At 35.7% G+C, this 144,179-nt stretch overlaps 1 protein-coding gene and 1 pseudogene across 2 annotated transcripts; one reads left to right on the forward strand and one right to left on the reverse strand.

Moving 5' to 3' along the window:
* The first annotated feature begins 8,205 nt into the window (after window positions 1–8,205).
* Window positions 8,206–96,244, forward strand: Gabrg2 (gamma-aminobutyric acid type A receptor subunit gamma2). 2 transcript variants are annotated; one of them, XM_047556888.1, is made up of 10 exons: window positions 8,206–8,747; window positions 36,275–36,426; window positions 37,902–37,969; window positions 41,047–41,267; window positions 44,342–44,424; window positions 45,432–45,569; window positions 84,786–84,938; window positions 89,805–90,010; window positions 92,266–92,289; window positions 93,808–96,244. In XM_047556888.1, exons 1-10 carry the CDS (start codon window positions 8,641–8,643, stop codon window positions 94,081–94,083), a joined length of 1,428 nt encoding a protein of 475 aa, XP_047412844.1. In that variant the 5' UTR covers window positions 8,206–8,640; the 3' UTR covers window positions 94,084–96,244. The 2 variants fall into 2 exon arrangements, with proteins under 2 accessions (XP_047412844.1, XP_047412845.1); XM_047556889.1 differs by lacking the exon at window positions 92,266–92,289.
* Window positions 96,245–134,760: 38,516 nt separating this feature from the next.
* Window positions 134,761–135,527, reverse strand: LOC124986456 (coiled-coil domain-containing protein 90B, mitochondrial-like; annotated as a pseudogene).
* Window positions 135,528–144,179: the final 8,652 nt, after the last annotated feature.

The raw sequence follows: 144,179 nt of genomic DNA on the forward strand, positions 1-144,179 counted from the left end.
AAAATGAAGTTGTTTCCATTCATGTAGGGAAGATGAAGAATGGTAGCCTGTGAAACTGCATTTAATATCATAGTCTTGTTATTAATTAGCTGGGCAATTTTTAATTAGTCATTAAGTCTCTCTGAGTTCAATTTTTTTCCCTCTTCTCTCTTTCTCTTTCTCTTTCTTTCTTTCTCAAAGAGACGTTCAAACATTTTATAAAATCCCTTTCAAGTCTAAAAATTATATTCAATAATTTTTAATGAGTATTCAATATGATGTTGATTAAAGGAAATGTGGGAAAAGTAAGTTTTTAAATCACTTAGTTTCACAAACATTACATCAGCAAACTGGTGATTTCTAAAAATTTCAATTGCTATTCTGTTCAATATCAAATTTCCACAACTTGCTATGAATACACGCTTAACATTTCAATGAATATTTCACTTTATTAAATCATTATGCCAAAATGCACATATGGGCCCTTGAAAACTAAGTACTAGGTTACTTCCCTGATACATCTGTGCAAAACATGAGGGCAAAATCATGGCTTACTCATATCTGTATCCCCAGCACTTGGCAGTGACTGATACCCCAGTTGGCAATTAACAATAATTGTTAAGTGAAAGAGTGAATGATGAATTGATTTGAAAGCTTACTGGTTTGTCTGGTTTAAGGGAGAATTAAGATTAAAATTTTTTCTATTAGAAATAAGGCTCAAATGGATATAATCAACTTCATAAATCAGAGAAGTCAAAAGTGACTTTACTAAAGTGAATTGAGGGTTTAATGTTAAAAGAGCCCTTTTCCTAGTTATTTTCCATGTTCTTATATCACAAAACTTACAATTTTGATGCGATATGTAAAGTCTCTTGTTTTAGGTGTTTTCATATTTTGAGTTTATGTTAAATACACAAAGAATATGTCATTTTGGCCTTTATCTTTTTTTTAAAAAATTAAAATTTGTTTTAATTAGTTATACATGACAGTAGAATGCACTTTGATACATCATATGTATTCTTCTGGTTATACATGATGCATATTCTCACCGGTTGCTATTATCTTTTAAACTTAACCCATGCAAGGATTTTCTCAAGTACACATGAAATCAGAAAGAAATGGAATATAATATGAACAACAGGATTTCAGCATAGACACTCAGTCATCAAACTTTAATTCCACTATGCAAACAGTACCAGACAGACGGTCTACCTTCATGAAAAATATGGTGTAGGTAGAGAGACAAATGTTAAATGAATTAATTATTCAATTATAAACACTTATATTTCAAATAATGAAAATTCAGAATAGAGAAGGTAGTGTAGCTCAGTGGTAGAGCACTTGCATAACATACACAAGGTCTTTGGTCTCATTGCCAAAAAAAAGGAAAACACAAGAAATTTCAGGATGATAGGAAACCATATCTCTTACTTGAACTGAAAAGTTTACCTAGTTGTGTGTCAGGTGAATCTCTACCATAGAAAATAAGTATAAAATAAATCTGCATAGTGAGTAGGAGATACATAGCAAATAGAACACCATTAAAAGGCAGAGATGATGGTATGCGTGAAGGTCCAAGGGCAAGGAAATCATAAAAGTGCTCTATGTGATGAAGTATCAGTGTGGCTAGAGCATAGAAACTGGTTATGAAAGTAGCCCAAGATGAAAGGATGGTGGAGAGAGACCATGAAGTCTTGCTTAGGACTTATTCATTTTATCACATACCTGAGTGATAATCTTTCATTCTGTCCCTAACACATACAGCCCACACTCAAACACACACACATACATACCCTATAGCATTTAGCATTATTTGTCCATTTTTTTAAATTAACTTTTAGTTTAATTTATTTTTTCCCCTAGTTTCTAAAGTTGGAAGTTTAGATCATTGATTTTTTTTTAATTTCTAGGTATCTTTAGCTATACATGTTCCTCTAAGTTCTGCTTTAGCTTCACAAACCAAAATTTGATACTTTATATTTTCATTTCATTAGAAAACTCTCTAATTTTCCTCATGATTTCTCTGATTTCTGTTTTATTCAGAAGTATGGTGTTCAATTAAAAAAATTGTTTCAACTTTTCTATTATTTATGTCTGAGTTTCATTATAGTGAGTTTCAGAATTCTGAAATGTACTGAGAATTCCTTTAATAGATATTAAAAGGAATGCATATTTTGCAGTGTGTTCTTCCATTATTGATTTCAGTGTTCTATAAATGCCTACTCAGAGAACTCCCTTTAGTGTCTCCAAATATGATGTGAAAATTTTCTATCTCCTGTCAGCTTTTGCTTCAATTATTCTGAAGCTCTGTTATCAGATACACAAACTACTTGGATTTTTAAAAAATTTCTGATGAATTAACTTTTTTGGTATTATAAAAATAAAGCCTCTTTGTCTCCTTATATCCACAACTAATTCCAGCCAACATTTTGCTATGTGCCATTATTTATCCCATTATTTTCCTCTTCTGTATTTTCTACTTGCTCTATACTTAATAAATTATTTTTAATGTTAGATTTTATTTTAGTATTATTTATTAACTTTTTAATATAGTTTTTAGTGGTACTTTAAGGATTACTGTTTTCATCTTTAATTTATCAAATTCTATTTTTGGTTATTCTGATAAAAATTCATAAGATATGCAGGAAATGTGCTATAGTATGATTTTATTTAACTCCATCTCTGGGGTGCTTCATGCCATTACTAATAGATATTTTGTATGCATATGTGTTGTAAACTCCAGAATGCACTATTATAATTTTTAACATTACACCATCAAGGTGTCAAAAGTAACATGAAAAAAAATTTTTTTAATTAAAACATAAACCAAAGAAGTTTGGGGTTTTTAAGCAAATCAAGATAAAATAATATGATGTTTATTGTTTTCTCATGTATTAACCATTTTTCAGCTTTTTTCCTTAGAAATGAGATCTGTGTTCCCATCTGGTATTTCTTTTAGCATAAAGTTGTTAGCATTATTTTTAGTTCAACTTTACAGGTGACAAGTTCTCTCAGCCTTCACTTATTGGAAAATATCACTATTTTGCTTTCATTTTGAAGGTTTTATTTACCAAATACAGAATTGTATGTATACATTTCATTTTAATGTCTTACAGATGATTTCTCTGACTTTACTAGTCACAGTTGTTGTGGTAAGTCAACTATTACTATATAACTGACCTCCAGTAATTGCATTTATAATGTTGCATTTTTTTCAAGATACTATCAAATTTTGCATTTTATCTATAGTTTGTAGATATGTGACCTGTAGATAAATTCCTAGACATAGTTTTCATTGTTTAACCTGCATGGCATTCACTGAGCTTCTTGGATCTTATGCTAATATTTTCTACAACCAATTGGGGGACATTTTGGCCATTATTATTTTAAATGTGTTTTTGCTTAATTCTTTTCTTCTCCTATACAATTTTGTAAGTACTTTTGATTTATTCTCACCATTCCAAAGGGCTCCTTTAATTTTTGATTTTCAATATTTTTTCTCAGTACTTCTTATGCTGGATAATTTTTATGAGTCTGTCTTCAAGTTTATTCATCTTTTCTTCTGCCTTTCTTCAGTGGTCTCTCTGCTATTAAGGTATATGCAGTGTATCTTTCTTCCCAGGCATTAAAATTTTCAGCTCCAAATTTTCCATTTTGCTTTAATTTAATAGGCTCTTTTTTTCAGCTGAGATTTCATGCTGTTTGCTGATTTGCTCATGCAAACATCATGATCACATTTATGTTTTAAGTGCTTGAACTATTTTTAATGTTTGATTAAATGTCCTCATATGCTATTTACAGTATCTGTGTCATTTTAAGTTTTACCTGTTCTATTGACTGAAATTATTTTTTAATATCTTCTTATCCTGTACTAGGTATATCTAATTATTTTTTACCATGTACTTGACATTTTTTGGAATATGTTAATAGCATTCTGATTATTTTCTTCTGATGATTTTTGTTGCAATGGGAGTTAAATTGCTAGCCAATCACTGTAATACAGTGGAAGGTCAGTTTCTCACCATCTTCAAGTTCTTCAGCTTCAGTTCTCACTCTTAGGGCAAGTGCTTAGTCCAGGACAGATAAGGGTTGTGATCCTTCCAAAATTTGGAAGAAACTTCTGTGGTGGTGATGAAGATCCTGTAACTCAAGTTCCAAACTTTTTGTGTCCTGCAGTGAGTGGCAGCTGAAATATTGTTTCAGACTTCACAGACTTTCTATTGTAGCCTTCCTCCTGGCTTCTAACTATCTGTTCCTCCTTCCCACACAAAACAGACACTTGAAGCAAATGAATATTCAGATGTGGAGTCTCATCTTTCTCTTGTTATTTTGCTAGTGAAGTCCTCCTCAAATTCTGCAGTCCCTATTCTCCTCTGAAACCCCAAGCCACCAAGATCACTGCCTTGTGCTGTTTCTGGCCTCTTGCACCTCTGGGTTTCCTGGTATGTGGGAGTCTTCCTTCTAAAAACAAGAAAATTTCAGGGAAATAGGAAAAAAAGTTTTTTGCCCTTTAACTGTCGTGATGGGAAATGCCACAAAATATTAAATTGCAGTCAATTCTGTTTCTTCTTCGCACTTTCTAATCACTTTTGATAATTTTCTACTTAACATTGTTGTATATTTAATAGTTCTCCAACAGTTATAATTATTATCTACAGAATGGTTAATTTCTCAAATAATGAGAGATTTTGTGTATTATTCAATACTAATCTCATAATTTGATTCTGAGTGTAGTGACCATAATGTTAGTAATCATGATACTGCAAATTGGAATTAAAAGCACATTAAAGACTTTACTCAACGGTGAAAATTCAGCAAGGCGTGGTGGCACACGCATGCAATCCCAATGACTCAGTAGGCTGAGACAAGAAGATTGCAAGTTTGAAGTAAACCTCAGTAATTTAGGGAGGTCCTAAATAACTTAGAGAGACCCTGTCTCAAAATGAAAAGGGCTGGAGATGTAACTGATTTAGTGGTTAAGTGCTTCTGGGTTTAATTCCTGGTACCAAAATAAATAAATAAATATTCACATGCAAAACAATTTTCTATATACCACAGTTTCTTTATTCATTCCTCTATTGAAGGGTATGTAGCTTGGTTCCACAATCTAGCTATTGTGAATTGAGCTGCTATAAACTTTGATGTGGCTGTGTTACTGTAGTATGCTGATTTTAAGTCCATTGGGTATAAACCCTGGAATGGGATAGCTGGGTCAAATGGTGGTTCCATTCCAAGTTTTCTGAGGAATCTCCTCCATACTGCTTTCCATAATGGTTACACCAATTTTCATTCCCACCACCAATAGGTGAGTGTACCTTTCCCCCCACACAATGGAATATTATTCAACCATAGAGAAGAATAATATTATGGCATTTGCAGATAAATGAATGGAATTGGAGAATATCATGCTAAGTGAAATAAGCCAAGCCCAAGAAAATAAAGGCCGAATGTTTTCTCTGATAAGTGGATGGTGATACATAATGGGGTGGGGGGTGGGGGAAGGAGAAGAATTTAGGAACTTTAGATTATGTAGAGGGAAATGAGAGGGAGGAGGGAGTGGGGGTATGAAAGAATTACCCTATGTACATGTATGATTATGTGAATGGTATGAATTGACATCATGCACAACCCTAGAAATGAAAAATCGTACCCCATTTGTGTACAATGAATCAAAATGCAATCTCTTTAAATAAATAAAAAAAAAACAAATAAAAACAGAACAACTTTCTAGCATAATGTCAATACCTTGTTTAGATCAAAAGCAATAGGTGGTAGTTTCTTCATTCTATTTTCCAATACTTTTTAAAATTTTAATAAAATTTATGTCAATATATATACATATACATATACCTACTATTTCCAGTGAAAATATAATAATCATGTTTACCAAATAATTGTTATTTTTATATATTTTAAATCTTTCCTTCAGTGTGGTTAAGAAAAAACATAACTAAAAGGTGATTACAAAAGAAATCACAAGACAATGTCTCTTACACATACCAAGAATGTAACATGCAAAATATTAGGAAACTTACTAACATGACTTTTTTCAGAGACTAGTCACTAGATAAGAAAGATCCACAGGGACATACTGAGACCAACTAGGTATGAACAGCACAATTAAAATTGTGCCCAGTTTCTAAAATTTCTTCTATGGGATTTCTTAACAGGCTGGAAGCTATTCTGTTAGTGAAATAGATCATGAGTTACAGGGACCACTGTATTCCATCACAGCAGTGAATCCTGTGAACGATAGCATTCATTCCCACAGCATCATTATGCTTGTTACTAAACTCACCTGCAGGTCTCCCTAAGTTGCCTGGGCTAGTCTTAAACTTGTTATCCTCCTGCCTTAGCCTCTCAAGTGGCTGGAAAGTGGCTGAAAATGCAGGTATGTGCCCCAGCATCCAGTTTTACCTGAAAACCTTTACAGTGGAAAATTCAGAATGTCCTGTATGGTAGAAGACAGATTCCTCACATATAGGTTCTTGTTGTTGTTGTTGTTGTTTAATATAGTCTATAATAAAATATCCAAGTTAGTGGTCTGTAAACCTGTTCCTTAGGACATTTCACAAAATAATTATTATTTCTATTTCTTCTGGGAACTCTGACTGGAACCAGGCAGGGGTAACTCCATTCAGATGGCCACTCCAGTTTTCATGAGTTCTGCCACTGTACAGATTCATGATCAACCTGTTTCTTTCATTTCTCAAACTTGCTTGATTTTTATAGGCATCTAAGTATATACATTTAGGCCTTATGGAAATGTGACCAGATGTCTTCACTAAAACAACTATAGTTATAAACAACCTAAACTCTTTTAAAAAGTCAAATTATGACCACAATCAGGGGCAATGTTCCTCATTTCAGCAAGGAACAAGAGAATTTCAGAGACATGGGATTTACATTGTTCTGCCTCCATTTTAGTCACAATGGAAAGAAATCACTTCACTACATGTGAATGCTTTTGCTATTGTTGTTTTTTTTTTCAGATTTTCTCCAAATGACATAAAAATCACTTTTCTTGAGCCAAAGTTTCTGTCATGCAGGCTTTGAGGTGTATCTGTCAGAGATTCACTGTCAGACTGCATCTCTTTAGCTTATGGCATTGGCAGCAGCCACCAGTAATTCTCTCTGCTTTGGGGGTATGTTTTGGAGTTAATGATGGAATTTGAACCTGATTATCATGTGTTCTGTTCCTACCTCCTGGACCCATCACTCAAATTTCATTTCTGAAGACTTTTTTTCTTGCAGAAAAAAGTACCAGTTTAGAGACAGCTCCCTTGTACTTTCCAGGGAGAGTTCTGATTGCTCCTCTTCATCTGTACTCTTCACAAACACCTTGGTTGTGGCTCATTGGCTCTTCAGGAACCATGCAGCATTCTTCCATCTTCTTCCCCGTGATGAGTGAATAGGGTTTCCTCCTTGATGTATGAAATGGGTTGGTGAAAAAGGATATCTCCTTTTATCAGTATCCAACGGCAACATTCTAGACAAGAAGGAAACACACTAACACCACTCTTCCACCCCAGGAACTTCAGAATTGCTACTGAAGGACCCCCCAAAAAAGTCAATTCTCATAAAACAGAATAGCTCTGCAAAATGTAGGCCCCTATTTTGTGATCTACGTTCTTTGCTCTAGCAACAATCCCTCTGCAATTATGTTCTTCAGTCTTCAAGTAGTTTGTGTCTTCACATTTTCATAGGGGATGGAGAACAGAAAAGGGTGGAACAGAATCCTGGGAGCATAGAATGCTTCCAAGTCTTGTAATCCATCAGTGTTTACTCCCTTCACTCAAATTAAATTCACCAAATCCATCTTCTTACAGGATGGCTTATAGGAAAACAGTCATGCTTTCCCCAGTGCCTCCCCCACCCCCCAACATTGTAATCCTGATTTCTAAGACTACACAAATTTAAATTAAGGCCTCTTGGCAGATGTGACAAGACGAACCTTCTGTCATTAGTGATGTAGTTTGTGGACTTGCTAAAGCAGCTCTTGTTCCCATGAATGCCAGTCCTTTCGTGTCTGTGTGCATGGAAGGGTTAAAAAGCAGTGGCAGGAGGCCACGCATGTGTTAATTCCTGCTGCAGCAGCGTGCATCACTTCCACTTTGACCTCAGAGTTAATCTGCGTGATAATCACGCAGGGCTTCTAGTGATTTTTTTTTTCCATTTCTTTTAAATACACACACACACACACACACACACACACACACACACACACACACTTATGCACTCCCCAAAAGGGGAAGAAAAGGGGCGGGGGAGAAAATAAAGCAAATAAATAAAACCTGAAACGATGGAACTGGGGGAGTTCGCGCCAGTGCGAGCAGCATGAATGTGCGTGCTTTTCTCTATTTGTCTCCCTGTGCATCTCTCCCTCTGCCCTCCCCCTACCTCAATTATATTATTCCCCCAGACTTGGAAGCTGCTGCCTGAGCTGACGCTTTGATGGTATCTGCAAGCGTTTGTGCTGATCTTATTTCTGCCCCCCTGAATATTAATCCAGAAGCTGGTAGCAATACATCTCCCCAGTGACGGGACCTACGAGAGGCAGGTGGGGGGAGCCACCATCAAACCATAAGCATAATAATAATACAAAGGGGAGGGATTCTTCTGCAACCAGAGGCAAGAGAAGAGAGAGGGGGGGAAAAAGCGATGAGTTCGCCAAATATATGGAGCGCAGGAAGCTCTGTCTACTCGACTCCTGTATTTTCACAGAAAATGACGGTGTGGATTCTGCTCCTGCTCTCGCTCTACCCAGGGTAAGATGTGCCTTTTTAGGCGTCTTTTTTTTTTTTTTTTCCGGAGAGGTGGGGGGAAGGGGTGGGGATGTGGAACTGGGAAGACCACCCAGATTTAAAACAGTCTTCTAGGATTTGGGGCTTTATAATTTGGGGCAGAGTGAATATATGGGGCGGGAACAGGAGGGATGAAGGAGGAAGGTTACGTTCGTTTATTTATTCATGTATTGGATTTTATCCTTGTTTTCTTTTGTTTGAGAGCGGTAAAGCTATCCCTTTAGACTTCGTATTTGGGGACTAGCCTTTCTCTATTACTGCATTGCGATGTCGTGGTGGGCTTTTGCTGCTGCACGCCTGAGGATGAGGCCATGTTGAAGGCATTTGGGTGGGGGTCTGGAGGAGAAAATTGCAAATCGGGTCCTGGCGCACACGGAGGAGATGTGTGTGAGGGAGGATGCGGGGCGGGGGCAGCTCTGTTTCGGTAAACTAAAGTATCCCTTGCTCCTGCACCTGGGCATTCAGTTAGCCAGGTTTTCTATCCAGCCCCATTGACCCTGCAGCCTACTCCCTGATGGGCAAACATGTTCAGCACCAAGGACAGCAGTCCTGCTCAGGGCCAGATGGAAGGCAGCTTGTCAAACCTGATAGGACATCTCCAAATCTGCACAGGACATCTCTACCTTCAGGTAGAAGGCCAATGGAGCCAAGGAACACAGATAAAGCCCGGAGACCCTGCACTGACTCTTGCTACTCCCTCCCTGTGGTGCGTGAGAATGTAGTTGAATGAATACTCAGGGGAATGTATGTCTGGAAGAGCTGGCCTTGCTGCAGTGTTGGAAAACATGCTGAACCAAATGAATGTGGTGCCAAAATTCTGAAGTATGCATTAATGTTTTACAGCCTTGCTGCATTGAGTAGAAAAGACAGGAAGGGGGAGGGAGTCCTAAAAATCCTGAGAATGTGTGTGCTACAAAGTGTCTTGCTTCTAAATTCTTTGAACTTTCCTGAAGCAGGAACATTAGGGGAGAACCTTCCATGTAGTATAGTAAACCACTGATCTACCTACATAAATAGCCTCAACCACATCTCAAATTCCAACCAAAGGCACTATTCCACTATTTACATTACTTGTACTCTTCGATTTTGCTATTTTGTAATAAAGCTCTTTAAGAATTACCCTAAATTCCCCTACTCCCCACCACCTGAAAAGGAAAAGAACACAAAGAAAAACAAATAACTAGCCATAGAAGAAATCTAGACATTGCCACAAGGTTCTCTTTGGAGTTGGCACCCTTATGTAGTATTTGTAACCAAGCTGGAAGGAATGGGAGTTAAGCTACATTTTACTTTTGCTGAGTACATCTGGTCAACTACTCTGGTCCCCTGTTCCCTAGGATGGGTGATGGGACATGCAAATGTCTGAAAAAGAAGAGTTTCAGGCAAACCAAGGAGTAAAAAGCTCAGTTTGTAGATTCCTGGTAAAGACAGGTCTGTCCAACTCCTCCAGTATTTTTTTGTTTCTTACTCCTTTACTATGAAAATAGAATACATTTTCATTAAAAGTGTAAGATTAAAAGTTTACTCAGAAATGGAGAGGACCTTTTGGGAAATGGTTTTATATGAAATACATTTTAGTGGAATCCTCAAAAAATAATTTTTCTATTCAAAATTTACACACAAATGTTTTTCTGTTTAGTGTTGTATGTGGTTCTCAATCTTTCTTGCAAAATTAGAGCCTTTATAGTTGCTTACTAATAGAAAATATCTTTCCTATATTCCTCCAGTTGTGAAACCTGTGGATTAAAATGTAGACAAAACATGGGGGAATACATCTTTCTTTTCTACTCACTTTAAGTAAACAATTGAATAATTAAAAGAGTAGATATTCTTATGCATTTGGTCTCCAACAGTCATAATTTAACAAAAACTAATTTTTTTATTATTTATATTACTATAGTATTAGTATGGCTCATTGTAACAACCCCACTTTTTATTCTAATATATAAAAATCAATACCTAATGACATGTTATTTTTCAATTGTTACAAAATTAGCCTAGATGAGCTTTTAAAATAGCTTCAAGTAATGAGAATTATGTGCCATAAAAAATCTCCAGTGTAAGGATGTTTTTACATTTTCTCAGTAGTTATCAAGATTGGAATCATTGCAGCTTGGTGCAGAGATTGTGATCAGAGTTTCACAAACAAGTTTGCTGCAGTCCCACAAACAAGCAATTTGAATGGTTGAATAAGGCTGGATGAAAACAGAGGCTTTGATGTATGAAGCTGATCCTGAGAAAGAACTGAAAAAAAAAAAAGAAAAATAACTTGGAAAGTGGGAGCCTTTGGGTTCAACATTAGGGGTAGAGTTACATAGAAAATTGGAGGAAAATGAAACAAATATTTAGTTGACATTTTAAATTTACAAATTTCTGGGAATAAAACACTTTCACCCTCTATGAAAAGACTACACTCAGAGATTGTGTCTACATAAAGGCAAAATGAATAAGAAAATACAACATTATAGTGAGCATATGAATAAGCAATATCTCTTCTCAGCAATGAAGTAGTTCATTTCAAAACTCAAAATCTTCTGACCTGTCATGTATCTTATTTATAATGCTGTCACAAGAATCACCTAAGAACTCAACCAAAAAGAGATTCCTATACTATACACTAATGATTTTGAATCATATGCCTGGAGTAGAGTCCAGAAGTATGCATTTTAACATATACCCTAGAACTCACTCTGAAGAAAAGGTCTATACTTTGCTGACTTCAAAAGTTTATTCATTACCTCATTTAATATTTATGAGCACTTTGCATTCTGCTATTTATTATTCAGTTGGGCACAATAATCAATTTTTTATGCAGACATTTTTTACTTATATATAAATCATTGAGTGTATATATAAAAAACAAAAGAAATAAGGAGTAGTATAAAGAATTTCAATAAACTCACACAATATATAAAAAGACATTGACTGAAAAAACAAAAATACATACAGGTATAAATGTCTACCTAAGTATGTTCACAAACTCCATTTATTTATGTCAACATAGTGCTACATAAAAATTTTCCATATAATTTTATAATTCTAATTTTGTAAATTCTTTTAATCTAACTTAATTCTGTCTCAGAGTAAAAATATCATAGGAGAAAGAATATTAACATACATAAAAATTATTTATGGTAAGTAGAAAAGACATTTATTTTAGTAGAATAAAATATTTCATAATATTTTAAAGTGACAAAGAATTGTTTTTCAAAGATATATTGAGAATAAATGAATTTGATTCAATTTTGATAATTAGTCTAAACCTTACTTTGAAGTGCTAGCATTGATTTAAAAAAAAAGTTGAACTAAAGATTTAGAAATATTTTATCTTCTTAGATGTTGCTGAGCAGAAATGCTTCAGGTGACTTTTTTTTAAAGTTTCTAAGGTTTACTTTTTATCCTATAATTCAATTGCACAGAGATTTTAACTTTTATAAGTCATGACCATGTAATAGAGAAAATTTTGTGAATTTTCAAAAAACTCTATTTACTGAAGTACCTTCTATGGATAATCTTGTTATTCCCTTACTTACAAATGTTTCACCTGGTTTTAGCTAGAGAAAATCACATTTGCACAGCATATTTAATTGTTTTAGTGGTAGACATAGTATTATAAATAGTTTACTCCAAGACAAACACCTGAATAAAAAAGACAAGAAAAAAAAAAAGAAATATTTATGACCCTGAGTTTCCCAGAATTTAGTTGCCAATTACTATCTAAACAAAATGAGAATAGGAGGCTTGAGTTTAAAACTTGGCTTTTAATTTAAATAATTAGCTTCATAAATGTCTCTCTGATGTCTTAGATTCATTTCAGAATAGTCAATCTTCTCAAAAGAACTGATCACAGAATATTTAATTTAAAGATAGAAGTCTATTCTATAGATTTTAAAAGTTTTTCCAGGCCAAGGATTTCCATTCAAATGGGAAGGAAGTTAAGACTGACATTAGCAACAATATCACTGTTGTAAACACTGTGTTACTAGTATCATGGCTACCTTTGCTTCAATCCCCAAGATATCTTTCCAAGATAGACTGTACAAAGTTTAAGGCAGTCTAAATATCTTATAACCTACACTTGTAAGAAAAAAGTATTAATGAGTTGAAACTGATGAAACACAGAAGATAATTAAAGATTTAAAATATAACCAGTTACCATAATATATGTATGTGCATATACATATTTGCACATATATCATTCTATACATGTAGCATGTTTACTTATCATTATGCATGCTATATCTATCCAAAGACATACTATCATCTTATAATTATGTGTCCCTTTAGCCAGTCATTTCATCTGTCTGTAGTCTTGGTTTCCTAGTTGATCAAATGTGGTTGACGATAACTACTTTAGAGTCATAATGAAAAGTCAATGTGAATGTGTTTATATGTATACATACACATATATTAATATAAATATATAGTCCAGCATATATGTGTGTGTGTGCATATCCTATGATGTTTTCACAATGTAAGTACTCTAAGATTCAAGATTTCAATCTGATATTCAAGATATTTCAAATCTCCTTATTATATACATATATACATATATACATATATATATAACAAGGAGATTTGAAAGTATGACTATTTTCTGGCTTTGAAGATAATGCACACACCTGTAATCCCAGGGGCTTGGAGGATAAAATGGGAGGGAGGATCATGAGTTCAAAGCCAGCATATCCAAAAAGAAGATGCCATATAGATCTTTTAACCTAGTAGAATAATGTTTACATATTTTGCATGTGTGGTGCTAGGATTTGAACCTGGGCCTTGCTCATACTAACCAGACACTATACCCCTGACCTGCATCCCCATCAGGATATATTCTCTTTGAGTCTAAAGTGTCCCTTCTGGAATATTCATCCAGATTGAAATCTTGAATCTTAGAGTACTTACATTGTGAAAATATCATAGTGATCTAACTTCCAGACTATCTTAATTGCAACTTTTAATCAATCTCCTGAGATCAATTTGGCAGAAGTAATTTGGAAAACCACAAGTATATGTCATTCCAGGAAAGCCTAATTGTATTGCATCAACTTTAATATTTATAATTCTCTTAGGCTATTTTCAGATGACCAGAGTCTAGAGCAGCTATCTTAGATGTAATTGGCCCACAGAATAAATGAAAATGTTCAACTTAATCTGTTCTGACAATGGTTTGAGAAAAATCAGTCTCCACCAATTATACCATTACTGAATTGCATCTTATTAGGTTGTTTAAAAGCTCTAGAGAGAAGTACTTAAAAAGAGTTTGCTGGTTTTTTTCTTCATGAGTTTATGAACATATTAAATGGTAATATTTAGATGGTAAACCACAATTATGTTTTGAAAAATTTATTTCCCCAAGACTTTGTATATGTAAGTGAAGCATAGTTTAATTAGCAATTCATTCCTTATTCAGGAAATTAACTACTGCATGACATCTCACCTTCAAAGAGATCTTGCCATCCAGTGGTCAAATTTGCAGAATAATGTTCAATGTTGTTCTTCAGTTTTCTTCCCATGTTAATCAGCTTTTCATAGTTGTGACTAAAATACCTGACAAGAACAACTTAGAGTAGGTAAATTTTATTTTGGGTTTATGGTTTGGGGTTCAGTCTATGGTCAGTCTGCTCTATTGCTTTGTGTCTGAGGTGAGGCAGAACATCATGGTGGAAGGGTATGGCAGAGGAAATCTCCTCAGCAGGAAATGAGAGAGAGAGAGAGAGAGAGAGAGCGCACACAAGTCAGGGACAAAAATATCCCTATGGGTTTGCAACCAGTGACCTACTTCCTCCAGTCATGTCCCATCTGCCTATAGTTACTGCCTAGTAAATCCATTAAAATTATTAAGCCATCAAATTAATTAATGAACCAATTAGGTCACAGCTCTTATAATCTAATCATTTCACTTCTGATTACTCCTAGATTGCCAAGCATGAGCTTTTTAGGGGACACTTCTTATTCAAACCATAGTACTTAACAAAATTTTTTAGAAAAGCAAAAGAAAAAAAATTGAGTAATCTATACTGAGTATTAAAATAAGAGTAATACCACTTCAGTGTCTGGATATGCATATTTGTAATACATAGATGTTAAAGGATGACATATTTTTATCAGTTCAATATAAGCTGCTGCTTAGTTATCTGTCATGGGATAACAATATCAAAGCATGTATGTTTTAAGGTCTAGAAGAATTAGAAATTAACATTTCTAGAAATTGAATGGGACTTAAGTTTTGTAGAAGAATGTTTATATCCCCATTCTTATTCTCTCAATAGACTTGCTTTAGATGAGAAATATTTTCTCCTCCTGAGAATTGTCAAAAATGATACACCAAGAGGTTAAGGAACTTGTCCAAGAATCCATGACTCGCCGTTTCAGGAAGCATTGGGATGCCTCCTGTTGTATTCCTAGTGCATATGTATAGCCACTTCTTTTCTTTCTAAGTGTAAGAAAATACTTAGATTGTTTTGAGAGGCAAAAAAACCTCTCCAGTTTGCCTAACTGGGAGAGTTAATTCTTATTTATTTGTTCCATATACTACAGAATAAATACACTTGAAAAGGAATAAAAAGCTCTTTTTAAGTTACACATTAGCGGCATAGGGTAAAAATAAAATATTTAACTCCAAATCATATTAATCCCTATAGTATTATACTATAAGTACACAAAATATGGTCATAATACTATATTATTATAAAATCATTGTATAACTCTGCATAGATAAAGTACCGAGTAAATGTTAAATAAGTAGCACTGATATTACACTCTCTACCCATTCATAAGGAAAACCATATGAATACCAAGTAACATAGCAGCTAGGAAAACAAGGGATATTTTTAAAGCAATGATCCTTTGTAATAACTGAAACCCTGCCATGATCTCAAGTCAGTTGTGGGACCAAAGTCTATATACTAAGACAAATATACAGAGAATTCATTAATATATTTAGGCATATTTAGATAACATGTCTCAAACAAACTGAGTATACTATGTCCATATTCAATATATATTTTTGGTCTGAAAAAAATAAATGACAGATACTAAAGTGTTCTTTTTTGCTAACTATCAGTCATTTTTATAAACTGCTTTTGAAAACACTTTGAGATACATCATTAAAAATATGGATATAAAAAGTATAAATGAATGTAAAATTTCTCAATTCACTAAAGGAATAGTATTTGAATAGTAAAGGAATAGTCTTCTCTAAAGACTGGGTGTGTAGTACAGGGGCAGCAGAAACCATGATATTTGCCAGCACAGAGTTTACATTCTTATGCATGGGATGATAGGAAACAACTGAAAAGGTGTACAAATAATTATTAAACTTTAATTCAGGTAAATATTATACAGGAAAGTGACATATCTTCTTGAGAGAATATAGGAGTTCTATTGTGATGAATGCATAGGACAGAGAACCTGAGATTTCCAAACTAACTGAAATTCATCTTCAAACAACTAATTGAATAGTTGTAATATTCTGATATCCTATCTACGGTAACAATAGTTTTAGTCAGATTTGTTGCAGTATTTTGCAGAGGTTTAACTTGAAAAGGAATGATATTTCTTTTGAAGAAGAGAAGTGTGGATTTCTGAAATGTTCTGACTTGTTTTCTTTATAATTAAAAAAAATGTCTGTGCAATAAAAAAAACTATATTAAGAACAATTTTAAGAAGCAATACTGTGGTATAACACAATCCTTCCAAAGATTCAATTTACTAATTAATAACTGATTGATGCATTTTGATTCCACCAACTTCCTATTCAATAGTGGATATTCACATAAGAAGTCTTCAAGCTATTTCCATGGAACTGCAACTAATTTACTACTGTCATCTTCTACTGACACATCATCTCTGAGTCTGTGGTAATCAACGTGAATAGTCACATGCAGTCAATAAAGAAACCATGACCATGTTAAATACATGTATCAGTTGTGAGCTGCAATTATCTCCACAAAATTAAGACATGTATACTTGGGTACAACAGAACCAAGACATGCATGAATTCCTTTGGAATTTTTAAGTATTAAATGCAAAATATACTATATGGCCAATAAAAATAGATGGAAGGAGATGTTAGTGTCTTGGTATTTTTCAAAATAGATGAAGTATATTTTGGTAAGAGAGTAGACACTACTAATTTTATATTAATCAATTATTGACTGCTTTTTTAAACCTATATTCATCCAGTACCTTTCTTCACTTTATTCTCCAGGAATAGGCAAGTGAGTTCTCAATCATTATTCTACAAGGACAGAGTCAAATCCTCACACATGTGCACACAAATCTGAGCTTGATGGCAATGTTTATATCTAAAACAGAACAGCACTAAAAACACTTTTTGAAAACCACTACAGTAATTAGAGAAATGCAAATTAAAACAACTCTAAGATTCCATCTTACTCCAATGGTTATTATCAAGAACACAAGCAATAATAGGTGTTGCCATGTATGTGGGGGAAAAGGTACACTTGTATATTGCTGGTGGATTTGCAAATTGGTGCAGTCACTCTGGAAAGCAGTGTGGAGACTCCTCAGAAAACTTGGAATGAACTCACCTTTTGACCCAATTATCCCACTCCTCAGTTTATACCCAAAGGACTTAAAATCAGCATACTACAGTGATGTAGCCACATCAATGTTTATACCACCTCAATTCACAATGACTAGATTGTGGAACCAAACTAGATGTCCTTCAAAAGATGAATGGATAAAGAAACTGTGGTATATTTACATAATGGAATATTATTTAGCCATAAAGAAGAATTATGGCATTTGCAGGTAAATGGATGAAATTGGAGAATATCATGCTAAGTGAAATAAGCCCATTTCAAAAAAACAAAGGTCAAATGTTTTCCCTGATAAGTGGATGATGATACATAATGGGGGTGGAAGGGCAAGGAGTAAGAGAACAAAGGAGGAATTTTAGATTATGTACAGGCAAATGAGAGGGGGAGGGGTGTATGAAAGATGGTGGAATGAGACAGACATCATTACCCTATGAACATGCATGATTACATGAATGGTATGAATCTACATTATGCACAACCATAGAAATGAAAAATTTTAGCCCATTTGTGTACAATGAATCAAAATGCAGTCTGTAAAAATCAAACAAAACACTACATTAAAAAGATTGAGTATTAGGTAGAGGGGAGTGAAGGGAGAGGAAGGGACATTGGGGTAGGAATGACAGTAGAGTGAAACAGACATTATTACCTCATGTACATATGTGACTGCATGACTGATGTGATCCTGTAACATGTACGATCAGAAAAATGAGAAATTATACTACACTTATGTATGATTTATCAGAACGTATAAATGCATTCTACTGTCATGTACAACTAATTACAACAAATTTAAAAAACTGAAAAAAAAAGATTGAGGGCATTTGTATTCTTCTTAAATGACTCAAAGTGAAAAAATGACCAAAACAACTTTTAACTGTGACCATGTTCAGATAAATTTCCCTTTTCTTAATAGAAAGGTGATTTTCCTCAATATTTCTTAGTAGGGAAAATTCAAAAGAATAATTTTTAGAGTCAGTAACCATATCTAGATGTTTCTAGGTAAAAATTTTCATTTGAGTTATCTCCTTTTTAGTTCCTTTTTGCTGATAGAAATCTATTCTTTTTTCAAAATTGTTTTATGTTTAGTAAAATACCTCTTGAACTTTTTCAAATGTGAACATTTAGAATTAATTAATTTTGATTCAATTCCAAAATAATCTATTAAGTCATTACTTTATAAACATCAAAAATCCATATTTTATCGACCAAATTACTACAAATTCTTAAAAATTGAGTATTTTTAGTCTATTCCATACCCAGATAATGTCTACAATTTAAATTAACTTGGATAAGTTCCTCAACCCTATAACCAAGATTTGTTTTCTGTATAGGAGATACTTAATTGATCTTCGTATACTGAAATGTGTGATATTCTTTTCTAAAAATATGGATGTGGTGGTTCATTGCTGTACTCCCAACAATTTAGGAGACTGAAACAGGGGCATTACAAGTTTGAGGCCAACCGCAGCAACTTAGTGAGCCCCTTGGCAACTTAGCAAAACTCTTCCTCAGAATAAAAAAGAACTAGGAGTGTAACTCAGTAGTAGAGCATCTCTGGGTTCAATCCCTAGTACCAAATTTTAAAAAAAGAAAAAAACAGTACAATAAGAATTGTAGCCACAGGTAGGTGTTAGTATTAATCCAAAGATCTTTAACTTTGTTCTTTGTGTTTGAGATAATACTTAATTGGCCTGAATTTTCCCTTAACTGATGTGTTCTACATCCTGGACTTTGAAAGATACAGGTCTAGAAGTTGTGTTTTTCTTCAAACCTCACCTAGGGAGTCTCTTTCTCACTCTTGGACGATATGTCAGGTATATCCCAAAGCTTCTCTATTAACTCTAAGACTTAGAATCAGTCAGTTCATTTTCTGATAATAAAGTCTAATTAAATTAATCCTTGACTATCTTGCTCAGTTTAAATCTTCCTTCTTGCTGTATTCAGGTTTCTATAACCTCAGTCTCTTCCTTTCCTTCATTTTGCTGCTTTTGACTTTTTAGGATCAGGGTGGAAGGAGGGAGGAGAGTGCAAAAAAAGCAGAAAGATTTTTATTATCTGCTAACAGATGCGGGAAGACTGAATCATCTTCCATGGGTGGTTGAGGGGGAGGTAGATGGACTCTCTGGAGGCAATCCCTTCCTCTGTCCCTCTGGAGTTCATCAACATCATAGGATTGCCTGACCTGGACAGGACTCCATGAAAACTGACCCTGTAAGACACTCCCTCCACTCCACTCCAGAGATAAATTCATCCTGAGACTCTGTTAGTACTGTTTGTCAAACAGGCCATCTTTTCAAGATGGTCCAGCATGACTGTCTTTGTAACATCCAGTTACTTAGTTCACAGGAAAAAGACCAAACAAAGCAAAGGAAACAACAACAACAACAACAAAAAAAATCTCAGCAACATTGCCTCTCATATTCTAAAAGTGAAGCTCTTTCTGTCTCAGATTCATAATTGAGAAAGTTCAAATCCAACAACTAATCCTTCTATTTCTTCAGGAAAGACTGATACAGCCATCCCTAGACCATTCACGTTATAGAAAATGTAGGCCAAATTATCTGAAGAATCCTTTACCAAGCCTCTGTTCCGAGAGCATTTGGGAGCAGGTATTCGAGTTTTTCTGTCTGGGGTAGAGTTAAGAATTGCCCTAATAGTCTTCCTTCACATAGGACATCAAGACTAGATTGTTTCCATTCTTTTTCTCTTGTCCTGAGCTGGTGGTGGATCCAACACCACCATGGGGTCAGGGATATGAAATTGTACAGTTCTTTCCACTCTTAGGTTAATAACCTTCTACCAGAACTTCTCTCCTGTTGAATCACTGAACTTTCATTATCTGCCTGAAAAACAGTAAAGTAGAGGGAACCCAGGGCTGGTTTGTGGACTTCTAGCAAGCTCTGCCTCTTCCTAAAAGTCCACTACATTTATGTCAAATGGGATTGTACTAGTCACCTGTTTTTCTCAGCTGAGATGCTGCATCTGACCACACTGAAAGTCTTATTTAATATTCTGCTTCATAGGCAAAGCATTTCTCCAAAATATACACTTTCTTCAAATCTTTGCTTTAGGTGTCATCTTCTCTATAAGACCCACACTAATCTTTCAAAGTGATATTGCAAACACCATTCTAGCTTATACCCCAAATCCTCTTAGCATCTACTTGAAACCATCAGTAAGTAATTAGAAAAACAAAATTATTATGTTGTTTACTGGTTTATTGTTTTTACTTTCTATCTTAGCTTTAAACCAAGATCCAGGAGAGAAGAGATGCTATTTTTGTGCACTAATACCACTCAGGCTTTAAGAGAGTACTTAGCTCTTCATAGATGATCAACAATTACTTGTTTAATTAAATTAAGGAAATTATACCAAGTGTTTTCTGAAATTTGTCATCTTTTTAAAAAGGGAGTGAGAAAAATCTTTTCATATTCTGCTTTATCTTCATCTAAAATCCAGCATATATGGCTGCCAACTAAAATAGAACAAGCAAACAGGGTTTTGGGTACAGAGGCTAAGAGCACAAGCTGTGGAAATCACCTGCCCAGGACTCACTCTCCCAGAATTTTCATTTACTCTGCTATGACTCAGTCAACTTAATTGCACAATGCCTCAGTCTCTTCACGTAAAACAGGAGGACTATAATTCTTCCCAGTTTACCTTGAGGGATTGCTGGCATGATATACCCTGAGGATTAGGTATAGAAGCATTCCTCATGTGGTGCTATTATTGTGCCTGTCGTGGTTATTGCTGTCTTTGTTACCACAATAGTGCCCTTATTTATTTCCCAGGGATAGTCCTACAAGCTCAAATAACCCTTCTACTCCTGTTAAACTCTAAATTTGGGGAACATACTTCAACATATACAGTCCATAATAACATATATAATAAGGTCTATATTATAACTGATAACAAGAAGATTAAAGAATTTGATTTTCATTGCATATAAATTGAAGTGAAGATTTCTAGAATATAAAAAGGCACTCTAAAAGCTTGACAAATATTATAACTGTTCTTTCTATATAACAACGTATATTATTTTACTATTATGTGAATAATTTTTAAATTTTTCAGTCCCTTACCTTAACCTGTATGAATAAGAAAATTGTGTAAAAGTCTCTAAGTTTCCAAAATGCAATTATTATTCATTTTAAGCATATCATTTATGTGAACTCAGTAATATCCCTAATAATATGAATTAGTGCCTAGCAAGGGACAATAGACCAATGCATGAGACTCCATCCTGAACACAACTGCCCTAAATACATGTAAAGGAATTTTTTCCCCCAAAGATGGTGTGCAACCATTGACGTTGAGTTGCTAAGCAAAATTACTCAACTTATGATTCAGAGCAAAGTTGGATTGCTAATCTTGATGGACAAGTTCTATTTTGATCAGCATGAAATGAAAGTCATGGCTGTTGAATCTGCCAGAAAGTAATGAGGAAGGAGAAAATCCAAGCTGATATTTTGTTATTCAAGGTCATGACTAACTCTCCATTTTTCTTTGTGCCTCTTAGATTTGAAAATTAAAGAAAAATCGTCCATCACCTAGGTTACTGCCTCAGCACCCAAAATACCTTTCTGAAACCGGTTTTGCTAACTTCCAAGCCATTCCCAACATAGTAGAGAGAATTTCGCTTCCCAACTAGTCCTTAAAATAAAAACATAATTTAGATTGAACAATTTGTTTAGAATTTAATGTATAGTTAGAGGGTTTCTCCCTACTTTCTCTTAGTAGCCTCTCACTTAACATAGATTATTTTATTTCTTATTTGTGAAACTTACTTTGATGAAATGAACAATGTAGGTTATTTTTTGTGTGTGTGCTTGGTTCTTTGGTTCCAAATAATGTTTTTGAGATACAGTAATGTAGCACACATCATGTGGTCCTCTTTTATTTCTATAATCCCATGGTGCATGCATTTGCCATTCTTCCCTTGGTGCTTGCAGTCTGAAGTTAATTCAGTAAGACTACCATGAACATTATTGTGCACATGTTTTTGAGAATGTGTTTTAATTTATCTTGATGACGTTGGTGAGACATAAAATAGGTGTAGTTTATCATAGGATTTAGCAAAAGTGCTTTCCAGTACTTGATATTTAAGGTTGCTGTAATTCTTACAACTTCAGAGGTTATCTGTCTTTGTAATAGTTATATATCTAATAATCAGTTATCCAAAAGTTAGCAATGAAATATAAGAAATCCTTCTTATCAGCTGAGTTTGGTAACACATACTGTAAGCCCAGTGGCTTGGGAGGCTGAAGCAGGAGGATCACAAGTTCAAAACGAGTCTCAGCAACTTAACAAGGTCTTGAGTGACTTAAGGAAAGCCTGTCTCAAAAAAAAAAAAAAAAAAATGGACTGGGAATATGGTTGAGTGCTTAAGCACCTGTATGTTCAATAAAAAAGAAGAAATCCTTTTTGGCCCAAAGTTTCTGAGGGAAAGGAACATAGGAGTAGCTTAGCTAGGTGGTTATGGTTCAGGACATCTCATGAGCTTGCAGTCAAGTTGTTAAGCAGGGTTCTGAAGATCTGAGTGTGCTGGACAATATGCTTCCAAGTTTACTCCAAGGTGGTCATTGAGAAGAAACTCTAGTTCTTTATGTTGAAGGCTCTGTGGATTTGGAGATATGGAGAAGAAAAACATAAGGAGACATGGAAGCCACAATCTTTATAATAACATCTCGAAAGATACATGCCATTTACTTCTACCATCTGCTACTGGTAACACAGATCACCAGGTGCTGAAGATAAAGCATTGAACAAGGCAGGCATCATCCTTGCTCTGCGGACCTTACATTCTAGAATACAGACATGATTTTTAAAACACAGTAAAGTATTATATATAATAGTATACTATAAGACTACATTATAAACTTACTAATAGACAATGCTGTTGATTTGTTTCACTTACTGACTCTGATTTAAGAACTTCAACCATTTTTAATATATACAAATTAACATCATCATGTCCTTTATCCCCTAGCCTAACATGAAACCTTATTTGACTCTTGTTGAGGTCTGAAGCCCTGTGTTGAATGTGGAATGGAAACAAAATGTAATTGAAGACAAAAAAAAAAAAAAAATAGATGGACAAATCCATTCCTGCCTACATTCCTGCCTACCTTCCTGCCTTCAAAAACTGTTTACTGAGTTCCTAATACTTAGTTGACCTGTTTTATCCTGGGGATAAAACAATGGAAAAGACAAATATCTTTATCCTCATATATCCTGCCAAGTGGGGGAGGCAGGCAGACAGTAAACAAATAAACAACAACCAAAAACACTTTAAATTTGGATAAACGTTGAACAAATAGCTAAGACATGTGGTGTTATGAAAAAAAAATCCAGGGAATTTTATTTTACATAGAATGTCAAGAAAGGGCATTATGAATAATAGATAAAAAACAGAAGGAATTTCTAAAATTAAAGAAAAGGAGACGTTGAAACTTTATGGGGTTGAAAAGGAGTCAGCTCTCACACTTAGGGCGAGAATGGTCACAGGGAATAGCAGATGCAGGACCCTGAAAGGAAGAAGAGTGTTGTGTAATTCTGGAAATGAAGTAAGTTCCAGATGGCTGAAGGACAGGGACCAGGGATGGCAAATTCAGGAGAGAATTTGAGCAACAGGAAGCAACTGCTAATAGATGGTCTAGCATCCATGGTAAAAAGTTTGAATCAAATTTCAAGTAGGGTGTGGGTCAGGGGAAGTACTTCATACCATTAGTTTCATTAAGGAAGAAGGGCTTCTACATGATTTGGGGAATGGTGAGGTTGCAGTTTACCTACTGATTTTCAGGTGCCTGACAATTAACTCAATTGTTGACTTTTAGCTTTCTCAGGATTCTAGTGTTGTCCTACATCCAGGCAAGACATAGAGCCAATTAATAAATCTATTTTTATAATAATGAATTGAAACTAATAATTATTTTATGCCAGTTATGAAATTATTGCACTATATCAGACAAATGTGTTTATATAGATTTAGATTTGGAGAGTTAAATGGCAAACACCATCTCTAAATTCCAAAAAAAAATTAAATTTTAACATTAATTGATTGACTTAAAAATGTAAGGATTCACATAGACAGCATCAATAAAAAGTATATTTATTCATGTTTATAAAATTTCTTGCTGACTTAATCTGTGTATACAAGTACTGGGGAAAGCAAGATGCATCTAAAAGTAAAAAACAAATTTAAAATGTGCATTAAATTAACAAGAAACCACAGTACAATTTTAATAACAAATTTCTCCCACTTCCTAGGAGATTTTTTAAAAAATAGGCTTCATTACCTCATATTTTAGTATCAGAAAATTTCAAAAGAATCTAAGAGTAGAGAATGTTTTGGGGTACAGCTGTATGAAGGCTATTTTTCCTCCAAAAATGAACTCCCTCACCCAATTCCTTTTCAGTCATAATTTCTCCCCTTTGTCAACTTTTTGCAATAAATGGCCTATTATTCATCACTGAAGATTTTTCTTTCAAGAATACCATATAAATCGTATTGTATAGTTCACCTTTGAGATTCATCTACTTTATTGCGGTATCCAATAAACACTTGAAATAGTTTAACATTCATAACCCTTAGTCATCAGGCAAATTCAATTAATACCACAATATGATATCACTACAAACTTATTAAAATGGATAAAATAAAAACAATACTGGCAAGACTCAGTGTTAATAGGAATGATTATGCCCTTCATACATTGCTAATGGGAATATAAAACAATATAGTTATCCTGGAGAACAATTGGATAATTTTGTATAAGGTAATATAAACTCCTAATGTATTACTCAGCAACCCCACTTCTAAATATTTACATGGGATAATTAAAAACTTATGTTCCAGAATAATGGCTTTCAAAAGCAGTGATTATTTAGCTAAAATTATTTTTTTAGGAAGGTTTACAGAAATTATGGCATTAAGTTTCCTAGACAAAATAGAGACTTCTTCTATTTTACTGGAGAATATATATAATTGTGTTAGTTATGAACTTTTCAGTGCTTATGTGTTCTGCTTCGATATTACTGGTGTTATGTACCTGAGAACATTGGAAACAGAAAATAATGACAGGGAACATGGCAGGGAGAAGCATGAATTCTACTGGAGCCTCTTTTAATAATCCATGCACTACTGTTGCAGGTTTTTGAAAATTTTTGAAAGTAATAATCAGTAAAATCAAGAACTTACCTTGTTATTTCATTGAAGCACTCTCTCCATAATGCAAATCCTTAATGATTCAAGATTCTAGTTATATTGTGTAATAAAGGATATAAATTCGTAAATCTAGAAGAGATGCAAATATCCCTCTTCTATTATATGAACTTTCCATTTGCCTATGAAACTAATGTGCTTACTTAAAACATATTTAAACTTGGGATGACTCTGAAGAAGTTAGAATTCTTTCAAATTCCATTGGGATCATTTTTTTTAAATCTTTTTTTTTTAACATTATTCCAGAATTCTTGGAACAAAAGAAATTTTGGACTTTCCAAAAGCCACTCAGAAAGCACTAATTGGTACTCATTCTCCATAAAGAACTTTTAAAAATATTAATTGTTCCAGGTGCTAAAACTACTGCTTAGCTCATTGGAAATGTGTAACTAAACACAAATGAGTGGATGAACATAAATTTTCTGTTTTCTGGATTATTTATAATTCCTAGTTGTATACATTTATATTACATGAACATAAAATAGACTTCATTTAATGGGGGAGAGGAATTAAAGAAAAGAAACATTCCTGGCAACAAAACAGAAAGAAAAAGTTAAACAAGGTTAAGTAAACAATAAAACCTTAATTTTGAGAAAATAATTTATCAATAGTCAAATAATTTAGGCATAAAATTAGCCATCTAGAATTGGCATTGACTACAAGAATGGATCTTAAATTTTTATAACTTAAAGATCAAAGTTAAGGCATAATTTCAGAAAAATGCAAGCAAAGAAAACTTCTTAGAATCATAGCCACTCAGATGTATGTACACAGGTTGATAAAACTCCTACCTGAAAGTGAAAGTGTATTCAGTTATCTGAACAAATTATCTCTATGACTCCAGACATCTGCATATAAAGTCAAAATTGGAAAATTTCATTTTCTGCTACTACAGAGTAGAAGACAATATGGCAATGCAAATTTTCAAAACTGTTTCAATACATTTGAATTTGATACACTTGACTGTGCAGGTATTATATGAATTAGAACTGACTTTCACTCTCCTATGTTTGCTCCCAGTGACCTTTAAACTATCCTAACCCGAGGAGAGTTTAATCTTCTGTTCATGTACCAATTGAAAGTACACCCAGGTTGTGTACCCTGTCTGTGGTTCCCATGCAAATATTTATATGTGTGTGCATGTTTATAGGCAGGACCTTTTGGGGCTAGAAGATAAAGCAAAAGTTTTATTAGTTCCTCAAAATAGATTGTATTCTAGAAGAAAATATCCTTCTTACCCACAGAAATAGCATTCGGAAGTGAATACAGAGACACTTTGATAGATGTAACCTTCATGTCAAGTTGAAGGTGCTGACAGACAGATTAGTCATGCTCTGCCATGTGAGAATGTTTTATTATTGTCTTGCATTGTTATTTAAGCATTGCTGTTCTAGCTGTTCAGGTATTTGTTTGTCTCTTTAAATAAATGGGAGGTGTTTTGATATCAGCATGGTATTTTTTGCTTCTTTCCAGTTGCAACTGTTTCCTGCACAAAAGAGTCTCAAATATAAGCTGATTAGCTAAGGATTAGGAAATCTAAATCTGTAAAGCATCATTTCCCAAATTCAATGGCCTTTATGGATTTTTGTCACATTTAGATGATGCGTGGTCATTTATTTACTGAATATTTTTCATAAAACAAAGTACTATATTTTTTAATATAAATATTTTATTTAATACAGTTGACAAAATAAAAACAAACAAACAAACCTGGAAATTTAGTGATACTTTTTCTTATAAAAGAAAACTGCAAAAAAAAAAAAGATAATAAAACCAAAACAAAGCTATCAAGTTTTTATAATATACTTTTGTTTACCATGTGTTGAGTTTGTTACTGATTACTTCACAAATTAGATTAGCAAATTGGAGATAGTGGCTAAAGATTAATTACAAATAAACTGTGATTTTTACCTTAATATCATTAGATGTGTTGAAAAAAGTTAACAATGGAAAAACTTTGTAATTATGTGATTTAATATGTTTTTTGATTCTGAGAGGTTGTGTATTCCATATTTGGGTACTTAGTGCCTATGTGACACTTAAAGTGATCTATGTGACATTTGGAATTGTCTTGTGTTCTAGGGGCACATGTCCCAATCTTTCTTAATGTGACAAAAAGTACTATCTTAACGGGACATAAATATTAAGGATGAGGTTATTTTGAATTTCCAGTATACCTTGAAGCACTGTAGTAAGTGACATCTAATTCACCTAAGAACAGTTTCCAAAGTGATTATTTACTCTAAGAAAAGAAAGATGAGAATTTCAGGTGGCCGTGCCATATTCTCTCTCAGTAACTCTTAATTCTTTCCTCATCTTAGAATGAGTTGACTATCAGTATCTTGATCTCATCTTAAACCAATTAAATTAGTATTTTAAGAGGCTGACCTTCAGAGCATTGACATTTTCATAAAGTCCTCCAGGTAATTTTAACACAGAGCTGGGGTTAAAAATGATTGTTCTGTACCCTGTTTGAACATTTGGTGTGTGCTAGACACTGTGTCTTCTAAATGCATGATGATAACATCATATGGATAAAGAAATGCAAAATATTTCCTTCTTGAGCAATTTTGTGTTGGTCAGTAATTATACATTTCTCTGGCATTAGTTTTAAGGTTTGCATATCTTTGGGGGTTAAAATTGATCTCAGATTTCCATAGTTGGAATTTAGCAGAAAATGCAGAGTTCATATGTGTCTCTGAAGTGAGAGAGAGTCACTCCCACAATTATGTTGACTGAGTATGTGACAGTGTTTTCATAATGGTCCAAACACAATACAAATGCCGTTTGTGAGATTTGTTCTCCCAGAAGAAAATGATGCTTCCTGAGACCCACATACTTGTGGACCTACTTCATGATACTGGCTTTTAAAATTACACATTAGTGTAGAGTGTGTGGGACGACTTGCCCCACTTACAGGTTGTGAAATCATGCATTGAGTGGAGCAAAGCCCCCATAGCTTCTGTTGCAAAGTGTGTGCAAGTAAGCAATTGAGAATACTATTTCATTATTTTTTGTAAATGACATTATATTTCTTTTTTATTATTTTCAAAAATTTGTTCTAATTAGTTGTACATGACAGTAGAATACATTTATACATTTTGATATGAAAAGATAAATTAGAACTACTACAGTTTAAGATGTTTCTTTTTAATTACAATTTACCATCCACACTTTTATATATATTCTGTTCAATAGTGATAGACAGTTTACATGACATCAGAACACATTTCATGGGTTAGCCTTGACTTATTTCATTTTAATCCAAAAAATGTTTTTAGTGTATATCATTTATGTTTTCACATGAAGATAATTGATAGCATTTAATGAAGAGAGTGAAGTTTGCCATGCAATAGCATGTTCTAGAGGCTGCTTCGTGTGAGCTACAGTGGTTCCATAGAAACGTGTAAAAAAATGGGGATGAGTTTTACTAAGTTAATTTTCACAAACATTAAACCTTCTTTAAAAATAACCTATACTCTCATTGATTCAGTCATCATTTTGAAAAGTACTTGTTGGCTATATTAGCAGGTGCCAGGCATTTGCAAGCTTTTTGCAAACCAACACTGTTGAGCATAGAAGCAACTCTTGTCCTGAGGGGCCTAATGTTCTGCTTCTAACCTTGACATTTAAATCTAATTATTTTAACCTTTATTTTTTGCTATTGGGAAGTAAAATTTATAAAAGTGCATAAGACATAAATATAGCTCAATGAGTTATCACATATTAAAATAAAAACCAATATAACCACCAACTGAGAGTGGAAATGAAATATTGCCAACACCTCAGAAAAGTCCTCATTTTTTTCCCAGTTTCTGTCCTCTTTCTCCTATCACAATAACTGCTGTCCTTTCTTTGAGCATCTTAATTCTTTCCTGTCAGTAAATTCTACATAAACAGGAATATAACATATTTGTATGTATATGGATGCATGCACAATGTCTTTTGCTCAAATTTATTTTCTTGAATTAGCTTTGCTGCATGTAGCAATAATTCTTAATTGTGATTTATAAATTCAATAATTCATATTCATCAATATATCTATTGATGTATAATATTTAAGTGTGTGAATATATAATATTTTTTTATTCCATTCCATTGTTGGTCTGGGTTATATCCATTTCTGTCAAAAGTTGAATTACTAGTATAGTAATGCAAATTTGAATTTTCTTATACACATTATTTAGTTTATATATAGATGCCTATGTGTTTAGAATAAACCCAGGACTGGGATTTCTGGGTTATAGTATACATAGATGTTCACATTATCAGGTAATGCCAAAACAATTTTCTTCCAGCAGCACATGAGTCCTAGACACTCCACATCCTCACACTTTTCTTTGAGAAAGGATGAAACAAAAGAACAATAACAAATCATGGTAAGGAAACTAAGAGATAATGAACTTACTGGAACATGACCTCACATGGATGATTCCCCCCATCCTATTCCTTTCTCAATTGTGAGCATTGAGTTGTTCTCATCATTTTTTCCTCATCACCTTCTCAAATGCCTCAGTTTTTCACTTGGTATCTATGAAACCAACATACTTTTTGGGAAGCTCCATTCTCACTTTGATATGATGGTAAGAAATAGATTAAAATACTCAGCATCTCCTGTTCTCTAGCTATAGATACTAATTTTCTATATATGATCCATCCAGGCTAGTGACACACAAAATGAGACTTTTTGAGGTTTTTTTTAGACAAGAAGGCATCTCACTTTTTTGGAGAGAGTTCTTGGAAAAATTTACCTCTGCTTCGTTGATGTAAGCAAGGATGTAAGCAGAGATGAAAAGTCTTTGACAGTTACACTGTCAAGTAAAATTTGGAATGAAGTTAATGCCATGGAGGACAGAGAGGAGACAGAACAAATGGGAGTTTTTAAATATATAGGCATGCTGAAGCCCATCCTACCTCAGTCTTTATAATTAGATCTGCCAATGCTTTCCAATTTGGTTTGGATAGTCCTGAAACTTGCAATCAAAATTCATCCCCATAGACAGGTCTCAGGATATAGTTCAATGGTAGAGTGCTTGCCTAGCATGTACCAGACCCTGAGTGTGATCCCTAGCACTGCAAAACAAAACAAAACTTATAAAACCCCACAAATATTTATTTGATATGAGTCATTCATGACTATTAATAAAAAAGTTTGCATTTTAAATATATCTGATAAAATATTTATATATCTGATAATTGATTCATTCAAATAGGCACATGTATTAAAAGGTGTTAGCCTAATATGAAAGAATAGAACTAGGTAAGAGATAAGGAAGTCATTCTGAGTAGGGCAGTTTACTCTCAGAACCTTTCACTCTGCTGCTTGAGGGCTACCCTATGTGAACATTCACATTCATGTGCACACCCCATGCATGGACCAGCTCTCTCAATAAGTCCTTCCCAGGTCACCTTCAGGTCTGGCTGAGAGATACAGAATGCCCTAGACCACTGAAGGGATCAACTGGTGTTCCGGTTCTGTTGCTCACTAAACACCATTTAAGACTCCTGGCTCTCTTGGACGTACACAATGATGTTTTGGGTCTCATCTTCAAATGTCAAGTTTTCTATGTTCTCTGATGAGGCAAACTTCCCTATTCTACTTGTGCCTGCACTTTCTAAAGTTCTTCTCCAGCAGAGGCTGGAGGGCATCTTTCAAAATGAATTCTTATACTCCAGCCATGGCCTGCCCATGCATTGCTTTCCAAATAGAGGAGGAGTTCAAATGAGGCAGTTTATCCCATCTGTTAAGTTAAATTGCAAGCTTTGCTGTTATTCCGCGCCATGGGAAGATCATATCGTTGGTATCTGCCATGGTTAGTTAGGAAATCTGAATATTATTAACTTTGTGCTAAAGATGCTGTATCTTTTATTGGGCTCAGGTATAAACTAATTTATTCTCCTACAGGAAGATGAGCTGGTGAAATCATTTACTTTGGATGTTTTTTATTGTTTGACTAATGTACAGTAACAGGCTCTTTGGTTCCAATTCCTTTTCAAAGACTTTGGCATAATAGTTACATATTTTGTTTTGGAAAATCAGAGTTCTTACTGGTAACTATAATTGTGTATCTTTATATGAGATAAGAGGATAATTATAGGAATATTAGTGTTTTAAGGATTAAATCAGAGAATTATTTAAACCCTTTTTACTTGTATAACATAATGAATATTTAACAGCAGTTATTTTTGGTGTTATTATTCCTCTGTTGAAAATCAGTAATAAAAAAAATGATTATTTCTACAAATCTTCATTAAGTACATGCTCATGGAATTTATAGTTTACTAATGGAGACAATTAATAGACAAATCAATACATACAGATTGTGATAAATGGTGTGATCAATTTACTGGTTAGAGCATATAAAATGTGCAGTGGGCAAATAATGTAGACTGCTCATCTCAGCATGGTCTGGGTGAGAAGATGATGTTTGGGTTGAAATTTAAGAGATAAGATGAAAAAAGCTATGGTGAGAACTCGTAAAGGGGTGGGATGAAACAAAGACCTTAGGACTGCATATGCAAAGCCATGCAGCTTGGCCTGGCTGCTGGAACTGCACCAACTCATGGGTAGCTGGCTGGTATAAGCAGCAAGATCTTCCTTGTTCATGGTGCTTTGGAGTAAGGAATTCCTACTGGACAGCCTCACAAGAAGCCTGGGCAACTGGGGATTCCCGGGAGTGTGGCTAAAGCAAAGAGTAGAGATTTATGAGATAGAAGCAGGGGTATTCAAAATTCAAAGGTTATATTAACAGGACAAAAAACCTAAATGTATGGGAAATTTTTTCAAAGAAAAGATTAAAATTTATCATTTTTATGGCACATATATCTTGGGAGATGCATACTGACATTTAAAAATACTCTGCCTATGATTCAGTAGATCTATAAAATAAAAGTTTGCCAAAATCATACCAAAAATACGTTGGTAAAATTTGTTATGAAAGAGTGATTTAAAAATATTTGAAGTATAAAAATAAATCAGCCTTTGTTTACTTTTTAAATTCAATGACCTCATCTACCTATGTTAGAGAAAGATAAATTGTCTTTACGATGCATGTAATATCAATGAATTTAAGGATATATCAATAAAAATACAACTATGTTTATTTCTGTTTTACTATCCTGAAAAATAACTAACCCTTTTCTCCTAATGGACTTAGAGCTTTATTAAGTCTGTGGGCATATGAAATCCTCAGATGAAAATGTAAAATTCCAGAAAAATGTATGATTAATCTTGACAGTGACAAACATTCACAAGATGTACCAAAATTCAGAGTCGGAATCTTCTTTGTAATTGTAAGCAAACTCTCAATGAACAACATCAATCAAGTTTTGTCTATAAGACTCTTTTAATCCTAGTTAAAATGTTTTATCAACTTGAAGATGAGTTCATGTTTATAATCATATGTGAAACTGTAAAGACTGAAATAAAATTGAATAATCCAATTTGCAACAGGGAGACTCAGATTCAAAAGATTTAAGATAGGAAGCTGGGAATCTATATTTTAAAAAGTTCATTCTAGCACATGGGACACAGGAACACACACACACACACACACACACACACAGCCAAGAATAAGTATCACTGGTCTACCCACTCTAGAACTAACATTTTCTTTTTTTTATTTTTTTGCGGTACTGGGGATTGAACTCAGGGCCTTGCGCTTGCAAGGCAAGCACTCTACCAGCTGAGCTATCTCCCCAGCCCTAGAACTAACATTTTCATATTTTAATATGTATATGAATCACTGCTGCAACTTGTTAAAATAAAAGCTTCTGATTTGACTATATGGGTGGATCCTAGGGTTCTGCATTTCTAGAAAGTTTCCAAGGAATGCTGTTGCTGGTGGTTCAAGGCTTTTGGGCAGATGGCTTCGTAACATTGTTTTGAAACTTTCCAGAAACAAGAAGTCCAAAACCTTTTTTGGCATTGACTCTCAGATATTATCATTCAGATGACCAAAAATAAAATCGTTTTGTATTATAGTTTTTTAATTTGAGAGTAATTTCAATTTCACTTCTTTCCCTGTTTAAGAATATCATTTTAAACTAAAGGGCACCAGGAGGAGTAATTATCTATAAATGCTACTGCATTCAGAGAAGTGCCTTTTGCCAGAAGTTCAAGTTTGTGTTTACTCTCAGCCCACACAGCAGTCAAATCGACTTTCCTGAGTCATTTTCAGTCTGTTTCTGCTCAGGCACTGTCATGGAGCTGACAATCCCACAGAATGTCTCACCTAATGCTCATTATGCCCAGACAACCCACCTGTGAATGCAGAGGTTCTTACCTCCAGAAGAGGCCAGAGAAAGAAATGGCCAGCCTTGAAAGAGAGAAGTATTTTTTAAGATAAATTTGGAAATCATTCCAGATTATGCACCAGTCCCATTAATTTAGCCCTTAGCTGAGAGACCCTTAGAGAGGAAAAACTTCATTTATTTATAATACAGTGGCTCATTATTTTTCTTCCCAGAAAACATTTGTTTTTAGTTCTTCTCAACCATATTAGATAAAAGCCTTGAAGTAGCATCTTTAGAGTCAGATTTTAGAGCTGTTGTTATGAATCTGGCAGTGGTCACTCTATAATGACAATAATAATGGGCCTAATTGCTGCATCAGACACTGTGTTACATACTTAATAAGCATTATCTTAATCTTACACAAGAATGTGAACTGAGTACTAGTGTTTCCTTAATTTTAAAATGAGAGTTTCGAGGTTTATCAAGGCTAAATAACTTGTCCCAGGTCATAAAATAGTAAGTGACATACATAAAAACGATTCTAGAAAGCAGACCATGGTAACAGCAGATGGCCTCACATAGTCTTTGCTCTGAGTTAAAGAACTTGAAATTTTCTTTGCCAGAGACCCATTTCTTTCCTTATACTACTAAGATTTGGGTCATGGGATTATAGTTCTATTATGCAGAATTTAACAGTGCTCTGGAAAAATGATGAATTGAACCCTCAGAGGGGATTTCCTAGCAGAAGACTGGTCTCTATGCTCACAATGAGGCCTTTCTTTTTGAGAGTAAGTTGAAACATTGCCCAGCCCATCCTACTCACTGTGGACACTATGAAATTAACGCTTGTTTAAAGTTTCTGTGCTCACTGAAGTGCAAGATGTAAAACGCTATTTTAGGCTTTTTGCACATGTATTTTTATAGTGCTTCCTGAAGCTTTAAAACATAATGAAAGAGGGGGTTACAGTACTTGCTTACTAAGTTGAGACATACTAGTGATTGCTCTAAAAATTTCATCTTCAGTCCTTATTCTCAAACAACATTCAGCATGTAATCACCATTTTATCCAATATTTATCCATCTAAATATTGTGTATATATATACATGCATATATACACACAAGCATGCACACATGCACAAACATATACTCACATATATGTTCAAGTTACATATATATATATATATATATATATATATATATATATATATATATGCAGGTATACACAAAACATTACTACATTATGTGTGTGTGTATAAATGTTTTGATGACTGTGGGTGATTGAGAAAAGGTAACAAATCTGGTTTGAGAATACATGTATTCAGGGCAATGTGGTAACTTGATATCTGACAAAAACCTATTCTATACCACATATTCAGGAATACAAACTGAAATTGGATACAGGGTGGGAAAGTTTGTATATTTTCTTTTAAAATTTTGTCCAAAAGAGATTCACTGAGTGCTGGTGCAAATGAAAATGGCAGCTTTTACAAGCGTTCATGTTTCCCTAGATCAGAAAAAGACAATCATCTCGCATGTGGCAGAGGTAGGAATTGAACTTGGGTCAGGGGAAGAAGTAAGTTCCAGGAAGTTCACTCAACTTCCGGATCCACCTTTAGCTTCCATCTTAACTATGTACGTGTTTGGTGGCAGGGTTGCGGGGGTGGGGGATAGTTCTGCCAGATCTGGTCATTTAAGACTGAATTACAGGAATAATATATGACTATCAGTCAAAATAGGTATGTATCTATATGATTGCAGTGCATCGACCACTGTATGAAATCCCAGCTCCGAAATGTTTGCTGAAATAAATGGTGACTTAAAGTCTGCAATTCCATTTTTCTTCATAGTGCCAGGTTCTTAACCGTCAAAGATGAATGAACTGCCTTTGCCTTTACTGCAAGCAAAGGGGAAAAATACAAATGCATACACCCTGGGGGCAGAAGAGGCAGGAAGAAGAAGCTCTCCTTAGTAGTTCAATTGAGGGGGGAGAATGCCTGGCGGTCTGTGGGAGTGGATCTAATTATCACTCTCTTACTTTCATGAATGGGTTCCTTCTAAAGGAGGAAATAGATGGTTGTGCCTGAATTCTTAGACTACATTATGATAATTTAAGCATCACATTCACAAATATAGTCTTTTTTTTTTTTTTTTTAATAAGTCCTTCCTGAGGCTGGGCAGGTGGGTAGGAAAACGTCAAGCATAGGAAAGGCAGAAATAAATGATAACTCATGGTGTATTTATAGACGGAAGGGCAGAGCACTCTGGAAAAATGGAGAGATACTTTAATACATTTTAATCCCCATCTGTACAGTTTAATCAGTTAGATTCACCATCAGGTGGATTTTTCTTTTTTTTTTTTTCTATATTCCCGTAAACTTGTTTAATTTCTCCTTCACCGTCAGTTTTTTGGTGAGAGGCAAATCAGATGTAATCTGCTTCTTGACCCATATTTTTGTTTTCTTAGCTTTACAAGTCAAAAATCCGATGATGACTATGAAGACTATGCTTCTAACAAAACCTGGGTCTTGACCCCTAAAGTTCCTGAGGGCGATGTCACTGTCATCTTAAACAACCTGTTGGAAGGATATGACAATAAACTTCGACCTGACATAGGAGGTATGATGAAGCTTTCTGAGAAGTGCACCTGAATGTGTCCGCCTTATCAGAAGAAAACATCAGCATACTTCAAGAGCCAGAAAGTCCTAAATTATACTTCTCTTACGAGTTGTAAAAATACATAGAGAATGTAAATAGCATTCAAGACTAGAGTGGGAGGGGCATTGATCAGTTCCACAAGAGAAAATGTGATTTTCATGTGAAGATTGAGAACCAGAAATGTAAATTTTCATAGTTATTCTGGACAAAGGCTGTAAAAAAATGATGACACCTCATGAAATACCATAAAAAATATAAGAAAAAATAATAGAAAAGACACACTGGCTATCTGCTGCTGTGTAACAAACAAGGACCTAATTACTTGGCCAACAACAGAAAACATTTCTTTAACACTACATTGGGAGTTGGGATAGCCTGGACCAAGCCAGGCTGGTGCTGGTAATTGGGGGCAGAGGTGCTGTAAGCATCTTTCATTCTAATCTTGGAACCAGTACACTAGTTAAGAGCTAGAGAGAAATGAGAAACTCGCAAAGTTTAATGCTTCGTCTTTGAATTGACATTTTAACTTCTGCCTATGCATCATTATCCAGAGCAAGACTGGTCAAGCCTAAAGTCTAGAGGCAGAGGAACAACCTCACCCAGATGAAGTTCAGACTACAGATGCCAGTATTCCTGAGTATTCTATTCACCCCAGAGACAGGCATAGTACTTTCTGGGAAAATGAATAAAGATGAGAAAAATGTACTTTGTTGAATCAAAGCCCAGAATGATATTATGAATCTTTGTTCATTAGATGCTAAATGAAAATGGAGCACCTGTGTTTGGTCAGGGATAGTATACTACAGATTTTTATCCCAGTCCACTCTGATAAATAGGTATATAATGAGCTTCCATATGCTTTCCTCATATTATCTATGTAGTCACACCATGCACTAATTCATTGAGAAAGATTGATTTGGGGTTGACTAGAGGCATGTGAGGATAAAGTAATCATAAAATGAATCAGCAGGGAGTGAGATTTCAAAATAATTCATAACACTCAGAGCTCTTTATGTCTACCTCATGTTTCCATTGTAGTTATTTTTTATGAATTACTAATTATTTTCTATGTGGGTAAAGTCAGGTTAAGATATGTAAGTTGAAGACAAAATGGCAAAATTCAAGATATCTGAGAAAAGAAGGAGGATAAGCTTCAAATAGTGTCTTTTGATTTCTCCATTTTTATGTAGTTTCAAAAGGATAATCAGTTTCAAAACTCTATTATGCTGGTTTATTGCATTTATATGCATAAAAAGAGAGGTTTCTTTGAAAACAAAGTTGTTACTCAAAGGTATTGAAGTAGTAACTGGTACTAAATTAGTTGTGAATAAAATAATTCTAATGTACCGAAACAAGTCTATTCTAGAAAATAAAGACTAAAATGATAAGATTTTGCACCTCTCCATGTGTGTATACCTCTATGTTTCTCGTTACAGTGAAACCAACATTAATTCACACAGACATGTATGTTAATAGCATTGGCCCAGTGAACGCTATCAATATGGTGAGTTTCATAATAAAATTGTCTTTTTTGTTAACATGAAAGTAACATGGAACATGACAATAAAGGAGATTAGGTTTAATGGGTTACTGTCTCATTGAATTTCTGACTACCCACAAATGGAGAAAGCCAAACAGAAAACAGTATGTGTATTTGAATTCAAAAGGAAAGTGAAATAAGCCAAACTTAGAAAGTTAAGAGTTGAATGTTTTCTCTCATGTATGTAAACTAGAGAGAGGGAAAGAGAACAGAATTAAAAGCAGAGGTAAGGGTGAAAAATGTCAGAAAAATTGAATGGAGAAAAATAGAACAAAGGAAGGTGATGGATAGGGAGGAGGGGGTTATGGGGAAGTACTGGGGAACAGAATTATGCTATATTTATGTATAAGTATTGCACAATAAATCCCATTTATATGTATAATGGTAATGCACTAATAATAATACTAATAATAATAAGGCAGATCAGTAGAGCAAGTGGATCTGAGGAAGCAGGGAGGGAGGGAAAAGAAGAGTACTGTGGAATGAGGTTGATTAAAATTACATTATGTGTATATGTGAATATGGCATAATGAATCCCACTAGTTATGTATAATTATAATGTATCAATAATTTTTTAAAAGATTAGGTTCAAGATTTTGGAAGGGAAAGAAAAATCTTTTGAATTTATTTTTTTTCCTCTTGTGATTTGAAGATAAATAAATTTTCAGAATTTTTTTGTTATAAAAATTAATAATATAGAAAAAATAAATTTATGAAATGTTATGATATTGAAACCCAGCAACTATTATATGTGTACCTGACAATTGCTAATTACAACAACAAAAAAATGAGTACTCCATTATTTTTTAGAAAATGGATGTTGTAGGGATGACAGAGTTTACATCAAATTAGAAAGGTTTTTCAGAGAAAATAGTTCATCAGTTATAATAAAGAATGTAACTTGATGTTCTTCTATAACATTTTCTACCCACATGTGAAGTGATACACTAGACTGAGTGTATCATAGAATGGAGTGGAGAAGGATAGAATGGAGTCAAAATATTATAATAATGTGCAGTATGATTTAACAAAATAATTTAATGTAGTATGGTACTGGCACAATTTAAAAAGTGCTTACCAAGCAAGCAATAACGATATTCTGTGATGAACCTATAGGGCACCACCTGCATGGCCCACGGCAATTCCTTTGTTTGTTTTACCATGAACCATTCATTATAACATGTTACATCTTTACAACAGAAGTTCTCAAAATCTTTAGTATTCTGACATGATCTGTAAATATTTAAAAAGAGGAATTTATAGGTATCAGTGTAACTTCATTCTTGTAGGCAGTTTATTTAAACTTAGATTTTTTGTTTTGTTTTGCTGTAGGAATCGAGTCCCCAGAACTGACCCAGGATCAGAGTTTGTAAAATGCTGGTGTTAAAATGTTTCCAGTTCTGTTTGATTTTTGTGGATTTTTTTTTCTTTTTTGGCTTTGTCTTTTGTTTTGGTCAAAGTGTATCCAAAATTTTTTGACATAGGGAAAGATACAAAACAGTGTGGATAGTGTAGGATAAGTACCTCTGACAGTGCATATTCTCTAAGGAATCAGTGATTTCCTGTTTTTTTTTTTTTTTTTATGTTTAACATAAAAAGAAATGTGGGGACTGGGCTGGGAAATACGACTTTTCGCCCTATCTCTCACCTTCTGTGAATATTGAGCTCTTTCTATTTCCTTTAATTTTTTTCTTTAAATTTTTAAGTTACAAAATTATGCAAAACTTCATTAGGTTAGTTATTATCAATGATGCCAGTATCAAAGAATTTAACCTGAAGTTTATTGTAATAATAGTTTATTCTTTGTTTTATATTCACATAAGGTGGTTTATTAAATGAGATGTTGCCTGAAAAGTGTTTAGCCAGAGTACTGACTCCAAATTAAGTACCTAATAGAACAAGAATAAAAGGAGAGCAGCCTTCTGCTTGACAGCTAGATGGTGGAAATAGCGGTGATGAAGTTGAGAAGCACAGCATCTTAGCATTATGGAGCTGGAGGGGACCTGAGCATGTATAGAATTATTTGCTTGTTTGTGAAGATGAGGGAAATGAGACCCAGGGAGTAAAGAGGTTTTCCCCAAAGACTGGCTCTAAATGTGGCAACCGCACTAGAACTCCAGCGTTCAGACTCCAGGCCTAATGGTCTGAATTTCACAGCACATTTGTTTTGCTTTGACTGAAGTCAATGATTTTTCTAGTTTAGTGACATCTGCTTGAGGGGAATCATTATAGTCATTTTAGAACAGGCTTTGTGATAGAGATGTAGTGCAAATATTAGAAATGATTTTTTAATTTCATTAATCTCATCTTCTTTAGAAATGAAAATGAAAAGCAGCAGTAATAAGTAGTTTAAAAAGATGTGTTACTTTTCATTGGCTGTTTGCTATCTGCCATGCATGTGTGAAGCACTTCATGTGTATTCCATTTTTCTATGTTCACATGACCTGCCTAGTTAGATTTCTTAGAATCTTCATTTTATTATGAGGCATCTGAAGCTTCAGCTTAGTATCATTTGGGATATTCTAGAGTTTGTTTCACTCTATAACAGTGATTGTGAACCTAGGAAGTTTTGATCCTTAGGAAACATTCCACAATGTTTAGAGGTAATTTTAGTTGTCACAACTTGGTTGGAGTGATGATGAAGTGGAGGGGTTGCTGCTGATGCCTAGAAAATAGAAGTAAGGATGCCACTGAATACACAACGATGCTTAGGACAATTTTCCACAGCAATGAATGAGGTGGCTCAAATACCATGACGGATTGTGCTCTCTAGACATGGGAAGCAAAGAATGACGTCAGGGCTATGAACTTTTTGTCAGAATATATTAAGAAAGGTCTAGTTTTTTTTTTTTAATAAAAATATTAAACTGTTTGCAAAAGATGGTTGAGGCAATGACCTTATACACAAAGCTATTGCTTCCTCTTGGAGTATGCAAAACCAAAGTAACTTTTACTCATATTGGCAATATGTGCAAGAATAAAATATACAAAATATATTCTTATTGTATTAAAATGTTCTGTTATCTTTCTCTTTAAAATAGGAATATACCATTGATATATTTTTTGCCCAAACATGGTATGACAGACGCTTGAAATTTAACAGCACCATTAAAGTCCTTCGATTGAATAGCAACATGGTGGGAAAAATCTGGATCCCAGACACTTTCTTCAGAAACTCCAAAAAGGCCGATGCACACTGGATAACCACTCCCAATAGGATGCTGAGAATTTGGAATGATGGCCGAGTGCTCTATACCCTAAGGTATTCTTCTGGAAAGGAAGCAGAGTAATCACTAGGAATATAATAACAATCAACCATACTAACTTTATAAAAGAAAAAAATGAAATTTCCAGCCTATATCAGGGTTGGTATGTCTGATGAAAATAGCATAGGACATCACCAAGTTTTTCTTTCTGTTATCAATAAAATTCATTAAAGTACTATTCATTGGTAGAACTCATTTTCTGTGATTAATGTAAGCGCACTGTTTTCTCACGACTGGTGTGAAATGTCCCTTGCCTTTGTGAGGTCTTCTGACATTTGCACCAAGCTTGGTATTTTGGGTGTAAGTCCTGCTAATTTAGAATAAGAAAATTAAAATAGTCATCTTAGGGACCACCACTTCTTGTGCTTGGAAATGTCCTCATTTCTATCTTCTTTAGCATTTCTTGCTAAAGAAGAATATTTGATGTGGGAGCGTCCATGGATTCTTTTTCTTTCAGCTGCACAATAGCAAGCACTTAGAATTTATTACCCTCTCTCCTGTCCCTCTTCCTTGTGACATTGCTAAGGTTGTGTGACATAATTTATTGTCTATTTTGGGATTAGACGTTTTTGGAAGAGTTGAAAAAGCCATCTTATATCTTCTGAATCTAGGTATTACATAATATTTGGAAAGTTTTCTATGTAAATTACTTTATGCCATTATTATCTTAACCCACTTCTTACTCATGAGCATTTAAGATATCATTACACTGAAGTTCCTCATTGGTGAGAGTACATTATTAAAGAGCACAATAGCTAAGTACATATACTTAGGAATCAACTGGATCTGGCTGTAGTTCTTTGCTCTCTATCTTATTATCTGTATGAACTAGGGGCAACTCTTCAGAAATTCTATACTAACTTGGCAGAAGCTGTATGATAACAGGATTCTTGGTTCTAGAAGACATCTCAAAGCTTTGCATAGTAAGCAAGATGATTTTACTTGGTTACACTTTTATTTAGATGAATTATGTGAGAACTGCAGGCACCACACTGTAACCCCTCCCCCACCTCTGCTACAGTTGAGCAAACCTGTACCTTTCATTTCAGAATGTCTATAAAATACAGGTAAATATTCTTACCTTACAGAACCATTACAAAGACAAAATGGGGTGATATATAAAATACCTAATATTGAGTCTCATAAATAGTAAACACAGAAGATATTAAAATATTTGTATATATTTTCAGTAAAAATATGAAAAATGTGATTCTTTTACATCTTAGTATCTCAGAACCTCTAACTTCAAAATGATTCATGTCACTTGTGACACGTATTTTTACGCCTTATGTAATATTTAATTTATAAAATGTAATACTTCAAAATCATTCCAAAGTCTTTATCAGAGTTAGATCAATTAGAGGAAAAAATGACCACAACTGCAAAAGAAATTCATTGCATCTATTTTAAATCCATGCATCATGGGTTTTGTTAAATTAGAGATAAGGGAATAACTGAAATTAGAAACCAGTGAAAAGCAAAGCCTGGTCCAATAAATCGGCATTCAGTCTAACTTTTGAAATATGAAACCAGTCACCCTGTCTCAAGCCTCTATCATTCTCATAACATTTTAGTCATTTTTTTGACTTATTAATTTGGGGAATCACTACTATATTTAATTATAAAAGCCACCTCAATATGTCACTCATAAGATTCAATTAAGACTTGCGTCTTTGCCAGTCTATCTATAGAGATGATTTTATTCTGGTTGCTTATCTATAATGAGCTGTGTGCATAGGGGGTGCACACATGCATAGTTGAATATGTCTGTATCTGCAATCTATCTGTATTATTTTCAACTTTAATAATTCAGGTTTAATTTGGAGAGATAATACTAATAAAATATCAAATTTAATTATAATTTAAATTATGAATAAAACCAGTCTTTTATTTGAAGTCCATGTAATTATGGAGCAGCAATGATGAAAACCTTCAGTTTTGAAGATTGATAAACCTAAACCCACATCTTAACCATGTCACTAGTTATGTGATTTTGGAAAAGTTCAAGCATGCTAAAGGCATAGTGACACTTATCAAATGGGGAAACAATTCACTCTATCCATTGCTTCTTAGAGAATTTAGAATATATTTGAAGATTAGTAATTACTCTAATACAATACTGAATGATCATTCTCTCCAATTAAATGTTATGCTAATTAGAAAATATTTTAAAAGAATGTTTTGAAAAAGCATGTTTATAATGTAAACACTGATATCTATATGTTTAAATAAAAAGAATTAAGAAATATGAAATTTTAAAACTTGTTATCCCTTCACCTGTCCAATTTTGAATTATATTCACAATTCTTAAAAGGTAGTCAAAACATCTGGCTCCTTTAAATCTTCTCCTTCCTGGATTCCCAGTCCAGGAACTTAGACTCAAAATCTGTGTGCATTAAGAAGTTTTCTAGATGCAAACTAATTCATACTCACTGGCAAGCATTTTTCTAATACGTCTGCACATATGTATGCACTATGGATTGGCAATGATACAATGTTCCTCTACCCTTTAACATTCCATTTAATGAATTCAAGATGTTCCATTATAAAAATGCATAAAAGTCCATTTGCAATACAGTAATTTTTAAACTTACCTATAGCAATTTAAAGCTAACAGCTGACAAGCACTTTCAAACAGAAGGTCCTGCTTTAATTAGCAGATAAGATCTGAGAATTCTCAGCATTCTTTTATATGCAAAGAGTAAATGAGCTTAAGTTCTTAAAACAGTTTGTTCTGTTAAGTAAGTTAAATATATTCACTGAGCAATCTCATGTGTGCAATTAATTTGCAAAAAAATTTAAAAAAATTAAAAAATAAATCCAAACACAAAACTTAAATGATCACAGATTTTGGATAAATGGAGTTGAGGTGAATGAGATGCTAAGGTTTGGTCTGTAAAAATGAACACACATTTAGTCTCTTAATTTTTGACTGGACTTAGTAGATTTCTTCAGTGAAGATCATTTTGTGTTACGGATTAGAATGTGAGATATACTCTAGAAATCATACTATTGTACATTTTAAAATTATTTTTAAAATCTTTCTTACTTTTAACATCTTTCTCTTTAGACTGACAATTGATGCTGAGTGCCAGTTACAGCTGCACAACTTCCCCATGGATGAGCACTCCTGTCCCCTGGAGTTCTCCAGCTGTAAGTGTAGTGCCTCTGCATTCCGTATCCCCTGTGGTCTGTGGTTTTTTTTCTACTCGAAATGTCAATCAACTGGGAGAATCACAGAGAATTGCAAGATGGCATAAAGCTATGCTGTTGAGTTTAAAGATGTTGACAGTCTTTCAGCGTCATCCCAGTTTATCTCAATTAGGCAGTTTCTGAAAAACAATTGATCTGTTTTATCTGGAATTACAGATAGGTTTCACTGGGGTTCAAACTTTTAATGAACTGGCAGTTTGCCTGGACCCAGGAATGGGTCCAGAATGTTGCAGCACATTGCTCATTAAGACCTCTCAAACAATGAATTACTGTTTTATTGGTATAATATATGTAAAATGCTTAGTATGCACCCTGACACAGTTAAACCCAATAAAAGCATGGCTTCTTATTAATTATTATTGTTATCAAATAATGAAGTGCCACAAGGTTCCATGATGACAAATCCAACCCAGACGAAATCTTAATAAACTTCACAGATTCCCAAATCCAAACAATCAATCCCTAATTTCCCCAAATGTTTGACTTACTTTAGTTCAGTATCTATGCAGTATGTATGTTAGGTCATTCATTCTATTACTTATTTTCTGTCTGCCAGTTCTGCATGTTAAGTAGAATGAAAGATAAGAGTATGGATGTTTTGTTTATTCATTTATTTATGGTGCTGGGCATCAAACCTAGCGCCTTGCAAATGCTAAACAAGAACTCTACCAACAAACTATATCCACAGCCTTAAATTCGTCTTCAGGCAAACATAATATCCCAGCCTGGAAGTCAGGGAGATTCCTACGAACCAATTAAATCATAACCAGAGTTAAAAAACAAATCACCAGTTCATCATTGCACCAATTTCAGTGTAAACCAGAGGAAAAACCTAAATGTACATCAAGTATACTTAGAAAAATTTTCATAGACAGTAGTTGCTACATGTGTTCAATTAATCACCATTTATCATCATTTTTAACGTAAGTTTTCCCATCTCACTGTAGATGGCTACCCACGTGAAGAGATTGTCTATCAGTGGAAGCGTAGTTCTGTCGAAGTGGGTGACACAAGATCTTGGAGGCTTTATCAATTTTCATTTGTCGGATTGAGAAATACCACTGAAGTAGTGAAGACAACTTCTGGTAAGAGGCACTTGAAAAGAATTTCAAGTAACCCTTCCGGAGTTAAAATTTTGTTATATATGGTTTCAAAATATTTTCAATGCCTGTCTAATAATGATATTCAGAAAATTAATGAAGTGCTTTAATTTTCCAGAGAAAATTATAATTGGTGTTCTAGTAGAATGGATAAACATAGCTGTATTTATCAATTGAAAGCAAATTGGATTCAAATTGGATTAGTAAATTATTTGCTAATTCATTTAAGCAAAAAATGAATGGCAATTATTTTTAAAAAGAAAATATTTATCAGGTGTAAATTTATTGTTTCTTTTAGGAAATATGTTTTCTAACATATTGAAAGAGCAACACTTGAAATAAACATACAGAGATAACATAACTTCAACAAATGCAGAAAAATGACTGTAATAGATATAGACTAATTCTCTATTCAATAATTTAATATTCCAACCTGACTTTATTAGTGGAAATAAACCAAGCTTTGGGTTCAAATCCCAACTCCATCAGTTATCAGGTATAGATACTGAGCAAAATTGTTGAATTTCTAAGGGGGTCAACTTTTCCAAGCACGCAAGTACCCAAGATGGATAAAAATAACCACTCACAGGGATTCTCTGTATGGAAAAAAACAGCAACAACAAAAAAGCCAAATGCTTAGAATAATGGAATGATACTTACCTGGCACTTGGAAATTTATCAGTAGTCAGTCTTACCAAAACTAATTATACTTTTCAGGTGTGCATGAGGCATCATGTGGTCAGTACTTCAGATTTTTCAAGAGAAGCTAAAAAGTCAAAGTTTTTATATGAACTCTCATAATTTATAATGGTATTATTTAATTGTTTTGAAATGCCAAGTGGAGTGAGTTAGACTTATTTCCAAACAAGAACTTTCTCCTGTGTGTTCAGTAGGAACACTGAAATACTGAATGTACACTCCATGCAGATGACTCCAATTACTCCTTTTAAACTTATGTAAATTTAAATATGTCATAATTTCAAATGCATTATGTTCTCAAATTATTATCTATTAAGGCATGCCACTAGAAATATATTTCCATGAGGTTAACTGATTTCTATTGATTTGTTCATATATACCTGTTTTTCCTAGAACTCACGGGATATTTTTTTGTGTGTTAAGTTGGAATAGACCTTGGTCTGTTGTACAGAGAGAAGAAAATTAAGAGACTGGAATTGTAACTCAGTGGTAGAGCGCCTAACTAGCATGTGTGAGCCATTGGGTTCAATCCTCAGCACCACATAAAAATAAATAAGGCATTGTGTCCATATGAAACTAAAAAACATATTTAAAAAGAAGAAAATTAAGAGCCTACATAAAGATAAAAATTCGAGATTTGCTTTTAAAAACACCATTCTCTAAATCAGGAGTTATTTGGTCCCAACACTGTTTTCAGTATCTGTGAGTTCCTTCTCAAGGATCTCATTCTGCAAATAGAAGCAGAAAGGTCAAGTAATGCTTCAGTATATTTTTGAAAGGTGGCCTTCTGTTCCCTTATTCACAGGAAATCCTGGCCATCAAGTACTAGAACAATCTTTCCTTTGGTTTATAAAAGCAAATAAAAAAAGAGATTGAGGATTGCCTTAGAGCTGAAGTCCTCCATCTGTGAAAGGAAGAGCATGTAAAAATAATCTCCAATTCTCTGTGCTTCTAGAATGCTGTATATTTGTATTTCTATAATTATTCTAGTACCCTAAAACAGAACTCACAAACTCATGACAAGCACATTTTTTGTTTAGTCATTTTGAGCCCAGAGTAGCACTGAGACCAAATGACAGAAGCAGAAGGGCTGGCTGTACATCACAGGGTCCAACGTGACTCTCCTCTCAATGTTCATAGGAAGAGAGATAGAGGGCATTTACCGACAATTAAGAGATAAAGCCAGAGTAAATTATCCTCTTATTCTAAGAGTAGCAAAGAGAATTGCCAACGTCTCACAAGGCTATTAGTCTTTCTGAGGAAATCACAGCAAATTCATATTGAAAAAGGTATTGGATTTGATACCCAGTAGCTTCACTTGCCTGAATTCATCAGCTCCTTTGTGAATTTTAACAGGATGGGTAAGCTCCATATTTGGTTTTCCCATTCCTTGCTCTTGCTGGTTTATACTTTGTGCACTATTTCAATGACTTCTATGAAGAGAAAAGTCTGAATTAAAAACTAGCTTCAAGACTGAATCATATGAGAGTTGATTTTGTAAACATTGGAAGATTTTTTGGATGTTTTAAAATCTTTTTTATTTGTTCTAATTTGTTGTACATGGCAATAGAATGAATTTATACATTTTGATAGATCGTACATAAAGTGAGTGTAATCTTTAATTTATCTGATTATACGCATTGTAGGATCACATCAGTCATGCAGTCATATATGTATGTGAGATAATAATGTCTCTTTCACTCTACCATTGTTTCCTATCCCCATACTGCCACTTTATCTTTGCATCAACACTCTATAACTAGTTAATATTTATAAAGAATATTTATTAATAACTTTTTTGGGAAATTATCAGAAGTCCAATTATAATGTTTTTGAATAATGATCATCATTATAAGGTGATTTTCTTCTTGACTTGTAGTAGACGTATCTTCCTTCAAGAAGTCTTAACTGGACATAAATATTGCCTGAAATGTGACATAGCTTATTGCAGAGTTTTCCAAACCTCATTCATTCAAGCTTGACAAAATAAAGTTACCTAAGTGGTAACTGTCCTGCTGGCTCCTTAGTGTATCAGAAAAATCTGTTGTAAAAGAACCAACTGCAAGGAACCCTGAGACCAAACAAAAGGAAGACAGATCTAGAATTGCACAGGATACAATTTGTTAGGAACTTTCTGACAGAAGCATGGTGAAGGGCAACAGTAAGACCAGTAGATCTCTGTGATGTGGGGCAGGTGGAGGGGGTCACGTAACAGTGAGTGTAAAATGACTTTATCCAAGCCGGAAGGTACCTGGGTTTTCTCAAGGTAACATCAAGAACATCAGACACATTCCTGGGGCTGAAGGTACCAGAGTCTGGTGGTAAGGCGCCATGTTCTCCCGTAACAGTATTTATGGGTGGCGTGCTGGGAAACAATGCTGGGGGAAAACAGACAAGGTTTACTATGGGCAGTCATGGCAGTTACAAGACCAGGCACCAGTGATCAGACCTAGCTTCATCTCCACACTTTGCCTTGTTTTTTTCAATTGGTTGCCTTGGTAAAATAAATGTGTTTTTCTTTAAAAATTAAGACAGTAAATGGAAAGCCAGAATCAACTGACATAAAAAGTTGATATGGAATATAAGAAACAAACAGATGTTCTTAAATTTCAAGTGCACATATTTGTGAGAACCAGATTGAAGATATTGAATACAAGAGAAAGAGAGAGATCACAGATACAGCACAGACTAATTAATATCAAAGTAAAACATTCTCCTTGATGTAATTAGGATAGAAGGAACATTTCATAGGAAACAATTTTCTCATCAGGTAGTTTAATGTTACTTGAAAGTCATTTCAGCCACCACCTGGATCATCTCCTTCACTCTCAGTTTTATCTGTACTACACTTGAGAAAAATATTTCCTTGGGGGTAGATAGATAAGACATGAGGAGACCCTTCATTCAGTCAATACATAAGAACGAATTCTGGATCCATGATTTCTCCTGCAAACCAGCATCTCTTCCTGACTATTCTATATCTGGCAAAAGCGGTACCATTGCCCCAGCGAGCCAAGCGTGAACACTCAGAGTCATTTCTCTGCCTCCCACATCCAATGAATCATGAAGGCAGTTATGCCTCTGAAAAATCTTGTGTAACTGTTCTCTTTCCAGTTGCCATTGCCACTGTCCCAGTTCCCGATTTTGTTTGTTCTGATCTGGACTATGTCAGAGGCTGAGGTAGCTAGGCCCCTGCTGTCAGTCTTCCTTTTAAGGTCTGTGCTGTACATAATAACCACAAAGGCTAGCACCTGGTTGCTCAATAACTACACGTGTCCTAAAGCACTTTGTGAAAATGACCTACTTTAATTCTCAAACTCAGTCACGCCTACAATTATTAACACAATGTTATCACTGTCAATGAAAAAACTGAGACTTCCAGGGGTTCATTTATTTGCAGGGATCTTGGGCAAGCTCTGGGACATGAACTCAAGTGATCTGTTCCCAGACACGTGCACATAATCATTATACTATTTCACTGCACTGGGGTACAGTGAGTCCCTGGGTACAGCTTACATCAGATGTCAAGAATCCCGTAGGTTCAATTAAGAACAAGCTTTTCTTTCTAATATGTCAGAAACCGATCTCATGAACTTTCCATCACTGTTTTCTGCACTTTCCCCTTTAATATTTTCCTGAATTCAGCCAATCCTCTACTCGTATTTAATCATGACTCTTCCCCTCTCCTCTTGCATGGCTTCTTAACTCATTCTTACCTTTCTATATTTATGATCTAATGACACCTCCTCAATGATGCTTTTACTAATCTTAACAGCAAAACAGTTTGGAACTATTTCTAAGAACATGCACTCTCACACATAATTGCAGTTTTGTTATATAGACACTTATTTTACTCCACAATTTCTGACCCTTTAGGCCAGTAAATGTGACAATTATCTTGATTAAAGTGTCTGTATTGTCTTTAGCAATGCACCCAAAGCACTGAATTTTCATGAAACAGATTCATAATTTTTGTCATATCCATGTAAATTAGCTATTATTTTCTTCCTTTGTTGTCTTTAACCTGCCTTTTTGGCCATATGCTAGTCATATTTTCCTGATTTCCAATCTAAGAAATACATAGCATATGAAAATGAAAAAGCTGTGCATCACTAAATTCATCTTCCTCTCCACTGGTGCATACAGATAGTTTTAGAAACACCAGCTTCATGGATGAAGTCCATGCTCTTTGCCTGATTTCTAAAATATCTACTACCTACTCCTCATCTTCAAATACCATTTGTCATTCTCCATTCTACCATCTTCTGATTTCCTGGATAGGCTGCACACCTACTCCAGTCTCTGCACATTTTAATTCCATTTTTTAATGCCAAGTTCAAATCCACTCTTGTGCATGCATCACCGTATATATACAAGAGAAACAATTCTCTGAATAGTGAATAAAAACGCTCTCCCTTTTCAGACTGTTTGAATTTATATGTCTTTGGAAAATAAGGAGACTCATTCTTGAAGTGAGTTATTTTATTTTTTTGGCAGAGAGGAAAATAAAAAGAAACAATTGAAGTTATACTTTCACTGAAGTGGCTGAAAGTGAGAGGGAGAAAAAGAGTCCTCTAAATGTCAAAGGAAAAATAAACAACTGTAGTATCAATTCCATAGTCTTTAGTTATTTTTGAGTTTCTGTGAGTTGTGAGCCTATTTTAATCAATACTAAAATTTTCAAACTACTTGGAATAATGCAGTATCTTAAAATAAATCAGTGGATGATGGTACCATATAGATTTTTATTTTATTTTTGAGCTTCAATTTAGAAAAGTTAACTTTGGTTTCAGGATAGGAAAATGTATGAGTTATGTAAATAGATCTGGACAAAGAGTAGCCATAGGGAAGTCACTTTTCCTCTTCAGTATGAGAGTACCTTTCTATAAAAAGAAGGCATTTTGTCAGGTGCTTCTTTAGAGTTCTCATCCTTAGCATTTTTTGTTAACCCCTAGTATAACCAAGGTTATGTCATGGATGTCATAATGTAAGAGCTACTTTCTTTACATATGAATGTTTTCCTAGGCTGTTTCTCCTTCAAGTTTTTAATTATGTTTTCAAAGCAAGACAAATGCAAAAATAAACTCCTTCATATTTAGAGTTTTAATTTGGGGAAAACAATACTCCTTCTCCATCTCTTTGGTCCTTAGTGATAAAACAAATACTTTCAGAAAATATTAACCAAAAATGGCAACTTATTTTTCTTTGATTTGCAAATATGGGAATATTTGTATAATACATTTAAAAATCACACATGAATTTTCAATTCCAAAATTTTCCCTACATTACCTCTCAGGAAATAGGTTTCAAGGGTTGGAAAGATATTTTATAGATAAATCATATGAAATCAAAGAAACTGTTTGGTTTCAGGGTGACACCTGTCATTGCTACTTAGCTTCCCTTGGCAAGAAAGCATTGTATGTTTCCATGGAGACAAAATGGGGCTGGGAACTATAGCTGTGTGCTTGGAAGGGACCATGGCTTTCTGATGTTTTAGCATCTCTGTGATATGCATGATACCATTTTATTTCTTTATCAAGCTTCTGAGAAAGTATTATCATTTTTTGCTTGACAGAAGAAGAAACTGAAGTTTAGATGGGCTAAGTAATTGGTTCAAGGACATTCAGTGAAATGGAGTTATTTATTTAGATCCATAATTTTGACTCTACTGTCTCTTATAAACATATTTCTTGAAGGGATAGATCAATTTGAGAAACTTATTTCTAATCTTGATAATGGCTACTTTTATAGGGACATTCAATAATGAAGTATTAGCACTTAATATGATAACCATGTGTATGCATGATCAAGTGAAATTGTAGAAATAGCATTTATGTTTAGATAGAGAACACAATAAAATCATAAACTTAATTTAATAATGAGAACCTTTCATTTTCCAGAAACATGTAAGGTCTATGGGGTGTTATCATCTACTAGCTAAGGGGTCCTCTTGGTCACTATTTTTTATCTGGACTTGATTAAGAAACTATTAGATCAAGTATATTTGTATAAATGTGTTCCTTGAAGAAAAATGTCCTTTGAATGCAAACATAATGAAAGATTTACATGACTAGTATTTAAAATAAGTTCAAGAATTAATCTCTTATTTTGATAGTCTATCAAAACCAACCAGGTCAAGAAAGCATTCAATTTTTGTTTTTTTCCTAACTTAATTGAAAATCTTATCTCACAACATTTAAAAGACACATCAGAGTAAGCATATGTAACTAAGAGATAACACCTGTCCAACTGCTGTACAAAAGTTAGTTTAAAACATTACCTTTTTTTTTTAACATATAAAAATGTGAGTGAGAATAGAGACAGCATACTGAGATTATGTTTTTCAAACAAAGTCAGGGCAGGTACTTTTTACCCAATTTTATGTAATTGAATGATTCCTACATCTTCTTTTGGCATTTTCAGAAAATAATGCTATTTAACATTACAGATATCAGCATTTAAGCATATCAAAGACTGAAAAAAGGCAGCAAATGGCAGTCAGGAAAATAATGAGTGAAGATCAGGACACATTGCATTACAGAATAACCCAGAAAATAATTTGCTGGAATTTGCTGGAATACAGACTAAAGGAGGCTTACCAGACTTTCTTCACAATTCTCACCTGTCACTCATGTAATCTATCTCATTCAGAAAATTAAGAACATCCAGTTTTATAAGTACACCCAAAATAGATCAGAAAATCCCCAGGAAAAAGGATTGACAAATATGTTAAACATGATTTGCAATGTAATTTTTTGTTTACTTTTGTATATGGGTATTAGTCAGCTTTTCATTGCTGTGACAAAGTACTTGGAAAAAATCAACTTAAAAGAAGACAGGGCTTATCTTGACTCACAGTTTCAGGGTTTTCAGTCCATAGTCCCTTCACTCCATAGTTTTCAGACCTTGATGAGGCAGAAATATCATGGCAGAGAGTATGAGGTGGAGCAAATCTGCTGAACTTCTTGGCACCTGAGAAGCAAAGAAAAGAAGGAAGTGACCAGGGTCCCAAGGTTCCTTGTAAGGGCAGACCCTGAATGTTCTAACTTCCTCCCATTAGACCCCACCTCCTAAAGATTCCACCACCTCTAAAGAGCTCCACAGGCTGGTGATCAAGACTTTAGTATATGGGTCTTGGGAGGACATTTAAAATCCAAACCATAACTGTGTATCTCTGCTAAAGTAATAGTGCCTTATAGTTAATATGGTACCCTTAATATAAATGTCCAATTTTTCATACTATCATCTTTTAATCTCCCACTTGAAAATTATCTGCTCCTTGTAATATACCATCTTTAAGAATGATGACAAGAGATTATACTAAAAAGTAGCATTTTCTTAAAATTAAAACTTTTTTCCCATGCTCAACATATCTAATTGTTTTGCCCATAAGCACTTCAGTACCAGCTCTATAAGATGACACTTTTAATTTTGAATAATGGAGCACAAGAAATACATGACATTGCTGATAAGACATAAAGTTGAAAATTTCAAATTAGACAATGAAGTTCACTAGAATAGTTTCCAAATATGTTTCTCCTCTGCCTATGATTAATAGGATCACGCACCTTGATTTTCACCATTTATATCTATTGTTCACTGCTAAATGGTGAAGAGTCATGTAATATAAAAGCCAGTGTGTAATTCATGAGCTGTGTAATAGCTCCTTGTTAAAGAGATAATGCAATCACGGACACCTATTGTAACCACATAATGATCACATTTCCTTAGCTGGCAAGTTCTTGTTACTGTATCAGTGACCAAGGGTGAAATTAGATTGATACAAACATAAAAAAATTGGGCTAAATCTTTTTTCCTTTTTTTTATTTGTTGTTTTTAATTATCCATGACAAAATCTTAAAAGATCAATTATAACTGGAAAATTATGCTACACACTAATGTCAGAGTGTGTGAATTGGTAACAAGTTGTCTAACTCCCCTCTACCCTGGGTTATTAAGCACAGGCAGAGTGAAATTATTGAACTCATTAAACAATTGAGACATTTCATAGGAAATCCTGAAATACCTTTACATCCTAAACAATTGTGCCCTATTCCCAAGCGAAAAGAGTTGTGTGGAGCAGTGTTATCAGCAGTCTCAACATGTGGGGTATGCAATTCACAGCTTACCGAAGTCCCTGTCACTTTCCTCTCCCACTTTCAGGAATATTAGTTTTCTTCTTAAATGACTACTTCCTTATTACAGAGAAGAATATGTATGCATGTCCTTACTGAAAATGGAGGAAGATGAGAGACAATCAATCCTCCAATGGCAGCAAGTGTATATCTATATATAGACAGCACTTCTATCGCAGAACAAGACTCTATGAATGTAAAAGCTGTGACTCAGCCAAGGTTGGTCTGAGAGCAGACATTAAGTGAGTTGCAAAGAAGTACCGGACCCTGTCTGAGGATCTGACTTGCTTTTTACATGCCACACCTGCCTCTCAGATGTCTAGCAGAAGCAATGCAAACTGATTTTAAGCTCATTCCATTCATCTTCACTTTCAGGGAAGAGAGATTTTGAATAAAAATAAAATTGTGCTGTCTGATAATATAGGGCATCTCTGCCTGTAGAGTTCTCTTTGTGTTTCTTTTTCAACTCAAATCAAGCAACTCAAAGTTTTATGGTCACTTTCCTGCCCCTTAGAGACCAGCAGTCTTGCATTGCCAAGTAGCATTCCATCCTTTTGTTGTTTTATAAAGACCTACAGAGCAATTGGTCTGCTGCAAAATCCTATTCTTCTTTTTCTATAGTGAGATGAGACAGCGGGGCGAAGCCCTTCTGTTGAAGGGCTGCCTTTCTAGTTGTATCACCCTGTGCGTGAATGACCTTGAGCAAGTCATTTTCCCTTTAGGCCCACAGTTTCTTCATCTTAAAAAATTCAGATTAGATTGATTTTAAAGGACCTTTTTACCCTTAAATTGATGAGTTATATTAACTGATATTTAGCAGCTCTGATATCAAGCAAACTTCTGTGGGATATTGAGACTTTCTATGTCCCCAAGAGTTTCTGACAGAAATTTCTTCATTTTGTGTTATTATTTCAGAAATGAAGAGAGGTATTTGTTAAATGACTTGCCCTCATATGTATGTATGTTAAGAAGCTCACCTTGGACTTGAGGTCAAGTCTTTTTACCCCCAGCTCAGTATACTTTCAAGTTCTTTAGGGGCATCTGGTGAAGGGGTCATTGCCATAGGGAGGATTGGTAAGTCAGGTAAGGTCTGATTGAGAATTTGGCATGGGATCCACAGTAGGCGGAAGGAGGAAGAGGGGTTTCCTTTGAATTTAGAGTGAGTGAGAAATTGGGGGGAGGTGAAGCTAGGGCAGTGGCTGTGACAAGACTTTCAGAGTGGAAAAAGGACAGGCACGCAGTGACTTCAAACAGGGAGAATATCTGCAATCAAGAGCACTTAGAATGGCCTTCGTTTATTTGCATGATATTTTATTTTAATAACTTACTTATATAAATCTGGCTGGATGCTAAATAGTCCTGTGACTAAGCAGTCCACCCAAAAAATCATGGCAGTACCACCTCTATAATAACAGTAATCACGATAACAATGCTGCTCGTATTTGTTCACGCCTCCAATGCCTCACCTCATGCACTTTCCATAGTCATTCTATAATGCAATCCTCATTTTACAGCTGAGATGATCAGGTACCACCAACACTGTAGAAAAATATCCAGAGAGTTAAGGACCTTGTCCAAGATCATGTAGTACATGACTGGAAAGACAGTCATGTTTCCTTACTGACATTCTGATTTAAATTCAGTGGTGGTTCCAAAGCGAGGGTCGTTTCTGAATTTTTTGCAGAAAAACATGCCCTTGGTCCCATCACATTATCTATTTTGCATTTTTCCTGCTATTATGACAACATATCTCTATAATGATCTATTTTCTAGCATCTACTTATCTAAAACTATTCATATACAAATATGGTAGAATCAATTTTACTGGTCAGTTTAAGCAGGACTATGCCCTGCTATCAAACAACACCAGAATTTTAGTGCCTAAAACAACAACAACAAAAAAATTTATGTTGCTCTTCTTCCTATACTTCATAATTTGTTGATATGTTATTCTCATGGTCAAAAGGAGAATAATATAAAAACATACTATTTTTAAAGTCTGTGTTTGGTAGGCATAAATCATTTCCATCTACATTCTACTGGCTGAAGCAAATGACAAGCCTGATGTTTATGGGATGAGATGCTTCTCTCTTTGCACAGAGGACCACCAGGAAGGGTCCTCAGTGGTGCACTTGAGAGAAAAGGGCAGAAAATATTTTGAACTACAAAACTGTAATCTCAAATTACATTAGTGTAATCCTTAGTGCCATGAAAGTCCTCCTGCCCTGGCCTTCTAAGAAAGTATAGGAAGTCAGAAGACCTGGTCATCGGCTCTCATGAAGTCTTCTTTAGGACAGTGGTACATTGAGGACACTGGGCCATCTGATCTGGTATTACAATGGCCAAAGAAATCCCTGACTCCATGGGGAAGAACAAAGTCCTTGGTTGGTGGTTTGTCACTCCAGTTTCTGTAGATCTTCAAAGCTCATGGTCATATGCCAGGAAAAGTTACTGTAGAAAAAAGTAGAGGAGCACCTATTCACAGAGGAAATACAGCCCAGCTATGAAATTGTTTCTCAGCCTGACTATCATCCTTTGGAAGAGACAGGTGAAGCCTACCTGACTTTGTCCACGAACTGCAGCTACTGCTTCTCATTTTTATAAAATTGTTCAGAAGCAGCAGGTGAGAAGATGTGATATTAACACAAAAATGATAGTGGGGTGATGGGAACTGTCACACCTTATAAACATGGGCAGATTTTCTCTTGCTGTACTGCTGAGACAGCTTTATTAATTACAATAAAAAACAAGTTCATAAATAATGTACTGTACTAAATTCAATTTCACAGATATTAGTCTGTGATAACTTCTAAGAAACAATAAACCAGAATCATCTTCTTGTCAGTAGGAGGAAATAAGTGAACATGATTTAATAAAGAATGGCCACAAAATAATAAAAAGGTCAGGTTGTTTTTATTGTTGCTATTTTTGCATGAAAAAATATTTATTATCTCTAATAGTCCTGTGTAGAAGGAAACATGGTTAAATAGAGTAGTTTCAAGCAAAATTACTGGTATTTAACCTTAATAGGGAGGTCCAATTTTAACCTTTTCCTCTATGAAACATTTTTAAAATTAATTCCGCTCTTCTGTTTTATAGACAAAACCCATGAATTATAACACTACCAATAACTGAAAACATTGCCATGTGACTGGTTATTAGTAGTACTGGAATGAATCAGCAAGCATTTGGGTCCCCAAACTATTGTTCCAGGGCCATTAAGTTAGACAAAATGAGTATAAAAAGAAATTTCCATTTCTTGGCTAACAATAAATGAGTCTTAAGCCATATTTTGTTCCTAAAAAGTCTGCCAGTGTGAATCTATTACGCACTGTTGATGGTGGTGAGAAGATGCGGGAACAGACACTAATGCCAGGTTTGTTTGGGCATTGCATGGGTGAAACGCACTATGGGAAGTACTTCACAAAAACCTGCAACAACTTTAGAAGGCAAATCTCCTTTGTAGTTTCATGACTGCACAGCTGTTAAGTGCCAGAGCCAGGGACTGAACCCATAATCTGAGAGGGTTTCCCAACATTTTTGTTGGTTCTCTTTGTAGGCAGTGATGATTTGATATAAATAGTTTTATGAAGAAAAAATTCTTCATATATGAACAGTTCCTCTGTGCATGTGCATGTTTGTACACATATATGTTTATTATATATAACAAAGAATACATGTTTTCAAGGCACTTCATACCAACTGCATGCTGTAACAACACCGTGAGTACTGTTGACTCAAGTTACAGCAATTGAGTTATTCCACCCATTTTACAAAAATTATGTAAACCTGCAACAACTTCAGAGTTTCGAGTTCTGATAACTGACTCTAACCTCAGATGTTCTTGTCGTTTTACACAGATAATGGTGATGCTTCCCTTGACCTGAATTGTTATCTGTGACTCAAAGCACTGTCTAGGTGTAATTGTGTGGGTGCTATATTTGTAAAATGTAACTTTTTTATTAAAATTTGAAAGGAAAGGAAAGAATATTGGGCTAGTGGGGAGAAGACATGGTTTTAAATCCTAGATGAGCTTCTTAACATACATATGTATCAGGGCAAGTCACGTAACCTCTCAGCTCTCAGTCTGCTTATCTGTAAAGTGAAAGAATTATAATGATTCTGTCAGAGTTGCTAGGAGTCTTACCCAAGGTAGGGATCTTAAAATGCATAGGAGATTGTGAATAGCCTTGAAAACAGGTGACAACATAAAATAATATAATTATATTTTCTATTAATTTAACCCTTGAAATAAAATGACTATGTACAAAAATTCCTGAGAAATTCCAGTCATATAGAATGGCTCTGAGAAATAAAGCCGATTTATACTTTCTTGAAAGTCTGTAGAAGCTAAGGATTGATACAATGGTACCATCTTGCTTGCTTTCTAACCTTCCATTTAAACTATACAGAAAGACAAGATAGGTTTTGGAACAATCTTTTAATAGCTCTCCTATAAAGTATCTTTGGAAGAAAAGAGTCAGAGAATGTGGAAGAGAAATGGTATGTTGACTTTCACTTTAACTGTCATTGACTTTGGCTGTCAAATGTAGACATGGGCATGTATGGGTGTGCTCATACAGACACACACACACACACACACACACACACACACACACACTTGTTTCCTGTCAGAGTTTATTATTTTTCATTCCAAGTTATTATCCATACTCTGTGCCATAATCGTATAATAGACAAAAGTGTCCATATAAATAAACCCCTAGACGTCCAGAGTCAAGTTCCTTTATTTCTCACATTAAAAGTTTTTAAGTATGGGGAAGTAAAACAGCTTGCATAAATTTTCCCAGGTAGTTTCCAAGGAAATGCAGCAGATAAAAACTAGTTTCCAGATTTCATTCCAACAGACCCCTCTCCACTCTTCCCAGTAAGTTCTAGAACTTAAAAAGTTTACTTTGGCAGGTCCTTTCTCTTGCCTCAGATGCTGAGGAAAAGCAGAACAAAGAAAAATAAAAATTAAAAGAGGAAAAATGATTGAGTTAACAAGATAATCTATTTCTTCATTTGCTGGAAGATTCTGACATTGAATGCTTTACAAAGAATAGGTTAAAAAGGACTTAAGATTTTTATAGTGTTTGTACTTATTAATTATTAATTGGCAGATCCTGGAGTTTAGAACGAAACTAGAGTAAGATCTCTGATATCAGGCTGCCTTTAGTGTGCTGTGTCACCTTGATAAATCCCTTTATCCCTTTGTGCTTCAGTTTCTCATCAGTTAGGTGTGCATGACATTAGCAGGCTTCCTTTCTCAGAGATGTGTGGAGAGAATCAAATGAGATAATGGATGTGAAAATGGGTTATAACATCTTGTAAAGGCACCACATATGCTCAGCATCGCATTATCTTTGCTGGAATAATTATCTCTAAGGCCCGTAGGTCTGATTATCTTAAGTCACGCTTAAGAGTTATGACTGAAGATAGGCATTTGTGCCAATAAGGAAATTGAGACACGAAATAATGAATCACTTGTCACAACTCAAGAACTGGGGCTGAGTGACTCAAGTGACTGTCTGTCACTCCTGGGGTCCTGAGCTCAGATTTTGTCATCACGACTTAGGGAGGATTATAATCGATAACAACCAAGGATATTATTAAAGTGATACAAAAGGCAAAATTCTGACTTTTCCTGCCATTCCAGGGGTTATACTGCTAAGAAAAGATCAAGACTAGACTCAGATAGGAAAGGATGAAGGGAGTTACACTGAGAGGAAGACAGGAGAAGGCGGAATATGCACAGCCCCTAGGATTCCTGTGTTTTTACCTAAAGCCAATAAAAGACCTGTAGCCTTGGGCAGTTCTGAAGTCCCCAGGAGTGTGAGAAAGAGGTGGGTCAGGTCAAATGCAGTCCTTTAACTCTTGGGCGTTGAAAGTTAAACTTTCAGATGGTGAATGCAGAATGGAAAGCAATTTGATATTACACCTCACATAGAGACTCAGAAACAGGGTCAGGAGAGAATAATCCTTTCATTGCAAAACAATCAATGCTTCTTCTGCCTCTAAGTGGGATGCAAGAAAAATTACAAAACTCTGCATTAGTGCTAGTCTTATTCTGACTGAAACCAAGAGAAACAATGCTTATTTTTCTTGCAAACTGATAATCTCGTTGAACATTCCTCTCAGAACAATTGTTTATTTCCTGGCTTCGTAATTCCCCAATATTGTAATAACTAATAATATGTTTTAATTATTGAAAGCACACTATATGCAGCAAACTATCTATGGCAATTCATAAAATGTAGCTCTTTTAATCCCCATAAAAACCTGAAAGTGATTATGATTATTATCCTCCTTTCAGAGATAAGGAAACCATAACTTGAGAATACTGGGTAACTAACAAGACAAATAGGGACTTTCAAATGAGATTTAACGTGTCACAAATCCCATGTTCTTAAACATTCTTGCAAGACTGCCTCTGGTCAAAGGATATACACAGGGATAAGGGATGAGAAGGAAGGGAAAAATAATTCTGCTATTAAGAAAATGTACTGTAGAAATCATTGTAAATTCAGATCAAAGTGTGTAAGGGGCACCTCCCAAATTGCCCCTAGAGTTTGCCGAAGACAGTTCAGCTGCGTCACTTCATTTCTCACTCATGTTTCCTTACCCCATGTTAAATGATGAAAAGAACATTTTAAAGATCATCTGACAGACACCTGAATGAGTCAGTGTCCTGATTTCTTAAAGTCTTATTTACTGTGGAAATTCACCAAGGGAACAGTCAGAGACTCAACACAGACAAGGGATTCCTAGGAACCAGTGGGTGAACCCATTCAAAGCACATCAGATAGGAACTTGGTTTCTTTACTCTTAACTGGCTCAGATTTTTCATTGTCCTAAAGGAAATGTACTACATTTTTGGGGGGGAAATTAAAAAGAAATCCAAAAAAGAATTTTTTTTCTTTAGTTGCTTAAATAATAGTGATTCCTAGTTTTAGTTCCTGGTTCTCTTAATTACTCCATGTGATAGGTTTTAATATAGCCAGCTTATAATCAGAAAGATGGAGATTCAGAAAAGATATGTAACTGCCCTAAGGCTACATGGCTAGGGAGTGGAAGAACTGGGATTCAGACTTGGTTCAGACTGTGAACACTAAAGGGTCATCAGGGAGTGGCCACAAAGTTCTGTTTTGTTCAGTGAAGTTCAGTTCATTGGTTATTCATTCAGGGCCTACTGTGCTCCAAGCAACACTAATAGGGTTCACAAGGATAAATTTCCCTTGACCAGATCATAGTCCAGCAGAATAATAATGAACTGAATTCAACTGAATTTTCAAAAAAATTTTACATGATTCTTTGTATGATATGCATATAAAATATCATATAGAAAAAATCCATATATTATACCAGAATAAATCAAGGCATATTTGCTTCAAAAGTATGCCATTCTCACTTTTACCTTTCTGAATGAAGATGTCATTATCCTAAAATTACCTTATATTCTTAAAATACTTTCATATATGGTTGACATATAATTTGAAGGTATCAGAACAGTCATTATCTTGTTTGAGAGCTATTGTAGTTCTTAATTGTGATGGTTCCAAGGGCTCATTTTAGCTAGCTGGGACTTCCACCCACTCCTCTTCCTGACAGTTGGGATTCTCACATCCCTGCCTTGGGATACCTGGTGTCTCCCACAGAGGGTCATGAGAGAAAGATATCCATACAGCCCAATGACAGCCAACACTCTGATATATGGAGCTCATTTGGGGGATTTTGCTCAAACATCACACAGCAGCAAAAGAGGTGTTTCCATAACTTTGCGGAACTAATGCTAAGTCAGATATTGAATGGCTTCACTTGTCTTCCCTGTCTTTTACTTTGGATTTGAGGCCTATGGAATTATCAGTCATGAGCTTTGCATCCAGAGAAATCTGATCTACCTGTAGCTCTAGTTATTTGATGCTTCAGCCAAACTTTCCATTCCGTCTCAATCCTTTTAGAGTTCTTTATGAAGCCTGAGAAAATATATCATAGTCTTTGAAATCGTTGTTCTAGAATTGCATTAGTATTTCTAAACAAGAGGTTATACCCATTTGGATTCTCTATTCGATGGAAATACTAAGAAGTTGCAGTAAGTACTCCATCACTGTAGATTTTGCTTGAATAATGTATCTTTCTAACTTATATCATGGACTTGGGAGGATTCTAGATGAGAAGTTAGCTAAATTACACTCTGTATCATCTCTGCAAATCCCATAAACTTGAGCAAATTTCTAGTTTTTGTTTTTTTTAAGTTACACTTTCCAATCCTATAAATAAGGATCAAAATATCCTGTCTAGCCAAACATATAGGATCTTTGGAATATTTAAATTAGATTAAAACATATGAAAATAACTTTATAATTGCAAAGTACTATATAACTATGGGATCATTTATACTGCATGCATACATAAATAAGTTCTCTAAGTTATCAATGTCTTAGTGTCATTGAAGGCAAAAGTCAGAGTTTTATAAGTTCTTTATATTACATGAAGAAGCATAAGAGAATCTGTATAATTGGAGAAGTATAATACATATTGTTTCTTATTCCCCTAGTTTGGAGCTTGAAATATTTTTCTGATTCTACCAGGTATGTGCACACATACATAAGACACATATACTCTCACATACTCACACCTATATATGCTGATACACATGCTTATTTTAAAATCTGAAAAACATACATGTACTCCATAGAACCTGAAGTAATTTTGAGTTACTCAGAGATAAAAGAAAGTTCCATTGGATAAATTTAAGGAGGAAGTTGAATACTTACATGCAATTCATAGGTTCTGTATCTTAGTCAGAATTAGACCTATGGTACAACATTGTACCTGTAAGAAGCAAAGCAAACCAAATCCAAACCAAACATATTGATAACATACTTTTACCCAAAATCTTAATCCTTCACTCTCATTATAGTAAATTAATAACATCTATACTATTATTTAAATATTTTATGTAAATATTAAATATTTGTATATAATTTATTTTTTATAAACAAGGAGTTACCCACCATACAATGTGAAGTTGCAGAGTGTAGAAATATAGAATATGGAGCCAAACTGCCTGGAATCATCTACCACTAACTTTAAACAAGTTAGCAATCCTTTACATGCCTCAGTTTCTTCATCTGAAGTAACAAGGGACAACAATCTTATGCTCTCATAGAATTGTATAAATATCAAATAATTATAGGAAGAGTATCTAGATGAGTGCCTGATATTGTTGATTTTGCAGTTATAATTCCTAAGAATGAACACTTGGGTTTAGGTTCAAAGTAGGATATACTTTTTTGTAATACACATAAAAAATATTAAAATTAAAAGTCCATGCATATAATATCTCATATTATCCTGAAAAATCCCAGTTGATGCAGTAATATATTTTAGGAAAGACTACTTATTCTCTATTGTGTTCATCTTGTGGTTACATAATGTAAGGAACAGACTTTTAAAAATAATGACCTGTCTCAGCTTCCTGTGATCAAAAAAACCTCTCTTTGTAAGCCCTTTGTGCACTTGCACGTACCCTGGCTGGTTGTGAATCTTCCTCATGAAAATCAGTCAGCAGGGTCTACTACAGTAGGAAGCCACCCATGAGTGAGTAAGCTGTCAAAATTGTTCCCCATGCCCTTACCACTAAAGAGCTCCGAGATTTCAGAGGTGGGAAGTCAACTCAGGAAAGAGAAAGAAACTAATTTTAGAAATAAAGGGCCAGGTTCTCTCCTTTCCAAATTAAGTAAATCTCTTATTTGACTGAAATATGGGCTAGGCATCCTGATTGGCAATCTCTCTTGCTCAATTCCACAGGTCATATAAAAGAAGGATAGGTTTGCCAACCTTGTTCCTTCTGCCCAGCATCTCCTGTGGGTTACCATGCTGGCATTTTGGCCCTTGGATTTAAAAAATTGTACTAGACAACACTATAACTTTCAGTCCTTTTCAAAATGAGACCTTTCTCAAGTAGGAAGGATAAAAATTTAAGGCTTAGCATTTGATATCACCAAGAATTTACTAGGTTTCAGCCACACTTAGAAATAGTACCATGGGTTAACATGGCTAATATGAAAAATGATTCAATGCAGTTCAGGAAATTTAATACCAACCCCAGTCATATCCAGTTGTAGTGCCTTATAAATTAGGGAGTAATTTAGGGGTAAAAAGTACTGGGGATCAGCAACTAGGGTATTGATTAAGTGCCTGGAAGTCTTCCACCCAAAACTTTATTCTCTTACCTAGTTGCACTTTATAACAGTCTTCTTTACAATATACACTGGAAATGGATTCTAGTGCCCAGGTTAGAATTTACTTGGGCATATATCTTTTGCTTTTGACTATGGATAAAAGTTGAATAAAAACCATATAGAAATAGGACAGAAGCAAAAAAAAAAAATAATAGTCATACTAGTGCAGAAAAAATACTGTTCCTTAATCCGACAACCAAATATATATTGAAATACAAATTTAGATGTGGATGTTGTACTTAAGAATTCCAGAACTTTCAGGAAAGTTAAATTTATAAAGGGAATTTTTAACTTGGAGTCATTTTTTAGCCTTACTTTTGATAAGTTGTATAATGTGTTCATAAGTGCTAAAATGTGGGGCAGCAATTCCAGCATAAAGTTCTCGAAGGACCTCATGAAATAGTAGTCTCAGATCCTCCTGCCACTAACTCAAAATACAGATTTTCAGGCCCAACCCCATACTTGAATATCAGAGTCTTTGGAGATATGACCTTGTATTATGGTTTGAATGTGAGGTGTCCCCTAAAAACTCACATATGAGACAATGCAGGAAGGTTCAGAGGAGAACTGACTGGGTTGTGAAAGTCTTAACCTAATCAGTGAATTAATCCCTAATAGGATTAACTGAGTGGTAACTGGAGGCAGGTGGGGTGTGGCTGGAGGAAGTAGTTAACTGGGGGTATGATTATGGGGTATATATTTTGTATCTGGAGAGTGCAGTCTATTTCTGCTTCCTGATCATCATGATGAGCAGCTTCCCTTTGCCACACTCTCCTGCCATGTTGTTCAGCTTCATCTTGAGCCCCAAGGAATGGAGCCAGTTGTCTATGCATTAAGACTGCTGAAATCTTGAGCCTTCAAATAAATCTTTTCTCCTATACAATTGTGCTGGATGGGTCATTTAGTTATAGTAGTGTAAAGGATGACTAAAGCATCTTGGACCAAGCATTTAATACTATGAGGCTCTAGAGATGATTCTCAGGCATAATAAAATTTTGAGAAGTGTTTCCTCTGATGTTCAGGAAAAGCTAGTCTTTAAATTCCTCTTGTATGAATTACTCAGTCTTACCTCAACAAATTTCATTCCCCATACCATTGTGTGATGCCTTCTGCATTGCTATTTCCAGAAGTGTCATTTAAAGTCTCTTTTATTATATTTGATATGATCTCTGGTCCCCTGGAGCATTTAGCATTACCTTCCTTATTGTCAATGTTTGCCACCTGGGCTTTCTAAGAAGCAGTCTTGGAATAGCTCCTGAAAAAAATAGAGTCCATTAACTGTTTTCAGGAAATTAAACCAGAGATAGCAAAAAATGCTAAGGAAACTCCTATTATCTTGTCAGAAATGGCAGGAATGTTTAAAAAAAAAGTGTGGTTATAGTAGTTGCTCAGAATTTAACAGCTGACCAAAGTTAGTGAGACATTCATCAAAGTGTGGTCCCCATGGTCAAATAATACTATGGAATTGCACAGGTTTCCAAGGGAAGCACCTGTGTAAAGACAGTAGTTTGTTATCTTAGAATCATTAACTTCCAACTGGCTGTGGTTCTTCAGCTGAGTATGGGAACAGTATAGATGGGCTCACTAGTTGGAAGAAGTGACAAACCCACAATTTACCACTTTAGTGTGTCACTCATGTTATCCATTTCAAATGGAAATTTCTTTGTCTGTAAAATTAATGAATTAATAAGTATCTCAAAGTTTATTTTGATTAAATAAATACTACAGAGGATAAAACAGTACTTGACACTTTGGCTTTTAACAGAAGACTACCTGCCTTCATTATCCTTTTGAGAATTGGATTTGTTTTTTTTAGGAAAATACTTAAGAAAATTAAGATGCAATCCCCATAGGTAGCATAAGTGGAAATTATTAGTCCAGGGAAAACTGAAATAGTTGTTGATGTTTGAAAACCTCCGTGGGTGGCTCTGTCATCATGGATTGCAAGACAGAGGTGAACATGAGCTAAGATGTATGGAACCATTTTTCCAATTGACTTTCTGTAACAATGCAGAGGATATGAACAAAGAGGTATAAAACAGGAATCTTTTTAGAGGAATTACAAAAGCCAGTTCCAAACATTGCTCATTTCTTTGTTCTAACAGACCCCTATAAGCACGTTATAAGATGTGTTTTGAATACTTATACTTGAAGCTCTGTTTGTTCAGTGGGAAGCTGAGACCCAATGAGGCTAGGTACCACTCCCCAAACACTGAGCTAACAGGAGCAGAACTAGGATTTAAAACAACATTTGTTATTGCTCTTATATTCCATGTTCTTTTTGCTATCAGGATCAGGTGACTTAATGAAACTTTCATCAGAACTGTACTTTAAAAATATTTTCTAAGTTTGTTCTACCTTTTTCAATTCACACATTACATGCCATACTGATCAAACTGAGATAAAATACTAGCATTGTTTTATGTGAACTATGAAATTCCATGAAATGAAAATGACCTCATTTGAGCTTTATCCCAGGTTTGTAGAGCTGCTTGCGGTTTATAACATTTTGCAGAGTTAGGAATCCCATATTTCTAACTACTACCTATAATTGTGAAGTTAATGAAGCAGGAAGATGCCTAGGCTGTCCAAAGAACTGTAGGAAGATCAGTTTGGTTGGGAGTTGGCATCAATTAGAAAGAAATTTGGGTATAATTAAGATGGTAGTTGTCAAGTTGAATATGATAAATGGTAACAGAATCAAGAGAGTGTCACAAAGTGGTTGCAATGATCAAAGAATTCACACAGCATTAAGGAGGGAGAATATACCAGGGGGATAAATGAAAATTAAAAGTTTATGGAATCAATGAATTGAAAGTCTCTGCAAAGTGAAAAGATTTTGGAGGCCAGAGTACCAAAAGGAGTTAGTTAGAAACAAATAAGAGGCATTTGTCACATAATAACTAGATTCATAAAATAGAGATCATGGAAAACTCACATTTACTTATTAAAAATAAAATTGTTATATATGCCATTCAAGTGGGTGAACAAAATTGCTTTAAGTCAATGTCATTGTATGACCACACCAGAGGAAATCAAAGAACTTAAAGGACAGAGTTCTGGTGATTATATAGTGATCTTTGAACATTCCAAGAATACAAAAGAGACACTAGAGTATGTGATAGAGAACCATGAAATAAAATCTTCAAAAAACGAGGGAGCAATGACCTGGTTAGATTGAGGTTAGACGAGGTAGACTCAAAGTAGTTAGTTGTAGTGCAATTGTGGAGGGTATGTCTGAGCACAATTATCTGTGGCTTCATCTACACCCTGGAAAGACATTTCCCTAGTCACTCCTGATATTTTGGCAGAGAGCTTAACAAATGCTTTACATTGCTCTCAGCACTAATGCCAAGATCCTTAGCATAACACCATAGCTCGTCCCAGCTATTCTTTCTCTACCTTCTCCTTTTCCAGTCCTGACACTCCGAATTACAACCACCAGAACGACCAGGCTTACTCTGCACAGAGGTTCTCCCAGCATTCTTCATGTGACAGTTCTTATTTGTCCTTTGTCATTCAGTTGAGAGGCAGCAACTTCTGAGGATGTTTACACCTAGCCTCCCTTTATTCTCCTCTTTTGCTTTTTTATTTGTTTTTTTTTTTTATATATTTTTTAAAATTTTTTATTGTAAACAAATGGGGTACAACTTGTTTCTCTGTTTGTACATGAAGTAGAAGCATACCATTTGTGTAATCATACATTTACATTGGGTAACAGCACTTCGAATTGCCTGTTTCCCTGAAGTCTCTCATTGTACTTGAATGACACCTGCACAAGCTGACACTTTCTTATTTACTCTTGTTGCTGCAATTCCCACTTTTAGGAGCAGTGATCAATAAACACTGGATGTTATAAATCCCTTTGGTTTCCAGAAGTAACTGATCTGCTTGAACATTTTAAAATTCACAATTACAAAAAAATCCAGAAGTAATTTCCAGGCTCCATAACCTCTACACACCTACCATCATTAGAATTCACCAGTGCTACTTTTAAAGGATGCAAAGAAAGAGAGAGAGAGAAAAAAAAAAAAAAGAATCCTAAGTACAGACACATAAGTAATGGAGATTAAGAGAGCAGCCTTGCCTGGAGCTTGTGAGTTTTGTGAAGGATTTTGCTTTTTTAGCAAAGTTATCAAATCTTTATAACTGGAAACTTCGATGTGTTGAATATGAATGTCATTTTTTTTCTTGTTCTGCATGAAAGTCATCTCTTCACTTTTGCCTACACTAGAGATAATTGGAGTAAATAGGTTTCTTTCCCTGAATTAAAACTATACAAGAAAAAAATATTAAGATCCTTTGAAGTTCATATTAGGTTTGGTCTGTTTGCCATCTAGTCACTTACATGATTTGCTCCAGGGGATGACTAATTTAGATTTTGGTAAAATTATAGAGGCATCATTTTCATGTAATCGAAACCCAGCTGAACGCTCACATCTCCAGACGTGAGCAATAGTGAGAGTTGGCCTTAAAGGTGGATTAGAGTGTCATTTTGTGTGTTGTTTTGGGGGCTACAATATGTTAAATATGTTTCTATTATGTACCGTGATACCAGAGAACCCAGTATTCAAGATCTCGTCTGCTGAGTTGAAAGAATTGTCTTTAGAAATCCTCTATAAAGTACAAATGGTTAGGAAAATCGATCATTAGATATTAAGTCTGTGATGCTTTTTTTCCTTCCCAGATCACCCAGAAAGGAGGGAATGTGACACAGAAAAAGTTGAGTGTAGATATAAGGAAACTGGCATTCCAAGGCATTATGTGACTTAGAACACTTGGCAAGAGCCAGAGTCAAGGTGCAAATCCAGTCTGGCAAAGGGGAAGACATTCTTTGCTCACTGAGTTGCCGTAGTGAGAGCAGAGTGCTGCTCAGGGTCAACTGGTCTGGCAGATGCAAAGTGTGAAACTGGGTAGGAGGTGGAAAGCACACTTTGGTTTCATAGGACAGAGGGTACAAAACCAGAGGAATGGGAGGCATGATGTACAAATTCATCCTTTATCACGGTTTTATTTAAGTCCTCTGAATTAACCAGGAAAAGAGAAAGCCCACTTTTCTTGCAACTGCCAGTCCAACTTTCTGGATGTCTTTCCTTGCCTGGAGAGCACAGAGCATGGCCTCATGCCAAGCCAAGGATCTCTTCCAACTGTCTCTCCCATGTTCTCTTCCTGGACTGAGACACAGTGAGCAGGTGTATTGATTTCATCTCAGATTCTCCTCTGGATCATTCAACCTACATTCAGCAAGTCGTGTTCTTTTCCTCCTAGAGGTGGAGACACTGTCAGGCTCTCCCTGGAGGACAGTTGACTAAGTGTGCTGAGACTCTGTGCTGGCATCCCTTCCCTTCTCTGGGTTTGTTTTACATAATCACATGCCACAGCTCTTCAAGGAACAATGCTAGAAATTGCCCTGGCTTCACTTCTCCCGACATCTAGGAGGGAAACATAAGTATTTGCAAAGCGCTGCTTGCTCCAAGCTCAGTTCTCGGCAGGTGGAAAATCAATTTTCCCTAATGCCCAACCCCTCTCTCCAGCTCTCCCTCTTCTGCCACGGTACACATGAGAATCACGACAGAGAGGCACACATATTTCTAATTCTCCAGGAAGCAGAATGGGAAACAAGGGGCTTCAGTTTTCTCATCTTTAAGATTTAAAAAAATGAACAAGTTGATCTTATAACCACAGTATCTGTGGTTATGGTCATTGCATTATTATTTTAGTTGTATGGACCTAAAATATGTGCAATGCTTTTGAAGAAATGTCACTCTGAGAAAATTGCAAATTCAGATTCAATCTATTGGCATTCTATGTCTTCCATCTGGTACTAAGTAATTGTGCAACCCTGGTGGTACAATTTCTACTCTTGCATTTTACTGATAGATGAAGGAGATAATCCCTGATTCTTTTTTTCTACATACAAATAGTCTAAGTTATGTACTTTCTGTTTTCCAATTGGTCTGTCTTCTATTTACCTTAAAGTGACAGAGGTTTGAAGAAATTATTTTAGAACTAAAAATAAAGGGGACTTTATTGATCAGTGTCTTTTCTTAACAAGAACAATAATCCAACCAGCAGAAAGAAATAGAGTGTGTGGGGAATGTTTTTATGTCACCAGAATTTTCTTTGCCTTTCTGCAAAAGATGAGCTGTGTATGCTTGGTGAATTTGACACTGGGTCAGATTACAGATGTCCAGAGAAGCTGATACACAGCAAACAAGGAAATAAACGCGTTACCTTTTTTCCTGAGAATATGTCTTAAAACATCACCAAGAATGTTTTCTCAATCATGGCAAAGATTGGACATTTAACTTACAGCAGATATTTTCTCTTTTCTAATGTTCTTTACCTAGCGAGTCAGTTTTCACACACTATTACAATTATTATCCCTTTGCAATTGGATGCTATATGTGTTTTAGAAGTTGATTGCGGGGAGAAGCTGTATATTAGTATGTATAAATTTTAGAGTGTACAACCTATGGAAACTGCCTAAAAAGAAGTGGTAATTTTTCCTCCTCAATGAATGTCTATGGAAGGGACTTTAATTTGCTTATTATTTATAAAAGACAGATTCCAATTAGTTAACCCTCAGATGTTCCATGAGAAGTCTCTCCTGATCAGTTGACTGGGAATTTGTTGTCACTGTGCTGGGAACACTAGTGCTTCAGCAAATAATAGAGCTCTTTAAAAGTAAGGGCTCTTATGCTTTTCCTTCTTATTCTTCGTAAATCATAAAAGCAGTTATTCCACATCAAGGATTTGTTGAATGCAAAATTTGTTCAGGCACTTAGGCGTGGAAAAGGAGAGGGGACAAAAACCTACCAAATCTTTAATGTAAGATCCATGGTTCAATTTTATAACTCCTAATTTATTTATTGAAATAAAAGTACTAAAGGGGAACAAAAGCATTGAGGGATAACTGAGAGACCACGTTTTAAGTGAAGGTTTTATTCTGTGAGCAGTGTTCGCTCCCACTCAAGGTTCTTCTTTCTAACATGTAATATGAAGGAAATGTCCTGTTCTGTAAATTTCATTTCAGCTCTGACACTACAGAGTCAAATTCAAATTTGAGTACAGCAATGGAGGGACTGAAAGTTCCCTATATAATGAAGCCAGAGACAGTTTTCATTTTGGTAGCAGAGCATTGTGCCATTGTTCTTGATGCTGATTAGACACAGAATGCCATCTGTGAAAACATATTAAGTGCCAACACAAAAAAGAGTGGATTTGGAGGGCTTTAATAATCTCCTGTATGAATTCTGCAATAGCAAAAGACACACACAGGACAGTTGCCTACACACCATGACACATATGACCCTTCTTTCAGACCAATTGTTCCCAGAGGCCTTTTCTGCTCCAAACCTTCTCTATGGACAGAGGAAGCTTGGTGCCAAACCCCGTTCAGCCCCGCCTTTTAGAAAATGCAAAAGACACACCACTCCACGTGGTAGGTTGCACTTGAATTTATTCTTTGACATGTAAATCGAAAAAAAAAAAAAAACAAGACGAGCTAGAGTTCTGAAATTCCCGTGTAATCTGAAAATGCATGTGGCTTCATGCTTTTCCCAGTCTCCATAGTATGTTGCTTAATTTCATAATTGAGTTACAGCAGACTTCATGGTGGACTCTTGGGTCTGGAAACAGTGAACTACTCTGACCCACAACACAGTCTGGGCTGTGGCCCTCACAGACTTTTGTGTCTGGAATGGAATCTTCTCAGTGGAACAGGATGGGTAGTTTGGTTTTCTTTTGCTTCACTGCAACTGGATGTTGCAATGCTAGAGAGGAGCTCCTGACAGATGTGTACCAATAGCATCATCAGGTTTACAACTGGAAGAGGAAGGAATCAGGCTAAAGTTTTAACTTCCTAAATGACCTGCCTCATGGTATATAAGACTATAAAGACAATAGAATGAATCAGACATTATTACCCTATGTGCCTGTATGATTACATGACCGGGGTAATTCTACATCATGTTCAACCAGAAGAATGAGAAGTTATGCTTCATTTATGTATGATGTGTCAAAATGCATTCTATTGTCATGTATAATTAATTAGAACAAATAAAAATAAAAAAGGAAGACTATTAGTATGATTTTTTAAAGTATGAATATAATTCCAGTAAAATTTTAAAAAAGAATATGAAGATAGTTACTGTAAATACAAACCCAAATGAACAGCTCTAATTGATTTCAACTTGAGTCTCAAGATCAAAAAACCCTCTGAGTTATTTGAAAGCATCAGGAAAAGGAAAAAATAAATAATAACATTCAGTAATATTTGTGGAACACCTACGATAGCTCAATCCCTTTCTAAACACTCTGCAGGAATCATTTTATTTAATCACCATCACAGTTGTAAGAGGTAAGGACAATTATCATCCCCAGTTTTCCAAGTGGGAGACCTCAGACCAAACCTTGCCTAATGTTCTAGGGCAAATGAAGATCCAATGAAGAAAAAATTGCTTTTTCATTTTTCATCAAATGCATATTACTTCATTTTTTAGAAATAACTTTTAGATAACAGTCATTGGTGATGTTTGCTTCAACCATGACATATGAAATATGCTTCAACTACGTAGATTTAAATAAAAATGCTATAAAATTATTAGGTACTAAAAACATATTTAACATTTATATAGTATTTCCTCTAGACACATCATCCAACTTAAGTTCTTATATTTTATAGAGAATAAAGAAGAAGAAAAGAAAACTAGAAGTTCTATTCATCCAAAATCACACAACAAAGTCAGACTCAAATAGGAATTAGAACCCAATTCTTCTAATTTTGAATTCAGTGTTTCCCCCACCAAAATATAAGGTCTCCTTATTTAGAGAAGTTGAGCTTTGTAAATCTGTGCAGCATGGCATAATGAACAGAGTTTAATATATATATATATATATATATATATATATATATATATATATATATATAAAGCAATGATTTTTAGTAGTTATCTTAAAAATATCCTTGGCTATCATAAAACACCAAACTTCCTGAGTAAAAGAATTCCATGGGGTAGGGGAAAGGACTTAAAAATTGAGTGCTTAGGAATAAAGAGCAAGTAAGGCCAAGGTTTTAAGCCTGTAATTTTGCAAAGTATCCCCAGGAGTGATTTGACATCTCAGGGAACATTTTGTTATTTGACCTTTTGCAACCAGTGCCTGCAGTTGCCTGAATTTGAACATTCTTTTTTTTTTTTTTTTTTTTTTTTCCCAGCTCTTTTCAAAGCCATTTCAGAAAGCGTGGTATTCTGATAACATTAGGTTCCACAATCTCCATGGAGCCTTTTCTTTAAGAAAATGTCAGGGCCTGGGTTAGAGTAATCAAGTCTGTCTTCAAATGCAAAGCTACACCAGGTTCATTGAGAGAGAGGGTGAAAACAGGAAAAATAAAAAAATAAAAATTCTAATACCATGCTTATTTCTCCAGAAAAAATTTTCTAGGTTTAGTGATATAATCATTTCTATCTTTCTCTCCAGATTTTGGAAACATTTTTGTAACATAGACATCAACTGGACAGATAGCATTCAAATCATTATTAGTGGTAGTATTAGGATTAGATTTTGAATATAGCTTGAATTCTTAACATTTTTCCTCCAAGCCTGATATTTGGCATTAACCAACAACCAGGAAAGAGCCTGGTAAGCGCAATTTGCACCCTTGCTTAGAATAGCAGGTGGTACCTACTGAATACTCAAAGTAGGGATAGATTGAGACCATGAAAGCAACTTCTAAACATTAGTTCTTTTCTTAAGAGAACTTACCAAACAGAGGATAGAAGGAAGATACCAGATGCATCCAGTAAGGAAACAACACAGTAGCCAAGTGTCTCATTTTACCAATCAGATAACATGAAATACATAAAGTTGGAGGAGTTATAGTGGAATCATTTCTTTCTAATACTTCTAAAAAGGTGGGCATTTCTTTTTACTAGGTCAGGAGGAAATGAAGGACTCCTGAGAGGAGGATGTGCCACAGCAAGTCCTAGTGAACTGTGGTACCAGGGGCTTAGTGAGTGTCTTAAAGCATAGGTGCTTTCAAACATTACCAGAAATAGTAAATGCAGAATAATGCAAGTTTTGAGCTGAAAAAGGAACAAATGTTATAAAAGATAATAATTTTTAAATGATGAAAAACATGTATAAAGATTAGATTCATATAGAATAAGAATTAACAAATGCTTATTTTCAAATCTATAAGGCAACAGGTTAAAATTATAACCCATATTTCATAATTCAAATGTCCCTGATATTTTGCTGCCTTTTTACCCCTGTTGCATCTTTTATCTTTCTCCAATTATGGAAAATAATGATTAAGCCTAGGATTTGGAATGAAGTTTGATTTAATATTTTCAACACAAATATGAAAGCTTTCCATACTAATCATTGAAATGTGTCTAATAACAGTCAAGTATAGGGTTGGGGAGACATGTAGTAATAGAGTCTTAGGAAACAGAAGGGATTCAACATAGTGGTGATTACAAGAAATATTAATCATTGCAATAACTCTGTGAGGATGCTATGGTGGACTTTCATCATCTCTGTTTTACATAAAAAGGTAACTGAGACCCAGATTGGTTAGTTAAAATAACCCCATAACATCACAAATTAGATCCTGGCAAATTTGGGACAAGAACTCAGATCTTACTATCAATACTTTCCTGTTTCTTCAAAGTGTGGGTGTCAAAAGGCTCTTGCAGAAAATAGACTTTCATCTTTCGAGCAGACAGAGTGTGGCTGGTCATAACTGAAGGCTGTTTTCTATAACCGTCTTCCACTGGGAACCGTGGTCCTTTCCTCAGGTCACAGAAATGGTTTCTACTCATTTGCTCAGTGAAGTGCAATCTGTTAGGCCAGCTTGCAAATATCATATATTGACGCCTTATTCTGTGGTTCTGGAATTGCAAACTCTGACCAATTAATGATAATCCTGAACTCAAATGTGCACAAATGTCTTCCTCTGATTCAACTTACCCAGCTGCGTATAGTTGATAGAAGTGAATGATTCGCTCTTTCTTGGGACTTTGCCAATCTTCCCTGATACCGCTTTACATCCCATTTTGTGTATTAGAGACTTATTTTCTTCCCAAAGTTAGCAGAAATACCCATGCTATTGCACATGCTTCTTGTTGACATCTCTCTTCTAAACTGCTCAAAATATTGTCTGAGTACCCTAAGAACTAAGAGTGAAACATGAATTCATATTCTAAAATTTGTACAGAAAGGGGACTTCTGAAAGAGGTAAATTAGATCTGTTCTTGCCACATAATATTCTACACAAAGACTAACTATATATTAAAGAATATTTTGTTAACTTTGACTATGAACCATGTTGATACATAATTAATCTGCACTTCAGAGTATGAACTGAACAAGAGTATAATTTTACAAAATTGTGAGCTCTACTAAACTGGAAGTATATTAATGGTATTCCCAGATACAATGAAATTGGTATAAACAAGAAGAAGCTTAGTTGCTTTCCTTGTATCCTTGATAGTTGGAGGTAGTCTTTTAACAAAGGTTAAATACTCATATCCCTCAACAGGAATCTTACCTACCAATGTTATAGAAATTATTTTGCAAAACAATTGTCTTTAGGAAGCTGTATGTAATACCTTATGTATACGTTATGCCTTACAGAGTATACAACATTTCCCTTACCATTAGCAAATGTGGTTTGTATAACAACCTTAGCAGTAATATTCTTCTCACTATTTTTTTGGGAGAATTTAAATGACTTGTTAAATGTCCAGGTACCTTGTTATTCTTATCCTCTGTTATCACTACGCTTTGTACTTAAATCCTGGCACTAAATCTGCTCCTGGGAACCATAATGCACTTATGTAATACATGTTTTAATATCTAGTCAGATGTTTGCAGGAGTGAGACTTAATTATGCTGGGAAATTGCATTCGCTTTTGGTGGATAGAGAGGAAAATATATTCATTTGTATATAGAGTTTCTGATTTCTCAGTCAGAGTTGTTTTATTCATATAGATCCCAAGGTGAATTAATTCAGTTTCTTGCTGCATTTTTGGAATGTGATGGTAGATTCAGAATAATGAATTGCACTATGAAAGACCACACTGGGCAAGGCATCTGTAGTGGCTTTATTGGAGGTTGAAAAAGCAAAGCTACTACACTGATTAGTAAAGAGAATTGTCTAGCAGAGGACTGCAAAAAACTGTTACTAGTGAATCCCTCATTGTGTGAACCTACAGAACAAGCACACTCGAAAGGATTTGCAAAATTTGGTTTTCCTTGCATCCAAAGCTATTCTTCAAGAGGAAAACTTCACAGTTGTTGATTCTGCCGGGCTGGTTTTCCAGATGAGTTCTCAGCCTCCTAAGGGTACTGTGTGCTGCTACATAAGGTTCAAGAGTAAATGAAGGCAGTATTTGTTTGAAGCTGGGGACTCCAGTTATTCAAATCAGCTTTCTGTATTAACTGCACTCAACAATTACTGCTTTTCTCTTTCTCCTCATCTTTATCTCCATGGTACTATCCACTGGTTCAAAATGAAGAGATTGTTTTCTATAGAAAGTGTGTGGGTTTGTGAAGCAGGAGTCTTGGGCCTGCTTATAGGAAACTCTCTCTTGGGTGAAGTGTACTTCTTTGATGAGACTTAATTGCTTAATCTTCAAGGGGACAGAATTGCTTGGTATAGACCAATTCTAAGCTCTTTTCAAGCTCTGATTCTCTGCTGCATGTTTGATAACATTTCTTCTATGATTATTAGGGAACAGAATGGTGCTTAATTGATTACCCTACTTTGTAACAATTGAATAATGAGTCTTATACTACGTGCTAGAAGGTGCACCAAGCCCAGGTGATATATGAATTCTGTGTATGTTAACAATAACCCTACCAGGTGGATTCTATTACTATCCCTATTTTACAAATAAGGATGTTGAGGTTGGGTGAGTTAAAGAAGTTGCCTAAAATCACACAGCCGGTTAGTGACAGGACTAGGAATTTTGAACCTAGCTCATCTGATGTGACAGCCCTTGTAGTGGACACTATTTTTGTCCTACCACCTTATCTCCATCCTAGAGCTAATGCATCCCTTCCCTGGATACTTGTTCATTGGCTGCTAACAACTCAATGCTTTCCCCTTCTTCAGGGAATGCAGTTATTTGATAGGAGATTAAGACTACCCTACCTCAGTGTGCAAGAAACAGATGACTCACCTCTCACCTTGCCTCCAGGAGAAACCAACACTGCAGTGGGTTGTCACAGAGCCTCCTGGAGTCTCTCCCATGCAAGCTGAAACCTATTCACATTGCTTAACTTTTACATTAGTGACAATTTTTATTTTTCATTATATTTTTCCCAATTGCCCTTTTGTTTTGTTCTTCAACATTTGAACTTGAAGAACAGATGAAATAAAAACAGTGAATTTTTTAAAATGGAAACAAACCCATTAGACTTAACACGGAGATTGCGAAGGGCCTGTGCAGCAGCAAGCCCCTTTGTTCTTTTCTGGCAGAGAAATGGAATCACCAATGAATGCATTGCTAAGTATCATGCAGCCTGATAAGGTTGGTTTCCCTCGCTTCTTTTCTTTATGGTAAAAAGTTAATATTGCTAATAGCAGTTGTGATCTTACATTGGCATGTCAAGGGATTGGGTTAAGCAAGATATGTAGAAAAAAGAATACTTCCAAATTCAGCAACTTATAAAATGAAAATTTAATATTTTAAAACCTCATGTTGATTTCTGCCTTGGTCTTAATGATGTTGTATAGTTTACCCAGGATTTTCATCATGACATTCTGAGATAAAGCATTATTCATTATAGGAATTTGTTATTCCTTCTATATAACTAGATGCTGAGAATATTAAAAAAAAAAATAGTACAGCTATTTCCTAGATGGAGCTCTGGATTATAATCCAGAGTGTAATCTAGGAGTCACACCAATCACGTACTCTAGATTATGATTTTACTGATTGATATCTTACTGTGAGATCTTACTGAAGACATTGAATCCAGTAATGACTTTTTGGATGCTGGTATCAATTAATTGATATTTAAAGCATGAAAGGTATGCATTCTATAAAGATAAAAATATTAGAATTGCAGTCAGAGGTATCGGCATATGAAAAGTCCCTAAGACAAGAAGTAGTAGAGTCAGGTAGGGGCCTTTAAGGAACTGCAAGAACTCCAAACAGCAAAGAAACACTAGTCAAAATGAAGCTGAAGATGTAGTCAGAGGAAAGACCATATGACAGGTTACAGGCCAAGTTAAGGAATTTCAGCGTCTGATATCAATGGGCAATAATTGAAAGGATCAGAGGTCTGTATATGTGTATGACATGACCAGAGTGGCAGAGAACATTCTAGAAGTTGGGAGCAATGTATGACAAAGAAGAACAAAAGAAAGAAAAGTACTTCCTTGGGGAGGCAGAATGTAAATCAGGTGGACTGGAAATAAGCTGGGAACATTATAGATGGTGAGGGATAAGGCTGTAATGGTTCAGTGTGGGTAGCTGGCACTATTTTTGTCCCACCTCCTTATCTCCATCCTTGAGCTGCTGAGTCCCAGATGAAAGGAGCAGTACCAGATGTGTGAAGCAGTGAGAAATGTGAAGGGAAGGTGCAGAACACACACATATTCTAAAAGGAAGAGTTGAGTCCAGCACAGTCCAGTTGAACTGCTCTACACTGCCCAATACAGATTATACACCAGTCACTAGGCACCTGTAGTATTAAGACCTTGAAATCGGGTTTATACAACTGAGGAACTGAAGTTTTAAATTTTATTTAATTTTAACTTTTATTTCAGACGGCTATCATTTTACACAGCACAGACCTAGACACACTGTGAAATTTGTGCACGTGGTGGTGCTGGTGATTTTGGTGTGGATGGCCAGAAGCTTGAAATGGGAAAAGGGTGTGAAATTTTCGAGGAATCTGGGAAAGAGCTGACATCAGGAAGAACAGAGGCAGAAGAGTCACAGAAGCATGTAATGCAAATATTTAATTTCCTCTGGCTAGGCTTTAGGGAACATGAAGGGAATAACAGAACAGAAAGACATAGGTTAGATTCAAATTATAGACAACCTAGAAGCCAGCATATGGAGTGGATTTTTTGAAGAGGAAAATGGACCTGGTTAAATTTTGTGAAGGTTGACATTATTTAATTAAAACTTTCAGAAACCTACTTGCCAGAAACTTCAGTGGTGGTGCATAAGATCGATTAACATCTGTTTGTTCTATTGGAGCTCTGGTGCCATAATGTAGGGATGATAAGCTGGCATGGCTTTTTAAGCCTGAGAACTCCTTGACAGGCAAGGCTACAATATAGCTCTCTGTTTACCCTCCCTTGACCTCTCAGAAGCTAGAGAACACTGTGTGTATTCCAGAACAGTTAGTGAGAGGCTAAACTACCACCGGGAAAGGTGGGCAGGTGACAGATGCCGCAACTGCTTGGAGGCAACACGCAGAGAAGTAAGTAGCTGATTAATGTGGAAGCCTTTCCTCCCTCTGATCATGCTCTAGATCTCTCCAACTCAGCGCCTGGGATTGTGCCCATGGACTGGGAATTCACCTCAAACTTCGAGGCAACTGATCTGGAGAAAACCTTGGGACCAAATGAAAGGCAATATTGAAAAAGTTTATTTATTTATTTTTTAATTTTCGTACTGTATTTAAGATTCTGCAGAAATTTAAAAGTAAAATATGTTTTATAAATAAATAATTTCAGAGTACCTTTCAAAGTGTTTGCATCTCTGGCCAGCTCACCCCTACCCCCGACTACATATGTAGCTCTGCCCTTTGTTCACATCATGTTGGAGCAGGGCTTCGCTGGTCAGTTTATTTTTTCCCTCACTCTGACAGGTTAATATGAAATATCATTATTTTATTCTGCAATTCACTGATCACTACTGAAGTTAAAAATATTTTCATACATTTAGTACCCATGAATTCTCCACTTTTTATTTCAGCTTAGTTAAAAATTTAGGTGTCTTTTCTTGGTGAATAATGGGAACTATTTATGTATCTGTGATAGGAGTCTTTGATTTTTTTTTAATTTTGTAATATTTTATTTAAGTGTTGCATTTTGCCTTTTAAAACCAGGTATAGAATTCTTTATGAAACATAATTTATGAGTTTTACACAGTAAACATTTTCATACTTTAATATTTTACATTATGCTTGATAAAACCTTTCATACATAAAGATCGTAAAGATATTTTATATTTTCCTTATGTGGTATTTATATTTGCTCATAAATTTGGATCTCTGATCCATTTTAAATTTATTTTGTGTGCTAGGTTGAGGTATAAATCTAATTTGAGAAAATGACTTCTTCAAATGAAAATCCAACAAAATTTATCACTTGCTTCTGGTCAAAATCAACTGCCCAGAATTATGACTCAGATTCAGATGTCTAATGAAGAATGATGAATAGATTTGATGCATTGTCTCACATCTCTATCTGGGTTGGAGAGAGACAACAATCGTGTTCCCATTTACCTGTTTAGTTTAGAATCAGTTGTGAGATCCCACAGATCTTAATCTCCATATCACCTAATAGAGCACTGTACGCATAACAGTGCTTAAAAATATTTTTTGACTTAAAAGAAGAAACTAAAAAAAGGAATATAGATTATAACATCATTTAAAGTTAACCTAGCAGAATACTATATGCTCTAATCAACCATTTTTAATAGACTAAGAATGATAGAAGAAGAACAAAGTGAAGGTATATCTTAGGCTTTTCATTTTTTTTTTTTTTCATTTTCATGACAAACTAATTAGGACATTCAGCCCAGTGTCTGCACATAATAGGTCCTATTAATGTAACTAGAAAATAATTTTTTATTGTTTCAGGTTTCAATGGAGACAAAGAATTATCTCCCATGAAATCATTACATTTTTAAGAGACAGTTTCATGTATGAAAGAAGTTAAACACCCTACTAAGTTCTGAATTTTAATGCTTTCACATTATTTAGGTTTTTTTTTTTTTTTCTTCTTCTTCCTTCTGTGGTTTTGGAGAGGGAATAACCTCTGGTACGCTTAATCACTGAGCCACATCCCCAGCCCTTTTCAATTTTCACTAAGCTGTTTAGGGTCTCACTAAAGTTGCTGAGGCTGACTTCAAACTCACGATCTTCCTGCCTCAGCCTCCCAAGTCACTGGGATTACAGGCGTGTATGCACCCCTGCTCCTGGCTCAGGCTGATATGATTTTTTTAATACTACAACAGAAAAACAGAAAAAGTAATTAGAGTCTCATGTTTTGCTGACATTGATGGTTGCTTCATAAAACTAAACATAAGAAGCTTGTAAAAAATAAGGAAATACCCTATGTAAATGTATGATTACACAAATGGCATGCCTCTACTTCATGTACAAACAGAGAAACAAGTTGTACCCCATTTGTTTACAATAAAAAAAAATAAGGAAAGAGATGGATGGACAGTCATGGCTGTTATTTTGAGTGCTGCCTCCTTGACTCAAACATAGTCTACTCCTGTACATTCTAAGTTTGGACCAAAGTAGGGACGGAACTAATTTATTAAAGCTATAAATTTAAAAATCAAATGTTAGGATAAATCAAGGGGAAGAATAAATTTGAAGTGTTTGAAATAACCACCTTTGATTTGGTGGGCATTTAAACCTTTCTGGTTTGGGGAAATCACTGATGCAGCACTTTAAGGGGATTTGATTTGATAGGCTCCTCAGCCCGAGAGTTTTTAAGAATACAAAAAGCACCATGGCCTTGAAGATAAGACAGGCATCAGGCTGTCACTCTGAAACTGCTTTGCTTTTAAATGACTTGTTCCCAAGTTTGAATCCATAATCCATTGGTAGAAAAGCTTTAGATTTTCTGGTAAAGATGAAAGGTGCTCAGAAACTCTTCCCTATAATAGAAATTCACAGATAAGTACACTATGGAAGTTTAGACTCTGACCTAAAGCCAGCTGGAGAATTGAATTGAGATAATTATCTTGCTAATGTTGGGCAAGATTAAAGTTCACCTTTAAAGAGACAGATCATTAACGTGGAAGTACAGATTCTCATTCACGTACATGATAGAGAGGAAAGAAGTTACTAACCTTGGGAGGTTTTACTTAAAATATTACAATTTGCAATTTTTAATTTAAACATTTAAAATGTGGGGAAACTCAAGGATATGGAAAATAGCAAAAAAAAAAAAAATACTCACGGATGATATTAAAAAAATAAACCAAACCAAAACAAATGAACAAACAAAAACCTCTCTTTCTTTGTATTTTCCATACAGAATAAGAGGTCTTGCATTTTCTTTTAGTATTCTGATCAAAGAAATGAGAAAGAGAAAGATGGACTTTATAGAGGCCATCTCAAATAAAATGTTTTTACTCCTCAATCATACCCTGTGTCTATTCTACTTGAAGTTAGGACAAAAGCAGAGACTAAACTAATTTATGAAATGCTGTAACTTTAGTTTTATACCAGAAAAATTAACTCAGAAAAGCGTAATCTTAAGAGTTAGATAAAATCTACTTATCGTTAATAAAATATTTCTACTTTCAAACCTTGAGGCACAAAGACTTGTACTAAACTAAAGAGTTTCTACTCAGTGATCTTTGAGAGGGTACAGATGTCCCTCAGGAAGCCTAATGCCCCACTCTGCACCAATTTGTGATCCCTGCATCAACCAGGTTTAGCTTTAACAAGTAGAGAGATAAAAATCTACGGAAAGGCAGTGCCAAGGGACATTCAAAGTGCCACCAAGGAAGCATTGCAGGGTGTGGGAGAGTTTTGAAGAGGGGCTTACGGACTTTCTATCTCATCAGTTCTCAAGAAAAGCAGGTAAAACTGAAAATGTCAAAGAACTGGACTGGAGAGTGACACCCCACAAAGCCAGGCTTCTTAGGGTTTCTCATTTCAGATTAAATCAATATAGGCACAATGCCAAATAGTTAGGCCCAGACAAATGATTTGGATTTAATTATCTATGTATTTTAGGACAAAGTATATTTTATTAAAGAAAAAAAAAAGCAACATTTGAAAAGTGATCCCATGTGTTTCTCTCATGTCATGAGCACAATTATGGTTTTTGAAACCAATATTCTCTAACAATATATAGAAAATATAAATATACTGTAACTGAGACATAATGCCATTTTATGTTCTGTAATTTTGAAAATTAAAATGTTTTAAAACTTTACATGGAATGATACAAAATGATAGACATGGAATTTTAACAAAAACATGTATATCATGATTTAACAAAGTTAAACACTTCAAATTGTTTTATAGTAAGTTGTTCTTATGCATAGCTATATGGTTATTCCTTAATTCCTTAGTACCTCTAAGCAGTATACTTACTGGGTTATTTATATAAATTCCATTTTAACCCAAATGTTTTATGATACACTTTTTGAATTTTTTCTTTGTATTTTAAATTTACAAATGCAGCCATTCATTTGTTTATTCATCAAGCAAGATGCCCAGTACTGATTGTGCAATGGTGAACTAAAATAAGCACTTTTAATGAACTTAAGCGGGTACCATCCAATAAGAAAGAGAGGTATTCAAAATTCACCTTGTAAGTGAATGAACAATTACAAGTTAAAATAATTTATATGATAAAAAATCATATGATTCAGTAAAAATATAATAAAATATCTCATCATAAGAATTGGGCTATAAATTCTGAGTAACATATTCATTTGTTATTGTCAAGCACCAAGATAGTCCTCTCTGGTGTGTGTAGATAAAGGTCTAAGAAAGGCAGGAAATGCTGACAAAACTTAGAATGTACCATATTTCAGGCAAGATAGGCAAAGCATGAAAACAATATCCCTACCAAACAAAAATTTTATATATAGCGTGTCAAATATGAAAAGAAGATTAAAAACCAAGAATCATCTAAAAGAAGAAAATACGATCGATGCTCTTAAAATGATTTTTTCCCACCTAGTAGTTAACATTATTTCCTAAAGAATCAGGATTAATTTCCCATTGCATTTTTTTTTAAGTCAAGTATTTAGAAGAGAGTGTTCAACATAGCCCTCATAAACTCCCCATTTAAATGTGTGTTCAGGATAGTTAAACAACCTGCTTATATTTAAATATTTCCCAGCTTTTGATATGGGTTGTGCACTACTGTCTCTATTCTACTCCAGGGGACTACGTGGTCATGACTGTCTACTTTGATCTGAGCAGAAGAATGGGGTACTTCACCATACAGACCTACATACCCTGCACACTCATTGTGGTCCTATCCTGGGTGTCCTTCTGGATCAACAAGGATGCTGTTCCAGCCAGAACCTCTTTAGGTGAGATATGTTTCTTTGCATTGTGGTGTCCCAAGACAAATTCATAGCACAAGCAATTTTTCTTTCCTCTTCTAAGTTTATTTGCTCAAAATTCAGCCTGCAATTATATAGAAGTTCATTTATTTCATCTTTAAGAAAACTAGTACATTTTAAAAAGGGCTTATTTACAATTATTTTAAATAATTGTATTTAATAATTACATAATAATTAAATAATTCATGCCGACCTATACCCAAAATACACTGAGCCTAATATGTTAGGACTATTACTTGTCGCTGAGTAGGTGTTGCATGACATGCTTACATGTCATTGCAAATCAGAATGTAAATGTCTTCTGCATTTCCAGTTTTAAAAATAGCGTTTATTTTACAATTATTGAATTGATATTGGAAGTAACTGGCACTTTATAGAAGATCCATCAAACAGATTATTTTTTTGAAAAACACACTTACCTGTGACATAATGAACAAAAGACCAATTTTAAGATTATTTGAAGTTTTCTCCAAATATTACATATGATGATATTTATCTTAGATTCTCCATGTCTTTTTCCTCACCTGGGGAAGAAGTATTAGGTAGACTAAATCAAAACCACGGGAACACAGGAGCGCCGGAGTCTAGGTCCATGAATGAAACTTTAAAGCCTTAACTAAATAGAAAGCAAGGGAAATGTAATTATGAAACCACAATCCCCTCTCAACAGCTACGTGAAACCTAGAACCACAGCCTTTGTCAGCTCCCTGGCTAGAGAAGTGTCATCATGTATAGTTAAGAATTGAGGTTTTGAAGTCAAATCTGAACTTCCAGTCATACATACTGTATGACCTTGGAATGCCCTTCAATCTCTCTAAATCAGTTTTCTCACTTGTAAAACATGTAACATTTCTGGTTCTTAATTTGCAGACTCTATTTGGGTTATATAAGGTATTCTATGCACAGCACACTGAACGGGGTGAAGACTCAGAAATGGTAGCTACTAAGTAGTTGTTTCTGACAAAATGATCTGTACTAGGTTATTAAACTGAGGGCAGAAGTGATTATGGGAAAAGAGACATCATTTGCATATCTGTCCTCTTCCAAACCTAATTTAGTTTCCCATCTGTTTCCAAATGAAGTTATTTTGATTTTTTCCTGTTATATGCAGTACTTTTTGTTACAAATCCTATTCAACAATTCAAATATCTTGTCTAATGCTTCATGCTGACACATACCCAAAATACACTGAGCCTAATATGTTAGAACTATTACTTGTCACTGAGTGGAAGGTGTTGTGTGACATGTTTACATGTCACAGCAAATCAGAATGTACATGTCTTGTGTATCTCCAGTATACTCCCTGGCACATAGCTGTTACCTCAATGACCATTCAAGTAATGCATATTTCAATGAATTGATGGGACAAATACATTGATATATTCCAATCTACCCTCTTCTCAAAAATATTTTGAGGAAAATATTTCAGTCACTTTCTCCTCTTGAAGCCTGGACTCTTATTGGTCAAAATCACTTTTATCACCCCTTAGTCAACTCATTTCAATTACCCATGAACTGTGTTCATTCGCTTGTTAGCAGAAGGGTTGCAGGTGAGTGAGTTAAGAAATGAGGAACCGATTCCTGAGCAAGAAACAGATACACACTTCTCTTTCTTGATGATTTATGAATAGATCAAGCACATTCAGTATGTTCCCTATAATTTCTCTACTCTTTGTAACGATTACAAATAGAAGTTGTAATGATAACACAAACTATCACAAAAATTTTAGAGTTAAGGAAGTAAAGTGTTGCAAGGTTATACAGTTTATATAAAGTTACACAGACAATAGGTAATAGATATGCACCTTGGCTAAGTGAATGTTGATTTATTCTGGGTGTGGGGCTGTGCTAAAGGCTGGTTGTGGTAAAGGTGAGGAGCCAGCCTGAGCCAATATGGCTCTTTTAACTTTGCTGTCTCACTCATCTAAATCAGTGCCTCTTAAATTCAATTACATATTTATGTAACTAGGAGCACTTTTTAAAATAAGAGTCTTCAATACACTCCCAAAATAAGCTTATTTACATTGTCAAGGGCATGGCCTGGGCTTAGGATTAAAAAAAATTCAGTTGATTTTAATGTGCAGTCATCTTTTAGAACATTGCTCTAGAATTCATTGAGTTCCATTATCTTTCCCAGTGTTCATAATCAAGAGTTAAATGAGATGAACATGAACACCTGCTAACTTTAACCTTATTGCCAGAGAACAGTCAAAGCCAAGTTGTTTGCTGAGTGAGATAAATATGCCCACATTGCTCAGACACATGTGCTATTTTCTGTGCCTAGACCACCAGAACACAGGCAGTGGTCATTCTGGAGCTTAGAACACGTGACTGTAGCTACACAGGGGTAGCTGATAAGGTTCAATTGTGTTTCAGTGATGATACACCAAAAAAGTAAAATGCCCACTGGTATTTTTTAACAAAGTAATCTGAGTTGAGCTAACTTCCCTGAAAAGCTTACTTCATGCCAAGACTGGAGGACTTGGTAAAAGCTATGGATATTTTTCATTTACCTCCAGTAAGGGAAGTTTAAGGTCTTTGTTTAGCAAAACTAATTTTAGAAAGCTATCTTATTATTGGTTAGTGAATCCGGGAAACCCACCATGTCGTCACTTCTCGTTCTTGATGTCATAGCCATTTTCTTTCCTGTGGCTCCAGGTAGCTCCCTAAAAATATCATATAGTGATTCTTCAGATTACACCTTATATGACTGTGATCAACTTCTATGTCGCCTAAATAATATCTTCCACATGTGCCAGATCAGTGTTTAATTTGCATTCAGAACAGCTTTGCTTAAACTATCACACACTAGATTTTCTAAAATGAACTCCTCTCGGGCATCTACCATAAATACTGAGATTTTCACTTGTCACAGGTCAAATATGGCATGAGACCTGATCACGAAATGAAGGTCAAGGCTCCAATTTAATTTTTAAGTTTTCCACAAAATTTAGGAGCTGTAATTGGGTACAATCAAGCATTTCAACTTGGATTAATGCATAGATAACCCAATTAAAGTTTGTTTTTACTCTAAAAAATAGATCTTCCTTCTCCAAAATAAAAGATGCCAATACCTAACATTTACTGAGACTTATGAAATATTGGCACTCCATGTTGATAAGTTTTCTAACACTGTATCAAATACCCAAGATAAATCAACTTCAGAGGAGGAAAGGTTTATTTTAGTCCATAGTTACTAGACCCTGTTGCTCTGGGTTTGTGGTAACACAGCATACCCTGGTAGGAGTGCATAGCAGAGGAGGCCTGCTCACCTCATGAAAGCCAGGAGCCAATGACAGAGACCAGAAAGGGCAGAGGTACAATATGCCCTTTGGGGGCACAACCCCAGTGACCTAACTTCATTCTCCTGCATACTGTCTACTTACGGTTCTACCATCTTCCAATTGGGCAAAGCTGAGGATTCAAGCACCTGGACCTTTGGGGGACATTTTACAGATCCAAAGTATGCTCTGTGCACATTATTTAATTTAATATTCACAAAAGCCTCATGAAATTTCGCACTACTTCCCTACCTTCCATCCTCTGTTGGTAGATGAAGAACTTAAACCTTCCTAAGATTCCTCCACAACAGCACGAAAGACCCTCAGGCCTGTAATACTTCCTCAATCAGGAATCTACATAAGCTCCCAACTCTCTGATGCTTCATGCAGCATATCATTCATATATTTAAAGTCAGGCTGCTCAGGTTTGTATCTCATCTCTACAACTTACTAGCCTGGACAAGTGTTTATTCTTCCATGCTTGGTGTTTTTCAGTTATTAATAAAAAGGTGACAGTTATAGGACACATCACAGGGAAATTAGGAAGATTTTCTTTGATAATATATAAAATACTTGACAAAGTGCCTTGCCACTGAAATTTGACTATCTCCTACATGTGAATTTGGATTACTATTCTCAAATGTAGGATGAGCCTCTTGAGTCTTTCACATATATATTATCCATTGACACCTTATTTCACATTTTCCTTCAACAAGTATTTATTGAATCCCAGCACTATGCTCTACAATGGGGTTACAATGATTATCAAGAGAGATCTGTTGTTACAGAATATGTCAAACAGAAAAGGGGAAATGTAATACTGTATAAACTGTAGACACTTATAGCCATAGTTTCCTTGATCACTCTTCTCTTCTTCCAAAACTTGATCTTTCCTATTTTCTTTCCTTGGTCAAAAATAATTGTCATCTGCCATCATTAAATAATGGAATCTTTGTGAGTTTTCTTCCCCCATGAGAAATATCACAAAACTGAAGATGGTAAAGTCATGGAGCTACTATTTCAGAAACACCTAAAGACACTTCCAGTCACTACAGGAAATGTAGACTTAGAATCCTACAATGATGAAATTTAAGGTGAACTTTCAAGTAACTATTTCAAATGATGGGGAAATCAAAGCCCAGATGATTAAGATGGGTAACTAAGTTCTAGAGCAAGAGCTAGAAAACAACTTGTATGCTGAATCCCCATTGCGTTTTCCACACACAACACAGGTTTTATGGCAGAACCTGTCACCTCTTCCTGGTTTGCAGCAGGTTGTCTTAATTTTGTACCCTGTCACGAAACAACTATTGGAATGGGCTAGTTTGCTTGGAAAATGTCCCAGTATATATTCAATGTTTGTCACAATAACTGATGCATAGTGGACATATAATAATATTCATGGAGAGAGTGCATTAAGTTCAGTATGTCTCCTTTCTCACCATTAAATCTGCCTATCATAAGTCACACACCAAGGTTAGTTTCCATGGTGACTTAGTAACTCAAAGTACTGATGCTATCACACCATCAATTCTATTGTGCCTCTTTTTAGGTATCACGACCGTCCTGACAATGACCACCCTCAGCACCATTGCCCGAAAATCTCTCCCCAAGGTCTCCTATGTCACAGCAATGGATCTCTTTGTGTCTGTTTGCTTCATCTTTGTTTTCTCTGCGTTGGTGGAGTATGGCACCCTGCATTATTTTGTCAGCAATAGGAAACCAAGCAAGGACAAAGACAAAAAGAAGAAAAATCCTGTATGTATCATTTCTTATTGGGACCATAGAAATGTTTATACAGAAAGTTTACCTGGTTTTGTCTTAGTTTGGTTTTGTTAGCTTTTCTGCAAGTCAGGGTTCAGCACTTTGGGCTTCAAGATGAAAATAGAATGTGTGATTGTTGACCAGACCATAAATAGATTCATTTTATGGCCATTAGTTACTTGAGAGAGCCCTGATTATCTTAGAATCCTTATGCAAATGTAACTACTTGATTTCTTCATTTTGTGAGGATTAAAGCCATTTCTGAGTAATCTATCCATTTACTAATTGCTACTACTCTAGGTTTCATTGGTTTTTATGTTTATGCCCAACTTACTCTCATATTTTAAAGTCACTGGTGTTTTCTGTTAAAACTTTCATTCAAGGCGTTCCACTAAGAAGTCACAGGTTTTTGAAGTTTCAAGGTTCACAATGCTTTTGCAAATAGTGTGTGTGTGTGTGTGTGTGTGTGTGTGTGTGTCTGTGCACACGAGCATGCATATGAACATTGCCAGTTGAGGACGTCTACTGATTGCATACTTAACATGCATCTCTTTGTTTTTAAAACAAATGGTTCATGATTGCGTGGACAAGTTACTTAGCCTCCTTTTTTTTTTTTCTTTTTCTCATATATAAGATAAATTTAATATTATTCAAAATGAATGCCTTCTGGGGCTGCTGTGAGGAATAAATGTGGTAATGGAGGCAAACAAACAAACTATAAAAACATTACCAAAAATTGCATGAAAATACGTATTGTTAGCAGCTGGTCATGAAAGTTACCGTTAATGGTCTATGCAGTTACCAGCCTGAATTTCTTTCTGTGTTGATGTGATTTGGATACAGGTAGGATGACTTCTACTTGCACTAAAATTTAAACAGAGGATAAGGCAAAATTATAAATGCCTAAAGCAATTTTCTTTTATTGTGGGTGTTAGTAGGCTTGGTTATGGGTGGGTAACCCATTTTCCCACTTGAGTGCAGTATCTGACTTATAGGAGCTTGCATCAGAGTTAAGGTCCATTCTCTTCCAAGAGAGGACGAGGGTAATGGCCCTACCCTCCTGGACTTACAGTCTTTCCTGGTCTTCTGCTCTCAGGGCCTCGAGGGCCTTGACAGTGGCTAGCTATTTGACTCATGGACTTTGGGAACTGAATTATAAGGGAATCTGACTGATTATAGGTAATATCTTGATGCATCTTCAAAACCCAGGTGAATTTCAAAAAAATGTTCATGTTTATTTGACCATGAGACTGTGTAGTAGGTAAAAAAAGAAGCAACATTATTCTAGATGATTAGCAAAAAGGAATTGTTTATTTTTAATTTCCAAAATGTTTATTATGCTTTATGCAGTCCTTCCTTCCCTAGCTGTTTTGCTTCTCTCTACTTTTTCATTTTTTCTCTCCTGGTTTTAATTTTCTTGTTGTGTTGTGTTGTTTGGTTTTTGTTTGTTCCCCCTCCTTCACTTTCCATTTCATTCTTCCCCAAGAGGATGTCTCTATTGACACTCAGCATTATTACCTGCCAGCGTCACAAGGATGTGAGGGCTGGCTCTCAGATGAATTCTGAAGAGCCCTTTAGAAGTTCTTTGGCCTTCTCTATCTGCTGTGTCACTGCAGAGTGGATTTTGTTGCTGAGTTAGACACAGATGAATTCCTTTAACCAGGGTCTTGGAAATAGCAGAAGAAATAAAGAATGTAGAGAGGAAGAGGGATTAAAAAATCTGAGAATGTGAAAACAACCAGGTGATTTAATTCATTTCCCCCTCTAAACAAATTTGTTAATTTATCAAAGCTAGAAAAAGCCTAAATGGTGAATGAGCTGCTGAAATTTCATCTTCCTGTTTAATATACCCTTGGCTTATTGTATCAGGACTCAACACTAACATCAGGTCTCCTTGATGACAGTGAGAAAATAAATCCATAGTATTTCCATATCAGAAAGCCAGACAATAGAAAGTTTCCTCATAGGTGAACAACACTGGATTTTGCAGTCAGATAACTGTGGACTAATTTATTGAAAATTTCATTAGTATCACAAAATTCTGTTTTCCAACTTTAGGCATATACTTTATCCCAAGCTCAAAAGGTTCCTCTGTGTTTATAATTTCAGTTTATTTTACTTACTATGTTTTCAAAATGTATTTTTAATTTATCTTATTTTGTCTCTCTCTCTTTTTTTTTTTTCTTTTCCCTTTTCCTTCTTTTTATTAAAAAAAAATGCTATTCTCTTTTCTGTCTACAAACCCAAAGCTTCTTCGGATGTTTTCCTTCAAGGTATAATGTTTTTGGAATGGAAATTCACTGCATGCCACTGCTAAATTTAACTATTAACGCTTCCATGGTGTTTTATTTATGTTGTTATAAAGAGAAATTTAAGCATTCTACTAGAAATAACCTGTTTGAGATGAAGGGAGATCTAGAGATTTCTAGAGTTGATTCTACAACTATACACTAGCTCTCATAGGTTTTGATCTTATACAAAGCTCAAAAGTTATCAGGCCTATGAGAGATATCATAGGTAAAGAAGGTCTCTTTACACATGAAAACCAAAACTGATCCTCTCTCCTCAGATGAACATGGGATCCAATTCTACTGGTTAACTTTACCACATATGTACCCTTTTAGAAGTAAAATTTAACTTTGTAAATACTAATTTTAAGAATGGAATCTAGGGGCTAGGGAGATAGCTCAGTCGGTAGAGTGCTTGCCTTGTAAGCCTAAGGCCCTGGGTTTGATCCCCAGCACGCAAAAAAAAAAAAAAAAGAATGGAATCTAAAATGTTGTTTTGTAAAGTCAATCTCTATTTGTCTGAACTATACTTGCAAATTTTTTAAGAATATTTCCTTTAAAAGTCTGAATTTAAACATCCATACTTTTCTTCTACAGTAATTATCAGAGTTGTTGACTCTGAGAAATATTGCAATGAACATTTCTATTCAACTCTAATATCTGATTTAGACACATTATTTATATTACTACAAGTAATATAAATTTATATTATTATAAAGCCAAGTTTGCCAAATTAACATTAAATAAATCCTTCAGTTTTTCAGCAATTTTATTATTGGTCCAGCAGCAAAGGTTAGATTAGCATGTGGTTATTTGGAACTAGTTTCTCCTCAGATGCTAAAAAAATTTAACAGGTAGTTACATTCTTTATTGAATGTTTCATTCAGATGTAGGTCAATATTACTGTTATTTTTAAGCTTCAAATTGGTGAAGGTCAGACAAAGTGCTCTAAAAACTTAAGCTATCCCTTATGGTATAAAATCAGGAAACATCTATTTTTACATATATGTTAGCATTTTCTATTAACATCATTTAATATACTTGTTCAATATAATGAGGTACCCTATTTGCCTATAAGTAAGCATGACATAAAATTTGATTTCCAAATAGATGCATTTTTATTTCTCTGTTTCACTCACATGCAGTACCATTAAATGCCTTCATGTAACCAATCTCATATCTAATAATTATTAGAATAAGATTCCATGTAGTTTGATTTAAATCTTCAAATTTGAGTTCTTTTGGTGTTCAATATTCTTGCTGTAGCTATTAGCTTGATGATATTATTTTCAGCTGCACTGCTTAAGCTCAAAATTTGAAATATGCAAATGTGCTCTCTTTCTAAGTTCAATTTTACCATTGTAGATCATGATGTCATAGCAATTTCCTGAGTACCCATTTTCAGATTCATCATCACATTGGTGACATTATGGAAAAATCATCTAGGATTTCTCAAGCATAACTACTAACTCGGATTCCTCTCCTTCCCTACCCTTGTCTCAGGCCCCTACCATTGACATCCGCCCAAGGTCAGCCACCATTCAAATGAACAATGCCACGCACCTTCAAGAGAGGGATGAGGAGTATGGGTACGAATGTTTGGACGGCAAGGACTGTGCCAGCTTCTTCTGCTGCTTCGAAGATTGCCGCACAGGGGCCTGGAGACACGGGAGAATACACATCCGCATTGCCAAGATGGACTCCTATGCGCGCATCTTCTTCCCCACCGCTTTCTGCTTGTTCAATCTGGTTTATTGGGTCTCCTATCTTTACCTGTGAGGAGGTATGGGTTTTATTGATCTGGATGTTATTCACTGAATCTCATGGAAATAAGATGTCCCTTCTAAGTCCACTTCAAAAATCCCCTGTGTGGTTGATAATGACCCGATAATTTGTTTCTATGTCTTAACCTGGTAAATTGTATAATGTCATATTGTTTGTGCCCAACTCTCCTTTGGTTAGTACAATTTAAACTTTAATGTTTAATGTGTTTCATACCTGCAAGGCAAAGTAAAATTAGAGCAAGAGCATTGAAACCCAAGCAAGATATTTTTCATCTCTAGCAATTAAATAGTGAAAGCTCTGCCCGATTATATTGGTGGAGTCCTTACGTGATTCATAAAACAGTTAGATACGAAGGTCCAAAACTGTATCCTAAGTTCACTCGGGGGCAAGTTGTGGTAAATTTGGACACAAGGAACACAATGAACTCCCTCATTTGAGAATATTCACAAGCCTAGACTAGAAATCTCTTATTCCTTCATCCCATGATAGGAAGAAAATTTCCTCCACATCACATGTACAATGATGTAAATATTTCAGTAATGTAGAATGCTTCAAGTTTAATGCATGCATCTCTTTAGAGCCAAAATAAATGGATTGAAGTTATCATCATATAGTATTGTCCTTTATTTTGTGTCTTTGAGCTATAAAAGAATCATGAATGTAATTATAAGGATTTGGGTTTAGAATTGGAGGGAGGAATTTCCATTGCCTTCTCCCTCATGCATGAAGATTGAGTTTATTTTTATTTCTTGTATGGCATATTACAAAACACTTTAAGTAAAATATAGGCTGAATAATTGACATTTGCCAACTCTAAATATGCCCAATTTCACAAGTAGGCTATAAAGTAATCATATGTGCTTGCCGCTATTTTTTCTTCCTTTTAGGATGATAGATCATAGCAGACTTACTCTCCATCTCAAGATCTGCTTCTAGTGACTGTTAGTGCCTTGTGGGCAGAATCCTTGTCATTTCATCTTTGGGTCCTCAGCACCTTGCATAGTATCAGCACTTAGTCAGTGCTTAATAAATATGGTTTGAGATAAGTTGCCTTCATAAATTTCTGGTGAATCTCTCCGTGCTGCCCCGGAACGAGTGATTCATCTATTCACGTTGGCATTGTCAAGTGATGCTTGATTTTGTAGACATAACCCGAGGATCCAAAGATCTTTGGTTATTATGTTCATCTTCAAAAATTTGTTTCAGGTGAAGTCTGCACTCCTTTTAAAATAGTATCTATGTTCTATATTTGTGTACAGAAATGACTAAGAGGGTATAGAGCTTGTTATATTATTTTTCCAGGTTTGGGTGTGAGTCAGTTCTGACCCCTTGAAAATTTTGCTGGTAAATTTATGAGAGGCATAAGCAAGATTCATACCTGACTGTCATTCAGAATGTAGTATTCTATGCTCTATGAAAACAGAATACTGAAGATTAAATTAAAAACCAAATGAACAATTGAATGGTTCACATGGAGGTCACCGAGCCTATGACTGTGGCCCCATGAGACTATAGTGTAATCAAATGAAGTGAATGTCCCAGACTTCAAATATGATGAGTTGAGTCTCATATTTATATACTTACCTGAGTCCTTATTTTTCTAAAATAGCACCCTTTGTTGGTTCTTCTTTATGGCAATCATTGCTCTAAGTCAGAATTTAATAATAACTAGTGTAACTTTATAGATAATCTAAAAAGAATAGAAAAGAGAGAGAGACTTTGTGATATAAAACCATGTAAAGTCATCTGGATGAATCTTGAAATACACTTAGCTGCCAATTTTACAAACTTTAATATATCAGTGCTCTCATATTTAACCTCAAACAAATGTAAATAGAATGAATTATTTTCTTGTTTTAAATTGTCAAGATATTAAATGTTGACTCTTTGGGAGAGTTGTTGGCAAATTTCAATGGTGAGAAACATGTTATTATTGTCAACTTGAAACGTGTTCTGTAATGGGGACACACAAAAAAGCTAGCTTTCCAATGTGTGCATAGTATTGGCAATATGAATATATACTATATATAATCTAATTCTTAATTATCAGCTGCGCCCTGTCTCTGTAATTGAAAGCCTTTTCACAAAGGGAATTGCCTAACGTGGACTTTTACAATAAAAATGCTGCATTCTAATCCATGGTAGCATCCCGTTATCTGGTTGGACTGTTTTTCTTAAAGATTGTGACCTTCCTTGTCTCATTTCTCCCAATTTACTTTCAGTGAGCTCTAACTGTGAGCTGTGTGATGACGTTTTCACATGGTGATTCTGTTGCCTTCAGAAGATTTAGGGCACATTTCCAGCATAGGATGAAGGAGGAAGGTGGAAATGCCATTAAGTTAGTAAAGCTCAGACCCTCATCTTGAGACTTTTGATGTGGTTAAGAATATGGACTCTGGTATCAAGCCGAGTTGGGATCCCAAACTCAGCCTTTAGGAATCTGTTTTTGTAGCAATAAATTGGGTGTAATAATGCCACCCTGTACCGTAACACTTAACAAATACTCAAATGCTCTCTGCTTTTCAATATCACCCATGCACCAATCAGTGTTTTGTTCCCTCCACTCCCAGTGAATCAATCCTACTGAAAGAATGAAGCAGTGGCCACAGATGAGTCTTAAGGTGACATTGCATCTTGACATTTCATTTTAGAGGAAGATTTGCCTTGCAACCTTTATTTTAAACTGTGTAAGTTGGAAATCCTGACATCTCTTTGGAAAAAAAAAATCCTCCACATCATATTAGTTATTTTTAAGGCTCACAGAACCCCAAAGAATTTCACTTCTGAAACTTAAAAATATAAGGAGTTGATTATTCCTGTGTCAGCAACAGTATTATAGATTCCTGAAATCCTTTGAAATTCTCCAAAGAATAAAGTAATATAACTCTTCGGTAGTAAAACAAATCTAACCTTCAGAGGAAGTCCAGTCTCTTCCTCCTTGTGGTTTCCTGCATCTAATTTAAATACCTATTTCTGGCTTTCGATGTATGTAGACACATAGTTTTTACTCAGGTATTGCCTGTCAGCTAACTCAGTACCTTATCTTATCTTTAGCTGAGTGCATATTTATTTCATAGTCCTCATTCCTTTATTGGTCTCAATATTATTCTATTAGTCACACCAGCATTTGTATGTGATGAAGTTCTATTTAAATTAACCAAATTATGTGCTCTTTAGGGATTATGCAAAAAAACGCTATCTCTATACTTTGTCATCGTGGATTTGGATCAAATGGGTAAAAGGGGGACAACCTAAAAGTTCTTCTGAGTCTTCTCCAAAAAAATGTCATATTCCTAGAATCTCCTAGAATTGGAAAAGAAGAACTCAAACTATCCCTGTTCGCTGATGACATGATTATATATTTAGAGGAACCTGGAAATTCCACCAGAAAACTTTTAGAACTCATAAGTGAATTCAGTAAAGTAGCAGGTTACAAGATCAATGCTCATAAATCCAATGCATTTTTATACATAAGTAATGAATCTTCAGAAAGAGAAATTAGGAAAACTACCCCATTCACAATAGCATTGAAAAAAATAAAATACTTGAGAGTCAATCTCACAAAAGAGGTGAAAGACCTCTACAATGAGAACTACAGAACACGAAAGAAAGAAATTAAAGAAAACCTTAGAAGATGGAAAGATCTCCCATGTTCTTGGATAGGCAGAATTAATATTGTCAAAATGGCCATACTACCTAAAGTGCTATACAGATTCAATGCAATTCCAATTAAAATTCCAATGATGTACCTTACAGAAATAGAGCAAGCAATTATGAAATTCATCTGGAAGAATAAAAAACCCAGAATAACTAAAGCAATCTTCAGTAGAAAGAGCAAAGCAGGGGGTATCACAATACCAGATCTTCAACTCTATTACAAAGCAATAGTAACAAAAACAGCATGGTATTGGTACCAAAATAGACAGGTAGATCAATGGCACAGAATAGAGGACACGGACACAAACCCAAATAAATACAATTTTCTCATACTAGACAAAGGGGCCAAAAATATGCAATGGAGAAAAGATAGCCTCTTCAACAAATGGTGCTGGGAAAACTAGAATCTCTTTCTCTAGCCAACAGACACAACAGTCTCTAATTAGAGATTCTACCGTGTCCATGAAGTTTTTCTGGTTTTACTGGACCACAATATGCTATTTTATTTTTTCTTTTTCAATATTTGATGTGATTTTTGAGTAGACTACTCCTAATGTTTATCTCATCTGAGTATTTAACATTTATACAATCCTCTTAGTAAACAAATTTTAAATTAACAATGCTATGACAAGAATATGATATAAATAATTCACTATCCATTTGCATTTTAAATAAGATTGTTTATCTTCTACCTCTCTGCTGAATAAATGTATCCCATGAGTTTTTTTCCTGTTACTTGTAAGTAATATCAGTCTACAGTTAAGTCTTTTATCAAAGAAATTTTGATTATGCAATGATAAATTTAATTCAATAGAAAGCTTTCAGTAAACAGATACCACAGGCCCCAAATAAGGCACTGTAGATGCAGGAAGAGAACAATTTCAGTCACTCTTTGCTTTGAAATATTTGTAATATGATAAAAGACAAACAAGAATACAATAAGAATACAAGTAACTATAATGGGGCTTCACATAAGAGCTTTAGGTGGGAGAGAGCATTATTTTAACTGTGAGTAAAATTAAAAAAGTGTTTCTTATATGACGCAAAACATTTCATCATATTTGAAGAGGTCCTATCACTCTTTCAATGTTTCCTTTCTGATCACTATGAAAAAATTGTGGGAAAGTTATAAAATGTGAAAAAGTTCAAGGAAGAAATATTATTTTTAATCCATGAGCAAGAGTTAACCATCATTTATCCTTTTATCTTCTTCTCTACATATTTATTTAACAGATAAAATAGGTATATATATTCAAGTATAGATAAGGATATGGACATATCTGATTTATAGACTAATTTTTCACAAAATTATGCGTGTGTGTATGAATACATGTAACATAAACACGTCCCTGAAATCTATTATTATATTATACAGCTTTACCATAATTTAGGTAACCAGTTCCTTGCTTCTAAAAATCTGCTTTATTTCTTATTTTTGTTGTTATATATAATGCTACAGTAAATGTCTTTGTCAGAAACTACAGCTACCATAAATTCACCCCTAAATATGGGTTTTGCTATGTGAAAATGTATATGCATATTAGAATCCTGACAGAAATCAGGTGGTACGTTTCAGGAAATAACTGAAGAACAATGAATGAAGGGATTACTCACAAAGATGGAGGTCAAGTTAAGGTCCACCAATACCACACATCTAGCAATACAGGAAAGCCATCATCACCTGAGTTACTTTCCTATGGTTGTTGTATTAAAGTTCCATGAATATATTGCTTTAGTCCAATACAAATGATCATATCTGAAGTTTGGAAGTCTCACTGGATACAGTCAAGATACAAGCATGGCTGTATTTCTCCTGGACCTCTCCTTTGCTCTTTCCATGTCCTATAGGTCTCTGCTTACCTCAGCTAAAGCCTCCCTTCCAAATTCAAAGCAAGCAACTGCATCACTCAGATGTTTCCTTCATCACATCTCTAGCTCTGCCCTCCCACCTCCCACTTGTATGGACTCTTGTAATTACATGGAGCCTATCCATATAATCCAGGATAATCTCCTCATTTCCAGATTCTTATTCATATCTGCAATGTTCCTTCTACCACATAAGTATTATATTCACCATTCACAAGGATTAGTTTATGGATATCTTTAGGGACCCATCATTCTACCTAACACACCACCCTAATCATATAACCACAAGAGAAAGGATGAGCTACAGGACTTTAGTACAACAGAAGTCATTCAACAGCAGCTTTGGTTTTAGATAAACACCCCTACTGCCAGGCAGCTGCCACTCAGGAAGGAATAAGCACCCTGAGTAAGTGCCCAGGAGTAAAGGTGGGACTAAGCACCCAGAATTCTTTATTCTCCTACCCAATTAATATCTTATTGGTCAAACCAAATGGAAACTGGAGGGCAAGGAAATCCAAATAATATGGGCCAGAGGGGTCAGTCTTTGGAGGGGTACATGATAAAGAGGAATAGAGAGTAGATGTAGTGAAATTCATAGAAATTCACTACCAAACTTCTCCAAAACTTTGTACCTGTGGTACAAAAGAAAGTTTATTTGCACATTGGTCATTACAAATTCTGATGATAAGGGAGGAATTTAAGTTTGTCAAGTGGAATTCTATCCCATGAGGAAAAATGTAAACTTTAAGAATATTAGAGACCCATGTATTTTATGCTGGGTAATACGTTCAACATGAAAAACTTTCTAATTGGCTTTATAATGGTCAAGTAAATGCCTTTATGGAACTACATTCTGGGAGTTAATGTGGGTTAATAGTCATGGCCCTTCGGTTTGTCCCACAGCAAGAGTGCTGAGGTAGTCAGTGATTTATAGGTCCAAGCATCCTTGAGCTGCTTTAGGAATAAGGGGAACGTCTAAGCCAATATTTTTCATCTGCTGCTGCAGAACGAAAAAGAGACAGAGCTTCTGAGTCACTGAGTGCCCAAGGGTACAATTTTATATTGGGTTAAGACTAAAAATAGCAAAGCTACTGTTCTATTTCTGTAAACACAATGACTATAAGAACAATTAAAACTTAATTGGCACAACATAACCTGAAGTGAAAACATTTGAACCACTTGGCAAGCAGACTGGTTTGGTCTGTGGTTTCCATGAACATTTCAGACTGGATAACTAGAACCTGGGTGTTCTACTGTAATACAAGTGCACCACCAGACCGGTGCATTTCTAAGATGCATATCTTATGCAAAATTTCTCATACAGCAATACTCTCCTTAAAGTGGGGCTACAAGTGTTACCCCTGCGTCTTTATTACCTAGTACAGTGCCTGATCCATAATAGGCCTGTGAGGAATGAAGTCTTCAAAATAAAATCCGTAAAACTGATGCCACTCTACTAATGTTTATGAAATTTTCATTTAAAATACATATTTCATTTAAAATACATTTTATTTAAAATATACTTGGGGTTTAGATCAGTAGTTGAGTGCTTGTCTAGTATCCTTGAAACCTTAGGTTCAATCCCCAGCACAAAAAAGTAAAATAAAATACTTAGCATGTTTTTGATTTTTGAAAGAGGAATAAGAATATATGTATCTTTTTTCACCTAAATCTTCCAGAGGTACCCCATTAAAATCCCTCCACCAAAAGAAGACATTAGCTTGATGAAAAAATCAGAATTAAACTTTTTCATTAATTTAATGCTGTCATCACAACTGAAAAACAATGAACTTTCAGAAAATATAACAAGGTTTATTCACCAACTATCCATCAATGACAGCCAGTAGATTGAATTAGTTTTGGGGAGAAACAAGAAAACCTTTCCTTAAATGAGATTTTGTAAGGTATAATCTGTCCAACAGGAGGCAAGTCTCAAAACACTTTCTTTTTTGATGAGTTGGCAAATTTTTGTGATTGTTTTAATTGACTTCTTCAAGTCCTCATGAAAACCTACTTTGAGAGTTTCTCATTTTCCATGCATATGGTTCTCAAAACTAATCAGAGTTAGGAAAATAAAGAGATTTTTTAAAAAAAATTTGTATAACTTCAGAGACATTTTGATTATTTTATAAACTTTTGTAAATTGTATGAAATCTATCATTATTTCTCAGAGTTGAGAGTAAGAGTAAGACTAAAAGCAAGCTAGAGCAAGTAAGAGAATGAAGAGCACAATAAGAAAGGATGCTAGCTATTTACACTCCTCTGACCATTGCTTCTTTACCATTAACAGTTATTTACTTGGAATTCTAAATTTCATCATATTCAGATTTGAATTTTTTTAAATGCACATTAACCTTCATATTACCAGTAGCAGTAATTTGAGCACCTATATTTGCTTCTGTAAGAGAAAATACTTTTTTACAATTTTCCAAGTGTTCTTTTGTTTATGATAAAGTGTTATCACAGTAGGCTGCTCACACTCATGTTCAATACTTGTGTGTTTTAGTAACAATGAGAACTACAAAAAATTTTATACAAGGAAAATCCACCTCTGCATTTGGCGTACATTTTCTCAATAAGTTTAACTTCATGGAAATTGATACTTTATGCCAAATTACAAAATTATTCCACTTTTCCCCAAATGAATTTTGTCTTGTGGAGGTATGTTTTTATATTATTTGGTAAAAAAAACAAAACAACATCAAAAAAATTAAAAATGTAAAATGAACAAGAAGGAGAAAAAGATGTTTTAGTCAAGATAAAAAAACACTAAGGATAATTTGAGCAAGTGATAAACTGGATTATATTAAAATTAAGAACTTTTATTCAAAAATTTTTCATTAAAAATTCTTTAATTCTTTTATTATGCATTTAAGAAAATAATCCAAAGAGTATTTAGGAGTTATTTACAATACTTGCATTTAACAAAGAGTTCATCAAAATTGCCTAAAGAATTTCTACAGTTCAATGAGAAAAAGACAACACAATAGAAAAATGTGCAACAAGTGAAAGGATTCTTTCCACATGAATACACCCAACTAATATATTGAGGCATCATGAGAGTGCAATTAAAAATCACAATGCTGTCATTATACAATCATTGAAACTAGTTTAGGAAAAGAGAAAATTTCAAGTATTAACAAGGACATGAAACAACAACAACTCTCAGGTTCTGCTGTGGAAGTATAAAGTTCACAATACAATAAAAAAAACTATCAGAGAAAACTACTAAAAATGAACTGCACACACCTAATGACATACCAGTTCCCCTCCCCAAAGCATAGACATGTACACACACACATACACAACACACACAAAATGGTTATAAGAATACTCAATTAGAACACTTATTTTTTGTTTGTTTGTTTAGTTTATAGTTCAAATCATAAACTCCCTGTTCAATGCATATCAAATACAGAATGAATTTTGAAACAGCAAACTATGACATAGTCTCACAATAGGATACTAATCTATAGTAATCTGATGAGTGTAAGTAATGATATGGATGACTCCCACATCTGTAATGTAGAGCAACACCAAACTTAAAGGAGAACATTTGTACTTCCAAGAAATTGGACATTTTTATTCCTACCAAATCCATAGGTTGAACCCTCATCCTAATGTGATGGTATTTGGAGGAGGAATCTTTGGAATTGAATAAGTCATGAGGGTGCAGCTCTTGTCAATGAGATTAGTGGTCTTACAGGAAAGTCTCCCCAGGTTCTTTCCACCATCTAAAGTGTTATGGTTTAGATATGAGGTGTTCCCTAAAAGTCCATATGTGAGAAAATACAAGGTGAATTGATTGGGTTATGAAAGCCATGACTTAATCAGTGCATTGATCACACTGACTGGATTAACTGGGTGGTAACAATAGGCAGGTAGGTGTGACTGGAGAAGGTGGGCCACTGGGGGCCTGACATTGGAGTATGTATTTTGCCTTTGGGTCCCTGATGAGGGGAGTTCTTTCTCCTTCCTTGTTCCCATGTTCTAGGCTCCTTTCTTCCTCTACTCTCCTCTGCCATGATGTTCTGCCTCACCTTGGGTGCAGAACTATGGAGTTGACCATATATAGACTGAGACGCCTGAAATTGTGAGTCACCTAAAGTTTTCTTCCTCTAATTGTTCTTGACAGCTCTTTTGATCACAGTGATAAACAGGTTGACTAAAACATGAGTATACAACAGAAACCCAGCCAACTGTATCCCAGAAGAGGACCCTTATCAGAAACATAATATACTGTACCCTTACCTCAGATATCTAGCCTCCAGAATCATAAGAAATAAATTTCTATTGTTTATAAGCCACCCAATCTATGGTATTTTATTATAGTAGGATGACCTATGACAGTGAGATTCCATTTATATAAAATTAAAAACAAATCAAAACTATTCTATAGTGTGGCAGTGAGGAGAATTCTTGTGTATATGTGATGATGGCGGAGAGAAGATTCCCAACACAAGAGGGGCCTCTGGGTTACTGATAAAATTTCTTTTAGATTTTGGATCTGGGTACATGAATAAGTCATTTTAGAAAAAAATATTTGATCAGTATACTTTTCAGTATATATATTCCAATAAAACTTAAAGACTGCATAAAGGGTTATATTTGTATCCATCTACAAACCCTCAATCCACCATGAAAATAAAATTCACCCTTTGTCATGAGACATAATACAAAAGATTTTGTAGAAAATCGAATCAAGTTTGTTGTAGTTCTGTTTTTGAAACTAACCAGCATTGTGACTCTACAGGAAATTAATGCAAGAGACCAGAGTTTTCTCAGGAGGAGTTCCGGACCACACTAACTTATTCTTTTATACTCCATAAGCTATGTATGGAATTTTACATAAACCTCTGAAGGTTGGTGCTTCCTTTGAAAGAGAGTAAAGAAAAATAATGTAGTCTTCAGATTACTCATAGATCCCTTGATTCATTTTAGAATCATACAAGTTCACTTCAAAAAATGCTTTTCATTAAAAGATCATAGTTTCAATGACAGAACTGTAAAGAGATGAAATTTAAATATTATTTTAGTAGTTGGAAAATATGCTGACAGTTTTATAAGCCAAATAATGCAAATACTATGAAACATATACCTGCACTAATATCCCTATCCATATAGCAGTTTTCATTTCTTTGAAACCATTGCCACTCACAAATGAGGAAATCCTTAATGCCATTTACTCTCATGCATGCTATGTGTATTGGTAAATCAATAATTAGGCACATCAAAATTGACAGCTTATGATTCTAGAGGCTAGATATCTGAGGTAAGGGTACAGCATAATATGTTTCTGATAAGGGCCCTCTTCTGGGATACAGTCGGCTGTTTTCTGTATTCAGTCTCAGTACCTGAAAACCTACCTTCTCTGACCAGACCCTCTCTCTGTGCCTACAGCTTAGTTAGATGCTTTCACGCCCAGTTCTCCAAGGTGAATCACCAGGACTTTTGCCACACACATGAGAACAAGTTGCAAAAGAGTCACTCATGTTCAAAGCAAATCATAACTAGCAATTTTGGGGGGAGCCTCACCATTACTCTACTAAAACAAATTTGGAGTAAAATAATTAGTACATTTTAAAGAGAAAATCATAAAGATAACTTGCAAATTTGTTAGATGGATTAGATGGAAAGATGATAGATAGAACAAAAATGCTAATAATATTCATATTGTTTGGGGCATTTGAGATTATTAGTGCTTCTAAAAGTATTTCCTTCTGAGTTTTCTAAAATCCTTAATTATGAACACAAATTAATTTTATAGTCAGAAAGGGAGTATGCTATTCAATTAGATCATTGCTATGATAGAAATTCTAGATTTAAAAAATACATTATACATGCTCAGTATAGGAAAAACTTCCTTACAGAATAAAAATACTACATAAAAAAAGTCAGTACTAGCAAAAAAATCTCATAGAGCTACATATACAATACACAAAAATAAACAGAAATAGTTTTTGTTAAATGTCAAGTATTGTAAAACCCAGAAGCTGAGTGCATTCCCTTTCCACTGTTGTTTAAATACGTTCCCTTTGTCCTTTCCCCAAGCCCTTCCTGTTTTAGATGGCATTTCAGGGAGCTATTTGAAGAATCAGCCCCTCCCCTCCCCATACCTACACTTTCAGTTGCCTTTTCTTTTTAAAACATACAGAAAGTGCTCATGGGAAGCGACAGAGTAATAGCTTTGGAGACTGGAATTGTCTTTTCATTTCCGTCATTAGTGGAGCTCGGGTGGCAATAGTCATCCATGTTCCACCATCCCACAGTATGATTTTAAATGTTCCTGAAGTGGCAGGGCCCCAAAACTAGGTCATGGTGGCCCTCCTCCAATTAGTCACAGTGACTCTGCTGTGAGGCTGACTGGAGAAGGTTGCAACATTCCTCTTCCCTAATGTGAACTGCTTAAGACTGAGCAGAGTGCTTTGCTCTCCACTATGCCCTTGCAGAGACAATAAAGTGACAAGTGTTTGATGAGGACACTGTGAAAGATGTGTATTGATTTAAAATTGTATGTGTGTGTGTGCGTGTACACACATTAGAATCTCTCAGCTTATAAGACCTTCTAAGATCTGCTTCACTGAGGACTTCCATCAATTATTCATTCATTCAAAAATATCTAGCCAAGCACTAAGCACTAGAAATGATGCTTGATGATGAGAACAGAGGCATGAATAAATCATAGATGCTGGCCTTTATCTTTTTTGTTTTTCAATATTCAATTATTTAATAAGAAGTTTTACGCACCTAGTAGGTATCAAATGCTATAAAGTACTTGTTCAGGTCTGTTGGAAATGCTGTTGAGGACCACATCGATCAGCTATATTTGGTGTGCAATATCCTAACCTTTATCTGCCTTCTCCTGTTTCTTTTCCGGAGTATTTTGTGTTGCTGGATTTCATTTTACCATCTATACCACAGGCTAACAGTGTCAGGGAGTTAATAGCCACCCTCCACCCCTAAGTCCTCTTAGAGTTGCCTTCAACCAGTAACTGATTGTATCTGCTGTGAAGGTAAAATCAGGACAGTTGTGCAAACAAGTTAGTGTGTGCAAATGTTAACTCTTTCCTTGACCCTATGGCACAGATTATACTGGCTCCCAGACTGCCTCAGTAGTAGCAAGCTCCACTTACCCAGGGTGCTAACATGATTGATGGGTGCCTTAGTGATGGTTTTTTCCTTCTCTGTTTCTCTTTCTTATTCTGCTACCATTATTTCCTATGATCACTTTCAAAATTGTTTGCACTTGAATCCTTCCCTTTCCTGGGGAAAACTGAGCTACTAGAGAGTCATAATGCCTACCTTTGAAGGGACCTAAAGTGCAGTGACAGAAAATGGCTAATTCGGATGCAGGGGGATGAATTCTCCAGTGTAATGATGATGCTGTCTGGGAGAACAGAGGGGGATCCTGGGAGAGAGAAGACTACGAGAGGAAGTTACATTTGAGATGAATTGTAAAGGATGAGATGCAACCAAACTGTTAAATGAAGGAAGAAGGTAAATGTAGACAGGAGAAAAGGACATTTAAAAAACCTTGATACTAAAATAAAGTGCAGTGTGCTCAAGAATCTCAAAACAGTGTCCTTTTCTTGAGGTTTAGGATGAAGTCAGTACTTTTGATAGAAGAAGCTGTAGATTTAAACAGATGCTGGGTCATGAATGACCTTCATGCCCTGCTAAGGAGTGGACTTTATCCTGAAGGCAGTGGGATGACATTGGCAGGCTTTAAGTAAGCCAGAAAGTGATGTGATCAGATTTGACTTCAGAAAATCTCTCAGACTGCATTGCGAAAAATGGATTGGAGGGGCCGTGACCTGAAACAGGGACACCAGTTAGGAAGCTGCTGCAGGGACTCAGAGGAGGGCGAGGGCTGTTTGAACAGTAGGGATGGGAGAAAGGGCAGTATTTTCAAGGTATGAAGAAAGAAAGAGAGGAGTGGTGGGGCATGCCTGTAATCCCAGCAGCTCGAGAGGCTGAGGCAGGAGGATCGTGAGTTCAAATCCAGCCTCAGCAACTTAACAAGTCGCTAAGCAAATCAGTGAGACCCTGTCTCTAAATAAAACACAAAATAGGACTAGGGATGTGGCTCAGTGGTTAAGTGAATTCAATCCCTGGTATCCCCCCCCCAAAAAAAAAGCAGAAGCTAGAAGAGCTAGGAGATAAAGGATCTGTAAGAGAAAAAGTCCAGATTTTTGAGTGTGCAAATTAGTGAAGTGTTGGGAAATTTTTGCAATAGTAAATCAGATGGAAGGTATCAGTTTGGGACCTGTGGGGCATGAGTTTTCCTGGCATAGTCCTTACATTTACCATTAGAGACAGTATGAAAAGGGGCTAATGATTGGGAACCAACCCATCTGAATTTTAGTTGTATGTATTGAGCAGTTTACTAAATAACTCTAAACCTCAGTTTACTTATCTGTAAATGGTTATATTCAAAGCTGCCTAATAAGATTGATATAATTCATGAAATCAATCTATCAGACAGTCTGGTCCATAGTTTGTGTTTATTATGGTCCTTATGTTTAATTGTCATCTATGCTGTGATTTTTAATAGATACAGGGATACTTAGACTAGAGCCAAAGAGAAAGACTTAGACTGGAAATAATCTAAAAGATTAGATTATAAAACAGGCCATGGAAGAGGATGACTAAGGAAGTGTTTAGAATGATGAGAGGATGTAGTGTTGAGGTAAAGCAAAGGGAGATCCAATCGCCAGGAGCCAAGGAACATGGCAAGAAGGTTGGATGTCCCAGTGTAACCTCATCTCCTCCAAAATAGAGCTCAGTGTAAGAAGAGGTTGGTGAGTAGGTTAAATTCTGCACAAGTTTAACTAAAGCTAAGGCTGAGATGCTTCCACTGATTTTGGTAGCAAAGATGTCAGTGGTGATTTTATCTACAGCAATTGTAGCTGAGTGGAGGTGGCAGAAGCCAGACTGCAGTTGTCTAAAGCACAAAGGGGAGGTGAAAAGATGGAGACAGCCATTTTCATAGGTCACTCCCTGGAGGCATCTGGTTGGGATGGGAAGGAGGGAGATGAGAGAACAGCTCCAGAGTCTCTACAAGAGGTGAATGGGAGAGAATTTTATTGGTTTAAATATTGTAAAGAACAAGTCAATCGAGAAGAAAATAAAATAAGTTGTATCAGAAATTATCCAGACTCTCAGGCACCCTGAATGCAATAGCACCCAGCACGAAGGTGAAGGAAAACACTTTTAATGTCATCACAAAAGAAGGGGAGAATATCAGTGCAGATGTAAGGTGGTGTATAAGTGGTCTCTCAGAAAAACTGTACTCTAACGGATGGATCACAGGATCTAGGCAGGAGAGTGAAGATTTCAAATTGTGATGGGGATATCTATAGTAAAGTCATAGACCAAATCCAGATTGCACAGATTCCCGGGCACCAACCAAGATCAACAGAAAATCTCAGGCTATTGAAACTAGGTTACTTACTAAAACCTCCCGAGTAATTCTTATAAAATGGAACCAGACCCAATTCATAAAGGTGTGTCTGGGAAGTATGATCTAGTTGGCATTAAAGCCTAGGTCAGAGGAATAAAATATAGACCAGGAAGATTAGGTGAAATGGATCCAGATAATAGGATATATTAGCAGTGAGTGAAGGTCACGGGTCCGTAGAATAGAGATGTACAAAGGACTCAGGCTATGTTGTTGGAAGAATGAGCCACAGGTATGTTGAAAAAAACTCGTATTTATTCTAGGATGTGGGGTGAGAAGGAATAAAGCTATTAGTTGGATCCTTTATTCTCCTGTAAATGATAAGGTGCAATAGGAAGATCAATGAATGTCACCAAGTAGAGGAAGTAAATGCAGGTAGTGACTTAACTGAAAGTTATGCTTCTCGAGTAAATGCTTTTCTTAATTTTTATCTTAATATTGGGCTATCAAGGACTAATTGCCTAGAATGCTGTTTTTTTCATAAACTAAGAATAGATCTGTTCTCACTGAGCAAATTTGTTGATACAGAAAAATAAATAGAACCAGAGAAATGACATTATTTTTCTAAATAACAGTTCCGATTCTCTTGACTTCTACTAGGATTTGTTCTCACTTATATCTTTCAATAGTTTAGATATGAATAAATGGAGGTCCAAGGTTTTTAGTAATCCGATAAGATACAAATGTAGTCAACGGTCTAAATGGTCTAAATGTAGCCAATTATGATCTAAAACACACTGTCAAAAGTCCTTGCCAAAATATCTCACTGATTTATATGGAATTTCTAGAACAGAATCTTCTAAAGCAATGACTGATGGCTTATATTATAGACAAATTGGTCAGGGCTTGTTGAATGCAGTTGTGTGGGATAAATTACTATGAAATGAAGCATCTCAAGGATAGATTTTCTGTCCCCAGAAAGTTAAACTGTTTCCACACACTATGAATTTCAATGGCTGCCGCAAAAAAATAACTGAAACTTGGTGCCTTCAAACAACATAAATTTATTCTCTCACAGTTGAGAAAACTAGCAGTCCCACATCAAGGTGTCAGGAAGTTCACGCTCCCTCTAAAGACTCTAGGATATAATCCTTCTTACACCAGCTTCCAATGGCTCTAGAGATTGACTTCCTTGACTTCAGTTGCATAATTGCTCCTCATGGTCACATGACCTTCTCCCATGTTTCTCTCTCCTGTGTATCTCTTAAATGGTTACTTGTTACTGAATTTTGGTTCCTTCTGGATAACCCAAGATAATCTCATATCCAAATCCTTCATATAATTACATCTTCAAAGACCATTTTTCCAAATTTAGTCACATTCACAGGTTTTGGGACTTAGATATATTTGAAGGGGAAACCATTCAACTCATTGAATGGTTCAAATACCAATTCTAGCAGATTAAAAATGAGTCTTTAAAACACTATTCAATAAGGTTTTATGTTCATGAAAAAATAAACTGGAAAAAGGGCATTTTATTCTCTAAGAAAGGAAGAGGAGTATTTCGGGGGTATTACATATGATCACATGCTTTTCATATGCTAATGCAGTTAACATAATAAGTCATTTCTTCCAAATGATACTTTAGAATATGTGAAATGTCCAGGAAGGTATTAATTGACATTTTAGAGAGCTTTTATCAACACATGACTGCTAATATTATTGTCAGTAATCTGGCCCTCAGAATTCTCCCAAGGGCTCTACAGGTAGCTTTGACATATCTAACTTGTTCACAGTAACTGTAGGCTCTCTGCTAGCTATTAGGTGTGCATTGTATGATATTTTTAGTTTGTCAATGAAATTGTACACCAGGAATCACTGGTATGGAAGTCAATGGATACCCTAGAATGTTCATGGATTAATTTCAAGTGTTTTGCCAATGTCTGGATTTGCATGTTACTATAGTTTGGATGTGAGGTGACCCCAAAAGCTCATGGGTGAGACAATGCAAGAAGCTTTAGAGAAGAAACAATTGGCCTTAACCCAATCAGTGAATTAAACCTGTGATTAACTGAAAACTGAAGGTGGGTAGGATTTAACTGGAAGACTTGGGTCATGGAACATGACTTTGGGGTGTATATTTTGTGTCTGTGGAGTGGAGTCTCTCTCTGTTTCCTGATCATCAGGTGAACTGCTTCCCTCCACTACACTCTTCTGCCATGATGTTCTACCTCACCTCTAATCCTGAGGAATAGAGCAGACAATCTATGGACCAAGACCTCTGAAACCATGAGCCCCCAAGTGAACTTTTCCTCCTCTACAATTGTTCTGGTTGGGTATTCCAGTCACAACAGTGGAAAACTGACTAAAACACATGTGTTTTTCTTAATTCAAATGAATGGAAGTTAATCCCAGTGCACATAGTTTGTGCTGAGTGGTCATGTTCATCCTATTCTTTCTTTACCTATTTATAAGTATTTTCTTTCCAAAATAACTGCATCAATTTAGACTCTTGCCAGAAAGAATATGAGAGAATAATACTTCTGATACATCTGCTGATTCATATTACTTTAACTCTTGTCTTACTTTCGAGTGTTGTTTAGTCTTTATTTCTGGCACCCATGAATTTTCATTTCTTGTTGTAAGCCTAACTTGTCTGCTAAATAGTTTTGATTTCTGCTATCTAGAATTTGAAGATGTTTGTAGCTAGAATTGGGCCAGAATGAAAAGTTAGTTTGTACACTTGAGGAATGGGTTGTTCGCACACAACAGGGACTACATATGGAGGCTCATTTTATAGTATTAAAACATTAAAATCAAATTGTAAATAAACATTTACTACAACCCACCATTATTTTCCTTTTATTCAAACTCATGCTAAAAATACAAATTATATTGTGATAGGTGTAAGCACTGGTAAGATGTCAGTTGATCTCAACTTTTCTTTATGGTGGTGTCTCTCATCAAATCCTTGAAAATACTACACTTTTCTCCTATCATGCTTATTTACTTTTTTTTTTTTTTTTACTGGTTTAAACCAGTGATTTCACATTCTTGTTTCTAATCACTGACCTATCATTTCAATTGAAAATAAAATTTTGCATTACTATACTTTCATTTTGTAAAGTGAAAAAAAATCACAGAAAAAATTTTAGTAATAATTTCACTTAATTCTATGCTGAAGACTCTATCACAGTTTTCCCTAATAATGCAAAATATATTATTAATACTATTTATATTTCCCTGTATTTGTTTTATCACAAATGCCTATCTCTTTATCCAACACTCTCTTAAACCAGCCAATCTTTAAGGGTAAAATTTGGATTACAAAAGGCACAAATCATACGTGTACTGTTATATGAATGCTCATAAATTTACATATCCATGTAAGGTAAACCAATTTCAAGAAACAGCATTATTGATGCCCCCAGAGAGTTCCTTCTTTTCTCTTCCCAGGGGGTTCTTACTGTCAACTCCCAAGAGGCAATCCTTGTTCTGATTTTTTTCACCACAGATGACTTTACCTGATCTAGAATGTCATGTAAATGGAAATGTACCATGCATATTCTTTTTTTTTAATTTTTTTTTTACAGACTGCATTTTGTTTCATTGTACACAAATGGGGTACAACTTTTCATTTCTATGGTTGTGCACAATGTAGATTCATTCTTTTTCATAAGACTTCTTTCATGAGAGACAATGTTCCTGAGATTCATCCATGTTATTTCATACATTGCTTTTTTCTTTTGTATTTCCAAGTAGCATACTATTTTATAAATATAGTGAACTTTATTTAACCATCCTTCTATGTTGGAAAATTAACTGGTTTCCTTTCTTAAGGCCATTATAGTTAAAGCTGCTATGAACACTGATTTCAAAGCCCTTTTGGGTATATAACATTATAGATCTTGAGTAAATATCTAGTCATAGGATCGCTAGGTCATGGGTCAGATAGATATTTAATTTAATAAGAAACCACCAGAAATTTTTCAAATATGTCGTATTAGTTTCCAGTTCCACCAACAATATACAAGAGCTCCAGTGACAGCCACTGGAAGCGTGTCTCTTAGTTTCACTCATTTGGGTGGAGGTGTCTTATTAATTTATTTATTTATCTTTCTAAACTGCTTGACTGGACCTGGAAGTCTGGGAAGGTGTGGCATTCTGGTAGGGGAATTTTGCGTACAACCTGCAGAAGCTGCCTTTATCAGAGGACGAGGGGTTTGTGAGTACAGCACAAAAGGTTAAATTTCTGAAAGACAACTGCCTTCGTTTCAACAAATAAATACAACACCAGATGGTCTCAGTCCTCAGACTGGCTGATTGAATGTAATTCCATTGAGAAAAGTAATTTCACAGAAAAGTTCAGGGAAGCAAATTACATTTTGATTGTCTAGATCATAGTTAATGTTATTGGTTTTTAATTTAACCAGTGTATCTGATAATTTTATCTCTTACAAATAAATCACTAGAGTATATTAACGTTATTAGATAAATAAACTTAAGAATACTCTGTTTCTTATGATAGTTCCCCTACTTATTTGGCTGCTTTCTTAGCTTTTTAGAGCTATTCAGCCTAAAGTATGTTACTTGGAATTTTACATCATGAAATACCAGGGAGACCCAGGTGAATGTTATAAGGATTATCCATCAAATGGTTCCTTTTAAAATTATAATACACAATGCCTACCTTGTAAATGGATTATTGTGAATTTTCTCACTTACTTAACTATAACCTGCCTTGCAACATTACTAAATGACTTCTAAGGAGATGGCTCTTAAAAAATGCACAATTGGGCTGGGGAGATAGCTCAGTTGGTACAGCACTTGCCTTAAAAGCACAAGGCCCTGGGTTTAGGCCCCAGCACTGCAAAAATAAGTAAATAAATAAAATAAAAGTAAAAAATGCACAAGTTAGCTGCTTCTAATATTTTTCCCAGGGGTGTTAAGAGAGAGGTATAAGTATTAAGAGTTGCAGGGCATCTGTTTCTGTCATATTTCCTTCAGTTCATTTTAGTGATTTTCTTTTGAAGAAAGTTTCATGAAGATTCTTAATTCAATCAATAGAGAAACAGAATAATAAATTCATAATTTCAGCTAAGCATGGTGGCGCATGCCTGCAATCCCAGCAATTCCAGAGATGGAAGCATGTAGAGTGTAAGTTTGAGGCCAGCCTCAGCAATTTAGCAAGACTCTGTCTCAAAATACACACCAAAAAGGGCTGGTGTGGCACTTTGGTGGTATTAGCACCCTGGGTTCAGTGACTAGAATCACACAAAAAAATGCACATGTACTTAATTTTAATTTAGAGAAAGATAAGATTCAATCTGGAGTTGAAAAATCAGTCCCATGCTAAAGGTTTCCACAAAAGTGACTATGAAGATGTAATTCGGAAACCTGCCAGGTATTTTTTGCTATTTTGTATTCTATCACATTAAAATAGAAATATAATAATTTTAAATTCTTGAGTCCTGTTACATGCTGTTCGTCTTCTTGTGTTAATTACTTTTTTCCTAAATATCCAATATTCTTCATTGATTCCTTTATAATTTATTTTTATTTGAGTATTGCCTGGAAGCCGAGGGATTGTGAACATGTCCATACCCTTTGCAGTAAAAAATGTGACTTTGAACTAATGCATTGGCATCTTTTGAATTCCTATTTTCCTTCTTAACAAACTTCCAAAAGAGGAATTATTATCCCCAGCTTATAGGAGGAAAAATGGGAGGTGTTTTTGTTATCCTACAGAGCAGGCACTCGTCCATCACCCTAACCTTGATTTCCATGATGAGATTGGTGATGCTATAGATGCACTGAGAAGGCAGGAAAATATTTATTACTCACATATTGAGGGTTTCTGGGGAGCACAGGGGCAGGTGCACAATTGGTCCAAACATGACTTGAGAGCCCAGTGAGTCTTGGTTCTACTCATGGCTGGTTTGTGAGACTGAAAGTTGTGTGTTCCAACGCACAGGCCAGGGATTACATGGTTTGAATTTCAGGAGACCCTAAAACAGGGAGCAACCATGTTTTTTAATAAGCTTCCTCAAGTGTGGGGCAGAAAGGCAAGGGGAATGGTGAGGCTTCCAAGCTGTCAGCAGTCAATACGAAAAAATGGAGCCAGACATCTTTGTAAAAAGGACACAATGGTTCTATTTGGCAGAGTACAATGTACACAGAAAGTGCCTTGCTACTCTGCTAACTAGGTGGGTGTTAGAAATCTTTAAAATAAGAATGGAAATGTCACAGAAAATTGCATTCACATGTTTTATCTCTGGCTATGGATGTTTGGGATCCCCTTCCCCATATCATTCTGAGTCCCCATCCCTGGGTCATAAAAATCTCAGGTAGCCACATGTAAGCTTAATGTAAGGGTTATGCAACAAGAAACAATTCTAAATCAAAAGGACAATTTCTTGATGACTTTTTTTTTTTTTTTTCATTTCAGTATAACGCAGGTAACTGGCAAAGCTTCACTGAACTTCAGCTTCTTTATTGTTACAAGGCAGATTATGTACCGTTATGTTGTTACCATCACTTTTGTCAATCAAATATGAAGTCACAACTGTCACTGTTTCAGTTTATAAAGTCGTACTCCCTGTATATAGAAAAGAGCATGAACATTGATCTAAGTCTCACACATTTATGAATACAAAGAAAAAAGTAATTGTTATGTATGGGTCATTATAATAGTAATTTTATGGAACTAATTTTTTAAGGAATACTCACATTTTCATCTAACTCCCTCACTTAGCATATGAGAAAAATAAGTTATATCTTATCCAAACCAGAAAGTTGTAGAAAGTAGGAATATTGTTTGTGAGCTCAGAGAATATCAGTATCAACCAAATTGATATTGGTGGTATCTTCTAGAGAACTAGGCAGATTCCCTGAGAGTGTTTCAAAGCATAAGAAGGTTATGAGCAACTTTTCACACATTCAAATTTACCATATATAATAGAATTAATGCTAGATTTTAAAATATAATTTTTTGTGTTATGCCTGGCAAAGTACCTAGAACTCAGTAAATATAAAAGTTGCTGCTTCCAATACAACCACTACTAATAACTGCCATTATTCCAATACTATTAGGCATGCTCGGTTTAAATTTGAAATGAAATCTAAACTTAAAGGTTATTTGCAAAACCTGTGTATTAAAACAAACAAATCATTGGTTTTGAGCTTTTCTACCTACTAGCTTTGTAACTGTATCACAAACCATGAGAATTATAAATTGAGATCCATGTCAGACATCTGGAAACAGATATTTACTTAAATAAATACTGATTAACCTGGTTTAAAAAAAAATTCATTATGATGATTTCTGCTACAAATATGAAAAACTGACCCAGCCTGGGTTTAAATTATCAAGAAACTGATTACCACATAAAAGGTGGCTTAAGGTACAAGAGGCTTCAGGTCTGGTTGATTTAACTGCTCAGTTTCACCATTAAGAACTCAGTTGTTCTCCATCTCACATCTTTGCCATTCTTAATCATGGTTCCATTCTTGTGGAACACAGGATACAGAAGATCCATAGTTCACATCTGATACATCACCATTTAGAACAAGGCTTCTCAACTTCACTATCAGTTTTTGGTTGGGATAATTCTTTGTTACACAGTCTGCCCTGCACTGGAGAAGGTTTAGCCACATCCCTCTACCAACTAGAGGCCAGTAACACTTCCCTTGGCTATCCTCCAGTTATGAAATATCTCTAGACATTGGTTTCTGGTTGGGGAAGGGTCAAAACTTCTCCCAAGTGAGAGCCACTGATTTAGAGGAAGAGAAGGAAGCATCCATATTCCCAGAAATTCTGCATCAGTCTTTTTCTCATGATTTTTAGGTAAGGATTGGATCATGTATAAAAGAACCAAATGAGGGCATCCCTTTGTCACATAGCATTGGGAATAGAAAAATGAACACGAATTCAGAATTTCTAGGAGTAGAAATCACTAGTATGCCACACACCATGTATATTAGAGTAAAGAATACTTCCTTCTCTGTGGGCGAACCCCCAATCACAGGGCTTAACACCAAGAAAGTGCTAACATTTCACCTAAAATCTTACATGGGCAGTGTGTCCTGTCTTCATCTTGTCACCTGACCAACCTGAAATCAGGGAAAGAGAAAGATGTTCTTAACATTTAAATATTGAACCCATATCAAACTCACAGAAAATTTGCAAAAAGTAGTGCAAAGCGTTCTTTTTTAAAATCTTTGACTCAGCTTCTTCTGATTGTTAACATCTCACATGGTACCATTATCAACACCAAGATGTTATATTGGTACAACATTGTCCACTGAACTTTAGATCTTCTTAGAAATCCACCAGTTTGTCACCTAATGTCCTTTTCTATTACCATCTCAGCCTGGGAGTGACACCAGTCACTTCTCAGAATTATTGACCAGAACTCATTATGTGACCCTAAGCAACTGAAAAGAGGAATAGGAAATGAGGGAATAATATGAATATTTGTTGAGAACAAAAAAACATTTCCATAATGTTTTTTAAGACAGTTATGTCACCTAACTGAACTCATCCTTCCAGAGAGTTCTGGGACACATTTAACCTGAAGATTCTGATTTCCACAACTCATGCACAGTGTGTATTTCCATACCTGGGTCCTTGCCAATTTTAGAGCTATTGAAGTGTGTTTCTTATTGACAATTTGTGGAAAGCTGCTAGTCCAACTCCATCTGTATTATTTGCCTGATCGGCATTATGGACCACAACGAGGCACATATCCATGTCCCTATTCCTCCTAAAATAGTTACAGAGTGACCCAGTTATCTGTCTAAAAATTTATAGATGGCTATCTCCTTGAAATAAACTTTCTTCACAACAATCTTGATGAGATGCTTGACTACTCTGAGATTCAGTCTCTACTTCTACAAAATGGGACATAATAGTGTCTCATATGGTACATAAAACAGTTAGATGAAATAACATAAAGTCAGTAGAAGGTTGATCTATTGATCTATCTATCTATATTCAATAAAGGAGAAATGCTAATGGTATTATTATGATAATATTTATGTGCATCACTGATTAAAACATTTAGTAATGTTCCTTCTGTGACTCTGTCATAGAAATTTAGCTGGTTAGATATGATAAGAAAATTCAGTTCACATATCATTATTCATGTAACATTTAAAATTGCATTTTAGACTCATTTGTAAATTCCAAGAAAACCAAATGAGTGAATGCAATCTATTTCTTTGGGAATATAGGGTTCAAAGAGAAAATAAAAAATTTAGTTTTCAATTCTTTGTGCCACTTCAAACTGACTTCCTCCCCCCTCTTAAAAATAAATTGGGTTTATTTCTATAATATGTTTGCTCACACTATCCCCTGAGAATTGGAAAATTGTGATATTTTTAATGTAGGCTTTTTTTTTTTGTTGTTCCCTAGAAATTGGGCTAAAAGAAGGTGAGAATTGCCATAAGAGAAATGTGATAAATTATCTATCTGAGCATGTACAATGGACACACAAGATATTCTGAAACTGTCAAAGCAAATGTAAGCATGATTAGAATAAAGTCGCTCTATGTCAAGGCCTTGCTTAAATAAAAGTGACATGTTCTGACAGAATTCCTGCCTGTGTAAATGAATGACTGAGCAAGCAGCATTGAGATGATTTCTGAAATAGCTTTTTTGTCAAGGAGACATTAAAAGTCAGAGTTGTTCTGCTGTGGACCATCTGCAGACAGCTCCTCAGAAATGAGGATCACTATTACTTTTCCAGAAGCCAGGCATTTGCAAGCTGCAGGGTGTGGTCTTCCTCCCACAGTCTTTCACTTAATGGCTGGGACTGATCTTTGACCAGCTGTGGGTAGAATGACCCTGTGATTTGCAAAACCACAAGGAAAGCTTGATTCAAAGGGCAATGCCCCCTGGTCTCTTGAGTCTAGCTGTTCTCTCTACCAATGCATTTCTTTAGAGAGCAGCTTCCCTTCTCAGAGGAGGGATGTGTCTTCACACATCACTAGCAGTGGGAAGCTATACCGAGATGATGTGGGTTCTTGATCCTGGATCTACTGAGAGCCAAGTGTGTAATGTAAACAAGTTATTTGCTTTCTTTTTGAATTCTCTTGCTCCATATAAAATAGGAATTAATTATGCTTTCAACATTTATCAGATTCCTGCTGCATGTTACGCACTGTGATAGACATGGAGATGTATAAGATGTGTTCTCTGTCTCTAAAGACTTCATAATCTATTTATTTACTGAACTAGAGACAATTTAAGACAATGTTTAAAATATAAAGCACTAGATCAATACAAGGATCTGCTGTGATATGTGTGTGGTGTGTATTCAATCTTTCTCTCACTGTCGCCATGTCTATCTATGTACACAGACACACACACTGAGAAGGAGAGGAAGAGAAAGAGAGTGCCTGGTTAGGAGAACAAAGCTTGTAATTGTTACCTTTTTAGTTGTGATAATACGTGATATTTTATTTTAAACCTGTTTTTATCAAGATGATATGCACTGTTTTGTTAGAAAAAAGCAATCTATGAATCTTTCATCTGTGTTTAATAAAAGAATGTTTTCTTGCAAGCATGTGAATTTGCAGCTTCCAGCATCATTCACCTCTAATGTTCCTTAGTTAACATGAGTATAGCCTCTTTCTTGTCTTGCAGATTATTTTCCTATATGGTGAGGTTAAAGGAAAGGGCAGAAGCAGGTGACACCAATTTTATGTCCAAACAATTTTGAAATATCTAGGAATTCCCTGAGCAGGTCGGGAAAAGACTGACTCGGTGGTTGGTGCAGAATGAAGGAGAAAGATGTTTGTTCACAGGCTGGTCCTGAGTGGCTCATAGTCATCCTCACTTTAACGAGGCTCCCTGAAAACCTTTGCTGAGCCCTATCAGGTATGAGTTCCCTGACCCCAACTTTGTCTATGACACATGAACCACATAATCTCTTTTTTGAAGTCTCAGTTAATGATAAGCAAGTTTTGAAGAATCGAATCTTTCAACAGTTATGTTTGTTAAAAAAGAAAAAAAAAAAAAGAAAAAGAAGTCTTTGCAGTGGGTACAGACAGGTGTTCACCTTCACTGTGCCCAGGTACTGCCGTCCCAGTCTTCTAGGCCTCAAAGGCAGGAGGCTTCATAAACAGTCATTTATCTGTGACAAAACATATTGTATGTGCTATCTATTGCTGTGTAACAAATTTCCCACAAACTTAACAACTTAAAACATCAAACCTAATAATCACAGTTTCTGAGAGTCAGAAGTCTTGGGGTGTCTTGAGGTGGGTTTTGTGGGTGCTTCTGACTCATGGCTGCTGTGAAAACAGGGCTAGGGCTGCAATAACCTCATGACTAGACGGTAGGCCAGAAGCTCCGGCTCCTGTCCACGCTCACACGTCCTTTCACAAGGCTGCTCACGACACATCAGCCCAGAGCAAGGCGAGAGAGAACGAGAAAGAGAGAGAGAGAGACTGAGACTGAGACAGGGAGCCACAGAGGATTCAGAGACAAAGAGGGTGCGCCAAAGAAGTCCCAGCGCTTCCGTGGCCCATCCCAGAGTCAACAGGCCATCAATTTCACTTTTTCACGTTAGCCTGTTTGTTAGAAGTAAAACACTAAGTCTAGCCCAGTTCACAAGAGGAGTGTCAAAGAATGAGCTGGCACCTTTCTTAAAATCACCCCAATTGGACTCCATTTGGAGGAAAACTCAAGTATCCTGGTTTTGGCCTTTGACTGTGGCTGTCTTTCACCCCTCTCCTTACCAGGCCGGATCTATGATGTTCCAACTCAGTTGATGTTGTTGAGCAGTAATGTATGCCTCCGTGAAGAGCCCGGTGAGTGCTGAGGATGATTTAAGACTCCATGGAGACCAGTTTTCATTTTCATGGATGATTTCACTCACACTCATGCAATTTCAAAAATATGATAACATCGTCTTTCGGTCCTTTATTTGTTCATCCTTGCCTTCCCCAACTGGTGTTTTTTGAGGGCCCCAGAGAAAACTGACATTGTGCCCAAGAAGAAGCAGGGACCACAGTACATATTTCCAGGTTAAATGCTTGTTAAAATTGTAGCTCCTGTTCTCATAGCCTGAGGGAAAACTAGATTTATTAGATAAGAAAGACTTTTTTTTTTTTTTTTTTTTGGCAATATGTTATTCCTTCTCTCTTTCTTGCACTATGTGAAAACATTCATGGTAGAAACCATTATTTTAATAAGGTCACTTTATAAAAATTATACATAAATTAATCAAGCACAAATTATGCTTTCTGGAAGCTAAAAAAAAAGCAGTCTAGATAAGAACTATGCTATTCTCACTCCCATCTTATAATCTCAAAGCACTTCTGAGTTTATAAATAACTTTTCATAATATTTTATTCGGCCTTCATAAAGACCCATTGGAAGGGGTAAAATCAGTATGAATCCGTCTGTATTTGAATGGAGAACACACAGAGCTTTGGTGCCTTGACGAAAGTCATGTAATTATTTAAATCATCTCAGAGATATCTTAAAATAAGTCAGTGGAGAGAGAGAGAGAGAGAGAGAGAGAGAGAGAGAGAGAGAGAGAGAGAGAGAGAAAGAGGGAGAGAGAGAGAGAAGACTGAGGTTAAACTCAATACAAAGACATCGCACAGCAGGATCCTGGTGAAGCCCACAGAGCTGACTCTCGAAAGCTAACACAAACAAGAAGGAAGACATTGTGAAGACTTTGGAGACTTGGTGAGTCACACAGCACTGTGGAAAATTTTGAACCTTAAAACTTTCATTTCATCCTGGAATTTTTCCTGCCTTTGCTGGGAAACAAGTCCTTATTGACTATAGTCAAAGACACTGGAAACAAAACAAACAAACAAACAAAAACCAAAATAGTTACAAACATCTTGTCCAAGTCATTCCATGAATCTCCCAATGAGTCTCAACTTGAGAAACCATCAATGACCCGAAGTTTCTTAAAGCACAGACTGGGAACCAGTGTCTGCCCTGCACCTGTCTGATCTGATTAATAGTTCTGGGCAGGGGCCCAATAATTTGTATTTCTTACAAGTTTCCAGATGGTGCTGATATTGGTACTCTGAGGATCTGACTGTGAGAAGTTGGTCTGTCCTGTTTCTGTAGTTCTTGACTCTTAATTCCTGACCTTGGCCTCCTCATTGCCTCAATATCTGGTTTGTGTGCACTGCCCCCTGGTGGTATCAGTGCTGGCCTTACCTAGGGTGACCTATCATCTAACTGGGACACTGTGGGAGTAATGACCACACTGGGGTTGTCTAGGTAAACAGGCCCATAAGCTAAGTCCTGATATCACCAATTTGACTTAATTCTCTGCCTACCTTTAATCCTGGATGACTATGTAAACAGTCAAGTTTTATAAAGGGGTCATATATATCATGGGGTGCTTCCCCCCGTACCCCCACGCAAGGTTTAAAATCTCTCTATGCCCTGATTACTTCATCTGTAAAGTTGGGATAAGAGCACCTACTCCTGGTATATGGGGACATTTAAACAAAATAATATGGGAAGTGTAAATCCCAGTTCCTGTGCATTATGGTTACTTCTCTGAGGAGTACCTTCAGGATGAAAAGATGGCTTCATTCCTTCATCTTCCCGCTGAACACAGCTAACAGTGCAAACTTCGGCCTTCTTAAGAGATCACCTGAAGGGGAGCTGACTGCCTCTCCAAGACCCTTCTCCTTTCAAAGGCAGCCCACATCAACACAGGATGGACAGCCTCACTCCCAGCCCCTTGGAGTGACCCTCTTAGCTCTAGGGAGACCCCCTGGGGAGGGCCAAAGTGCACACTGAGACTGCTCCACAGCTCAGCATCACCCCCCATCCCCCTGCAAACTGCAGATGTCCACATACTCCTCTTGTCTCAGACCTGCTGCTTCCTAGGTCCCTGTGATGCACACTTTTAGCATTCAAAAAGGTGAATTGCTGCTACAGCTACTATGATAACTACAATTTACTCCCTTTACTGTGCATGCCAGAGGCTTCCTTCCAAATTGTGGTATGTCATACTTGATCTATGATAACGACTGAAATGACTCCCACAAATCCTGTGATTAAATTAAGAGCCATCCACGAGTTTGCACAGTACCCTGGGTAAATAGCGATGCACACCATATCTTGAAGTGCATTTGAAGCTTGCCCTCAGTGGGAGTTGTTGTCATGCTTGTCCCTGGGATGATACAGTGGGTGAATGACTGTGCTGCACTTTTAGATGTGCTTATTTAAACTTACTTACTCCAGCTCCAGCAGGTGATTGCTATGATTTCTCCCATTCTGCATTATGGCCTATTGTGTACTCTCAGTATGGACTGCAGAGTGTGCTCTGCCTGAATTCACACTTGGCTGAAGATGAGATCTGATACTGAGCAGCCCTCAGGAAACCAGGCTGCATACTCCAGGCTTCACAGTCAGCCCAACTTTTGTAAGGATGCATTCATGAGATGGGCTGCAAGCAATCTGGGTTTTCTTGAGAACCGCCACTAAGAATATGTCATGTCATTTCTAAGGAGGAGGAATGTTAGCTGACTGGTTAACAGGAGCCCCATTCTGTGCAATTGGAACATTTATATTGCTTGAAAATATTTAAGATCAAGCTTACAAAAGACCTATGAATTACTTAATCATTGGCAGAAGCTTAGCTTCCTCTTGGATGAAATTCCCAGGCCACATTTTCCAACTTCCTTGTCAGTTTCAAATGACTTGGGACTCTGCATAAAGGCTTGGCCCCATAACTATCTCCTCCTTTTACATGCTTCCTGACAGATTTTTTAGAAAGAGAGGTGAACGGTTATTTTCTCTAACTGGGTTTAAGAATACTACTTCGCCAATTTGCATTTCTTATTTTAAGACCTTTGGGTATGGCCCTGAGCACTTTTCAATAACTGAATTAAAACTCATCTGGGAGAGTAACAGGGAGAGGAATGAAGAGAAACTAATTAGGAAAGGAAGGAGAAGGAGAGCCAGAGAGGAGATAAATGCAGTGCATTTAGATCAAGCCTTCTTAGGCTCAGCACTGATGTTTTGTGCTGGATGATTCTTTGCTGCAAGGGAATATGCTGTGCATTGGATGGGGTTTAGTAGCATACCCTGTCCCAAAATTTCTCTGATATTAGGAAAAATTCCCTCATTAGAGGAACAAAATCACTTAAAGTTGGAAACCACTGATTTGGATGTTAAGGGACAGATGGTAGAAAGAGATAACAATAATCTAAATGATCTTCTTTCCATTCTAAGCAGCATCATTGATGTCAGAAATCGGGTGACGTGACCCCACTCAACATTTAACATCCATTTATTGAGCAAATGCTGACAGTGTTTTCTGTGCCGTGCTAAGTCTTCGAGGAACCTATAGCCAAGTGAGGAAGGCAGACACTGAATTTAAAATCAGAGAAGTAAATGACATAGGATGGTATGGCTTAGGATTTTTTGACCTTACAATGGTGCAAAAACATTTTCCATCCGGGAGAAACCATAATTCAAATTTTGAGCTTTTAAGTATAGCCCTAAGCACCTTTCAATAACTTGATTAAAACCCTAGTATACTAGCATGCTAGTCTTTTCCAGGACTAGCAATATGTGGTGTGATACTCTTTCATGATGCTGGTGAGGACAACCACACCTAAACTGTGGCTAAGCATTTGATGACCTAGGATATTTTCTACTTAATGTTGAGTTTATGATGACATAACCCCATTATAGATCTAACAGCAGTTGTAAATAAATGCAAAGGAAAGGAACCTTATGAAGGAAAGTGGAAGCTGGCATCAGAGAGTCACAGAGGGGTCCGTCTTACAGCTACAGTCACAGAAGGATCCCCATTGTGCAATGTTGTAACGATACCTGAAATCTAATCAGAGCTACCCAGAGAAGATCTGGCTCTACTTTCCCACTTGAGTCTGTAACTTTTCTTAAATTGTCCTATCTGCGAGTCCTTCTAACACTTCCTTTTTTTTTTTTTTTTTTTTTTGGTTCTTTCCTTTGTCATTATTGGGTGGTGTATATTTACTAGACTCTGCTAAAGAGATTAAAAGTATAACATAGGGTAACACATTAAACCTGGAAATGTTGTTTACTGTAAAAATTATCACAAATTAAGTGTACATATGAGTTATTAAGAATAGGACCCCAAAATTGCAGATCAAAACCACCAAACTCTTACCCTTTAGGATGACCTTTGTAGGAATGTGAATTGGTATAATGGTAGAAAAGAGTATGCAATTTACTTGAAAAATTAAAAATTGAAATGTCATATGATATAACTGTCCTACTCTTGGTCTCCTGGTTATGTTGAAAAGAAATGAAATCAGTATGTTAAAGAGATGTGTGTGCTTCCATGTTCACTAGATACAGAAGCAATCTTGTCTATCATCAGTAATGGGTAAGAATATGAGACACACACACACACACATACACACACTCACACAAATACTATGATAACTGGACGAATATGAAGGATGTTATGCTGACTCACAGAAATGCAAACGCTGCCTTGTATCATTGTATGCACAATTTTAAAATACCAACCTCATAGAAGTGATGGGTTCAGTTACTCACACCAGTAATCCCAACAATTTAGGAGGCTGAGGCAGGAGGATCCTAAGTTCTAGGCCAGCCTTGGCAATAGAGCAAAACCCTCTTTCAAACTAAGAAATAAAAAAAGGGTTGGAGTGTATCTTAGTGTTTGAGTACTGCTGGGTTCAATCCCCAGTAGTACACACACACACACACACACAATTTCATAGAAACAGAAAACAGAATGGTAGCTGCCAGTGAGATTTGGGGGAACAGAAAAATGGGTAGATGTTGATAAAAGGGTACAAATTTCAAGTTATGCAGTAGGAATTAAGCACTGGAGACTTCTTACACAATATGGTGACTACAGTTAATACTGTATTGTACACTGGAACTTTGCTAAGTAGACACCAATGTTCTCACCCCATGACCCCCTAAATTATAACTGTGTGGAGAGATGGATATGTTAATTATATTGATAATGGTAATTTTTTCATAATGTGTATGTGTGTTAAAACACCACATTGCATACCTTAAATATGTGCAATTTTTTATGTCAATTATATCTCAACACAACTGGAAAGAAAAGATCATAACAGGAGGTGGAAAACAGGACCCTAGGATAATAGAATGGAGAAGAAAGATTCCCTTCAGCAGAGGTGGCAGGAAGCCAGAGACAGACTCTGACCACCAGGTAACCCAGAGCCATGGACACCTCCTAATTCCTCAGCAGGGCGGGCGGTGACAGGGAGAGTCACCAAAATGGAGGAGGAATACACAGAGAATGAAAATAAAATGCACTTTTCCCTCAGGACAAGCCTCTCTGAACTGCCAATCACACTATTTCCAGAAAATTCACAGAAAGCAAAATCTAAACCCTTTGGTCTATATCATTAGAAAAGTAATAGAAAAAATAGGCCCGAATGGCCAAATATCTGCAAGGTTACAAAACAGGTTTTCTCTCATCACAGAGGCCTCAACTCTGAAGGGAGATGTGAGTAGCATAATAATATGACACTTGGTGCTGTTGGTTAAAGAGAATGTTCTCACAGTCTGAAATATGGCCAGCGGCCTCTCCAAAATTAAAGCTTCACAGATCAGGGTTCCTGAGGTACTTTCCAGACAAAATAAATGAGCAAATGTTCATGTCACTCGGATTTTGCTTAGAATTTGCCAGGTGACTGCTAAGCATTTTCTTAAAAGTTTTTATTTCTTTTAAAAAAGTTTTGTCCTATAAGAAAACTTAGTGTTTCTTATAGAATCAAGAAGTTGAATGTATTCTCATGGAATTATTCTTTCAACACTGGGCCAGGAGAGCAACCTAAGCAGCACATGGTTGGGTAGCCACAGCTCTGAGCAGGCAGGGAAGAACAGAGGTGTCATGTTCAGTACATCAAGGGAAGTTGGGAGACCTGATGAAAGTCCAGTAGTCAGAGTGCAGAAGGGGCCAACTTTCTTTAAAAAAAAAAAAAAAATTGTCTTCAAGAAACCAAATGGATACCAAAACTGTAGTCAGTTTGTTACACCTCTGCCTTGATCTACCTTGAGTCTGATTAAATGAAAATACAAGAAACATTTCAGCTCATGTCCTAAAATTAAAATGGCAAAACTTGAAAATGGTAAGTTATTGATCATTGATTGCTTGTACACAGCACTGAAGTGATCATTGTGCATTAACCAACATTAATCCTCTAAAAACCTATGATAGTGGTATTGTTATTCATGTCTAGAGAAGAGGAAATTGTGGTTCATAATGGCAGACAGAGACACCAGGGGCAAAATCTTTTCCACTTCAGCTCCAGAACAGAGAAGTGAGTGTCTTTTCTGGCATTCCTGACAAAGACCCTAGGATGTAACCTGCCCTCATTTAAACTGTCCTGATTTAAACTGACAGGTGCACACCCTAATTCATGTGAACTGAGACTGCATGCATGAGAGAGGAGCTTCCCCAAATAAAACTGAATGGTTTTCTGAAAGTTGGATACCTTCTGTGTAGGCAAACACAACGAACCCTATACCAGATGTGCTTTCTGACTATACCCCCTTCTAGATAAGCCTCTCTGAAGGTCCAGAGCAGTACCCCCTGCACTGAGAAGTGGCCTCATGGGGGCAGTAGAGAGGGGATACACCCAAAATCCCAGACCCCAGTGATGATAAAGTGCATATATCAGGGTACATGAAGCCAACCTGAAGCTTCCTGACCTTACCGGCAGGCATCAAGACTGGCTTGCACAACTGCTCTGGCTTCCCACTCTCAGGATTTTCCCTGCAACCAGTGCTGACTTTTCTCAGGTCCCTGGCAGTCTTGAAAGGCCAGAGAATTAAAATTACCTGGGAGCAGCCCTTAGCCAGGGATTCCCTCAGTGGATGATTTTGACATACACCTGCCACACTGACTCCTACTTAATCCAATAAGATCCAGTGAGTTGGTGGAACCATGAGCACTTTGCTTTTCTTAGTCTCAGGCCCGTGCTTCTTTGCCAGTTCCTCTGTGGATCACCTCCAAAGTCAAGTGCCTGTCCTTGAATTCTTCACTCAGGATCTGCAAACACACACATAAACTGTGGTTGCATAGAACGCAGGTTTTAAGTATTGTTGAAAAAAAATAGTTATCTTCAGTGGTCCTTTTTCCCTACCAAAGATTAAAAATGTGTGTGTGTGTGTGTGTGTGTGTGTGTGTGTGTGTGTGTCTGGGGGAGGTGTATAATCTCCTTTCAGAACCCACTATTAATATCTTTTTTTCAGAAAAAAACAAAAATGCCAGGCATGGTGGCTCAAGCTTGCAACCCCAGAGGCTCAGGAGACTGAAGTTCAAAACCAGCCTCAGCAACTTAGCAAGGCCCGGAACAACTTAATGAGAGCCTGTCTCAAAACAAAAAAATAAATAAAAGGACTGGGGATATGGCTCAGTGGTTAAATGCCCCTGGGTTCAATCCCCAGTAGAAAAAATAAATAATTAATAATTAAATAAAATAAATAATTAAATAAAAGAAAAGAAAAAATATGTAATTACAGAAAAATGTGAATAATATGATAGCATCAAAGTGTAAAACCAAATTTCTCTGCTCACATCCTCTCTGTTAATTACGACTAAGTCTCCTGCAATTCTTCTCAAAGAAAGGAGAATATATGAAAGAGAGAGAAGAAAGAAAAGATGGAGAATGAGTTAAAACAAGGAAGAGTGCACAATTTTTTGATAGAGAATTAGTCCCTAAGAAGTTGTGTTTCTTCAAAGCCTACTTCAAATACCAAATCTGGGTTTGAAAGTTTTCCAATAGCAGAATCTGCACTGCATACAGGTGTGTTCAGATGAGGATGCTCGAGCCTCTGAGTGTGGGGCAGATTATGTAGTGAGCTCACCACTAACGACACACATGGAATCCTCACAAATGGACAGAAGGGACCAGCTCTGAAGCCCTAATCACATCCCCAAGCAAATGTTCAATTCTCAGGCAAGCCAATATTTTAAAGATAAGCTTATCTGAAAGAGAATATATAGACATTTAAAGACTTTTCTGAATATTTAGTTGGTATTTGGTCTCTATACATTTTTATGGTACTAATGATAGGAAATGTAGAATACAATTTTCCTATTAATCTTTTTCTCCTTGACATAAAAATGATTCAGAAAATTAATAGCACTGATGGTCTCTGAGCAATTTGCAATTCCTAATGAAAAACCAGTCAACCAATCATTGGTATGATATGTTCAATCTCAAAACAGAAAATTGTTTTGGGTTTGGTTTTCCTTTGGTATCTTTTGTTCCTTGGAATACTGATAATTACTTTGGACTTCCTAAATTGTCTTTAATTAAAATAAATCAATAAATTAAAAAATAGTACTAAAAATCCACTTATATTTCAGCAGACTGATACCCATGCCAAAACAGGTATATTGTGCACACACATACAAACTCAATAAACAAACAGGAGTAGACAAACTGAGAGAAAATATTTTTCCATCAATTATCATAGACACTATTTTCTTAACTATGACTGTTCATCATAATAATAATAAAAAAAAGAATCCAGGTAGAAAAAAACTAAACTAAAATAATATAATATTAACCTTTTAAGCCTGTGTAAAATGCTCAGTCATACTCAAAATATAGAAGATACTAACTAAAATCACAAATTGACATTTTCAATTGCCTCACTGGTAAAGACCAAGAGATTCAATAAATCTATACTTCAAACAGAATATGGGGAAACAGGTGTACTCACCTTTGACTGATGCAGAAAATGAATTATTTCAATGTTCTTATAGAATAAATCTTTAAAAACCTACAATGCCTATTCCTCTCCTAGAAATTTATTCAAAATATATACTCTGATATAAATATCAAATTAACGATATCAGGAAAGCATCATAGTGAAGGCAAAATATTAGATACAGGAAATACACATCAATATTTTCTGGATAAATAAGTAAAGCACATTAACACAATGAAGAACTATGCAATAGAGTAAAAAGAATGTGGTCATTTTCTTATATTAGCATACAACTTTGAATACATATATGCACTTAAAAGCAAGGATAAGAACAATTTGTATAATATATTAACATTTGTGTTAAAAGTTAAACACTCTGTATTCCCCTGCTCATTTATTTAAAATTGACAATTTATGATTGCATATATTTACTGTTCTTTTTGATGTATAGAAATCCTGAGATTGTACTCCAAGCTCTTGGAAATTAATGGTCATTGGTTAGATGCAATGGGTGTCCAGGTTCAGAATGGAAAAATGGAATAATCTTCTCATGTGTTTATCTGTCCCTTCAGCAAAAGCTTTGGAGATATACTTGCAAAAACTTTCTCACTTTGAGATTATTAAGAAAAAAATGGTTTTCATTGTTCACATCTATCTTTGATTCTATTAATATTTTCATTGAAAAAATGAAAACACTTTTTGTTATTTATCAATGGCCAATGCAACTCCTTGGGTGGCCCACAGATTAATGAGAAGAAATAACACATAAATTAAAGAAAGTAATATTTTGCAAGTGGCTAGCCAGGTCAAGAGCACACAAAGAGGTTCTCTAAACCAATTCCTTCATCAGAGACAAATAGCATAGAGCATCTTGGAGGATGACCCCCCAGCCGAACGTGGAAGCTATTGCTGAACTATTGCTGCTTTTGTCATCTCTCCAGAAAAATATCTGGACATATTTAGAAACAACCAGTCCCCTAAATAAGCTCCTACAGGCAGGTTGATATTGTCCCCTGGGATAGGAAGTTGAGGTTGGTCACCAGATTCTCCTGGTCAGCATCTCAGCCTCCAGTCTCCCATCATATGGAAAATCCATTTGTCCTCAACTACCCATCTGCTTCAACAGAATATACTAAATTTACTCCTTTACTCGTGATGTGAAGCATGTCTCCTGTATCAAAGATAAAACTGTCTTGGCTATAAGGATGGATTGGGGGCTCTATTCTGCTTCATTTATTTTTCTGTTTAATACCTCATTGTGAGGTACCACTCTAAAAATGGTAGTTTAATATTCTGTTTTATTTTCAAATACTATCACTTTTTCCTACTTATTCCCCCCTTTCAGAAATTTTCATCATATGCTTTGCATGCTTACTCTTTTCCCTAAACTTCAAACTTTTATCTTCACATTGCAGATAAGAAGACTGAATATCAAAGAACTAAAAATGTTGGAGTCGAAGAGCTTGTAAGTGTAAAAACAGAATTTGGATTTAATTGTGTCAGCCTTGAAAAATCTACATGTAAAGTCTTTAGATCTGAAATCTGCCTGCTGTAAACACAATTTTTTGTATTTTTTCTTGTAACTTGTACATATTGATTTTTGCTCTTTTTTAGTATTTTGGAAAACCTACTTGAAATGCTAAAATCTCGGTTCTCATTAGTATATCCCACAACTATTTTTCCTGGGATAGGACCTGATAGAACTGATTTAGAATCAATATCAAACTTTTGGGGACTCTGAGCAGTCACAATTTTACAAGAAATAAAAGAGATGATCAAAATGGGAATAAACTACTTTACAAAAATTCTAAGTAGTTTCAAACTTATAGGAGGTTGAAAGAACAGGAAGGAACATCCTTCTCCATACTGCTTAACCAGATTTGGTTAGTTTTAATATTTTATCTAATTTATACTCTTTATATGATACACATCTCATTCTCTTTCCTGAACATTTGGTAATAAGTTGAATGTATTATGAAACTTTTCCTTTAAATACTTCAGAATATATTTCCTTAAAAGCTGCAATTTTACTCTTAGTAAAATTATCAGATTCCGTATGTTGAATACATATATAAGATTTCAACTAGTCTACATTTCAATTTGTCCCAAATATTCCTTATACCATTATATTTCTTATAGAGCCTATTAGTCCATGGCCACAGATTGCATTTAGTTACCTGTATCTTTTCAGTTCTATAATTTATAAAAGTTATTCATCCTTTGTCATTTATAATGTTAAATTTCTGAAGAATAAAGTAGATAACGCTGTTTTTGTAACTCCTTATACAACCTTGATCTTCCCATTTTTGGAACTTATCTTTGTTCAAACTGTTGTGGGTTTTATTTGTTTGTTTGCCTTTGTTTTGTTTGTTTGTTTTGCAGTACTAAGGCTAGAACCCAAGGCTCACATGTGGTAGACAAATACTCTAACACTAAACTTCATCCCCTACAGAGGGCTTTCACATAGAGTAGTCCTGGGCTTTTACAGCCTTCCAGGGTGAGAATCAAGACATAAATGATACCACCAGAGATGTCAGGATGTTCAGAGGAGACTTTTCAATTCAAAACAACCTCTTCATTACAGCTATAGTCAATAAGACATGCAGCTAATATCTAAGTTGCAGGGAGGGTACCCAGCTAAAGAGGACCTGTTGTTTCAGAAGAAAATGGGCAAAGGGAGGAGATGTCATCTTGGCTAAGACCCAGCCACATGGATGAGAAGGGCATGAAGTTCTGGAACAATGCTGGTTCCTGGGAATGAAAGGAGAATTGAGGAAGTCACCATGAGTAATGATGTCCTGTGGATTTCAGCAGTTTCTGCTCCTAGTTAGATGCTGTCCATTTCATGTCTGTGTTGTGAGCATGAATCATACAAGGAGAAATATACATGCACATTTATTTATTTCTATCTGCATCTATATATACCATTGGGTAAATTAACTCACTACTTATTCTCTTTTATTTAAAAATTTATTTAAAAAATAAACACCATTATAGGTTTGTATGCAAAATTAGAGAATAGAAAAACCAGGACAACATTCACAAAGAAAGTACCATAGATGTTATTCAACACATCTGTGTATGTTGGAAGTTATTAAGGAAAAGACCTGACCTCTCTCCTCTGTCAATCAGAATGGGCTCAGATTGGCAGCTTTGAATAGGGATGTAGGAGACCTGAATTGCTCAGTGTGAATACACAGGAATCATTAAATTTGCTCAGAAACCTGGAATGAGGGACCATCAAGGTAGGCTGTCCATAGGTGAACAGGGAACTTGAAAGACCTCAGGGGAAGAGCAGTCTGAATGAGACAAGACAAAGTTACTAAAAGGGATGCTCAAATTATTTGCCATGGGTTACACTGGCACCTCTCTCAACATTTTTTGAACTCTTATAATGCAGCTCCTAGGGTCTATATTGCTTATTGATGCTTCTTTGGATTATTTGGGGTAAACTTGAAGAGTTTCTAATTTCTGTATCTGGGTTGATGCAAGACAAAAGTAGATTATGTGGAGAAACTGGAGTTGAGGCCTAAGAATGAGCAAATATTTCTGAGAAACCTCTCATCTTTCAAGATCGTTTCAATGCTGAGAACTCCATGAAGTAATAATAGACTAGCCAAATATTAGCTTTATGTGGCAATAATAGAAGAATGTATTAAGATATGTATGATATTCTGAATCATCAGAGCTGGAAAATGGCAAGAGTCAGAGAAGAATGGAGGACTTCAACTGCCCAGGAAGAGTGGTGGGATCTGCTTGGTTACATGCTGCAGGGATGGCTGGGGGCTCACCTTTGTAATGGTTAATTTGAATTGTCAACTTGATTAGATTCAGAGATGCTGATGATTAAGAGGCCTCTGGGTGTGTCCATGAGGGCGTGTCCAGGAATGATTGGAATGTGGAACAGTGAACTGAAGTGGAGCCCCTCCCTAAGCGTGGGCAGCACTGTCCAATAGGATGGAATAAAAGTTGGAAGAACAAGGAAGCAGATGTAGAGGCAAGCTCGGGTCTTCTTGAACAGACTCTTGATTGCTGCTTCGATTATCGGAGGATATCAAACTCTCACTTCTTCACTCTTCCAAAGCAGACTCTGCCAGAGACTCTCCAGGGTTTCCAGAAGCCTTGGTCTTGGACTAGGGTAGCACTGTTGATCCTTCTTGTTCTGGGGCTTCTGTCTCTTGGACTGAGCAGCTGCAGACAGCCATTGTGGACTATCCAGCTTCTCGTCGGGTAAGCCAATCTAAGAAATGTCCGTTTTATAATCATACTTCCTGTTGATTCTGTTCCTCCAGGGAACCCTGACTAATACAACCTTCTACTATTTTACCCCCCTTCTGACCTTCAAGTCTTCTTTGTAAGTAGACCACAGGTCTGTAGGATATAGTACCCATGCTCAGCGCCTGTTGCCTGAGAGAGCTGTGAGCTGAAGAAAATGGAAGATGAGTCCCATTTCCTGGATAGCTGTAGTGCTCCATGCAGGAACTGAAACTCAGCTTCCTAGGATGTTTTATCTGTTTTCATTTTTTTCTTCTTTTGCTGTGAAACACTTCTTTCTTTTAAAAAAAAATATTGTTTACTTTTATTAAAAAGAAAATAATCTCCAGTTATAGTGAGTCACTTTAAAAACCCAAGTCGCTTTGTTATAATAATCTTTTATTTTATTTAAAAATTTAACTGCAGTAGTTATCAGGAGAGTTAAGACCAGTAAGCATGTAGCCTGAGGCATAGTTTTTCACACATACCAACAAAATTCTTCAAGCAAATACAAGAAAACTTTAGTTTCTATGCACTATCAAAAAAATAAGGACAAAGTGCCCTTCTATCTTAAATAAATTGAGTTTTGGATGATAGCTTTTCAACCTAATAAATTGCAGACACACAAAATAAAGATACAATACTTAAAATACTTCTCTTTAATCCAGGCATACTTTGAATGATCTTGTAGTAAGTTTCTGCTGCAAATGAAAATGTTCAAAGAAACTCTGTCCTGGTGTAGTGTTCTACAAAGTCAAGAACAGTAAGAGCAGGATCATCAGTAGTACTTCCGGAATCTATAAAATCCCAATGCCATTGCCAGACAAGTGAACAACGGGGCTGTAAGATAATGAACTGCCTCCACTTTATTAGACTGTATCAGTGTTTTTAAGGAAGCAATTTCAGTGTCAATTTTATGACTGGTTTCTGAAGTAACACTTTTGGTTTGAGTGTCCTTTCTGGTAAATTCTGTGGTTGTTTCCATACGTTGCTTTTCTTGATCTGTAAACATATCTGTAACCCTGCTCCTTTCTAGGTTGATGTCCAACTTATTTTCTACTTTGATTCTATTGGTTCCATTCATTTGTTGTTTAACCTGGTCTAATTCAATTCTCATTTTCTCATTCTCTGCTCTCAGATTTGCAAATTCACTTTTCTGTAGGATGACCATATCTTTCCTGATGGAATTCAAATGAACCATTAGCTGTTGTATTGTTATTTCCCGTTGAGCTTGAGTGACCATCTATTTATAGATAGTATCCAGGCTGACATTTGATAAAATGGTTAATGCTGATACAACTGTTTCTGCTTGTGCTTTGTCAAATCCATGAGTTTCCAAGTCCTGAGCCAATGCATGGGTATCAAAAGTTAATTTCCCTTGTTCTAAAGGAGTTATGTCCACTGGCCTCCTGTCATATCTTTCCTTGGTTGTAATGGTCAAGAAATCTCTCCTCAGGGCCTGGGAGAAATGCCTGCAGGGAGTGGAAATCCAGTGTCCCCTGCTACCTCCATACAGCAGAAACCACCAACCCAGTGACTCCTCATTTTCCAGAGCTGTGTAGTGGCAGGAGGCAGCAGATTTCTTTCTTTTCTATGTATTCTCTCCAAATGAATCAGTTCTTCCAAAAAATAGGAAGAGAGATCAAGCAAAGAATCCCAGATTTGGTCTCCAACATAGATTGACTCTTTTATTTTTGTTTTTAATGTTCCTTTTACTTTCATTTTACTAAATCAGTAGACTTGTGAGATGGGATATGTCAAGAGCAGACAGGGCAGGACAAAGATGAGTGGGAACTGAGTCTTCTATCCAAGGTGCAATGTTAGTTGCAAAGGGCTTCAGGATGAAGTTGGAACCCTGATTCTATCTCTACTGAGTGGATTATTACGGAGGTAGCATGTTTGCAGGGAAACACAATTGCCCAATTGTTCAGCATTTTATTTTCCATGTCTGGAGCCTTGGACCTATCCTCTGCCTTTGAGCTATACTGGAAGATAAGACTCAGTCTCTGAAAACCTTTGATCACATGCTAAATACTCAGCTCAGGCCTCAGAGAGCAGAAATCTACCTGCTGGAGCACACACAACTATACAGGTCATGGATTCTGCTCAGGTCAGTTGAGGGCAACTGACTATAAAATAGAGGATTGTTTACAGATCCTCTCTATAAAGACAGTGCTTCTTTATTTGAATTTTACAGAGAAGGTGAAATAGAAAATATATTTACCAAATGAGTAACAGAAAGGGAGCATGAGTCCATGAATTCCATGATAAATGCAGCATTGTGCATGAAAAAGGAAGCCCAGCAGCTTGCCTAGAAAGAGGAGCAAGAGGATTCATTCCCAGTTCTTCCTTCTCCTCCTCCTCCTCTCCTCCTCCTCCTCCTCCTCCTCCTCCTCCTCCTCCTCCTCCTCCTCCTCCTCCTCCTTCTTCTTCTTCTTCTTCTTCTTCTTCTTCTCCTTCTTCTTCTTCTTCTTCTCCTTCTTCTCCTTCTTCTCCTCCTTCTCCTCCTTCTCCTTCTCCTCCTCCTCCTCCTCCTTCTTCTTCCTCCTCCTCCTCCTCCTCCTTTCTCCTCCTCCTCCTCTTCCTCCTCCTCCTCCTCCTCCTTCTTCTTCTTCTTCTTCTTCTTCTTCTTCTTCTTCTTCTTCTTCTTCTTCTCCTTCTCCTTCTCCTCCTCCTCCTCCTCCTCCTCCTCCTCCTCCTCCTCCTCCTCCTCCTTCTTCTTCTTCTTCATCTTCTTCTTCTCCTTCTTCTTCTTCTTTTTTTCTGGCCAGTTGAGTCTTTTTCAAACCATGTCTTTCTAATCCAGACTCTTCTGCCTCCCTTCTCATTTAAAGATTCCATGATCACATTGAACCTACCTGTATAATTCAGGATGACCTTTCTTTCTTAAGGTCAGATGATTAGCAACCTGAATCCTGTCTGATACCTTGATTCGCAGGTAACACTCACAGGTCCTGGGAATTCAGGTCCATTACTGTGCCTTCATAGGTCTCTCTAGGCAGAAGTTCTTGGTGGTGGTTTCTGTGCTGGTTTCCTGAAGCTGACTCCCTTTTGGTTACTCAGGGTACCATCTAATGCCTCCAGGATCCAAGTGGTGTAAAGATGCTCCACTACTTCTTGACCTTCAGTATTCTCTCCACCTCAAAGCTGAGCTCTGGCTACTCCTCCCTGTAATAAAACAATTACGGCCCAGATGTTTGACTCCAATATAGGTCGGGGCCCACTTCAAGTCTACCTCCTAACCCAGCATTTTAGAGTCTGTGGAGTTTCTTTTCCCCAAATTCAGGAGACACTGTCTTTACCATTGACTGAAATTTGAAAACAAAAAATGGTAGTTGTAGGAGACCCAACTAGATAGGTTCTGGGGTGTATTTGCAGAGGAAAACCTTGAGACTTCCAGCTCACAACCTTACCCAGGACAGACGGGTCTTCCAGTCCTGTGTGACAGTATTCAACCTGCTTTAAGAATTACCTGTCAGAGCCGGACCCAGTGGCACACACCTGCAATCCCAGTGGCTCAGGAGGCTGAGGCAGGAGGATGGTGAATTCCACGCCAGCCTCAATCAAAGTGAAGAACTAAGCAAGGGTCAGTGAGACCCTGTCTCTAAATAAAATACAAAATGGGGCTAGAGATGTGGCCCAGTGGTCGAGTGCCCCTGAGATCAATCCCTGGTACCCCTCTCAAAAAATAATTACCTGTCAGTAATGAGATGTCGAAACAACTCAAGCATCACCTCCAAAATAGACCTCATCTATACATTTGAAAACACTCTGGCACCAGAGTAGCTTCAGAGAAAATGACTAGGGATATCTAAGCTGAGGGTCAAATGTGGGCTCTCATAGCCTTCTCTGTTTCATAGACAAAATGGCAAATAACTAGGGAGAGGGCTGGTAGATTCAGGAAGCTTCTAGCAGAGGAGTCTCAGAATCACCTGGATACGAAATGACTTAGAGAGGTCCAAAGGATGACTTCTGAAGGGGCTAAGTGACAAACTCAAAGAAGGGTCAGTGCTGAGTAAAGCAAAAAAGTGATTTAATGACTCATTCACTGAACAAATTATTTTCATTTATTTATTTTTAAATATTAATTTTTTTTGGAAAAGGGATTGAACCCAGGGGCACTTAACCACTGAGCCACATTGCCAGCCCTTTCTGTATTTACTTAGAGACAGGGTTTCACTGAATTGCTTAGGACCTGACTAAATTGCTGAGGCTGGTTTTGAACTCTCAATCTTCCTGCCTGAGCCTCCCGAGTTGCTGGGATTACAGGTATGTGCCACCGCACCTGGCTATTTTCATGTTGTAAAAGAGGACATAGAGCAAGCATCCAGAACATATCCAAAACACAGACTTGGTTAGAAAGACAGAGCAGATGTATCAGGGATATGTTTCTCATAGATAACTGCTCTCACTGTTTTCCCTCCCTAGGAAGTCTCACACCAGAGGTGCGTCACCTTCTGAAGTCAATATCATCACCTCTATACCTTTCATATCATTCCTTCCTTTCTTTGATCTGGATATTTGATAGAACTCTAATTGATACAACTTTGTTAGTAGCAGCGCTGGAGCCAACTTCTCAAGGTCTGAGAATCTATAAAATGTATCAAAAACTTGGAATAGACCCAGTATTTGACCCAGCTATCCCACTCCTTGGTTTATACCCAAAGGACTTAAAATTAGCATACTACAGTGATACAGCCACATCGATGCTGATAGCAGCTCAATTCACAAGAACTAGATTGTGGAACCAACCTAGATGTCCTTCAACAGATGAAAGAAACTGTGGTATATATACACGATGGAACATTATTCAGTCATAAAGATAATATATAATAAGATGTTATATTAAAGATAATAATATGACAAAAGCCATATTATGGCATTTGCAGATAAATGAATGAAATTAGAGAATATCATGCTAAGTGAAATAAGCCAATCCCCCAAAAACAAAGACTGAATGTTTTCCCTAATAAGTGAATGATGATATATAATAGGGGTGGGGAGGTGGGGGATGAGAGACGAATGGAGAAACTTTAGATTATGTAGATTTGAATGAGAGGGAAGGGGGTATGAAAGATGGTGGAATGAGAAAGACCTCATCACCCTATGTACATGTATGATTACATGAATGGTATGAATCTACATCATGCTCAACAATAGAAATGCAATGATGTACTCCATTTGTGTACAATGAATCAAAATGCAGTCTGTAAAAATAAAAATAATTTAAAAAAGAAGAAAAGTCTGGGGCTGGAGTTGTGGCTCAGTGGTAGAGCGATAACTTGGCATGTGTGAGGCCCTAGGTTTGATACTCAGCACCATGTGTAAATAAATAAAAGATCCATTGACAACTAAATATATATATATATATATATATATATATATATATTTTTTTTTTTTTTTTTTTTTTTTTTTTTATTTAAAGAAAAGTCTACCCCCTGGTTCCTTTCCCCATTCAGGCACCCTAGGTTTAGGGCCAGATCCCACAGTCAAGGATTTCTAGATCCTCACACGTCACCACTGAGCATTCTATGTAGAAGGTGATTACAATAAAGTGTCTTGCACATCCTGGATAATGTTCTGCCTAAACTTACCCTGTAGATGAGGAAGGTTGGACGCCCCTGAGATAATACCACTTTGATACTTGGCATAAATTTCTGAGGACCTGTCAAATTTGGGAAGATAGAAAGTAGAGTTTTCAGACCCTCACACCCTACCTGAAGGACAAATCCAGGCACAATGGGACTGACCCACAGAGGCAGGTGGAAGACAGGTGAAGCACATGGGGGTAGTAGGTACCTGCATCATTTCATTTTCAGATCATAGGAAAAAGGAAGGACATTAATTTTGGCCCTGCAAAAGCAACAACAAATAAAGACCCTAAAAGACTACTTATTCTTCTTAATATTTATATACTCAGGGAGTATAGAGGATGGAATTCAAGGTTGGGGAGGTCCAACATCAGAAGAAAGACAAATAACTTTGCCAGAAGATATTCTGCTGAGTAAAATGGTTGGTTTCCTTCCCAAAAGAATTAAGCTCCTCGGAAAGGTAAATTCAGGTAAAGAACACATCATCTGCTACGTTGGAACAGACTCAGGATAAAGGAAAATGTCACCAAGTTCTTCTAAAACAAACCAGATCAAAGTCAGCCTCTGAGCAGAGCACAGCCCAATTCCAGACAGACTGGTTTTGAGATAGTGGAGGTATGGAGGTCAGGACCAAAACCAGTCAGGAACATGATCCTACAAAGTGGACCGGGTCAAAGGTGTGAACTTCACACAAAAGAAGATAGTGAACACAAACAGGAATGGCAGCCCCAACCATAGCCCAGGGCTGAACACTGCTGTGAATACAGGGCCCCTCTGTCCAGTGCAAAGCAGAGAGGAGAAGGCCCAACATGCAGTACTGGAGCATATTCTGAAGACTTGGATTTCCTAAGGGGAAGCATGTAAATCAGAAAGAAATCAAGACTGCAGGAAAACATTTTAAATGTCAAAAACTAGTGCTGAGGAGTTCTGGTTCCAGCTATATTAACTTATGAGTGTTGTCAAGTACCCTGATTAGAATTTTTTTCTCTACTGTTTTCCAATTTCATAGATTTTAGAAAACTACTGAATCTAAGTGACCCTTTATTTCCCTTTCTATTATTTCTTATCTCAATATTTTACTTTAAAATACATATATCTTTACATTTATATATTGCATTAAGCCCAGAACCTGCTCAAAATGTTGCTAGTTCCTACTTTTTTCATTCTTATTTTCCTTTCCCTTGTACTTAGTGAAAGGAGGTATTAACTACTCATGCCTTTTGCTAATGGATGTGTTGAGTTTTTGACAGACTCTTAAAATAGACTTCAAATTAAAAGGTGAATGAAAATAAAAAGAGTAAAGACATTTTCTCTCCAATAGTAGAATTTACTTAAAAGGAAATAGGAAAGTGTATTTGTTCTACTTTTACGGTAGATTTTATTAGGATAGAAAAAAAAGAGTAAAAAAAAATGAATGGCTATCCTGAATTATCACCATAACAATTGTGTCAAGAAGGCATATTTTAGAAAACTCTGGCTTCCATTCCCATTCTTTCAAGCTGTCCACAGGCAGTGAGTGCATTTATTTAGCCCAGTTCAAATCTGTGGTCAGGGGAGATCAATATAGCAAAGAATGAACTTTGAGATTTTAAGGAATTAAGGAGCATTTGGAGTTTTAAAATATTAATCTTCTCTTTGATAACTTGTCATGTTTATATAAGGCTGAAATTCTTCTCATAACACTGGAAACTCCTTCTTTTATCTCCATAGAGCAACCTTCTTTTAGGGGACAAATATTTGCTAACATGTTTGGAGTGGGAGAAAAATTCCCTGGAGGGGTTCCATCAAATAACCAGGATAGCACTGAACTGCCTTTTTTAAGAGGATGAATAGTTAACTACAGGGCTCTAGCATTGCTCAGTAAGGTAGGTCATTGCAGTGAAAAGGTTTTTGGCTCTATGGGAAAGAGTTGGTGAAGGGGGAAGAGTTGCCAAGGAATTGTACACCATCAACAACTGGAGTTCATCACAGATAATGCTGCTTCAATATTTAAAAAAATTAATCTAATTCATCACATCAACAGCTCCAAAGAAGAAAAACCACAAGATCACAACAATACTTTTTACAAAATCCAACTTCTGGTGAGGAAAGGTATAAAGAAAGGTACTTCCTACAGCACATAAATAACATCTATAAAATCCTACAGCATTATAATTAAAGGTGAAAAACTATAGGGTGAATATCCCTAATTAAAAATGCCAAAATTTGAAATTCTCTAAAAATCTAAACTTTTGGGTGCCCACATGATGGTACACATGGAAAATTTCACACCTGGTCTCCTGTGTATTATAGTATTGTATGTATCTTATTATTTTACAAAGGCACACTAATAATATTATATAGCTTTCCTATAGTTCAAATGAATCTACTGAGAAAGACAACAGGAAAATAATTTCAATCACAATGGCCTAAAAAATGTACCTGGGAATAATGTAATCAATGACATGAAAGACCTCTATAATGAAAATAATAGAAACTGAAGAAATAAATTGAAAAACACTTAGGGATATGGAAAGACCTTCCATGTTATTGGAGATGCAGAGTTAATATTATTGAAATGGTCATATTATCAAAAATAACCTATGGACTCAAAGTGATCCCTATCAAATTAACAATGATCTTCTTCACAGAAGTTGAAAAAAAATTAAAATTCATATAGAAGAATGAAAGACCCAGAATATCCAAAGAAATCCTGATTTCAATTATACTATAGAGCTGTAATAATAGAATAACATGGTATTGGCATACAAAAAAGATGAAGACCAATGGGATAAAAGATGCAGAGACAAAGTTACATAGATACAATATTATCCTTGACAAAGGTGCCAAAACCTTATATTGGAGATGTGATAGTGTTTTAAAATAACAGTGTGGGAGAAACTGGATATCCATATGTAGAAGAATGAAATTAGATTGTTACCTCTCACCATGCAAAGAAGCCAAATCAAAGTGATCAAAGACCTAAGAATTAGACCAGAAACACATTAAGTTCTAGAAGAAAATATACGGTCAATTCTCCAATATATCAATGTAGGCACTGACTTCCTTAATAAGACTCCTAAAGTTTAAGAAAGAAAACTAAAAATCAATAAATGGGGATGGCATTAAATTAAAAAGCTTCTGCAGAAAAAAGGAAATAATTAGGAGCATGAAGAGGAAGCCTACGGAATGAAAGAAATTTTTGGTCAAATACTCTTCTGCAGTGGAATGACAATCAGAATATATAAAGAACTAAGAAAATTTAACACTTAAAAAACAAATAACTCAATCAGCAAGTGGCCAAATGAATGAAACAGACATTTCTCCAAAGAAGAAATACGAAAATGAAAAAATGTTCAATATCCTTAGCAATCATGAAAATGTGAATAAAAATTACACAGAGATTTCATCTTACTCCAGTTACAATGGTAATCATCAAGAATACAAATAATAATAAGTACTGCTGAGAATGTGGAGGGGAGTACATTCATGCATTGCTGATGTAACTGCAAACTAGTACAACCACTCTGGAAAGTAGTATGGAGATTCCTCAAGACTAAGAATGGAACCAGATTATGACCCAGCTATGCCACTCTTTTGTATTTATCCAAAAAGACTAAAATAGTTACTCATGCATACCCATGTTTATAGAAGTGTAATTCACAATAGTCAAGTTATGAAACCAGCCTAGGTGTCCATCAACAGATGAAGAGATAAAGAAAATGTGATATAAATTCATAATGAGTTTTATTCAGCCATAAAGGAGAATGAAATTATGTTGTTTGCTGGTAAATAGATGGAACTGAATAATATCACATTGAGTGAAATAAGTCAGACTCAAAGTCAGGAGTTAAGTTTTTTCTCCAAAATACAGAAGCTAGAGGTAAATAAGAATGTTTTTAAAAAAGGAAATCTTATAGAAATAGAACAGGGGAGTAGGGGAAAAGAATGAAGGGGGAGGGTGGAAGGATGTAAAAGGGATAGAACTGTGGAATAAAATTTACCAAAAAATGGTATATGCATGTATAAATATATAACAATGAACTCCACTTTTATGTATTTATTGTAAAACAAAATATATAAATAAATAAAAGGAAGACCAAAAGAATAGAGTAAGTGGATACAGAGGAGGGAGAAAAAGAGGGAAGGGAGAAGTCCTAGGATGGAATTAGAGCTAATTATGTACATTTATGAATGTATCAAAATTAGCCCTATTATTATGTATAACTATAATACACTAATAAATACTTTTAAAATTACCATCAGGCTAAGTGTAAGATGTACATGAAACAAGTGAATCTCATTTTTATACTTAAGTACTATCCCAAAGATATCTAGAAGCATGTATGTTCCTACTGCAAAATCTAAAAAAAAAATCTGAATAACAAAGCATTATGGCCCTGAGCATTTCAGGTAAGTTTTATCACTAAAATTGGTAAAAAGGCAAGTATTCCCATTCTTACCACTACTATTCTACATCATATGACAGGAATTAGCTGAGAATATAAGTCAAAAAGAGGTAATAAAATATATGTGTATTACAAAGAAAATAAAAAAATGAGTTTTTTAAACAAATGACATGATTGTCTACATAGAACATTCCAAAGATCTAAGCACAAGCAAATAA

Source organism: Sciurus carolinensis, chromosome 6 (assembly GCF_902686445.1).
Source record: "Sciurus carolinensis chromosome 6, mSciCar1.2, whole genome shotgun sequence".
Classification (NCBI taxonomy): Eukaryota; Metazoa; Chordata; class Mammalia; order Rodentia; family Sciuridae; genus Sciurus; species Sciurus carolinensis.

Coding starts and splice junctions, on each gene's coding strand:
- Gabrg2 (XM_047556888.1), top strand. CDS start 8,641: ATGAGTTCGCCAAATATATGGAGCGCAGGAAGCTCTGTCTACTCGACT. Junction 44,425..45,431: donor TCCCCTGGAGTTCTCCAGCT/GTAAGTGTAGTG, acceptor ATCTCACTGTAG/ATGGCTACCCACGTGAAGAG. Junction 45,570..84,785: donor AGTAGTGAAGACAACTTCTG/GTAAGAGGCACT, acceptor ATTCTACTCCAG/GGGACTACGTGGTCATGACT.